Below are 144,179 nucleotides of genomic sequence, written 5' to 3'. Positions count from 1 at the left end.
AGATCCGAACTTTTCTATGAATAAGGTTCCTATTTGTTGAATTATGGATGATCGCATTTACCAAAGAGGAAGCCATATGGGGGTCCTTTATGTGGCAGTGGACGAAAAGGGCAACCTAGCCCCTGTGGTGGCAGGAGTATTCATGGAATGGGGGCAACTCCTTTCTAGCTTTGGTTCTCGAGCATCGCCTATTCTTGGTAAGCCTATTGGGTAGGTTTTGTTGCTTTGCTAATGGTGAAAGGTTCCATTCATCCCTGGCTATTTTTAGTAGGTATGACCATCACTTGGCTGTATGTCCAACAAATGGTTCGACACCTTTTAAATCACATGCACAAATAATTGCACATATTCTTGCTGCCTCGGTTGGCATCGAAAATAAAGAAATAATAAATCTCTTTTTCATTTACCCTACCGGTTAGTTGTACTCATCAGGGATCAATAAATTTGAACAGTGGCGTAATGTGTTCTTCGGCTAATATAGCTGCCTCTCTTTATCAGTACTAGTCACACTCACTTAGTAGCTTCAGTGGGAGTTATGTGAGATGGCCGTGGAAGTAATTCAAGGGGAATCATTTTCGTGAGTATTGTTAAGGTTGAAGATTGTTTTTCAGGCATCATTATTAAGAAATCAGATGGCCTTTCCAAACGACCAGTGCTCAGAACATACTCTCTTTGGAGCAAACTGGAGGCCTTTGGACGTGGTGATTGACTAGCAGACATACACATGCACCACACATACGATCCATGCACTGGCCCCTGATTGGCCCGTTTAAGGATTGATCCATCCATGCATGTTCAAGTATGTACCCATCACCTGGCACTTGATCGATAAGAGCAAAAGCATAGACGACAAGAGACAATATTTTTTATTCTTAGTAACAGATATTATCACACTTCAATGATATTACTCGGGTTATAAACACACTAACAATCAACGGATTTATGATTGGTTTTGAAAGATAATACAAACGAAACATACTAAAAGGAGAGGAGCTAATGATGGGGTGGGTGGTAGGATGGATGACACATGAAACATGTAGGCTTTGAGTTTGTGCCTAAAATGGGAAGACGTGCAGCGCCAGAGCTGGTCTGACGCGTAGCAGCCTTTGACTTGTGCGTATGCAATAAGGGATATGCTGCAAGATCCTTTCTGCCACATCTCCCAAAAATACACATGAAATAATGACATGGATAGCTTCTTGTGTTTGGAGAACGATACAGATAGCACGGTCGATGTGATGTAAAAGATACTAGTGATAATTATCTTGATAAAATGACTTCCATGGTATTTTTGATAAAAAGAAAATCAAAACTTTATAAATGTTACATACTTGTTTTTACAGAACACAGTACATACCCAGATGCTTATATATATGCACGCGTACACTCACACATGCACATCATATCTCTATGAGCACCCCGAAAAGACTAAACCGGTATATTATCATATTGAAATTGACGAAGTCACCACACACGTCTCGTAGTCGAAAGGGACGTCTCCCACAAAACGTGCATTGCCGAAAATCCTGAAATAAATCTGATGCTCCCGTTGAAGCCGGTCCAAAACGGGTGCGACCTCTCACTGCCTCCGTTGTTGAAGCAGCGCGCTGGCCGAGGGTGTCTCCCGTGACGCGTCCCGGTGTCTGCGCCTGTTCAATGCCAAACACGCGTTACTGGAGGAAGGGACATATATCTACCACGCCCATTCAATGCCCAGACCGTCCTTATATGCCGCTATTAAGCAGGCTCGCCGGCCGGGAAACCCACTCCGGTGCCGCGCATTGGCGCACTTGGCCGCCTGACCTCACTTGACCGCGCTAGGCCAAGGCTCTCACTCAGGGTCGTGCGGGAGGAAGAAGGGGACGGACGAGGGAGCACAACACACCCTTAGGTTGGTGATCGGCAACGGAACACGCCATAATCAGGGTCGATGCGAGGTTGACCAGGGGTTTCCCCCATTCTAGGGCGTCCCCCCCCCCCCCCCCCCCCCCCCCCCCCCCCCACCCCGCCCCTCATGTGCTAGATGTGGCGGCCCGGAAGAGCAGCGACCAGATCAGCGAGGGAGGACCATAGTGATGGAGAGGAGACTGGGAAGGAGAGTAATCGAGGTCGGCAACGCATCCTGCAGTAGCGATGAGCCCTCACCGCCCACACAGCCAGTAGGGACGGCCAGCACCAGTGGCACCATCTGCCTGACCGGCCTCACCAATCAGGGCTGGGCCCCCTCGGGATCCGAAGCCTCCGGCAACACAAAGTAGTGGAGCCTCGCCGCCACCTTCACTAGTAGACGCGTAGTAGCACTCGCGAGCGCCTCGGGTGGTGGAGGGGACGGGAGGGGGAGGGGTGACTCTGGGGGAAAAGAGCATGACAACAATATGGGCATTTCCCGATCGTGTTTCAAAGTGCTCGACGTCATCACAAAAAGAGTCCAATATGCTATATCATGTGTACAAAAGCAGAATAATGTGTTTGCGTGAACCGAGGAAAGATTGGCAGGGCTGCGCTCGTAGACTGTCCGTGACCACAAGTAAAATGTCGATCGCTTGTGAGCGCTTAGAGGAACTCAAGGAAATGTCAGAGCTACCTTTCTCTTGTACCAGGCATGCGTGTATGTTTATTTAGGAAACATGCATGCATTTTGTCCAGTGGGCTCGGCCATGCAAAGAGAAAGGGGGCATTGACCAGTTGAATTTGGATGTGGTTGTAAGGGCATCTTCAGCGCTGACCCCAAACCACTTGTATACGTATACACGAAGCTTTTCAAATCCGCATGTCATCCAACGCCAACCCCCCATCAGTACGTTGGGCGGTCCCTACCGCAATTTTCCCATAAATTAGAACCAAACGAGGGGCCTTTGCGAGAGTCTTGACACGAGCCACCTAGGACTCCGATACCCCCGGACCACCCAAAACTGTGGGCAAGCCAACGCTTTTGTAGCTGGTCACACTATTTCCCCGGCAAAATCCTCCACTTTCTTGTTTCATCCTGCTGCACCCACCCAGTTGGCCCTTTTTCACTGCCGCCGATGCATGGACTCACAGGAGAAGCTACCGAAGACGATGATGGTGGAGGATCCGGCGATCACACGATACTAGAAGGTCAACTTGAAGACACGGCAAAATCGCCTCCTCGAAGCGAAGGAAAAGGGTATGCCACGTACGCAAGCAACAGAAGGTCGACGAAGGCAGAGGTGAAGGTCGTGGTGGTGAACATGGAGGCAATGGTCGTGGTGGAGGTGGCGGACGTGGTCCCCTGCTATTGTTGCCGACCATGCAGACACTGCCATGACTGGAGCATTATAAGGCTTCATACTACTATGCCTCTAAGCATCTCGGAAGGCAATCCCTGGCATCCGCCGGTGGGCAAACCACACTCTAGGTCTCTCCACTCCACTCTTAGTCCCCTCCCCTTGCTATCTATGGTGAGCGACGACAACAGTGCAGTGTCCGGTGCCGGATCCGGGGACGACGACAATGAGGAGGATGCCCTCCGCATCATGTTGCGCCGGTCGTGGTTGGACCAGGGTGAGAGAGAGAGAGAGAGAGAGAGACGGAGTATTCACATGGAGAGCGTCAGGCTCGGATTATATGGATTGGGGCGGACCATCAGAGGGAGTTGCTCGACCAAGGTGGTGCCTTGAGGGGTATAAGATTCATGATATGAATGGTGTCTGGTCTAATAAAGAGAGTGCACGCATACGATTGTGTATAGAGTTTGGGCAATAGAAAATGAAAGTTCTCGTGCCATTATAACAATACGATGATACTGGTCTACAGTAAGGGGTATAGCTTGCATGTTCAGCTTCCTTCTGTTTGTTCATAAAATGTTTGTTTTGCTGCCTATATTAAATCATAATCCACCTATCCCTATGCCAACACACACACACACACACGAAAGAGATAGAGATCAACACACACATAAATAAAATAGAGAGAGAAACAAAATATTCACATGGAGAGCGTGAGGTTGCGATTATATGGATTGTCGGGAGCGGCAGCGAACCATCAAAGGGACTTTGTCGGGTAGGTTGGTGCCTCGAGGGGTATAACATTCATGATATGAAAGGTTCCCGGTCCAATAAAAAGAGTGCACACTTACGATTGTGCATGGTTTGGGCAATGGAAAATGAAAGTTCTCGTGCCATTATAACGATGCGAGGACACTGGTCTATAGTAAGGGGTATAACTTGCACGTCCAACTTACATCTATTTGTTCATAATTATTTGTTTTGGTGCCATGATAAAATCATAATTCTCCTATTCTTGTACTGACACACACACACAAACACAAAAGAGATAGAGAGAGAAATCAACACACCCATGGAGAGAGAGATGGAATATTCACGTGGGGAGCGTGAGGTTGGGATTATATCGATTGTTGGGAGTGGCGGTGGACCATCAGAGGGAGTTGCTCAACCAAGGCGGTGCCTCGATGTGTATAACATTGATGGTATAAAAGATGCCTGGTCCAATAAAGAGAGTGCATGCATATGATTGTGCAAGGTTTGGGCAATGGAAAATGAAAGTTCTCGTGTCATTATAACGATACGAGGATACTAGTCTACAATAAGGGGTATAACTTTCATGTTGAACTTCCTTCTGTTTGTTCATATATGTTTGTTTTGGTGCCTAGATTAAATCATAATCCGCCTATCCCATGACCAACACACACGGAGAGAGATAGGATATGCACGTGCAGAGAGAACGAGGTTGGGGTATATGGATTGTCAAGAGCAACGAAGAACCGTCAGAGAGAGTTGCTTGAGTAGGGTGGTTCCTTGAGGGGGATCATGGTATAAAAGGTGTCTGGTTCAATAAAACACGAATGCACATGGTATAAAAGGTGCCTGGTCCAACAAAAAGAGTGCAGACATATGGTTCTGCAAGGTTTGTTAATGGCAAATAAAGGTTCCCATGTCTTTATAACAATACGGGGATACTGGATCATCATGCGGGGTATAACATGCATCTTTCGCTTACATTTATCCATTCATAATTTTGTTTCCTCTTATACCCTAAGGGGTATATTCGAGTAAACTTAACCACTTCAAGTGTTGTCGCCTAGATTAAATCCTAATACATCTATCACTAAGCGCGCGCGCGTGCACACACACAAAGAGAGAGAGAGAGAGAGAGAGAGAGAGAGAGAGAGTGTATGGATGGTAGAGGGGCACGGCGGAACGTGGGAGGAACGTCGGAGGGAGCTGCTCGACCAGGCGGGTTCAAATAACGTTGGGGATGAAATGGTGGTACCACAAACTTGGACCATGAACATGCATGCTTGCTTCAGTGAGAGATTATGTATATTCAGGTACGTACATGCTGTTTGGTTTTCTATATCTTAATTAGTATCATCGAACGCGTAGCAATGGGTAATTTACTTGTACAGTGATATGCGCTCACGGGGTCAAAGTTGGTAGGATGCAGCTGAGCAACGAAAGAAGCATGTGCTCTGCCACACAACCATTTGACTGTCTTACACCAGACCACTATGGAGCCATATGCAGCCATTCTCTTTGACCATCTTGCACTAGCCACTGTAGAGCTATATGCATAGCTAGTACAACCATAGCTAAGGAGGTATGACAGACTGCTCCAAGCAAAATCACATAATTCCAAAACTTTCATCGTACTACTCGTTAATGTTGTCTGATTTCCAGAGGACTAAATGTGTAGGGAGCTAAGGTATTGTAGGTTCTAAACTTCTGTTTCATACCACATTGGCATGTTTTTGCTGATATGAATACTCAAACCTAAATGAAGAAAAAGCTGTCATAGCGGCCCTGACCGCTCTAGTCTTCTTACTTCATGCAGGTATCAAATGCAGGTACCGTAGGTGCTGCTGCTGCTGCCTTTAAAAACTTGCAAGCAATCTCTGCCTCAATCACAACAGTCTTCAAGCAACAAAACTCCTTCCATGCCAACTAGCCAATACACATCGAAAGGGAGTTTTTGTACGTGCCGACTGAGTCATGTGTGATTGAGCTAATGTATCATGAGTGATGCGTGCTGCCCAGCCGCTTCTACCCTCATGTGTTATTTAGCGCACGTGATGGATGAGAGGGGTCGTCTGCGGTCTACCGCACGCCACGACGCGGACCTTGAGGAGGTGAAGCAATCAATAATCAGTGGGAGAGCAAATGCTTCCAAATACTCCCTTCATTCATAAATACTCCCTTCGTAAACTAATATAAGAGGGTTTAGAATACCAAAATAGTAATCTAAATGCTCTTATATTAGTTTACAGAGGGAGTATTTGTCTTTTTATAGATTTCTACATACGGAGCAAAATGAGTGAATCTACACTTTAAAATATGTCTATATACATCTATATATGATAGTCTATGATAGTCCATTTGGAATCTCTAAAAAGACAAATACTCTCTTTGTCCCAAAATATAAGAACGTTTTTAACACTACACTAGTGTCAAAAACGTTCTTATATTATGGGGCGGAGGGAGTATTTAGGAATGGAGGGAAGTACAACCTTCTGAATGTAACCCCACTCAAAATAACTCAGTCCAGAACAGATTACAAACATAGATGTGCTGCACATTACAGGGTGAAACTTTGACGCACCATGAGCAATAAGCAACAAACTCAAGAAAAAGATACACAATAGAACTCCCATCCAGGGCTTTCTGGCAACAACCATGGGATGCATCTTCCTATACTTTCTGGCAACAACCATGGGATGCATCTTCCTATAGTTTCAGACACCATCGTTATGCTTTTGGGATGCACATTGTTATTCTAATACAACAGCGTTATGGGGGCACTACAGCAGAAGAGTTGAAAACGTACTCGACCTAACATATAGAATGAAATATAGGCGAACCATAAGACAAATAGACATGCACACACAACGGAGATGTGATTGAAGCTGATCACTGATCAAAGGCCTTTTAACTTCATGCATTTCATACCCTTTGCATTGCCCATGCTTCAAAAGAAAAATACAAAAAATAAAAACAATAAGAATCAACAAAGCAGGAGGCATGCTTTTATCTTCACTGCAGAGCTAATAGTTGAATCACAAATATCCAGAAAATAAAAGTATCCATATATTACACAACTATTGCAGGACATTGCAGATAGGCTTCCTGTAGATCTCCTCTAAAATGGATAGAAAGATTTTCAGTAAGTATTACAACACAGGGAAAGCTTAACCAATACCTTATTGAACTAGTTTAACCACTACTTTAACTTGCATTTTTTGTTCTATCATGCCAACATGGGAAATTGAGCAAAACAGGTCATGGATGAATTTGACTTGCATCAGTCAAAGCCTGACCAATGAAACTTATGTTTCGATCTAACTTCCGCTTCACTCACACTCCTTTTCTACTGATATTAAATCTTCATCATCAGTTTCAGCTTTTATTCATTCTCTTCTGTGCTATGTGTCATCCACGAACCCTTTCAGGGGTTGTACTGCTAATCATCCATGTCAGACAAAAGTAGCATGTAGTTAGAAAATAAGTGCTGCTAATACAAGTTCACATCGCTAAATTCCACGATCCATCTCAAATCAGAAAATCAAATGTACATTCCTGGTCCTGGATGGAGATCACACCAGAAATATCACAACTCGAAGGAGCAGCAACAACAACCTAAATCATACTAGTAGTACTCTCACTAAAGAAATACAAGAGCATTTAGATCACTACTTTAGCAATCTAAACGCTCTTATATTTCTTTAGGAGGGAATACTTGTGAACACTGATGCGCAAGTGCGAACCCTCTTGGATGATCTGCTCGTATCACAGAGCCTCAACCCAGTACACATACCGGGCAGCGTCGGCATTGCTGTAGTCGACGACGTCGGTGCCACGGGCCATGGTCCTACGGGTAATGGGATGCCCATGCAGCGCAGGACACAGCGGAGGCGGACTGGGTGCAGTCGGTAGTGAGGGCACGCAGCGCCGTGGCAGAATGAGCAGCGACCACCGTGAAGTCCAAACTCACAGCCCATCTGTTAGACAACAAAATTACGTGCAAGATTTGAAAAGGGAAAGCAAACTAAATTATACAAAAAAATTATGTGGAAATATTGGAAAATTGAAAGCCATGATAATTTGTTGTGCAGTTGACGTGCATTCTGTATCTCAACAATAGTGCATTTGCAAACTAAAGGCCAAGAAAGAATAAATTGTTTCCTCTTGATAAGTCTGACACTTCCTTCTCAGTTGTCATTAACGCAAGGTCTGAGCTTGTTAAACAATGCATGACGGAATCTCCAAGGCCCATTGCTTGCAGTAAAGTCGATGTCAGACTCCCTGGAAAAAATGCATCTCTAGCTTTTCAAATCGCAGCACTTGAACGAGCTGAGTACGAGGAGTAGGCCAAATGGCACCTTACGGCCAAGACCTCCCTCGACGGCGCACGGGCCTCCCCGCACCACTTACACCACGGCAAAGAGGAGAGAGGATCGTGGCTTGTCGGCGCGGCACCCCTCACCCCGCACAAGGCACCAGGGGGCGGCGGTTGATGACGATATCACCCGTGTCCCGTCCACCCAGATCTCGCTGGTATTTGTGCAGCATAAGATGAAGGTAGCCCTTTGGGGAGCACCGCGATGGGGGCAGGAGAGGGTTTTGGCGGCGCAGCTCGCTGGGAAAGGGGGAGCCGGCTTGCCATGGAGGGGGAAGGGGAGAGGATTGGGGCAGCGGGATCTAGATCGGAATGGATAAGAAGGAGAGAGATTTTTTTTTGAGTGGCAGAAGGAGAGAGATAAACGAGTGGAAATGGCCCAGCCCACACCATGAGCATAGAACGGCTGAAAAAAAAGGAGCTATTCAAAAAAGAAAAAACAAGTCTGAATATTTCGTCACGTACCTGGAACCGTTCATGGGCCAAGAACCTTTGCACATAGGGCGAGGACTGCGCGGCACAGCCTACTACTGAGCCTACTGGCCTAATCAGAGGAGACTGTGGACCACTTTGCTCTATATGTGGAAATAAACAAGAGTCACCTAAAATACAAGAAATGTAAAAGGGGAAACTAGCTGGACCATATCCCAATGCGAACATGTGGCCTTGATTGCAACCTCCACAAAGAAACATCATAAGTTTGCTTTTCCATATATATATATATATATATATATATATATATATATATATATATATATATAGACGCGGCGAGGTCCTCCCAAACTCGAACGCAAGAAAAAGAAGCGGAAAAAGGCCAACTCCCGACCCACCATCGCCCCTATTTGATTCGATCCCCATGATTCCATTAACCACCCCATCGCCCAACTGGCGTCGCCCCCCCTCCCCCTCTCTCCCCGCCGGGAGCATGCTACTGCCGCCGCTCCCTAGCCAGTAACGAGCCACCGCCTCCAACCAGCGCCCCCCGGCGGGAACGCGCCACCGCTCCCAACTGGTGCCGCCCCCACCGGAACGCACCACCATTCCCAACCGGCGCTGCCCCCGTAGTGATAGAGGCGAAGGTGTCCTGATGTTTCGATGAGATGGTGGCTATCGTTTTCGGTGGGAGTCGACCTTGACGATCCGACTACGAACGTGCGAGACGTCGCGCCTTAGCAATCGCTAAACCAACTTTCGAGGGTTATTGACCACGTCGGAGCACAATCAACCTGACCATGAGGGTTTATTTCCTGCGAGCAAACGAAGAACAAGCAAAAAACTAAGATTGCAATATGGATATTGGGAATATAATAGGAAAGCTTTATTGATCAAGGTGGGGTTCTGTGACGCCTTTGTCTGGTCGTTGAACACAAACAAAGTACGCGAAGTTGTAGCTATGGCAAACTTCAATCTAAACAAAATCCAAACTCTAAACGATTCCCTAAGGGTTGTATATATGGAGGAAGAGGGGGAATTTTATGACCCTTGGAGGAGGGGTCCGAAACCAACTCTATCTCTTGTTTCCCCACACATACGGACTCTAAAAACAACCTATACTTAAGTATTTCGAAAATACATGGGCCTCGCCCAATAATAAGGTGACGCAGCACCTAGAATAGCCTCTGGACGAAATTTATGAAGTGGCATCTTGTATATTTCATCCAAGGCTTCATGCACCCCTTATGGTGGCTTCAAAGTCCTGAAATCATCATTTGTAACTCCGTTCTTGATCTCGTTGCGCATGCCATCACCTCCATGCTTGGTCTTGCTTCAGTGTTCATCCCTCTTATCCATGCCAGGCCCTTCATTTGTAAGCAAACCAAATGTATCCAACTTAGGCATCATCATATTCTCATGAACATTAGAATCATTACCAAGAAATGAAAGTACCTGATAATTTAATTGGCGTGCGCGAGCTCTAGTAATTGGTCCAGTATGTATAGCAGCAGGGGTTGTGGGTGTAACAATGGTATTGATGTCCTCGTCATCCTCCCCTTCTTGAAATGAAGTCGTCCTCGACGGAAGCTCGTCTTCCTCACCCAAATAAGGCTTCAAATCTACAATGTTAAAAGTGTGACTAACCCCAAAATCTGCAGGCACCTCAAGTTTATATGCATTATCATTTATTTTCTCTAACACCTTAAAAGGACCATCAGCACATGTCATTAGCTTTGATTTGTGCAAATTAGGAAATCTATCCTTACGCAAATGTAACCAAACAAGATCTCCAGGTGCAAACACAACATGTTTTCTATCCTTATCTCCAGCAAGTTTACACTTAGCATTCATACGCTCAATGTTTTCCTTAGTTAACTCATGCATTTTTAAAATCAATTCAGCACGTTCTTTAGCATCAAAATTAACCTTCTCCGAAGATGGAAGAGGCAACAAATCAATAGGTGCACGAGGTAGGAAACCATACACAATTTCAAAAGGGCACATCTTAGTAGTAGAATACAATGAAAGATTATAAGCAAATTCAATATGAGGCAAGCATTCTTCCCATATTTACTTATTATTCTTCAAAACAGCCCTAAGCATAGTAGACAATGTTCTATTGACTACTTCAGTTTGTCCATCAGTTTGGGGGTGACAAGTAGTAATAAAAAGCAGTTTTAAACATCTCCAAAAGTGGCTAAGAAATTTAGTATCATGGTCTGAAACAATAGTGTTTGGCACACCATGCAAGCGAATAATTTCACGAAAGAACAAATCAGCAACATTAACCTCATCATCGCTTTTATGACATGGTATAAAGTGTGCCATTTTAGAAAATCTATCCACGACAACAAATATGATATCCCTTCCCTTCTTTGTTCGAGGTAAACCTAAAACAAAGTCCATAGATATATCCTCCCAAGGAACACTAGGTATAGACAAAGGCATATATAAACATGAGGATTGAGTCATGACTTAGCTTTTTGACATGTAGTGCAGCGAGCAACAAAACGCTCAACATCCCGTCTCATATTTGGCCAAAAGAAATGTGTAGCAAGTATATCCTCTATCTTCTTGATGCCAAAGTGTCCCATTAATCCTCCTCCATGCGCCTCCTGCAACAACAAAAGACGAACAGAGCTAGCTGGAATGCATAGCTTGTTAGCATGAAACACAAATCCATCATTAAGAATGAACTTGTTCCAAGTTCTCCCTTCCTTACAATTCTGCAATACATCTTTAAATTCAGCATCATGCACATATTGATCTTTGATGGTCTCCAAACCAAATATTTTAAAGTCAAGTTGTGAAAGCATAGTATAACGATGAGACAATGCATCAGCAATAACATTTTCTTTACTCTTCTTGTGTTTAATGACATAAGGGAAAGTCTCAATGAATTCAACCCATTTAGCATGTCTATAGTTCAATTTTGCTTGACTTTTAGTGTGTTTCAAAGATTCATGATCAGAATGTATAGCAAATTCCTTGGGCCATAAATAATGTTGTCATGTTTCTAAGGTCCGAGCAAGAGCATATAATTCTTTATCATAAGTAGAGTAGTTCAGACTAGGCCCACTCAATTTTTCAGAAAAGTACGCAACAGGTTTGCCATCTTGTAATAACACACCTCTGATGTGGAGCGAACCTCGAGACGAGGATCGATCCGTTGTTGGCCCGATCTTTCACGGCACAAAACTCCATCGCAGCAAGAACTAGATGCGGGTTTACAAAGATGTTCACAAACCTCGCAAAAACAACACGCCAACCCCTCGATGTGAAGCAATAACGTGGACGAACTGTATAGGTTCAGCTTGTAATCTCCTACGTGTCGCGTCGCAGAAACTCACACGCCAGTATAGACTTTTGACAAGATTTCTCAAAACTCGATAATGGCCAGCGGCCGGAACACACGTGGTGTCTAATATATATCAAAAAAATAACCTCCCTATTACATGGCCTTACCATGGCTATTTATATTACTAGTACAACCGACTCAAACTTGGCTAATAAGTTGGCCTAACAATACCTCTCGTTATCTCTAACTCTCGACCAAATAACTAAGTAAGGAAATCCTGATCATGTACTTTATTTTAGCAGATAATCATTACAAAAAAAATGCCAAAAATAGTTAAACGTAATTTCTTTGGTGGCCCCCAGCCGATATCTCTCAAGGAAAGTAACCTCCACCATCGAAATCTTCGGACGTGTACATCGAGCTCTGGTGGTCTTGAACGTGAGTAGCAGACTAGGATTCCATCATTAGTCTCAACAAAATATCTCCTCTGCTTGTGGGACCTGGCCTTGTTCTGTACGAGGCAACCAAGAAAAACACACAAATTGTTGTACACCTTGATGAAACGTGTTTGGGTTGGAACTCTTTTCCTTTTCATCTACATGCTCCACGTGACTTTGCTTCTTCTCATTAGCTAGTCTAACAGCTTGTAGTTTTTCTGCCTTCTCTTGGCGCTCAAAAACATCGACTTGATTCTGAGAATTGTTGGTACAAATAAAACTAGAGCTGGTCGTATCATCCTCTCTCCCTTTAAGCGAAACCGTCCTCGGTTTCGAACCAGACTTTATAACAATGACGTGATCTACAGATGGTACATCTGCTGAAAACAATTTAGTACCTTCAGCTTCCTTCATTGCTTCTTCTAGCTCCTTCCTTTTATGTAGTCGTTCCTTCCTCCAGGTCTTAAACGTCTTCTTTTCCATGGCCATGAGAACATATTTTGTATCATGTACGACAATGTATGTGTTGGCAAAATAGTCGTGGATAGCGTTATTTTTCTTGTACCACGGCTTTTCCAGCAGCATATGACAAGAAATCATCGATACAGGAATTATGTCGCACAAAACTTCACATGAAAATTTGCCAACTGAAAACAATACCGTAATTTGGTGCATAATGTCAAGCTTGTCGTAGTACCTCCTTAGTGAGTACGATCGTGGATGTGGTCAATGAAAGATACCCCGACTTGACTCTGTCCATGAGAATCCAAAAACCAATCCAAAAACCAACCTCTCCCCGTACACGGCCCAAGCCGGCCTTTTATATAGGCGAGTAAAACGACCAGGCACAACCGACGAATACTACACTGACTCTCTTTCCTATCTTCCTAATCGCATCTTAACTAATCTAATAGTCCGGCACGCTTGATCACGAAAGACAAAAACGGACTAGTACTTATTGAAAAGGAAACGAACTAGTACTAATGAAAAGGAAACCACATGCATCCTTCTGAATCCTTGATACGTCAAAATAATTTGACTTGCATCTTTCCCTTTGTATCATGATTGCATGGGGTTCGAAAAGTGGGCTTCACTTCCTTCCGTGGTACAATTTGAAAGGTCATTGTGCCAATCTGTAATACATGTATCTCGGGAGCTATGCGCATCATGGCCTGATTTTTTTTTTCCAGTGCGTTTAGCTGGCACGATATATTTCTCCGGCAATGAAACATCAGTCTCCGTATATGGTGTCGCATCATCCTCCCTTCCTTGAAAAGAAACCGTCCTCGGTTTCGACTTAGGCCTTGTAGATTTTTTCGTCCGTGATGAAGAGCGTTAACATCATGCTGCCACGGACGCCCCAAAATAAGGTGACAAACATGTAGTGGCATAACGTCGCATTCCACCTTATCAACATAGCCATCAACAGAAAAAGGAACCTTCACCCTATGAGTTACCTTCACTTTGCTAACATCATTTATCCACTTCATATAGTATGGTCTTGGGTGCTCCCATGTTGGCAACAAAAGAGACTCCACCACATCCTTGCTAATCATGTTGCTAGCACTGCCACCATCAATTATAAGTTTGCAAACTTCTCCCTTGATGGTACATGCAATTTGAAAAATACTCCGCCGCTGTCCTTGTTCAACAATGGTCTTGTCATCTCGCTGGACCTTATGTGCTAGCAAACTCTCCATATGTAACATCCCAAAATTCTAAATTTTGAAATGTTATATTAAATAGATACATTTGATTGATTGTTTGATTGATTGACTGAAAGTGAGTGAATTCGAACTTTTTGAAAGTTAAATGAGAGGGAATAAAAGGACTTTCCCAAATTTTCATATTTGCTTTCTGATCTCCATGAATTCAAATTCTTTTCAAATACAAAACCCTTGAGCGAAGATGATATGACTTCTTCCATTTAAATTAAATGAAAGTGTATTTGAAAATAATTAAATTTCATTTGGAAATATTTCAATTCATAAACTTCATGCACCCCAATGATTTTCATTAGAGAAGATAAGATGACTTTTTCAAATTATATGAAATATGAGTTGGGAGTTTCAAAGAATTAAATTCAAAGTTCTTTTGAATTTATTTTCAATTTGGAGTTATTTGAGTTTTATTCAAATTATTTTTCTCCAAAAATAAAATATATGGAAATTAGGGTAACATGATTCCCTACAACAGAAAATTGGAGAGAAATAATTTTTAAATCATTTTGATATTTTTAAAATGATTTTTATTTGATTTTATTAGACTAGTAGCACTCTTTGAATTATCTAAATTTATGTGGATTTTATTTGGCATTATAAAAATGTCCATGTTGTAGAAAATCTTTTTCTACAAATTTTGGTATATTATATGTCTATATAAAATTTTATTTTATCTTTACTATTCGGTTTTCCTTTTTTTCTATTTAAAAAAAACTGTACGTGCAGCCCATATTTATTTATCGCCTACATGCGCAGTATAGTAGCTTTTAGCGCCCCATTGTTTTTTTCTCTCTTAAATAGGCCAGGCCCAGCCAGCCTTTTCATTTTTTTAGGCCGAATTTTGTTTAAAAAAAACTGCAGGCGCAGCGTGCGCGCGGCCGGCCGAAGGCCTTTAGGCCCATCCGCCTCTTTTCTTCTCTGTTTCGTGTATTTTCGCCTACATTTGGTCCCACATTGCCTAGCCTTTGACCCCTAAGCCTCTTTTCCACCAATAAATATAGACCCATAGAGCCTCCAAAAATCATCCGATTCGGGTTAAATCAATATTTTGGTTTGACTAGATTCATTTAAGAAAAATTATTTTTCTCATCTCCAATGCGACTTCTGGAAAATTGTCTCTTCTCTCCAAAGTCATCTTTTCTCTGCCTTATAAAGGTACATTTCTTTGTTTTTTTTCTTCTTATACTTCCGTAGTTTATTATTTTTTGACTAATACGATAGAATAATTAGATTATCAATTAGTCTACGTATTTATACGTTAAACCTTAACCATAGTTATTTTTCTTTCATAAAACAGCTTGGCCCTGATTTTTCAAATAGCCATAACTTTTCACTCGTTTATCCAAATTAGATGAAACCAGCGCCTATAGCTTCGTCTTGTTTTCACCTATCCAGTGAACCTGTCACATCAATTTTTTGAAATTTTCAAATTTCGAATTTTGTTCAGATTCATATTCAAACTTCTTTTGAACATAACTTGAGTTTCGTAACTCTGATTTAGTTGATTCTTTTTGTAAATCGAAGCTCTTGACCTAAACTTTCTGATAAGGCCAAATTCACTTAATTTTGATACTGTTAGAAATTGTTTTATGTTGCAAGAGTTATTTGCTTGGTTTTGACGTTTATCGAATTGTCTTCTTCGTTTTTCCCGATCTTTTGAGTGATTGCTTATGTGTGGTTACTATTGCTTGCTTACGATAGATTGAACGGAGTATGACGAGTAGAACTATCAAGAGTTTTGAGTGTGAATCATCTTCATCAACAGTACAGGCAAGTTCACACTTTGATCGTATCCCTTTTATCACCCAGTTTTTATGCATTAGTTCCAATCCTCAAACATTGCATGATTAGGATGTCATTAACATGTGGGTTGGGAAGTAGTTGATGAGGTAGAACCTATTACCCTGTTATATTCAAACCCTTGGGAGTTACTTCTACGCGTTGCTTAATTTGCTATGCTATGCTCGTAGACGTGGTTTGGGTGAGTGAAATCCATGACAGATGTGAGATTGTTAATTAATGGTTCAACTTAAGGTGCCAACTTAAATACACATCTGGGTGGATTGAGGCACCTGGAGTACCCAGTGTTGCCTGTATTTTTGGAAATCCCGGAGTACCCGTGTGATTTTCCTATGGACCGCCACCCAGGCTCAAAGGGATCATAAGATTATTCATGCTAGAAACTTCTGTGTGCAGCCACAAGCTATTATGGGCTCTAGCATAGTTGAGTAAGTTACGTGAAGCTCTTGAAGAGGTGGATCAGCAGGTAGAGGGTTGTAGGTTTGGTATGGTCTGCCCGGAGTAGAGAGTTAATGTTTCTGAAAGACTGTGTCTCGGTCATCCGTTTCTCAAACACCATGTAGTGCGAGAAATCCAACGGAGGCGATCGAGTCTTGTGGGGAAAAGTGCGCAAACCTCTGCAGAGTGTATAAACTAATCATGGTTAGCCGTGTCCCCGGTTATGGACAATTTTGAGTCTCTGGTCTTTGGATATTCATGTTGATCTCAACACTCTATTTAATCAACTTGATTGGGTTAATGATTATTATTTTGGGATTAAGTTGGAGGAACCTTCTCAATAGTTATCAACCAACTTTGTAGTTAAATAAAATATATTCCTTTGCAGTAGGGAAAAATTGGCTTTTCGCAAAAACTATAATCATAGAGCTTTTCCACCAGCCAAATATGCACGTAGTGATAGCCTTTATTCATCATTCTCCTATGGTGTGAATTTGCCAGTACATTCAATATACTGACCCTTTGTGGCTGCAACGTCTCATGTTGCAGGACTTCTTACGACGAGTAAGTGATACGTTAGGGTTACGATTTCTACACTCAACTTTGCCGTTGGTGTTGATGGGAATCCACAACCTTATTGTTACTTCCGCTATTTGGATTGAGGTAATAGTATTTACGTTACTTTTTACATATGATTTACCTCTGTTATAAATCCTCGAGTACTGTGTGTGTCAGCATACCGATCCAGGGATGACACTTAAGCACAGATACTTGACCGTCTGAGGTCGGGTCGCTACACCATATCAGGATCATCTTGAGGATAACATAATATAGTATCACCATGACCTCTTTCGATTCCATCATCTAACTTAGGTGTCTCATCTTCAGATTCTGAAATATATTCCGCATTAACAAGTAGAACCCTTCGTTGATTGGAACATTCATGCTTCATGTGTCCACGTCCTCCACACTTGTGGCAAATAATATTACGGTGATGCGATGATGTCGCACTAGATGAAACCTGAGAAACCTCCTTTGGCGCAGCCGCCACTTTGCTCTGTTCAATACATCCCGACTTATAAGAAGGGGTCGGTTTAGCACTAAACCCACCATCAATAGGAGAAGAACCACGTCACCCACTGTTGTAAGTTGGACGAGTCTCTGAAGCTTGCTTCTCCAATACCCAACGTTCAGCACGCTCCGCTTGATGAAGCAACTCATGAATATCATTATATTGCATTAAATCAACACGGTCACGAATCTTTTCTTCTAACCCCTCAAAGAAACGTACCATGGTCGCCTCCGCAGACTCACGCACAGCTGTACGGATCATCAAAACTTGCATCTCCTTATAGTACTCATCAACTGATTTCGTACCTTGCACTAGACGACGCCGTCTACTATGAAGCTGGCGAGTGTAGTAAGCAGGCACAAAACGTTCCCTCATGATTCGCTTCATGTCAGCCCATGTCACTGGTCGCTCGTGAGTATGGTTCTTATTATCCCACCATACAAGAGCATACTCTGTAAATTCCATAGATGCAACACGAACCTTCTTCTCTTCGGAGTAGTTGTGATTATTAAAAATCTGATTTACACGCACCTCCCACTCTAAATATTTCTCCGGGTCAGCACAATGTCCAGAGAATTCAGGTATGGTTATCTTGATTCAACCCAAACCATCATTCTCGTGGGCGCCATTGCCACCATAGTCATGGCGCCGCCCAGCATGGCGGTGAGCCCCAGCATCATGCCGTGGTCGGTGGGGTAATCATCCACGGGCATCAGAATCCTCAAAAAAATCACCATCAACGTCGTTGTTGTGGTCACGACGTCGTCGTGGTGAGCGGGACTATCGGGGTGCCACATCTCTCGCCTGAAGGCGCTGAATTGCTGCGGTGAGCCGATTAAGACTCTCAGTCACCACCTGTAGACTATCAGTGCGCTGTCGGTCGCTGGCAGTCAAACGCTCGTTCAACATGTCCTCACGCCTACAATATTTGCAGACAACTCCTCCACCCTTGTCCCAAGCTTCTTGTTGGCTCCAATGATCGCCATCAGATGAATACGCAAATCATCACTTATCTCCAAACCCTCCAGAAGCTCATCGACCTCCTCATGATCAGATTTGTCATGCTGCGAGTTCACCATCTTTCAAACAGTTGAATCAAATAGCAGGAAAAAATTTGTACCGTGATCAACATTGCTCTGAATACCACTTGATGTGGAGCGAACCTCGAGACGAGGGTCGATCCGTTGTTGGCCCAATCTTTCACGGCACAAAACTCCATCGTAGCAAGAACTAGATGCGGGTTTGCAAAGATGTTCACAAACCTCGCAAAAACAACACGCCAACCCCTCGATGTGAAGGAATAACGTGGACGAACTGTATAGGTTCAGCTTGTAATCTCCTACGCGTCGCGTCGCAGGAACTCACATGCCAGTAGAGACTTTTGACAAGATTTCTCAAAACTCGATAATGGCCAGCGGCCGGAACACACGTGGTGTCTAATTCATATCAAAAAAATAACCTCCCTATTACATGGCCTTACCATGGCTATTTATATTACTAGCACAACCGACTCAAACTTGGCTAATAAGTTAGCCTAACAATACCTCTCGTTATCTCTAACTCTCGACCAAATAACTAAGCAAGGAAATCCTGATCCTGTGCTTTATTTTAGCAGATAATCATTACAAAATAAATGCCAAAAATAATTAAACGTAATTTCTTTGGTGGCCCCCAGCCGATATCTCTCAAGGAAAGTAACCTCCACCATCGAAATCTTTTGACGTGTACATCCAGCTCTGGTGGTCTTGAACGTGAGTAGCAGACTAGGATTCCATCATTAGTCTCAACAAAATATATCTCCTCTGCTTGTGGGACCTGGCCTTGTTCTGTACGAGGCAACCAAGAAAAACACACAAATTGTTGTACACCTTGATGAAACGTGTTTGGGTTGGAACTCTTTTCCTTTTCATCTACATGCTCCACGTGACTTTGCTTCTTCTCATTAGCTAGTCTAACAGCTTGTAGTTTTTCTGCCTTCTCTTGGCGCTCAAAAACATCGACTTGATTCTGAGAATTGTTGGTACAAATAAAATTAGAGCTGGTCGTATCAACCTCCTAATCCAATTCCACTAGCATCACATTCAAGCTCAAAAGTCTTATTAAATCCAGGAAGTTGGAGTAAAGGAGCATGTGTCAACTTATCTTTCAATACCGTGAAGGCTTCTTCCTGTGCGGTACCCCAAACAAAAGGCACATCCTTCTTTGTAAGCTCGTTGAGAGGTGCAGCAATGGTGCTGAAATCTCTCACAAAACGCCTATAGAAACCAGTGAGGCCAAGGAAACTCCTCACTTATGTGACCGTTCTAGGCCGCGGCCAACTCTCAATAGCTTCAATCTTGGCTTTATCAACTTCAATTCCCTATGGAGTAACAACATAGCCAAGAAAAGATACTCGATCGGTGCAAAAGGTGCACTTTCCAAGGTTACCAAACAAACGTGCATCACGTAGAGCAATAAAAACAGCACGTAAATGTTCCAAATGTTCCTCCAAAGATTTACTATAAATCAGTATATCATCAAAATGTACTACCACAAATCGTCCAATGAAAGCACGTAAAACTTCGTTCATTAACCTCATGAAAGTACTAGGTGCATTAGTTAACCCAAAAGGCATGACTAACCACGCATATAAACCAAACATAGTTTAAATGCAGTTTTCCATTCATCTCCCAATTTCATACGAATTTGATGGTATCCACTATGCAAATCAACTTTGGAGAATATTGTAGAGCCACTCAATTCATCAAGTATATCATCTAGCCTAGGAATAGGATGACGATAACGAATAGTAATATTATTAATGCCTCTACAATCAACACACATACGTGATGTACCATCCTTTTTCGGTACTAGAATGATAGGAACAACACAAGGACTAAGGGATTCACAAATATAACCTTTGTCGAGCAGCTCCTGGACTTGACGCATAAACTCCTTCGTCTCCTCTAGATTGGTACGGTATGGTGCATGGTTGGGCAGCGAAGCACCGGGAATTAAGTCAATATGATGCTCAGTCCCTCGAATAGGTGGTAATCCCGGTGGCACGTCTTGTGGAAAGACGTCAGCGAACTCCTGCAAAATTTTAGTAACAGCGAGAGGCAAAGAGGAAGGCACGTCCTCGAATGGAAATAATGCGTCTTTGCACACAAAAGCATAGGAAACATATTTGCTGAAATCTAGCTCATCAATATCAAATTTTGTGGCAAGTAAACATGCACTTTTCAATTTAATTTGAGAAGCAACACTAGATGGTTTATTATTAGGTTCCATTTGTTGCTCAAATTCTTTTGCCACAATCTGATTTTCGCTCTTATTTTTCTCCGGTTTTGCTTTATTAGCTCTATTAACATCATCTTTCAAAATGGAATCAGGAGTCATAGGAAGCAAAGTAATATTTTTGTCCTTATGAACAAGAGTATACTGATTGTTTCTACCATGGTGTATAGAATTTTTATCAAATTGCCATGGCTTATCAAGTAATAAGGAACATGCTTGCATAGGTACCACATCACAATCAACATAATCAACATATGTAGAGATACTAAAATGCACACGAACAGTACGTGTTACCTTAACCTTGCCGCCGTTGTTGAACCATTGGATGTCGTAAGGATGTGGATGCGGTCTTGTGGTGAGGGAAAGCTTCTCCACCATCTCCATGCTAGCCAAGTTGTTGCAGCTCCCTCCATCTATGATGACGCGAATAGAATGTTCCTTCACAACTCCCTTTGTATGGAACAAATTATGCCTCTGATTTTGCTCAGCTTGTGTAACCTGCACACTCAAAACACGTTGAGCAACTAAACATTCATACCTGTCAGCATCTTTAGCAGCCATGTATTGCGTCTCATGATCAGAATCATCTCCACCGTGTTCTTCATGTGTAATAAGAGCCAAAGTCTCCTCATCATAGTCACTAGCGGACTCATACCCACCATCCTCAGTAGCAATCATCACATGCTGAGATTTGCATTCTCTCGCAAAATGTCCTCCTCCCTTCCAACGATGACAAATAATATCACTTGTGTGCCCAGTTGATGCCATGGAAGAAGAAGAGCTCTGTGCAGGCCCGGCAGGTGTGCTTTTGGCAGATAGTGGTGGTTGTGCCTGCTTTCTTGTATCACGGCTGGAGGTGGCACCTGATGGAGGTGCTGGTGTAGTGGAAGTAGAGGATACATAAAAGTTAGTTCGCGCCAATGCCTGTCGATCCTGCACTTCACGTTCAGCTTTACAAGCAAGATGGAATAAACAAGTGATATTATTATACTCCTTATACTCTAGAATGGTCTAAATCTCTCTATTTAATCCACCCATAAAACGTGCAAGCATAGCTTCATTCTCCTCAACAATACCACATCTAATCATGCCAGTTTGTAATTCCTGATAATATTCTTCTACAGAATTTTTTCCTTGTCTTAAATGCTGCAATTTTTGAAGTAATTCACGTTGATAATATGGTGGAACCCAACGAGTACGTATAGCAGTTTTCAAAGCAGCTGGAATAAGGTATAATCTACAATGTTCAGACCACCAAACACATGCAAAGCTAGTGAAAGCACAAATAGAAGCAGGAACACGGCTCTCCTTAGGATATTGTAGACATGTAAATCGTTGTTCAGTTTCTAAGTCCCAAGTAAGATATATATATCAGGAACATATCTACCCTCAAATGGTGGAATATTCAATTTTAGTTTAGGAAGATAGTCATGATCTCGTACCTCAGGTGGTGGTGCAGCCCTACCGTTGCGATGATATACCTGAGGACGACCTGGTGGTGGTGGTGCCGGTGGTTGCACGTAGTTCTGATTTTGATCAACCTCATCCTCGTAATGGTCCTCCACCTCTGCAGTAGCAGCAGGAGCTACTGAAGCATCAACAGCGGCACCAGAATTTTTCCCAGGGTCAATGGGAACGCGATGTGCTCGTCCCACTTGATTTGGAAGGCGACTTTGTTGTTGTTGTTGTTGTTGTTGATGATGATGTTGTTGTTGTTGTTGTTGTTGTTGTTGTTGTTGTTGTTGTTGTTGTTGTTGTTGTTGTTGTTGTTGTTGTTGTAGAGGTGCGTTAGGTGCAGCCGGTGGTGGTGGTGGAAGACGCGCGAGCAATTCATTAAACTTGTTATCGAGCTTTGTTTCGAATGTCTTCTCCATGCCGTCTATTTTCTCCATGGCCTCTTCAAATCTGTTTAACACATCTTGCACCTGTCCACTCATCATTTGCTGAAATTTATCATGCAACTCCTTATCTGTCATGTTCTCCCAGTCAGTCTCGTCGGCTTGTGATCCTGCCATGGTTAGCAGCAATAGAAACACACAAGAATATGATCCTACAGACTACTAACAAGAGGTGGTGGTGGGTGTCACAAATCCGTCAAGCAAATCTCAAATTCTTACCCGTTCTTACCCAGCAGCAGGCGGTGATCGGCAACCGTCGTAATCAAAACTCTCAAAGCTTGGATAGAGCGATTACCAGGGAGAGTCAAACGCACGACGTAGATGTATGTGGAGCTGGGAAGGCTTATAATATGGTAGCAAAAAGGGTCAGCAATAATCAATTCAGAGATGCAAAGTTGAATAAATGCTCAAGACGGTACTGTGCTGGTCCTAGGCTAGACCGTGCTAGAGACGCGAGCATAGAACACTAACAAAATCACGACACTGCACGTAAACAAGGAAAAAGCACACTCTGGAAAAAAATCGCTCTGTTTTTTTGGCGCTCCTCTTTTTTTTGCGCTCCTCTTTTTTTGCGAAAAATCACTATAATGGTGAGTGTCTCAAAACTCTTCCCTCGTCAAACTGACAGGATGGGCACAAATTTTTTTTGGGCTTTTTTCAGAAATCTGGGCAGCGACGACGAAAAAGTGCGACAAAAAATCACTATGATGGCACGTGGCTCAAAAGACTCAGAAAAGCCTAAAAATAGGATAGGGAAAAAATATTTTTGCCTGCGAAAATTTTGGCCTAAAAACTGCCCGGGGGTCTCCAGACTTTTTTTTCGAAACCTACTCAGGCAAGGAAACACGAATCGGAAAGTAGACGGATCTCGAAAACAAACCTAATATGAAAGGAACTCGGATTGGTGGTAGGATATGGCAGCGGTGGTGGTATATGCATATTGATTGGTGGTGGTATATGGATACGTATTGGTGGTGGTATATGGATACAGATTGGTGATGGTATATGGAGACGGATCGGTGGCGGATAAGTGGTGGTGGTAGATGGCAGGGGCGATGATGATGGTGCGGCGGTGGCGTGACAACTTAAGACCAGGACTCAAAACTCTAAAAGACTAGACTCTAAGACCAGCAACTAGACACGACGATGCAACCGCAAATTCAACAAAGAAAAATACTGAAAAGACTATGCAAAGGCTCAGACTGGTTCGGATATGATGAATTAACCCTATTTTTTGGCTTTTTCGTGGACTGTAGGTATGAACAACACTCAATCTAAACCACGAAAAACTGTAAAAACTCACCGAGCAACCTGAAAATCTGATACCACTTGATAGAGGCGAAGGTGTCCCGATGTTTTGATGAGATGGTGGCTATCGTTTTCGGTGGGAGTCAACGTTGACAATCCGACTACGAACGTGCGAGACGTCGCGCCTTAGCAATCGCTAAACCAACGTCCAAGGGTTATTGACCACGTCGGAGCACAATCAACCTGACCATGAGGGTCTGTTTCCTGCGAGCAAACGAAGAACAAGCAAGAAACTAATATTGCAATCTGGATATTACGAATATAAGAGGAAATCTTTATTGATCAAGGTGGGGTTCTGTGACGCCTTTGTCTGGTCGTTGAACACAAACGAAGTACGCGAAGTTGCAGCTATGGCAAACTTTAATCTAAACAAAACCCAAAGTCTAACGATGCCCTAGGGATGTATATATGGAGGAAGAGGGGGGAATTTCGTGGCCCTTGGAGGAGGCGTCCGAAACCAACCCTATCTCTTGTTTCCCCACACATACGAACTCTAAAAATAGCCTATACTTAAGTATTTTGAAAATTCATGGGTCTGGCCCAATAATAAGGTGACGCAGCACCTAGAATAGCCTCTGGACGAAATTTATGAAGTGGCATCTTGTATACTTCATCCAAGGCTTCATGCACCCCTTATGGTGGCTTCAAAGTCCTGAAATCATCACTTGTAACTCCGTTCTTGATCCCCTTGCGCATGCCATCATCTCCATGCTTGGTCTTGCTCCAGTGTTCATCCCTCTTATCCATGCCAGGACCTTCATTTGTAAGAAAAACAAATGTATCCAATTTAGGCAGCATCATATTCTCATGAACATTAGAATCATTACCAAGAAATGAAAGTACTTGATAATTTAATTGGCATGCGCGAGCTCTAGTAATTGGTCCAGTATGTATAGCAGCATGGGCTGTGGGTGTAACAATGGTATTGATGTCCTCATCACATAGGGAACGTGCCACCGCCCCCAACCGGCGCCACCAGCACCACCCCCAACTGGCGCCGCCCCCCGTCGGGAACGCGCCACCGCCCCAATTGGTGCCAGTACCGTCCTTCGTCGCAGATCGTGCCACCACCATCCCCGGCCCCAGATCGGGCCGCCTCCACCGTCCCATGATTTGGATCGCGCTGCCGAATCGTCACCAACCCACCTCCCGTCGTCGGGAACCTGCCCCCGCGCGAACTTGCTCCACCTGCCGCCTCGACCTTCCTCCAACTGCCACAACGACCTTCTTCCCTCCACAGACACCTGCCACCAGTGATGCGCCCCCACGACCCGTGCTTTTTCCCTGCTGCCTGGCTCTCGAAAAGCACCTCTCCCCCTCCCCCTGGTTCCTCTGTTCTTGGCCTGTGTGGCCTTATCATCGTCGTTCTCGCCCTTCTCCCCCAGAAGCTCAAGGATTCTTTTTTGTGCAGATGCTACAATTAGTACAATCCCCCCTGATTGTTCTGTTTATTTTGTTCATTTTATGTGACCCCGCTTTGATTTGCTATGAGCAAACAACAAAAATCTTGCGGCAAATCTCCTCAAAAAATGCGCGACCGATCTCGTCCTCTCTCTTTATGTGTGACCATTGTAGAGATCTCCGATTTTCTTTGTTCTTGTGTATGAGTTGATGTCATCTACCCGTTTGATGTTATACCTACAAGAACTGTGTGTGTGCATGTTCGCGTTCTATGTGTTTTTGTCAAACAATGGCTGGTTTTATGTTCCTTTTGTGTATATAGGAGAAAGAGGGAGAAGTTCAAATATAAGAAATGAAGAAGTTCAAAATATGTACCATGATAAAAATGTTGTGTATGAAAATCGTGTCCAGAAATAAAATGTAAATTCACAATGAGGACCATATATTAAAAGAAATTGAAGTTCACATATACAAAAAGGTGGATTTCTGAAAAAAGATGTATTGAAAAGTACATGTTCTCTAATTCGTGATGCTAATATGGTTGTCCTGTGACACTGAAATCTTTTTCATTTTAGGTGAGCCAAATTTTTGTGTGGATGCCTGTGCATGTGCTTGTGCGCATTACACTGAATAGAACAAAAAAACTATTATGGGTGCCCTCTAAATGTTTGTCCTACTGCTTATGAGAATTGACCCAAATTTTCCTATTGTTTTTGCACATTTTCATTCAAGGGAAAAATGACTGTAAAAAATATGTGATTATGAAATTTTCAAGTGTAATGAACATCGAAGTTCAAACCCATAAAATGTAAACAAAAAAATCATGCAATTCAAAGAATAAAAACTATGGAGTTTCATGAAAAATTTAATAGCACGCGAAGTTCATGTTTAAGAAATTTCAAAGTTCACGTGTACCATGTACAGAAGAAAAATGATCAAATGAAAAAAGGGACCACCTAGGCCATTTCACCGAAAAGCAAAAAATGCATAAAAATGTCACAACAAAAATCTATAAGAAGTTAAAACTTAAAAACCGAAGCAGATGAATGTTAAAAAAATGAAGTTTTTAATATCTAAAAGAAAAATTTGGAAGTTCAAAAAATTTGAGCAAGAAGTTCAAGAAAAAGTAGTTCAAAAATCTTTATGACGGATTTTCCGCGTTTGTAAAAAAAAGAGAAGTTCAAATTAAAACATGGAGTATTTCAAAAGATTGTATAAAAACTGATTTTCCCCATTCTATAAAAACTATAAGTTCAAAATAACAAAACGGCGCGGTATCATTGTTCATATAAAAAAAGAATTTCCCCTGTTACTAACCAATAAAACTAAGAAGTTCAAATTTAAAAAATGGTAAAGTTCGATGTCTATAAAAAATTCGGATTTTTCACATTATTAAAAATTAAAACTAAGAAGTTCAAAATTTTAAACAAAGAAGTTCAAAAAACTCAAATTTCCTATTTACTAAAGAATAAAACTAAGAAGTTCAAATTAAATAACAGAGAAGTTCAAAGTTTATAAAAAAACTCAGATTCTTATTCTAAAGAATAACTAATAAGTTCAAATTAACATAGGGGTACAACAAAAAAAAGTTATAAATAATATTTTCCTCGTTTTTTAAATAATTAGGATTTTCCCCAATACTAAAGATTAAACCAAGAAGTTCAATTTTAAAAAACAAAGTAATTCAATGTACATTAAAAACTCAGTTTTTCTCGTTACTCAAGAATAAAACCAAGAAGTTCAATTTAAAAACGTGGAGAAGTTTGATATTTAATTAAAAAGTCAAATTATTTTTGGTTACTAAAAAATAAAACCAATGAGTTCAATTAAAAATAACGAAGAAGTTTGATGTTTCTAACAAAACTACAATTTTCATATTTCTAAAAATACATAAAAGAAATTCAAATAAAAAAGTTAGAGCGGTTCGATATATGTAAAAAATAAGAGTTTTTCCATAACTAAAGCAAAACAGAGAGAATTTCAAATTGATAAGTGCCTGGGGTTCACGTACTGCATGGTGTGCATTTAGTATGAGAAAAAAAGAATAAAAAGATAAAGTATAAAAAAGTTGTTGCTAGAAGTTCAAGTGCTCTGTCCGGGGAAGTTCAAAAATTCTTAAGAGAGTTATATGCGCATATTTCGACGTTCGATTTTTTTCGTATAAAAATCGAGTACAATTCTTTACTCAAAATATAAAAAAGTGAAGTTCAAATTGAAATAACACAGAAGTTCGGAGTTTATTAAAACCTAGGATTTACATGTTCAAAAAAATAAAAAAACACAATGCCATTTTTTGCACTTTTAAAAACAACTCATAAACGAAAAAAATGGTTGCTAGAAGTTTCAAGTGCTCGGCGAGGAAAAGTTCAATAAATTCTTGTGAGAGAGGTTAACCGTGTATTTAGATGTCCAAAATACATAAAAAATATGTTGTTTTTTGTGTTTTAAAATAATTCTCTCAAACCAGAGGGAAGTTCAAAGTGATAACAACTAGAAGTTCACTTACTACATAGTGTGTATTTCATATAAGAAAAATACAATAAAGTGAAACAGAGTAAAGTTCAACAGGCATGCCCGAGAAGTTCAACTACTTCATGCAGTGCAAAAAATAACACGTCAAAAACATAGTGAAGTTCAAATAGACATGCCCGAGAAGTTCAACTACTTAACGCAGTGCATTTCCATTCGCGACGAAGGCAGAAATCATGATCTCGTCATTTACTAATTTACTTCAAAACACCAGGAATATCATTTGTGTAAGCTCAAGTCCTCGGTAGGAGAAAGTTAAAAAAATATGAGAGAGGTTTGTACAAAAAGAATATCATTTGTGTAACACTAACGAAATGGATGAGAAAATTACAAACGAAAATATGTCACAGAAGTTCAACGTGAAAACAGTAGGAAGTTCACCAACTACATTGAATGAATTTTAGATGAAAATCTTTTAAAATCGTCGCGAGTATGAAAAAATGATCAACACAGGAAAATTGCGTGTTTACAACAACTTTCCATCGGTATATCACTTGCTCAATTCCGGTGAGTGGATGGAGCGCTACGAGCAAAAAAAACACGTGAAAAATAGAGTGAAGTTCAAATAGGCATGCCGAGAAGTTCAAGTTCTTCACGCGATGCATTTTCGAATAATCTGTTTCGCAATAAAGGCAGGACGAATGATGTCGCCATTTTCGAAATTACATGAAAATGGCTAGGAATCAGAGAAAACCATCAACATGAAAACGTTTCGCATTTTCCGTAGCTTTTCAACGGTATATTATTTGCCCCATTCCGATAAAGTTTGTAAAAATTACGACGAAAATACGTTTTTTCATTTTCAAAATTGACGGAATTGGGAGAAACAATATATAGCAAAAAGTTTCGCATTTCCTCAATCTTTCCAATGCCATATCATTTGCTGCATTTGGACTTACGGTTAAAAAATTAGATTGAAAATATGAACTCGGTGGAACTTGTATCATTTTCTAAATTACTTTTAAACCATTGAAAAATAGAAAAAACTTTCAACATGAAAAAGTAGCACATTTTCATAAGCTTTCCAATGCCATATCATTTGCCTCAATTGGATTAGCCGTTTAGAAATGTCATCAAAAATACGAACTCGGCTGTTCGGTTTGCGAAATTTTATGATTTCCCAAATTATTCTTTAATCATAGGGAATTAGAGAAAATTCTACATGTAGAAGGAGCGGTTTTGCAGCAGCTTTCCAAAGCCATAATATTTGTCTCATTCCGATAAACGGTTTAGAAATGCGATCGAAAATACGATTCACGTTTTTTGTATGAAGAAAAAACGGTTTTCAAAACTGCTCTTAAACCGCTTACATTTTGCCAAAACTTTAACTTGGGTCGTGATACTGGTGTCCATAGCTTTCCAACGATATATCGCAAGCCCAATTTGGGCAATGTTGGCGGAAGTTCAACGTAGCACACGGGGAAGTTCAGGTCAAACAACTCAGGCAGTAAATTGCAAAAAACGCAATTTCATCACGACCCGAGAGCAAAATCCGCCAACGAGTGAGATTCCTATTTAAAATTGGCATTTAGTTGCTACCCGTTTCTAGATTACACTTACATCATATAAAACACGACTAACCAGAATAAATCACGCGGGGAGACACGGTTGCGAAGATAGCCCGAAGGTCGGGTTCCTACAGAGGGAAGTTCATGCGTGTAACTCAAGAAGTTCAAGTTGTGATCAGAAAACATTCTGATCCCGTGATCAAAATAGTGTTATTCGTCACCCAAGGTGAAGAATTGTTATTCCTCACCCCAGCCGAACCACACACCAGGCGCTGAAGAAACAAAGTATGGAACATAAATTTACCTCACGCATTGGTAGATCTTACAGCATGGAAACCATGTGTGCAAAAGAAAAAAGCGAGGTAAATTTACCTCTTCTCTCTCCTACCGAACTAATCGGGATAAAACCAACTCTATAGATTATGGGAGGGCTATGCTATTGTTGATTCTTGTGTTGGGAGAGTCATGATGTTCCATTTCTATTTACATAAAACCTCTCGCCAATACATTGATGATATTTTCCTCATATCTTGCTTTCACGCTTGCGATATGTCTTGTGCATTATTCATGACGACTATTTGCACACATGACAAGCTTGCCATGATTCCTTCTAGTACGTTGCATCTTCGCACTACTAGCTTGCTTGACTTGATCACTATAATTGCTTGATTTGTCGCATCACCCATGTTCCATTCTTACTCGCTTTCTTGGGTTGATGACATATATGTTCATGCCTCTCACTTGATTTGTCTTGTTCTCTTGTCTCCATTAGTGCCATACCTCATACCTTTCTCTTGAGTGTCAACTTGCTATGCTTATTGATCATGGAGACTTGGACATATTACTTGTGATGCATGCTTGTTTGATTGAGCCTATTGTATTTGGTTGTTCTCGCATCATATGCCTCCATACTATGAAATGCTCTGTTGTCCTTTCTTATGATGAGCATGATGCATACACTTGTTGGGTATCATATGCCTCCAAAGCATTAACACATAGTGAATACGTGAACTCCTCAAACTACGGTCATCACCGGGAGTGGTATCGATTATTGTCACTTCGGGGTTGCCGGATCATAACACATAGTAGGTGACTATAGACTTGCAAGATAGGATCAAGAACTCTCATATATTGATGAAAACATAATAGGTTCAGATGTGAAATCATGGCACTCGGACCCTAGTGACAAGCATTAAGCATAGCAAAGTCATAGCAACATCAATCTCAGAACATAGTGGATACTAGGTATCAAACCCTAACAAAACTAACTCGATTACATGATAAATATCAGCCAACCCATCACCGTCCAGCAAGCCTACGATGGAATTACTCACACACGGCGGTTAGTATCATAAAATTGGTGATGGAGGAAGGTTGATGATGACGATGGCGACAGATTCCCCTCTCCGGAGCCCCGAACGGACTCCAAATCAGCCCTCCCGAGAGAGTTTAGGGCTTGGCGGCGGCTCCGTATCGTAAAACGCGATGAATCCTTCTCTTTGATTTTTTTCTTCCCGAAAGTGAATATATGGAGTCAAGGTTGAGGTCGATGGAGCATCAGGGGACCCACAAGGCAGGGGGCGCGCCCCCCCCCCACCCTCGTGGACAGGGTGTGGGCCCCCTGACGTGGATCTTTCTTCCAGTATTTTTTATATATTCCAAAATAATTCTCCGTTGATTTTCAGGTCATTCGGAGAACTTTTATTTCTGCACAAAATAACACCATGTCAATTCTGCTGAAAACAACATCAGTCCGGGTTAGTTCCATTCAAATCATGCAAGTTAGAGTCCAAAACAAGGGCAAAAGTGTTTGGAAAAGTAGATACGACGGAGATGTATCAACTCCCCAAGCTTAAACCTTTGCTTGTCCTCAAGCAATTCAGTTGATAAACTGAAAGTGATAAAGAAAAACTTTTACAAACTCTGTTTGCTCTTGTTGTTGTAAATATGTAAAGCCAACATTCAGGTTTTCGGCAAAGATTATGAACTAACCATATTCACAATAACACTTAGGTCTCATATTTACTCATATCAATAGCATAATCAACTAGCGAGCAATAATAATAAATCTCGGATGACAACACTTTTTTAAAATAATCATGATATGATATGACAAGATGGTATCTCGCTAGCCCTTTTTGAGACCGCAAAACATAAATGCAGAGCACCTTTAAAGATCAGGGACTGACTAGACACTGTAATTCATGGTAAAAGAGATCCAGTCAAGTCATACTCAATGTAAACTAACAGTAATGGATGCAAATGACAGCGGTGCTCTCCAACTGGTGCTTTTTAATAAGAGGATGATGACTCAACATAAAAGTAAATAGATAGGCCATTCGTAGAGGGAAGCGGGGATTTGTAGAGGTGCCAGAGCTCAGTTTTGAAATAGATATGAATAATATTTTGAGTGGTATACTTTCATTGTCAACATAACAACCGAGAGATCTCGATATCTTCCATGCTACGCACATTTAGGCGGTTACCAAACAGAATGGTAAAGTTTATACTCCCCCTCCACCAACAAGCATCAATCCATGGCTTGCTCGAAACAACGAGTGCCTCCAACTAACAACAATCCTGGGGGAGTTTTGTTTGCAGTTATTTTGATTTGTTTTGCATAAAGCATGGGACTGGGCATCCTGGTGACCAACCATGTTCTCGTGAGTGAGGAGTGGAGTCCACTCCTCTTGAGAATAACCCGCCTAGCATGGAACATACAAACAACCCTAGTTGATACATGAGCTATTCGAGTATACAAAACAGAATGTTTATTTGAAGGTTTAGAGTTTGACACATACAAATTTACTTGGAATAGCAGGTAGATACCGTATATAGGTAGGTATGGTGGACTCATATGGAACAACTTTGGGGTTTATGGAATTGGATGCACAAGCAGTATTCCCGCTTAGTACAAGTGAAGGCTAGAAAAAGACTGGGAAGCGACTAGCTAGAGAGCGACAACAGTCATGAATATGCATTAAAATTAATCAACACGGAATGCAAGCATGAGTAGGATATAATGCACCGTGAACATAAATATCGTAGAGGCTATGTTGATTTTGTTTCAACTACATGCGTGAACATGTGCTAAGTCAGGCCACTCGAATCGTTCAAAAGAGGATACCACCCTATCATACCACATCACAACCATTTTAATAGCATGTTGGCACGTAAGGTAAACCATTATAAGCTCCTAGCTAATTAAGCATGACATAAGCAACCACAATCTCTAATTGTCATTGCAAACATGTTTATTCATAATAGGCTGAATCAGGAACGATGAATTAATCATATTTACAAAAACAAGAGAGGTCGAGTTCATACCAGCTTTTCTCATCTCAATAAGTTCATCATATAATCATCATTATTGCCTTTCACTTGCACGACCGAATAGTGTGGATAATAATAATAGTGCACGTGCATTGGACTAAGCTGGAATCTGCAAGCATTCAATTCAAGAGAGAAGGCAAGGTAATTTGGGCTCTTTGTTAGATCAACAATAATGCATATGAGAGCCACTCAACATTTTAATCATGGTCTTCTCCTATCGACCCCCAAAGAAAAGAAAAGAAGTAAAACTATTTACATGGGAAAGCTCCCAACAAGCAAAAGAAGAACAAGAAATCTTTTTGGATTTTCTTTTAATTACTACTACAAGCAAGAAAGTAAACTAGCTAAAAGCTACAACTATTTTTTTTGGTTTTTCTTAAGGTTTATCAAACACACAAGAAGAAAGCATAAAAGGGAAAATAAACTAGCATGGATGATACACTGAAAAAGTATGAGCACCGACAACTAGCATGAGTGTGTGAACAGGAATGTAATGTCGGTGAGAAATATGTACTCCCCTAAGCTTAGGCTTTTGGCCTAAGTTGGTCTATGGCCACGGCTGGCCTGGCGGATATCCAAAGTTGTAGCTGGGGTCATACTGAGAAGGATCCCCCTGGTGCCACTGGTTGGCAATCTCTTCCGGATTCCACTGATAAACAGACTGCCGGTGAGGATCAAATTGTGGTTCCGGCTCTAGCTCTGTAGCTGGTGTGGGGTTTCGGTAGGCATGAATGGCCTCCGGCGGAACAAGGTACTTGCCTGCAGATAAGTCAAACAAAGGAGCAGGCAAGGTAATAGTCTCAGGGTTATTTTTATCAAATATCAGCTTATACTTAAGCATCTTTTCCTTATTCTTAACGATAAAATCATGTGCTACCATTCTCTTATAGTCTAGAAAAACAGGAGGCGGCAACTTCTCTTCCTTCTCATAATGCCTAATAGGTATGTTAAAGTGTGCAGCTAGGCGCGAGGCAAAGATACCTCCCAAGATGGGGCCCTTAGTACGGTTAAGATTTAACCGCTTTGCAACAATAGCACCAATACTAAATGTGTCATCACGGAACAAGGCATGGCACAAAATAACAATATCGGGGGCACTAAGGTTGCCACACATCTCACACCTGAACTATGGGATCATTTCGCTTATCCGGAAGGTTCAGGGGGGGACAAACATTAGACAGTTTCGTCCGATCATGGTCATCAATGTGATCTTTCGGATTTTGGCCAAGGGGTACGCCACTAGGGCGACCCTGATAGCCCCTCGGATACACCATCCTAATCAGACGGCATTCATCAAGGGGCGGTATATTCTAGATGGAATCCTCGTCCTCCATGAGGTGCTCCATGAAGTTAAAAGGAGACACCTCCAAGTGGTGCTCTTCAAAATCGACTTCCATAAGGCATATGATACGGTCCACTGGTCCTTCCTTGGGGAAGTTATGTCGAAGCGAGGCTTCGACACCCATTGGATTGCTCGTGTCATGCAGCTCGTATCGAGTGGATGCATGGCAATCAACATCAATGGGGAGGTAGGCCCATACTTTCCGATGGCACAAGGGGTTCGATAGGGAGACCCGCTCTCCCCCTTCCTCTCCAACCTCGTGGTCGATGCTCTAGCGGCGAGCTTGAACCTTGCCAAAAGGGTCGGTCACATTAGGGGTATTTGTCCTCACCTCATTGTCGAGGGGGGGGGGGGCTAACCCATCTGCAATATGCCGACGACACGATCCTAATGGTAGAAGGCTCGGACTAGGACACTACACATCTAAAGTTCCTCCTATGTTTTCAAGAGATGTCGGGACTGACCATAAACTTCGCAAAGAGTGAAGTAATGGTGTTGAGCTATTTTGTTGAGGAGTCTCACCGCATAGCTAATCGACTTAATTGTCGACTTGGGTCCTTCCTGACAACCTACCCCGGCATGCCGATTAGTGATTCCCAGATCCAGGAGAAGGACCTCCGTCCTACAGTGGCCAAGGTTCAGCATAGGGTTGAGCCATTGCAAGGACGGTGGCTTTAGAAGGCAGCGAGGGTTGTACTTATCAACTCCTCCATAATTAGCCTACTGATGTACCTAATGGGATTCTATAGTTTGCACGAATCCCTCCATTAGGATATTGCTAAGTACCAATCCCGGTTCTTCTGGGCGGGGAAGGGTGATAAGCAGAAGTACAATATGGTTAAGTGGCCTGAGATCTGCAAACCCAAAGACCAGGGGCTCGGGGTCATTCGTCCAAACAAATGAACATCACCCTCATGTCCAAGTGGCATTGGCGTATCGAGACCGGAGATGGGGGACTATGGCTCGACATTATCCGCGCTAAATATTTGTGTGGTCAGCTACTCGCCTTTGCCCCCAGAGCGGGCGGTTCCCAGTTCTGGCAATCAATCCCCGGCTGTTGTCGGTTCTTCGAATAGGATCTTCAGTTAATGTTGGTTCGGGCACCAGCACCTTATTCTGGCTGGACCGGTGGTCTGGCAATAGGCCTTTTGCTGGACGATTCTACTCGCTCTATAGTATATGTACCCACCCTCAACTCACGGTTGGGGCGGCCCTGGCGGACCTTGGATGTGTGACGTTCAGACATACCTTCGGTCCTCAGGAGCAAGTCCGGTGGGAGGAGATGTTGGAGTTTATCGCCCAGCACTCCCCCTCCCTAGAGCCTGACGTCGTACCTTGGCATCTCGAGCCAAGTGGCTTGTTTTCCACTAAGTCTCTCTATAAGACACTGTTGGCCACTCCAGGACCGCAGGAGCTGAATCTCCTTTGGGAGATTAAACTGCCAATGAAGATTCAGACCTTCCTTCGGCAATGGGTGTGTGGCCACCTACCGTCGGGCATGGAGGTGCTTAAACGCAATGGCCCTAGTGATGGGCAATGCCCTCTTTGCAACATGCCGGAGGATACCAACCACATCTTATTCCGTTGTCCGACCGCAATCTTCCTTTAGAGTTGCTTTCGGGATGTGGTAGGCGGGAATTGGTGCCGCGATAACCTCCCACATTTATTTCACGAGGCCCTTAGTTCTCCTTGTGAGATCCGCCCATCCATATGGGTTGCCATAGGCGCACTAGCATGGACATTATGGAATGTGCATAATAAACTTGTGGTCGAGCATGTGATTCCGCAGCGTGTGACTGACGCTATATACAAATTGTGTGGCTTCCTGCAGCTCTGTCGACCGCTTAGCAAGCGTCGACGCCGGGACTACATCGACATGATCATTGTCGACCTTCATTCCTCTGCAGGATCCCTCGCACCTTCGACTCCTCCACCACCACCTAAGCTGGATTAGCTAGTCATTTATTTCTAGGGGTTTGTTGTGTTGTGCCCCTAGCCAGAGTTGTTTTGCTTTTTATGGCACTTGCTTCTTTTTCACTTGTTTTGCTTTTTATGGCACTTGCTTCTTTTCTTTGTCCTTAAACTTACGACGCTGTTAGATACTTGGTGCGGTTGCTTTATAATATAAAGCGGTGAAAACCCTTTTTCGTCATGAATATGCAGTTGGAAGAGTTTGACACATCGAAAGATGCGCACTAGATTTTCTGGAACATCCTAGGCGCCTAACACTGATGTCATCCTACATATCCTTTCTTTTTTGTGAATGGTCATTCTACATATCACGATCCATGATTAGTTGCAGGCGCAGGGAGGGTTCATCCCGCTTCGCATGTTAGACTATGGTCTGCCTCTCCATGTAAGCCTCCGTGCTCTCATTGCGAGCATCAGTAGCAGGCTTCTTGTCTGGCTGATCGCCTGATCTCGCTAGCCATTTCTTAAGATGTCATCTCTGGACGCAAATGATGTGTATCCGCAGGAAATACATTCGACCTGAAATATTGGGCAAAGTCCGTGAGACAGCTACAGCAGAAATGTGACAGTTTCAAGTTTTATCAAACCCCTAAGCCTAAAAGCTGCTGCACTTTTTAAAATGCTGTGAACTAAACCATCTGCAGGTCGGCTCTAAACTTTAGAATGTTCAAAGAAATCTTTCAAGTAAATATAATAAAAAAAGTTATTACTAAAGATATTTTACTGAATCCCAATAGGTTAACCAAATCACTAGCCAGCCCATACACTTGCATGGGCTTTCAAAGAGAGAAAGGTTCTGAAAAAAATGTAGTGTTACAAGGAAAACTTGTATGAATTAGATATATAGAAAATACTTGCAAATACGCTTTTTGATGACTATAACCAAAACATGTACCAGATTGCCTTGGTTGGCTAGAAAGCACCTAGAAAGCAATTAGATTCTTTTGATTAATGACTGATTAAGGTATCGCTGGGTAGCTCAATGGTGGGCATACATGTTTGTTACATCTAGTACCTGAGTTCTAATTTCATCATCCACTTTAAGAATATGTTTCCTTTCCTGTTGGTCTATGTCTAATTACTGATTAGAAGGTTTACATGTAAGTGCACTCTTCCAATTCTGTTAGATACTTGCGACTATATGTATTACAATTACGTGATAGCATGATGACCTGATAGTTGTAAGAATGGTTGCAGCAAAAACTTCAGGCTTTATCATATTGCTATCTGGGGTTAGTTCGGAGACCATATACCAATTGTTATTGCTTAACTGGAATGCATTCTGTCCAGCATAAAATTTACAGAAAAACTTAAATTAAATCTGCACACATGTATCTTATCTGCAGCCATTTTTTGTGAAAATTTGTCCCACACATATTGATAGACTTAATTGAAATTGATGCACACTGTTCAACATAACATGTATCTCTATATAAGACCTAATACATCCACAATCCTTCATATGAGATCCAAAACACACATAATGCGGATAGATAACTTTCTAGATAGATCTTTTTTGATTAACACGCAAATTTGTAACTATTTTCTCATATAAGATATATAAGATAGTAGCTTTACGAGAGACCCAATTGTTAGATGGACAACACTAGTTAGCAGCACCACACGGTGGTGTTCCATGCGGTGGTTTCCTCGCACTCTCTTACATGCAACTATGACACATAAGCATGACATCAGCAAAAGATTCTTTAAAATCCAAATTTTAAAAAAGTTCTATCTAACAAAACCGTTAACCCAAATTTGTAACTATTTTCTCATATAAGATACTCCCTCTGTTCACTTTTGTAAGGCCTTAAAGACATTTCAGACAATGTGCAAAATAGCCTATTTTCAGTTGTCTAAAATGACTTATAAAAGTAAACGGAGGGAGTATATAAGATAGTAGCTTTACAAGAGACCCAATTGTTAAATGGACAACACTAGTTAGCAGCACCACACGGTGGTCTTCCCATGCGGTGGTTTCCTCCCACTCTCTTACATGCAACTACGAGGCCCACGTCCCCCCGTCGCTCCCATGCGGGCGACACGGGCGGATCGTGAACCCCTAGCGCCGCCGCCACCAAAAAATCAATCCTCCTCTCCGCCGCTGCCGGAGGAAGCTGCAGGGCGAAGCCGCTGCGGCCGACGGCGGCGGCGGGGACCTTGCTCGCGTCGTGGGGATGTCCTCAGGCACGACGGAGTCTCCCTTGGCGGTGGCGGTGGCGGCGGCGGCGATGTTTTGGGCGGCTGCTCGGTTCCGGCAGGTCAGGCCGGTGGCCAGCCTCCTCGTCTGCGCGCCGTATTGCTGCCGCTCGAGCGCAGCGCTGGAGTGCGGGGCGGGCCGGCACGGCGTGATGGCAGGCCGGTCGTTGCCGTTTTCATCAGATCTAGCGCCTGGAGCTGCGGGCTGTGGACAGCGTGGGTCGTTGTCCTCCGCCGTGACGTCGATGGCGTCGGCTTGGTGGAGGCAGCGGTGTGGTGGCGGCCTTATGCTCTTATCGCATCACGGCAACGTTCTGCTTGATCAGTCCTCCTCGATCTAGCCGTCGACGTGTTCCGGAACTACTGCCGGAGATCTTGCCCAAGGATACCTGGATCGGATAGTATCCGGTCGTTTGCGTCCATATCAGCCTATGTGGCTCCAGGAGGGCGTGGCGCGAAGCTCTGCTATTTGTTTACACCATGGGACATGTCGGCATCTCGATTTCCATGGCACAGAAAACGGCGGAGAAAGTCTTGATGGCTGAGATTGGAGGATCAGTAAGGCGGAGGGGTCCTTGACAGCGATGGAGTAAGCCAGGTGTTTGATAACTTTCAGTACCAGCAGTGTCAAGTGGGGGCGACAACACTGGAGGATTTCATTTTTTGGTGGTGCTCCTCGGGTGCCGACTCATGACTTTCAGGGTGAAAACCTAAGGTCTGGCCTTCAATGGTTGTGCCTGGCAATTGCCTTGTTGAAGGTATTGCTTTGAGAGCTCGGTCTTTCTTCAAGGTGAAAACCTATGATCTTGGATCGGGCGACGATGGCACGTGTGTACTGTTTCCTTCTTGAAGGCGTGTCGCTTTTGGAGACCTTTTATGTTTGGGCCAATTCCAGTTCTGCCCCTAACTCGAACCCACTACTCAGTTTTGCCCCTAATTTTCAGGTATGCTCAGTTTTGCCCCTCCGCCGTTAGTGTCACTTATAGAAATGCCCTTTTGCGCCGTTACCGTCCGGTCAAAGTACTTTGACCATCCAGAAAAAAATAGCAAAAAAAATCAAAAAAATATGAAATTTGGTGGGATCAAAGATAGTCATGTCCGCAAGGCGCGTGCACATTTTTGTGTTGGTTGGACACTCCGGGAGCTCGTGGCAAAGGAAAACAAAAATAATTTATGCCTATGAACAGTAAATTCGAAAAAAATAGCAAAAAAGTTCAAAAAATTTTGAATTTATTTGGCGTCAAAGAGGCTTGAGTGCACAAAGTGCTTGCAAGTTTTGGTGATCAAATGACGTACGGGGCGCTCTAGAGAAGAAAAAACAAAATAGTGCATTTTTTCAAAGTTTTTTTGAGCTAAAATTTGTTTTTTTTCTCCACGAGCTCCTACAATGTCCAAACACAACAAAACGTGCACACATCTTGCGCACCTGAATATCTTGAGTCCCACGAAATTTCATATTTTTTTGATTTTTTTTCTATTTTTTTTTGAATTTACTGCTCGCATGCGTACAAAATTTATGTTTTCCTTTGACACGAGCTCCCGGAGTGTCCGAACGGCATGAAAATGTGCACGCGCCTTGCGGACATGACTATCTTCGATCCCACCAAATTTCATATTTTTTTGATTTTTTTTGCTATTTTTTCAGGACGGTCAAAGACCTTTGACCGGACGGTAACGGCAGAGAAGGACATTTCTATAAGTGAAACTAACGGCGGAGGGGCAAAACTGAGCATACCTAAAAATTAGGGGCAAAACTGAGTAGTGGGTTCGAGTTAAGGGCATAGATGTAAATGTCCCTTTATGTTTTTCAGGTGTCGTCTTTGGTGGTGGTTTGTGTGCTGCTGCTGAGAGGAGTTGATCACTGTGGCGAGGTCTTTTTCTCATTTCTTTTTTGTTTTCTTTTCGGGTTGTGTGCATCCTGGATGTCTTCAAGACTTCTTGTTGGTGCAGAGGCTGGGTGTAATTGGTATCTTCGCGATATTAATATATTCCCCTTTTCAAAAAAATAACACATAAGCATGACATCAGCAAAAGATTCTTTAAAATCCACATTTTTAAAAAGTTTTATCTAACAAAACCGTTAACCCGGTTGATGATCCGCTTTCATCATTAGCTTCCCCGCGGCGAGCTCTTCAAAATGGATCCCATGTCGGCATATTTCTGTAACTTTTTTTTCGTCTATACTTGTCAGATTACTATCACTTACTTGCATATTATTACCTACTTAGTTGTCAGATTGAATTAGCTTTGTTGCCAGATTGTTGAACGCAGAAAAGATATCGACTAAAAGGTGCAGTACAAGGGTCCGGCGGCGCAGATCTACCGCCGGGAGGTTGCGCAGTGAGGAGCTGCAGCTAGGGCGGCACGGTGGAGCGACTTTGCTGTGAGGATGCAGGAGTGCGCCGGAGGCCGCTCGATCTTCTCCGTTCTCCAGCGGGCGCGTGGGGGCTTGGTCATGGCTGGGAACCGAGGTGGTTCGTGGCCTCGGGTGGCATTTCTCTAGTCCATGTTGGCATGGTGCTCGACAAGTGATGAGGACATCAATACTATTGTTACACCCACAGCCCCTGCTGCTATACATACTGGACCAATTACTAGAGCTCGCGCACGCCAATTGAATTATCAGGTACTTGCGTTTCTTGGTAACGATTCTAATGCTTATGAGAATATGATGCTGCCTAAATTGGATACATTTGTTTTGCTTACAAATAAAGGGCCTGGCTTGGACAAGAAAGATGAACCTTGGAGCAAGTTCAAGCATGGAGATGATGGCATGCGAAGGGGATCAAGAACGGAGTTAGAAGTGATGATTTCAAGACTTTGAAGCCACCATAAGGAGTACATGAAGCCTTGGACGAAATATACAAGATGCCACTTCATAAATTTCGTCCAGAGACTATTCTAGGTGCTGCGTCACCTTATTATTGGGCCAGGCCCATGTATTTTCGAAATACTTAAGTATAGGCTGTTTTTAGAGTCCGTATGTGTGGGGAAACAAGAGTTAGGGTTGGTTTCGGACCCCTCCTCCAAGGACCACGAAATTCTGCCCTCTCTTCTCCATATATACAGCCCTTAGGGCATCGTTTAGACTTTGGGTTTTGTTTAGACTAAAAGTTCACCATAGCTGCAACTTCGCGTACTTCGTTTGTGTTCAACGACCAGACCAAGACGTCACAGAACCCCACCTTCATTAATAAAGCTTTCCTCTTTTATTCGCAATATCCAGATTGCAATCTCAGTTTCTTGCTTGTTCTTCGTTTGCTCGCAGGAAATAGACTCTCGTGGTCAGGTTGATCGTGCTCCGGTGTGGTCAATAACCCTCGGAAGTTGGTTTAGCGATTGCTAAGGCGCGACGTCTTCGCACGTTCGTAGCCGGATCGTCAAAGTCGACTCCCACAGAAAACGATATCTATCTCATCGAAACATCGGGACACCTTCGCCTCTATCAACTGGTATCAGATTTCCAGGTTGCTCGGTGAGATTTTACAGTTTTTCATAGTTTAGATCGAGTCTGTTTTTCATACCTACAGTCCAGAAAAAGCCAAAAAAATTAGGGTTAGGTTGAAGTGGCGCCAAGCTTCTGGCATTCTCTATGACAAGAGAGTGCCACAAAAGCTAAAAGGCAAGTTCTACAGGACGGCGGTTCGACCCGCAATGTTGTATGGCGCGGAGTGTTGGCCGACTAAAAGGCGACATGTTCAACAGTTAGGTGTGACGGAGATGCGTATGTTGAGATGGATGTGTGGCCACACGAGGAAGGATCGAGTACGGAATGATGATATACGAGATAGAGTTGGGGTAGCACCAATTGAGGAGAAGCTTGTCCAACATCGTCTGAGATGGTTTGGGCATATTCAGCGCAGGCCTGCAGAAGCTCCAGTACATAGCGGACGGCTAAAGCGTGCGGAGAATGTCAAGAGAGGGCGGGGTAGACCGAATTTGACATGGGAGGAGTCCGTTAAGAGAGACCTGAAGGATTGGAGTATCACCAAAGAGCTAGCTATGGACAGGGGTGCGTGGAAGCTTGGTATCCATGTGCCAGAGCCATGAGTTGGTTGCGAGATCTTATGGATTTCACCTCTAGCCTACCCCAACTTGTTTGGGACTAAAGGCTTTGTTGTTGTTGTTGTTTTGTTGTTGTCATCATATCCGAACCAATCTGAACCTTTGCATAATCTTTTTAGGGTTTTGCATTGTTCAATTTGCGGTTGCATCGTCGTGTCTAGTTGCTGATCTTAGCGTCTAGTTTCCTTTAGAGTTTCGAGTTCTGTTCACAAGTTGTCACACCGCCGCCGCACCATCGTCATCGTTCCTACCACATACCACCACCACCAACATATTCCTTACCGCTGCCATATACATCCGCCTGTCCACCACCAATCCGAGTCAACATATACATCCGCCTGTCCACCACCAATCCGAGTCCACATATACATCCGCCTGTCCACCACCAATCCGAGTCCACATATACATCCGCCTGTCCACCACCAATCCGAGTCCACATATATATCTACCTGTCCACCACCAATCCGAGTTGTTTTCATATTAGGTTTGTTTTCAGGATCCATCTAGTTTTCATTTTGTGTTTCCTTGACTGAGTAGGTCTCGAAAAAAAAGTCTGGAGACCCCCGGGCAGTTTTTAGGCCAAAATTTCGGCGAGCAAAAATATTTTTTCCCTATCCTATTTTTAGGCTTTTCTGAGTCTTTTGAGCCACGTGCCATCAGTGATATTTTGTCGCACTTTTTCGTCGTCGCTATCCTGATTTCCGAAAAAAAAAATTCATGCCCATCCTGTCAGTTTGACGAGGGAAGAGTTTTGAGACACTCGCCATTATAGTGTTTTTTTGCAAAAAAAAGAGCGCAAAAAAAAGGAGCGCCAAAAAAACAGCGTGAAAAAAAAGTTCCAGAGTGTGCTTTTCCCTTGTTTACGTGCAGCGCCGTGATTTTGTTAGTGTTCTAGGCTCGCGTCTCTAGCACGATCTAGCCTAGGACCAGCACAGTATCGTCGTTGAGCGTTTATTCAACTTTGCATCTCTGAATTGATTATTACTGACTCTTTTTGCTACCATATTATAAGCCTTCCCAGCTCCACATACATCTACGTCATGCGTTTGATTTTCCCTGGTAATCGCTCTATCCAAGCTTTGAGAGTTTTGACTATGACGGGTGCCGATCACCGCCTGCTGCTGGGTAAGAACTGGTAAGAATTTGAGATTTGTTTGACGGATTTGTGACACCCACCACCACCTCTTGTTAGTAGTCTGTAGGATCATATTCTTGTGTGTTTCTATTGCTGCTAACCATGGCAGGATCACAAGCCGACGAGACTGACTGGGAGAACATGACGAATAAGGAGTTGCATGATAAATTTCAGCAAATGATGAGTGGACAGGGGCAAGATGTGCTAAACAGATTTGAAGAGGCCATGAAGAAGATAGATGGCATGAACAAGACGTTCGAAACAAAGCTGAATAACAAGTTTAATGAATTGCCCCTAACGCACCTCTTCAACTATTGTTTCAGATTGTTTCAGATTGTGATACTAAATTTCTTAGCCACTTTTGAAGATGTTTATGGGCTAAGTTGGGGACTAAACTGCTTTTTAGTACTACTTGTCACCCCCAAACTGATGGACAAACTGAAGTAGTCAATAGAACATTGTGTACTATGCTTAGGGCTGTTTTGAAGAATAATAAGAAATTGTAGGAAGAATGCTTGCCTCATATTGAATTTGCTTATAATCGTTCATTGCATTTTACTACTAAGATGTGCCCTTTTGAAGTTGTGTATGGTTTCCTACCTCGTGCACCTATTGATTTGTTGCCTCTTCCATCTTCGAAGAAGGTTAATTTTGATGCTAAAGAACGTGCTGAATTGATTTTAAAAATGCATGAGTTAACTAAGGAAAACATTGAGCATATGAATGCTAAATATAAACTTGCAGGAGATCTTGTTTGCACCTGAAGATCTTGTTTGGTTACATTTGCGCAAGGATAGATTTCCTAATTTGCGCAAATCAAAGTTAATGCCACGTGCTGATGGTCCTTTTAAGATGTTAGAGAAAATAAATGATAATGCATATAAACTTGAGCTGCCTGCGGATTTTGGGGTTAGTCCCACTTTTAACATTGTAGATTTGAAGTCTTATTTAGGTGAGGAAGATGAGCTTTCGTCGAGGACGACTTCATTTCAAGAAGGGGAGGATGATGAGGATATCAATACCATTGTTACACCCACAGCCCCTGCTGCTATACATACTGGACCAATTACTAGAGCTCACGCACGCCAATTGAATTATCAGGTACTAGCGTTTCTTGGTAACGATTCTAATGCTCGTGAGAATATGATGCTGCCTAAATTGGATACATTTGTTTTGCTTACAAATGAAGGGCCTAGCTTGGACAAGAAAGATGAATCTTGAAGCAAGTTCAAGCATGGAGATGATGGCATGAGTAAGGGGATCAAGAACGGAGTTACAAGTGATGATTTCAGGACTTTAAAGCCACCATAAGGAGTGCATGAAGTCTTGAACGAAATATACAAGATGCCACTTCATAAATTTCGTCCAGAAGCTATTCTAGGTGCTGTGTCACCTTATTATTGGCCCAGGCCTATATATTTTCGAAATACTTAAGTATAGGCTGTTTTTAGAGTCCGTATGTGTGGGGAAACAAGAGTTAGGGTTAGTTTTGGACCCCTCCTCCAAGGGCCACGAAATTCCCCCCTTTCTCCTCCATATATACAGCCCTTAGGGCATCGTTTAGACTAAAAGTTCGCCATAGCTGCAACTTCACGTACTTCGTTTGTGTCCAACGACCAGACCAAGACGTCACAGAACCCCACCTTCATTAATAAAGCTTTCCTCTTTTATTCGCAATATCCAGATTGCAATCTCAGTTTCTTGCTTGTTCTTCGTTTGCTCGCAGGAAATAGACCCTCGTGGTCAGGTTGATCGTGCTCCGGCGTGGTCAATAACCCTCGGAAGTTGGTTTAGCGATTGCTAAGGCGCGACGTCTTCGCACGTTCGTAGTCGGATCGTCAAAGTCGACTCTCACAGAAAACGATATCTATCTCATCGAAACATCGGGACACCTTCGTCTCTATCAACAAGGATTGGTATTCATGTTGCGTCCGATGATCCAGCTTTCGGTCGGCGGTTGGCAGATCCAGCAGCTGGTGCTGGTCGGTGGCCTTCGCAAGGTGCGGTTGGCTACTTCGACGATGGGTTTCTTTGACTGCGAGCTGGCTCTGGTGGTGCTAGGTGGGCGCCGCCATGAGATGTGCGGATGAGGTGGTGTTGGGTGCTTGGGTGAAAACCCTGTCTCGGTCATGGCCGTGAGTAGCGATGGGGGCGGTCGTGGCCATCGCTTACATTCTTGTAGGCATCGATGTTTTGCTGCCATACCCCTCCTGTGTGGATCGATGCAGCTCCTGGGACAACCGTTGATCTTGTTTGATCGGGACGAGGATGGCACCTTGGTGTTGTATTCCCCCATGGGGGCTTCGTCTTTGGAGTTGTGTACTGGCATGCGGGACCAGTGGAAGACGGCAGTCTTGGTGTCGAGGCTTCTGTGGCAACGATGATGAGGGAGCAATGTTGGAGACATGGCTATGGTTGAGGTAGTCGGCTCTTTGCCAGTGTGTTCGCACGATTGCCTCGGCCGGTTTGTTGTTGCGAAGTCGAAGCTGTGGTGGCGGATCTTGATGGCTATGGTTGAGGTAACGGGCAGCAGGTGGTTCGTTTGATGATCTTCTACAGTGCCAGTCATGCCTAGTTCTTTGTGGTCTCCTTCAGAGTCGGAGTTGTGTTGTCTGGTCGCAGGTGGCCGAGTTCTGGCGCGGATCTTCATGCATCTTCACACAGCTTCTACAATGTGGGTTGGGTCGACGATCACCTAAGGTGAAGTTGGAGTCTTTTGCTCAGGGTTTATGGATGGCGATGACGCTTCTAGGGGAGGGATGATGACGATGACGCCTACATGCTGTCTCGACGAGGCCCCGTTGGAGTGGTGTGCGTGGGGTATCTTATGCGTGTCGCTCAGCGGTGGTGATGGTTTTTACCCGGTTCTCCATAATTAACTCGGCAATCTAGTTTTCACTCGGTTTTCCCCAATTAACCGAACAATTCTTTTCTTCCTAGTGAATGTTGCCATTTCGAAAGAAAAAAAGAACATGCCCAGAGCTTCCGACCCCGCTAGTGTGTAGTGACTTTGGGCCCATGGCCAATGTATCTTCCCTGCCCACTTACCCCTTCATGGGTGGACCTATATATACCTTTCCCCCTCCTCCAATCTTGGGCTAGCAAAGTAGAACTAGACATTAGAGCCTTGTGGGATTCCTCCATTGTGGAGATAACTCCTCTCATGGAGAAGAAGGCCTTCTCTTGAGGGGAAGACTCCATAGGAGTATCAAGACCTCCGCTTGAGGAGAAGTCCGTTGAAACGTCAAGTTCTCTTTGTCCTCGGACTTGGGGAAGCACCCTAGCTTTGTTCCATCTCTCTCTAGTGGATGTATTTATCCTAATGTATCTTGTGTTGCAACATGTGTGTTGATTTGTGCTTCTTTCCCTTGTGATTCCTCTCGTTTTCCCTCGTGTTCTTCACGTCCTTCCTCAAATCTACCTCCAATTCATGAAGATCGAGCCACCCTAAGGTCTGCCCTACATCATTTGGTATCATGAGCAAGGTTGCCACGATTTGGAGCACCCCCCCCCCCCCACACACACACACTATTCTAGCCTATTTTTTGTTTCGTTCTTGCCTAATTAGAAAAATCCCCACCCAAAACTAGCCATACCCAATTTCTTGTGATTTGCTTGGTTTTGATCCATGGATCTCTTGCAAAACTTGTTGATCGGCCTTCCATTGCATTCCTATGGCCCATTTTTTTCCTTTACCCTATCAATTTTGAACTGGAAATCGAGTTTTCCCGCCCCCGTGTTTCGATCTGGAATTTTCAGGTCAAACCCACACCTTCTCTGCGAAGACCGGAACTTTCGAACAATCTGGAACTTCCACCCCCTACCCCAGAACTTTTGGAATTTCCAGAGAGCACGCTAGAAATTTCAGCATCTTCACCGTTTTGGCCATAACTTTCACTACGGACTCCTATTTGAGTGTTCTTGGTCTTGTTTGGCCGAGAAAAATTTGGAGGAACTTCATCGACACCGTACACCTCCACCAACCATCGTGATCGAGTCATCGCTTCATCACTCATGCATCAACGGAGTGACCATTTCGAACCATCTACATCAATAACCACCAAGTACATCATCACCAACAACCAGTTCATCCTTTGACACCTTCAACCGGAAGCAAAGCTGGTCATCCCCGACTTCATGAAAGGTTAAAGCCCCGTTCAGAAGCTCTCTGGCTTAACCAGGTTCACACGGGAGCTGCGAAGCGTTCGGCAGCAGCACTGCACCGTCGGCATGGGCCAGAGAGGAGAGGCGCAGGCTGGTCTGACTATGGGGTCGCGCGGTCGCTGGTTCGCTCGAGAGGGCTTCTTCAGATCGAAATTGTACCCAGGCCACTTCGGAATGGCATTCTCCTGTAAATTCAACCAACTCCGGCTTCATCATTTGGAGAAGCTACGCTTCCACGGCTCCACGAAATTGCACGCAAGGAGGGATGGCTTCGCGAAGCGGACTTCTTGGAACTGCGGCATTCAGGCCGGCTCCGCGCGCGGAGCCGGTGAAGTTGGGAGCCGGCAAGCTTCTGAATGGGGCCTAAGTGTGACGAAGGTATCCATTTCGTCACAAACTTTGCCTTCCCTTGACATTACCTTTGTGAGCAATACCCTTTGCAATATCCTTTGCAACAATTGAGCTTTAGGGAAGTCTCTAATTCCTAAATATAAGGGAACAAAATTCTATGTTTGCAACAAAGAACATGAAACAATTCAATTAGCAACGACTATAACAACAAACAGGTGGGTGCAACTCAGCACATGCAAATGGAGATTTGAAAGCCCAGAGTTGCATCAATCAAGCAAGCATTCAAAAGGAGGATAGACTCCTGATAGCTAGGAATCATAACTTCAAGCCTCAACTGCAGTGGTTGTGGCATGAGTTGCGCATCAATTTGTCTATTCAGTGAAAATATGTTACACATGTATGAATCTTGGGGATTCTTTTGAAGTGCATAACAGCTCATTATCTCTACTACTTAAAAAGAACGTAAGGTTCCCATTTCACCTTTCTTCCCACCACCCCTTCGTCCAACCTTCCATGTACATGATAATCAATCACCTTAATTTACTTACCTTCTGAACCAATTCCACTTTAATTTACTTACCAAACTTCTAATCAAAATATAAGGTAATTCACGGGCAGAATTTGATGAACATTTATTTACACAATCGCATAATTATTGACAGGTAAATCACAAGCTAACGTACTAGAATATTTATATCCCAATTGCAACGCACGGGCATTGTTCTAGTGAATTTTTAAAACCCTTTGAACCCACCTTACAACAAGAACATTAATCATCCCTAAAAGCAAATAGTATTTGATTTAAATTAAAACGACCAGATGGCACAAGTAATGTGGAAAGCACCACAGCATACAACCATGAATAAAAATAAAGTAAGCGCTTCATAAACGCGGAAAAAGAACATGGAAATACCTGATAGCGATCTCCACAGCTGGCATGAATGATATCAAGTATGCCTACTTTCTTTTCTGTGCATCTTCTACACCGGGCCTCAGTCATCTAGTTAAAACGAACAGAAACACAAATTAAACTTTGGCTGAAAACTCGGTTACTGTACTGGATATTCTTCATTATCTGGCTGTGACGCCCGGGTAATTAAGCTACAGTGATCCTCTGCTAGTGATGCCACGTCACCTCGATTATAGTTGCTAATCTCAAGTTAGTTCGAAAACGATTCAAATTCAAATTCAAAATCAGTCAAACAATAAAAGTTTTCAATTATTAAAACTAAAATGTTCGGAGTGAGCCAAATATTGCCTAGGTAATTATAGTGGAGAAGCCACATTTCTATAAAATAATTAAAAGCACTAAACAAAATAAAATAGTGGCTTAAACAAATAATTAAATGCATTTTTAAATATTAAAACATTAAACTATTTTATTAGGTATGAGAAATTAATGTGGCAGTAGAGTATTTATAAATACTAATTTAGGGGCTAGTGGTATATTTAGTAAAACTAAAAATAAAGTAAAACTAAAATAGGAAAGAACCCCCCCCTCCCACTAGGCTCCGGCCCAGCAAGCCACCGGCCCAACTGGGCCATCCCCAGCCAGGCCGGCCCACCTCGGCCTACACATACCCCCCGTAACCCTAGCCATAACCACCCATCGCCCACTCTCCCGTCGCCCCCACGCCCCCACTCGCTCCCCCACGTTCCCCCACTCCCCTCGCTACCTGCTCCTCTGCCCGATCTGGATCGGGGCAGACCCCCGATCCCATCGGCCCGACGCCGCCGCCGATTCCCGTCGCCACCGCACTGGCACCCCTCGCCGGACCGCTCCGCCGTCGCCCCTCCTGCTGCCTCGGCCCGTCACTCTCCTCCCCAATTCCCCCCCCCACCGGTCTCCAACGCGCCTCGCCGCTCCCTGGATGTCGACGTCGCCGTCGCCGGAGGCCACCTCGCCGTCCACCTCCTCGACACCTTGTCGGAGCTGCCGTGCCGCTGCACCTCGTCACCGACGCCGTCTTCTCCGTCTCCTCCCCGCAAACCGCTGCCTCAGTCCCTACAATCCCCTGTGAGCTCCTCCTCTCCTCGCACTCCCTCCTCTCACGGTCACCGCGCGCCCGCGCCGCCCGGCACGCCGTTCGCACTCCGCGCTCCTGGCCACGCTCCCACGAGCCCTTGCCACATCCGTCCGCACCCCTGTGGCACCCCTGAACGCCCGCCCGCACTTGTTGCCGCCCCGGGACGCGGCCTCCTCTCCGCCCGCCCGCCTTGGCCGCCTCTTGCCACGCCGTGGATGCGCCCAGCCGCGTGTGCTTGGCCCGGCGACCGCGACCCCCTACCACCGGCATCCCCCTGCTCCGGCGCCCGGCATCAGACGCCCGCGCCAACACCCTGGGGGCTCCATCGCCCGTTCGGGCTGTGCCCTGCATCCGGCGCCCGATAAGCCCCTGTGGGCCAATGACAAGTGGGCCTAGCCCCAGAACGGTTTAAAAAAATAATGAAATTAATTAATTAATTAATTAATTAACTTAATTAATTCTTATTAAATTAACCAATTAAGATTAATTAACCTAAAGATTAATTAACTTATTTAACTACTGTTAATTAGCTAAATAATTAGTATGACAGTGGGGCCCACCCCCCTAATTAATTGTGATTAGTTTAATTAACCTGTTTAATTAATATGTGTCACTGACCAGTGGGACCCACTGGTCAGGTTGATCAGTCAACTCTGTTGACTGCTGACATCAGCATGACATCATGCTGATGTCATTAATTCATTTTCGAATTAAATTAAATAATTAATTAAATTCCAAAAATTAATAAAATCCTTAGAAAATCATAACTTTTAATCCGTAACTCAGATTAAATTATTTTCAACATGAAAGTTGCTCAGAATGACGAGACGAACCCGGATACGCAGCCCGTTCGTTCGCCACGCACCCCTAACATATCAAACTCGCAACTTTTCCCCTCCGGCTCCTCTGCCCGAAAACGCGAAACGCCGGGGATACTTTCCCGGATGTGTCCTCCCTTCACCGGTATCATCACATACCGTGTTAGGGCATCTCTAGCACCACTACTTGTCATGTCATGCATCGCTATGCATCTGCTTGCTTAAATATTTATTGTTTCTCCCCCCCCCCTTCTCTCGATAGACACCGAGACCGACGCTGCCGGTGACCCCCCAGTTCGACTACGGTGTTGACGACCCCTCCTTCTTGTCTGAGCAACCAGGCAAGCCCCCCCTTTGATCATCAGATATCGCCTACTCTTCTCTATACTGCTTGCATTAGAGTAGTATAGCATGTTACTGCTTTCAGTTAATCCTATACTGCTGCATAGCCTATCCTTGCTACTACTGTTGTTACCTTACCTGCTATCCTACTGCTTAGTATAAGATGCTAGTGTTCCATCAGTGGCCCTACACTCTTGTCCGTCTGCCATGCTATACTACTGGGCCGTGATCGCTCGGGGGTGATCACGGGCTTATACTATATACTATACACTGTTACATTACCTGTGATACTGTTCGGAGATGGGGGCTGAAGGGGCAAGTGGCTCCATCCCGGTAGAGGTGGGCCTGGGTTCCCGACGGCCCCCGACTGTTACTTTGTGGCGGAGCGACAGGGCAGGTTCAGACCACCTAGGAGAGAGGTGGGCCTGGCCCTGGTCGGCGTTCGCGGATACTTAACACGCTAAACGAGATCTGGGTATTTGATCTGAGTCTGGCCATCTGGCTTATACGCACTAACCATCCACGCGGGAGTAGTTATGGGTATCCCGGCGTCATGGTATCAGTCGAAGCCTTCGTGACATCAGCGACTGAGCGGCGCGCGCCGGATTGGAACGTAAGCCTGCTCTTGTATTAAGGGGGCTAGTTCTGCTTCCGGCCGCGTTCGCAACGTGCAGGTGTGCTAAGGGCGATGGGCCCAGACCCCTGTGCGCTTAGGTTTAAACCGGCGTGCTGACCTCTCTGTTGTGCCTAGGTGGGGCTGCGACGTGTTGATCTTTCGCAGCCGGGCATGACCCCGAAAAGTGTGTCCGGCCAAATGGGATCAAGCGTGTTGGGGTATGTGGTGCACCCCTGCAGGGAAGTTAATCTATTCGAATAGCCGTGATCTTCGGTAACAGGACAACTTGGAGTTGTACCTTGACCTTATGACAACTAGAACCGGATACTTAATAAAACACACCCTTCCAAGTGCCAGATACAACCGGTGATCGCTCTCTAACAGGGCGACGAGGGGAGGATCATCGGTTAGGATTATGTTATGCGATGCGATGCTACTTGGTGGATTTACCTTCTGCTCTCTTTTACATGCTGCAAGATGGAGGTGGCCAGAAGCGTACCCTTCGATAGGACTAGCTATCCCCCTCTTATTCCGGCTTTCTACAGTACAGTCCACATATGATACCCTTATTCCATTTGATACCAGTGCATATATATGTAGTGTAGCTCCTTGCTTGCGAGTACTTTAGATGAGTACTCACGGTTGCTTTCTCCTTCTTTTTCCTCTATCCCTTCTACCTGGTTGTCGCAATCAGATGTTGGAGCCTAGGAGCCAGACGCCACCTTCGATGACGACTCCTACTACACCGGAGGTGCCTACTACTGCGTGCTGCCCGCTGATGACGACCAGGAGTAGTTTAGGAGGATCCCAGGCAGGAGGCCTGCGCCTCTTTCGATCTGTATCCCAGTTTGTGCTAGCCTTCTTAAGGCAAACTTGTTTAACTTATGTCTGTACTCAGATATTGTTGCTTCCGCTGACTTGTCTATGATCGAGCTCTTGTATTCGAACCCTCGAGGCCCCTGGCTTGTAATATGATGCTTGTATGACTTATTTTATTTGTAGAGTTGTGTTGTGATATCTTCCCGTGAGTCCCTGATCTTGATCGTACATGTTTGTGTGTATGATTAGTGTACGGTCAAATCGGGGGCGTCACAAGTTGGTATCAGAGCCGACTGCCTGTAGGAATCCCCCTTCTCAACTCCTTGGCCGAAGTCGAGTCTAGACATTGCAAAACTTTTACTAACATGGTTGTGTGTCTTACGGGCACACGTCGCCATTGGGAGGTATTAGGATCTTTTACTCCTCGACCTTTATTCTGGGACTCTGATCTCTCCTCTATTCGGGTTAAAGGAATTTTGCTAAATCTAACATTAGGATCTCGTTATCACCTCCACCCGGAGAGCCCCTTATTACTGATGATCGTCTGCCACGTGAAGACCCTGAAGATACTCTCCGCTGTTAACCCGAGAACTTGTGTTCATCGCGTTTGCAATTCCCCTTCCACCGTGAACCCTTATGGATAACTACTTGCAGTTGTTATTCTTACATTCATCCCCAGTTGGTCTTGTTATTACAAGATACCCTGAAAAGTTCATCATTGTTTCGATAATCCTTTGAGCTTACTGCCTTGCTGTTCTTTGTCACTTGACCCTACGGATAATTCTCGCACTTATCGAGTATCCGCTCATCCCCCAGTTGATTCATGTATGTCACCAATCTTCGATATACCATTCGATCTTCCGAAAATCCTCAGGAGCCTATTGCTCTTGAAATTCTTGCTTGCTTGCATTATGGTTAATCCCATAAGTCTCGTAATCTTAATGGCATCCCTTGTCATTATCATTTTGAGTCTATTGATTCAATATGAGTGCGAATGTTCACAATCATCAGTCGAGTCCTAGGATTATCTTTCCGGCTCAGACGTCATTTTGAACATGAGCTGGTTCTCGACCAAATTATCTGTCGTCGATTGTGCCTCTGGTATATTCAATTGATCCATCCTTGATCAGAGCGTCTGCTTCTGATCCCTTGTTTTGGACATCATAATTCCTTTGGTATCTAAACCTCGAATTATTCAGATGTTCTATAAAATGATAACCGTGCATTTTTCTTCGTCTGATTGAGTACCGATACTCACATCAGCTCCGTTGTGGATTGCCCGATCCATTGTTGGATTTCATCTGACCTCGTCCTTCATATTCAATAACCTTGTGAGCCTTTCCACGGGTACATAATGCCTTTGGTAAATTGTATCCTCTGCTTTGTCAACCATGCTCTGCTTTCGGACTTGTGTTAATTACTCTTGAAACTTGTGGTATATGTTTCTAAGAAGCTCCTATGGGTTGAACATATGCTTTCTCTAAACCGTGTGAACCCGGAAGTTTTCACGAGTCATACTCTTTTGGTGCTTCGCCAGATAAAATTTCAACACTGCAACTTCATCGAACGCGAGAAGTGAATGAAAGGTTATGCATTGGAGAAGTGGGAGTCGACCTTGAACTTTGTGTTCATGCCCATGGACGCGATGTAGATCCTATCATGGAAGCTTCTTGTAACTATTTCCTTTATATAATATCCTTTGCTATCGGTGAATTGATCCTTTGCAATCATGGTTCCGACCATGTTCTCCTTTAAATACCATTTTCGATGCAAGTGTAAGCACTTGTCTTCTGTGGACCAATACCCCGGTCCAACCTCTACTTTGATCCGTCTTTGGGTATTACCCCCCTGGTATCTCGAGATTATCTTGGAACTGCATAACTTCTTATGAGTTCTTCATCAAGTACTACATTCTCATTGATTACAGTTTTCATGGGCTCTGAGTTATTATACACTCAAAGACACCGATAACTGAACCGAGTCTGCCCTACGGTTCAACAACTCTTGATAATCTTCTTTAAGTCCGAGTTTGAACTCGATCACGTAAATCCTAGCCTGCTCGGCTATATCATTATCGTGCCAATTTTAACTGTGCTACCTGGTCCTTAACCCCGGAGCACAACTTTCGATGATGAGCTAAGATTACGCCGATCTCCCTCGTCATTCCATTTCGCCTTGAACAACAAGCTTGATTTCAAGTTTGTGTCCTACCCATGGTTCCAATAACCTTCCGCTTCATCATTCCTTTGACCTGATGTCACCGCTGATTGATTACATCTTCATGAAATCTCTCGACAAATGTGTCGTGATCATCATCGACCTTATGAGCTCTTCCAGGATATCAATTGAGTTCATGATGAGAAATACTATCCTTGCCCCCGCTGATTTGTGTTATTTTTGACCACTTTATTGCCTTCCGTTCAACACAAACTTGTTCGTGTTTTGTGTTATACCTTGAGTTCCCTGCTATCTAGCATTTGTTCTTCTTTACCTTGGAGTATTACCATCTTTTAATATCAAGGATGTTGTGAGGATTGCTCCTCCTCTTAAGAATTCTTGGTATAGTGATACTTCTCATCATCACCATTCTTTCTTGGTCCTCGCGTTGATTCCAACCGGGGTACCAACAAGTGAACGGTGCTGTTTGGATTCTGCCTTTCTAGTAATCCTATTGCTTTGAATAATGGTCGGCCATTCATTCTTAGACTATTGATTATTGAATCACCCTTCTGACATTGGTCGTGCAGCCCAACCCATATTTCGGGCGCACCTTTCTACCAATGTTTAATTGTGTATGTTTTCCTCAAACATGCTTCATTATATCATTTGATCCGACAAATGATATTTCCTTGTTCACCTAATTGTAGAAATCCATCTTTTGTTAATCTCGATGAATTACCGCTGATTCCATCAGCCACCTCCTCATCCTCTCGTTGGTTTACTGATGAACTCATGTTTCGGAACTCACTTCCATAGTTCATTTCCTAAGAATCTTACAATGGCATCTCGTCAATTTGTGTCGCACCTTCTCTTCTTAGGCATCCTAAGTCTGAGGTATCCTGATTCCTAACATCGATCAGATCTGAATCTCGGTCAGATATGATGGTTGGGACATATTTCCAAGAGTTATAACATTGGTCTTTATATATCGGTAAGGTGATGTCATGCCTATCACACCTGGCCGGAGAACTTGTTATTATAGTTTCTTGTTTAGCAAGTTTAACCATTCTTCCTTGAGGAAATTATAAGACTTATTCTATAAGTTGTTCCTGATGGATCCTTTGTGCATCCAAATTCTGACTCTTACTTGATAACCATGTCAATGCTATCTCGAAGCATGTCTGTGGTACTCCGATTTTCAACAAGAACATTTGAAACCCGATGCTAAATATTTCTTGCTCAATTATCTAGACAACGTTGTATGGATAATGTCATGAAATTCCTCTCCCCTTACATAAAAGGTTTTCTAGTTTTTATCCTGTCATGGATATCATGCTCTACTTGTCCTTGGGAAGGATATAACCTTAAAATATGTGTTTAAACACATTTTCCTTTCCATTGTTCTGCTTAATCTGATAACCATATTTCCTTTCCATTGGTTGGGTTAACGTTTCTTGTGATCTATATGATCTAAGCAGTAATAATTCACTGCTTATGTAAACACCTCGTTGTACCACTCTGTCAGTAAGACCCTGTTGCTACTGATGATGACATTTCAGTAACCACTGATGGACGAGAACTTTGCCTATTGGTCCGCCTCGTTCAACGAGCAGGAAAATGGTTCTCTTCGTCCCTCGCCCTTAGTACCGATGTTGTCGTCGACATAACCGACAGACTACCCTCTGACATGCCTGGCTTACATGATCGTACAAGATGTCACCGGCCTTCATACTTTTAACCATATGGTGGGCCCATAACCCACAGTTACACAGGATCGAAACCTGACTCTCCTGTACACCCTGTTGTCAAAGTTATTCCTCGCGCTTGACTTCTTATGTAATTCACGGGCCACCTGCCAAGTGATCTATTCTGGTATCAGACACAATACTTATTCTCATTGCTCTAGACCCCTTTCACACTTTGTTTTAGGCAATGAACGATTGCCTATCCTCTTGAAACTTCTTATTGCACCGTCTTACTTGCTCTCGGTGTTTTCTTAAATTGCAATTCGAGAGTTACTTTCCGCCACCATCCCCGATGTTATCAACCAGATAGTCAACCTTTCAGAGGTTCGTTTTTCCAAAGTTACCCCTTGTCCTTCATATGTACAATGAAAACTCAAAAAAAGGGGATGATGACTTCATCGTGAGGACCTGAAGCCGTGGTATGGAGACATCAACGTTATGGATCGACCTCTTCGAGAAGACGAACCAAGACTGAGAAGATTTGTTAGGATTTCGTAACCAGACCTTTCCCCCTTAGTCCCCCTCTTAAATCTCGGGACAAGATTTCTTGTAGTGGAGGAGAATTGTGACGCCCGGGTAATTAAGCTACAGTGATCCTCTGCTAGTGATGCCACGTCACCTCGATTATAGTTGCTAATCTCAAGTTAGTTCAAAAACGATTCAGATTCAAATTCAAAATCAGTCAAACAATAAAAGTTTTCAATTATTAAAACTAAAATGTTCGGAGTGAGCCAAATATTGCCTAGGTAATTATAGTGGAGAAGCCACATTTCTATAAAATAATTAAAAGCACTAAACAAAATAAAATAGTGGCTTAAACAAATAATTAAATGCATTTTTAAATATTAAAACATTAAACTATTTTATTAGGTATGAGAAATTAATGTGGCAGTAGAGTATTTATAAATACTAATTTAGGGGCTAGTGGTATATTTAGTAAAACTAAAAATAAAGTAAAACTAAAATAGGAAAGAACCCCCCCCCCACTGGGCTCCGGCCCAGCAAGCCACCGGCCCAACTGGGCCATCCCCAGCCAGGCCGGCCCACCTCGGCCTACACATACCCCCCGTAACCCTAGCCATAACCACCCGTCGCCCCCACGCCCCCACTCGCTCCCCCACGTTCCCCCACTCCCCTCGCTACCTCCTCTGCCCGATCTGGATCGGGGCAGACCCCCGATCCCATCGGCCCGACGCCGCCGCCGATTCCTGTCGCCACCGCACTGGCGCCCCTCGCCGGACCGCTCCGCCGTCGCCCCTCCTGCTGCCTCGGCCCGTCGCTCTCCTTCCCAACTTCCCCCCCCCCACCGGTCTCCAACGCGCCTCGCCGCTCCCTGGATGTCGACGTCGCCGTCGCCGGAGGCCACCTCGCCGTCCACCTCCTCGACACCTTGTCGGAGCTGCCGTGCCGCTGCACCTCGTCACCGACGCCGTCTTCTCCGTCTCTCCCCGCGAGCCGCTGCCTCAGTCCCTACAATCCCCTATGAGCTCCCCCTCTCCTCGCACTCCCTCCTCTCACGGTCATCGCGCGCCCGCGCCGCCCAGCACGCCGTTCGCACTCGGCGCTCCTGGCCACGCTCCCACGAGCCCTTGCCACATCCGTCCGCGCCCCTGCGGCACCCCTGAACGCCCGCCCGCACTTGTTGCCGCCCCGGGACACGGCCTCCTCTCCGCCCGCCCGCCTTGGCCGCCTCTTGCCACGCCGTGGATGCGCCCAGCCGCGTGTGCTTGGCCCGGCGACCGCGACCCCCTACCACCGGCATCCCCCCTGCTCCGGCGCCCGGCATCGGACGCCCGCGCCAACACCCTGGGGGCTCCATCGCCCGTTCGGGCTGTGCCCTGCATCCGGCGCCCGATAAGCCCCTGTGGGCCAATGACAAGTGGGCCTAGCCCCAGAACGGTTTAAAAAAATAATGAAATTAATTAATTAATTAATTAACTAATTAATTAACTCAATTAATTCTTATTAAATTAACCAATTAAGATTAATTAATTTAAAGATTAATTAACTTATTTAACTACTGTTAATTAGCTAAATAATTAGTATGACAGTGGGCCCACCCCCCTAATTAATTGTGATTAGTTTAATTAACCTGTTTAATTAATATGTGTCACTGACCAGTGGGACCCACTGGTCAGGTTGACCAGTCAACTCTGTTAACTGCTGACGTTAGCATGACATCATGCTGATGTCATTAATTCATTTTCGAATTAAATTAGATAATTAATTAAATTCCAGAAATTAATAAAATCCTTAGAAAATCATAACTTTTAATCCGTAACTCGGATTAAATTATTTTCAACATGAAAATTGCTCAGAACGACGAGACGAACCCGGATACGCAGCCCGTTCGTTCGCCACGCACCCCTAACATATCAAACTCGCAACTTTTCCCCTCCGGCTCCTCTGCCCGAAAACGCGAAACGCCGGGGATACTTTCCCGGATGTGTCCTCCCTTCACCGGTATCATCACATACCGTGTTAGGGCACCTCTAGCACCACTACTTGTCATGTCATGCATCGCTATGCATCTGCTTGCTTAAATATTTATTGTTTCTCCCCCCTTCTCTCGATAGACACCGAAACCGACGCTGCCGGTGACCCCCAGTTCGACTACGGTGTTGACGACCCCTCCTTGTCTGAGCAACCAGGCAAGCCCCCCCTTTGATCACCAGATATCGCCTACTCTTCTCTATACTGCTTGCATTAGAGTAGTGTAGCATGTTACTGCTTTCAGTTAATCTTATACTGCTGCATAGCCTATCCTTGCTACTACTGTTGTTACCTTACCTGCTATCCTACTGCTTAGTATAAGATGCTAGTGTTCCATCAGTGGCCCTACACTCTTGTCCGTCTGCCATGCTATACTACTGGGCCGTGATCGCTCGGGGGTGATCACGGGCTTATACTATATACTATACACTGTTACATTGCCTGTGATACTGTTCGGAGATGGGGGCTGAAGGGGCAAGTGGCTCCATCCCGATAGAGGTGGGCCTGGGTTCCCGACGGCCCCCGACTGTTACTTTGTGGCGGAGCGACAGGGCAGGTTCAGACCACCTAGGAGAGAGGTGGGCCTGGCCCTGGTCGGCGTTCGCGGATACTTAACACGCTAAACGAGATCTGGATATTTGATCTGAGTCTGGCCATCTGGCTTATACGCACTAACCATCTACGCGGGAGTAGTTATGGGTATCCCGGCGTCGTGGTATCAGCCGAAGCCTTCGTGACGTCAGCGACTGAGCGGCGCGCGCCGGATTGGAACGTAAGCCTGCTCTTGTATTAAGGGGGCTAGTTCTGCTTCCGGCCGCGTTCGCAACGTGCAAGTGTGCTAAGGGCGATGAGCCCAGACCCCTGTGCGCTTAGGTTTAGACCGGCGTGCTGACCTCTCTGTTGTGCCTAGGTGGGGCTGCGACGTGTTGATCTTTCGCGGCCGGGCATGACCCCGAAAAGTGTGTCCGGCCAAATGGGATCAAGCGTGTTGGGGTATGTGGTGCACCCCTGCAGGGAAGTTAATCTATTCGAATAGCCGTGATCTTCGGTAACAGGACAACTTGGAGTTATACCTTGACCTTATGACATTAGAACCGGATACTTAATAAAACACACCCTTCCAAGTGCCAGATACAACCGGTGATCGCTCTCTAACTGGGCGACGAGGGGAGGATCATCGGTTAGGATTATGCTATGCGATGCGATGCTACTTGGTGGATTTACCTTCTGCTCTCTTCTACATGCTGCAAGATGGAGGTGGCCAGAAGCATACTCTTCGATAGGACTAGCTATCCCCCTCTTATTCCGGCTTTCTGCAATACAGTCCACATATGATACCCTTATTCCATTTGATACCAGTGCATACATATGTAGTGTAGCTCCTTGCTTGCGAGTACTTTGGATGAGTACTCACGGTTGGTTTCTCCTTTTTCCTCTATCCTTCTACCTGGTTGTCGCAATCAGATGTTGGAGCCTAGGAGCCAGACGCCACCTTCGACAACGACTCCTACTACACCGGAGGTGCCTACTACTGCGTGCTGCCCGTTGATGACGACCAGGAGTAGTTTAGGAGGATCCCAGGCAGGAGGCCTGCGCCTCTTTCGATCTGTATCCCAGTTTGTGCTAGCCTTCTTAAGGCAAACTTGTTTAACTTATGTCTGTACTCAGATATTGTTGCTTCCGCTGACTTGTCTATGATCGAGCTCTTGTATTCGAACCCTCGAGGCCCCTGGCTTGTAATATGATGCTTGTATGACTTATTTTATTTATAGAGTTGTGTTGTGATATCTTCCCGTAAGTCCCTGATCTTGATCGTACATGTTTGCGTGTATGATTAGTGTACGGTCAAATCGGGGGCGTCACAAGTCCCTAGCAGATTGTGAACTTAATGCATATGATGTATAATACCTGCAGCTGCCTTGATTCTTCTGATTCAGACGCTATCTCTGCTGGTGTCAACCCAGCCTGAAATGATTAGGAAGCGAGTAATTCTAGAATTTAGAGAAAATACGCACTCAAAAGGGAGTAATCAAACTGAATCAAGAGAAAATTATAATGACAGCAAGAATTTGTCGAAGTGGTCTCCTGACTCAATAGGTGGTTTCAGAAAAGAGGGGACATATCTAGTCTGAAACACTCACTAGGTGCAATTCTGGACAATTGTGCAAGTGCAACTGACTAGTATCCTTCACAATTTGAGGTTGAAAACTCAATTAGTAAGGGGAAACAAAGAAAATAAATTCCCAGAAACAGTAACGTCTGAAGCTCTTCAATTTTTCTAAACATTGCTCGAATAAATTTTAGACTAACTTCCGAAATATGAAGGACTTCTGATATTTAATAATGCAGGTGCTTGAACCAAATCAGTCCAGTACATGCCCCGGTTCAGATTTAATAGTTAAATGCCTTCAACTAAACAGAACCATTTCGGTCTCAGCAACCATGATTAGATTATAAGAGTACTAACGCACCACAAAAACTAATCTAATCACTAATGTGAAGAGATGGAAAATGGTCACTGTGAAGACCAAGATGAAAATAAGATGATTAGACCTTTAGTTCGTCAGGGGTCATCGTTAACAGAACCGGAGGATCAAGCGCCTTGTCCATTAGTCGCTTGCACAGTACAGAACTTTTCTGCATATCCAGAAAATCAATGATCTGTCAGTTTCTCGAATAATAAGACTATACAAGTGTAGAACATGTGACTTAAAAATGGCTAAGGACGCATCATAAACTGCTGAATAGTACATATGACATTGTCATTATGGAACAGCAGTACTGTAATTATAACAACAATATAATAACAATAAAAGACGCCATAGAATTACATTATACAGTTTCAAACTACTAAAATCTACCAGGTTTGTAGCCTGAAGAACTATGGTTAGCAGTAAAAACTTAGTTCGAGAAAAAATGCCTAGTCTCACCCAAATAAAAAAAGGTAGTTATAGAAAAGCCTAATATTGATGTAAGATCATTATATCTTTGGAAGGGTGAACAGGCAAAACAAAGACTCCTGCCATGAACTGTGCCTTGCCACACTTCCTTAGCATTGTTATAGTAGCAACTAGCAAGAGCACAGCTAATTCTGATTTGGGACTCTTGTTTCTGGGCTATGATGGATGCAGCTGGCTAGGCTTCACCTCTTATTTACAGCTGAAAGCAACTAGGTCAGAAGCACCTCAGTAGCTTTCTTACATCCTAAGATATCTTGACTTGACCCACTGACATGTAGCCTAAGACACGGACTCGACTCACTAGCTTACAACCTAAGGAAAAGACTTGACTGATTGACTGACTGCTGCAAGTTCTTCCCCTAACCCTTGCAAATCAGACATGAATTGATTTGGACAATCCCAATCCTAGCACGCAGCTCATGGAATTTCACCCGCCCTAATGCTTTCGTTTTGGCGTTGACACTCCCATCCACCAAGCAATCCTGGATGAAATGGTACCGTACGTCGATATGTTTGCTGCATTAGTGGAAGACTGAGTTCTTGGCCAGCGCCAAGGCGGACTTGTCGTCCACCATAGCTGATGCGGAGCATCCCTTGACCATCCCCATGGACATCCTGTCACCACCGCAAGCACGAAGAGGACCAATGACGAGAGCTCGCGCACGTGCCATCGAAACCGAGGTTAACTCCTTCCTCTTCGAACTCCATTCGAATTCACACGAGAGTTGGGTCCTACCTCAAACGAAAGTGTTGTGCATTCTTAGGTACCAAGGAGAAACCCATGAAGAAGTTAGGAGGGAGACCCAAGCACACATGGAGAAGAAGGAAGAAGGACGCGAAGGAACGGAACCTCTGGACACCCGGGGTGCCCGGACAAGAGGACCCCGGGTGCCCGGACACGAGGCCGTGGGGTGGGCAAACCCCCTTGGACACCCCGGGTGCCCGGCCATCGCCACCTGGGCGCCGCCCCTGCCTGCTCCGGGTGCCCAGCCCTTTGGCCCCTGGTGCCCGGGTCCCTCTCCAGCCGCCAGCCGCCGCGCCCCGGGTGCTCGGGCTCCTCTCCAGCCGCCAACCGCGGCCCCGGGTGCCCGAGCCCTCAACCCCCGAGTGCCCGGTCCCCCTCCAGCCGGCCCTCTGCCCGGTCCGGGTGCGCCTGGCCCTCTTCGTCCCGATTGCCCGAGCTCCCTTAGGCGCCAGCCCCTGTCCCCTTTTCCCCGGGTGCCTAGACTCCACCGTTTTGCCTGCACGCAATTAAGGCTAAAAGACCCTTGTACCCCTCTTCCTCTTATTTCGTCCCTAGACTTTAAGTACCCATCACCTAGCTTGTTCTAGAGGTTAGCAAAGTATTTGATACACTAGAGAGCTTTGCTCCTTGTATCCCCTCCTCTTGGAGAGCAAGACCCCTCATTGGGAAGAATCCTTGTGGATTATCAAGGCCTCCTCTTGGAGAAGATCAACATCAAGACGTCATCTCCTTGCAGTGGGAAGAACTTTACCCTAATGCTATTTTCCTTGAATTGTTCTTGTATACTTGTGGATCTCATGTACGCTACTCTAGTGGATGTGTGATTTGGGTTTGTTTGAGTGATTTCTCCCTTGTGTTCTTGTGTGTTCATCACTTTTTCCCCCCTCCAAGTGTGAAAAGATTCCTTCTAGGGTTTCACCCTACAACAATAGCTCGACTGCCTCAGCTTCTTCCCCATGAAGTTAACTAAGGAGCCGAGCCAACCAAAGTCCTTGTGTTGTGGCTGCTACCTCACAGGAAAACAGAGCCACCACTACTCGCTGCTTGAGCGACTCCAACTCACCAAACAACTACCAAGGAAGAACACCGTGCCACTCGTGCTCTTCCGGGTGCCAATATCACCGTCAAGGTCACTGTCGCTATAGTCAATCCTCCGCGCGTGGCGTAGACCGTAGTGGCTGGTGCCAGCAACATAGCGAAGGATGAGCTTCACTACCATCATGTGCTCCTATGCAGGTTGCTCCATGAAGTGACTCACGAATGCGATGGCAAACGCTAGGTCCGGCCGTGTGGGGAGAAGGTAGCGGAGGCTGTTAACGATCCTCATATACTCTGCGGCATCCGCCTTTTCCGTCGTGCTCTCACGCCTCAGTTTGAGTCACTCCTCCATCGGAGTGTGAGCTGGGTTGCAGCCTTCCATTCCTCCAAGCTGAAGTATGTGTGAAGCATAGTGTGCCTGACATAGGCTGATGCCATCGCCATCTTGCTAGACTTCGATTCCGAGATAGAATGACAACAGTCCAAAGTCACTCATCTGGAATTTTGCTTTCATCTCGTCATTAAAGCTCTCCACTGGTCCCTTGGATGAACCAGTCATGATCAAATCATCTAACTCCAATGAGCAGGATTTCGTCGCCAGTGATGCACCGGTTGATCACGTGCTCATGCTCGCTCGGTTTGAAGCAAATTTCATTGAGCGTGCAATCTAGTTTTGTATTCCATGCTCGTGGTGCCTACGTAAGGCCATAGAGGGCCTTACGCAGCCGCGGACTTTTCCTTCTTCTCCAGCGATGATGAAACCAGGCGGCTGCTTCATGTAGACCACCTCCTTCAATTCTCCATTAAATATGGTGGACGGGCCACCTCTTGTGGGCAGCCAAAGCAAGCAGCAGCCGAAATCAGTGCCAGCTTGCTGGACGTAACCTCGTGCGACCAACCGTGCTTTTTGCTTGATCACCTTGCCAGCTTCAATTTTTCTTCAATTTGTAGACCCATTTGCCCATGTGGTAGATCGGTGAGCTCCCATGTCATGTTTTGCTCCATCGGGTCCATTTCCTCACGCATGGCTGGTTGCCATGCCTTGTCTCTCTCAGCTTCTGCAAACAAGCACGGCTACAAGTGTAGCTCGGCGTCGAGGTTGCGCGGTGCAAGTCCTGGCAGTAGTTCTCCTCCATTCAGATTCTTGACTGTGTGATAGCGAACTGGTGTGTCCCAGTGAGCAGCATCGAGTCGATCATCATCGTTTGCTGGTGGTGTGACAAATTCTGGAGTTGCTGGAGCTAGTACGACAGGTGAAGTACTCCGTCCCATGTCCTGTTGACGCAGGCTCAGCTCCCCCTGCGCTGGACGCATAGTTGAGTGCCTTCACTCCGTGACAACAGATGTACTGGACATCGAAGTCGCTGTCCGAGTGTGCACTGCCATCGGCTGCCGAATCCCAGCCACGTTCTTCGTTGAAGATGACGGGCATGCGGATGCGCCGCGTCACAGGGTCCAGCAGCTGGTACGCCTTCACACCATCTTCATAGCCGATGAACACAACGGGGGAGCTGTGCTCGTCAAGCTTACACAGGTTCCCCTGCTCCTTGACATACGCTAAGCACCCAAAGGTGCGAAGGTAGTGGACAGCCGGATTGCGGCCGTGCCACGAGTCGTAAGGCGTCATTCCAGCAAGGGATTTGGTGGGAGCATGGTTGAGCAGGAAGACAGCAGTGCTCACAGACTCCCCCCAAAATTCAGCCAGCATGCTCCTCTGTTTCAGAGGAGCACATGCCATTGCCACCACTGTCTGGTTCCGCTGCTCGACGACACCATTCTGTTGCGGCGCTTAAGGTGCGGAGAAGTGGCGTTGGCTGCCTTCATCGGCAGAATAGGCAGCAAACTCCGTTGAGGTAAACTCGCCGCCATTGTCCGTGCGGAACAGTTTACATCCGCTCTGAGCTTCTGTCGCTACCTGAATTCTTTTGATGGATCAGGTGCACTATTCTTGGCAGCCAGGAGCATCACCCACATGCAGCGAGTGGCATCGTCCACCAGCAGCAAGAAATAGCGTCCTCCAGGTGTGGCCGGCGAAACAGGACCACAGAGGTCACCATGGACGAATTCAAGTAGTTCATGCGCATGGTACCTTGCTTGCCAAGGAAATGTGCCGCGACAATGCTTGGCGATGACACACATGTCGCAAAGCTGCTCCACATGATCCAACCATGGCAGCCCACGTATCATGCGAGGCATCCCATCTTCTCCAACGCGTCGAAATTGAGTTGTCCATATCTCTCACCAAGCGATGTCATCATGGCATGCAGAGAGACATATTGGCTGGGCCACCTAAAGATGTAGGAGGTAAAGGTAATTCCGCCCACGCCCAACCCAAACAAGGAATTGACCTTGCTGGTCCAGATTCGAAGCACACCTCTTCTGATCAGCACACATGAGTCGCTCTCATCGAGCTGAGCAATGCTGATGATCAAATTCTTCAACCGTGGGATGTGGTAGATGATGTTATGGATGCAACTTATCTCCATTGCATAGCCCATGGGCCGTATATAGATTACATAAGACTTGGAGTACAAGGAAAGGAAACATAGCCTAATAGGACTCCTAGATGTAATACTCCTTAACACCCCCCCCCCCTTTCAAATGCAAAGCGCATGCGATGACATTGCATTTGAAGAAGTGTAACACTAGAAAAACAAAAATAATAATCCAAAATCCACGTCTTGAGAGTGTCGTCGTAGCATGAAGAGTCTTCAAAACCTGTCCAGTCAAGCCAAAGGAGACAACAAGAAGATGGCGCATCGAAGAAAGACACCGCATCAGTAGACGATACAAGAGAAGTATCAAGAGAAGATGGATTGTCAAAAGATGGCATGTCAAGAGAATGAAGCATTGAGCAAAAAATCATAGCCCAAGATATAAGCATGGATTTCATACTTGGTTTGCCTAGGACTACAAATGGCAAAGACTCAATATTTGTCGTTGTGATCGCTTTTCTAAAATGGCACATTTCATTCCAAGCAACAAGGTAGATGATGCTTCACATGTTGCAAATCTCTTTTGTAGAAAAACTTTGCGTCTTCATGGAGTGTCAAAGACGATTGTCTCCCACCACGACGTCAAGTTCTTGAGCTATTTTTGGAAGACCCTATGCGCCAAGCTCAGAATCAAGCTCGTGTTCTCTTCGCCCTATAATCCTCAAACAGATGGCCAAACCAAGGTGGTCAACCGAACTCGTGTTCTCTTCGACCTGTAATCCTCAAACAGATGGCCAAACCGAGGTGGTCAACCGAACACTATCTACATATCTTCGTGTGCTCATCAAAAAGAATATCAAGGGAGGAGTGCTTGCCCTGCCGAGTTCGCCTACAACCGCGCACGACACTCAACTACAAATAGGTCTCCATTTGAAATGGTGTACGGCTTCCACCCTTTGTCCTCATTGGACATTCTCCCACTTCCACTCCAAGAGTGCACGAACATGGATGCAAGTGTCTATGCCATATGCATCAAGAAGATGCACGAAGACACAAGACTCGCTATAGAGCGTCAAGTGAACTGGCACGCCTCCAAGATCAACACCAACCAGAAGCCCATGGTATTCAACCCTGGAGATCTCATATGGCTTCACCTTTGAAAGGATTCGCTTCCCCAGCGAACGCAAGTCCAAGCTCCTACCTCGAGCGGACAGTCCATTCAAGGTGTTACAACGCATCAACAACAATGCCTACAAGATTGACATACCACTCGACAAGCATTACGCGAGCGACACGTTCAACGTCGCCGACTTGGCCCCTTACCATGGTGATAAAGGTCACGATCCAAGAGCGGATCTTTCCCATGGGAGGGAGGGGGGAGATGGTGCGGAGCACTCTACGGTCCTCCCCGTGGACACTACACCAACTCCCCAAGTACGAGGTGGACCTATGACAAGAGCTCGCGCACGCGCCATTGAACATGAGGTGAACTCGCTCGTATGTGACTTCCCTTTCCTTTCTCGTGAGACATGGCTACTACCTCAAACGGAGACATTTTGCGTGCTTAGGTACCAAGCGAACATCCATGAAGAAGCTCAGAGCGAAGGACAAGTCCTCACAGAAGTGGAGCCGCGACATTGCTACATCGGCCAGACATTCGGCCAAGGCCTGGATATCTAGCGCCCCTAGACGAGGAAGATCCCGGAGGAATCGACGGCCAACGACTCTACAGCACCCGGACATCCAGCCAAGTCCTGGACATATGTCACCCCATCCACGAGTCGGACATCCGGCAAGGTCCTGGAAATCCAGCCAAGAGACACCAGAAGCCAAACCCAGTTTGGCCGGGCATCCGAAACCCCAATCTCGGGCCAGACATCCAGCCCCGAGCCGAACATCCGTAGCCTGTCTGCGACAGCTCGGGCCAAGGGCCGTGTAACCCTTCTCTCACCCCCTTATCTAGTCCTAGACTATAAATAGACGACCCCTCTTCCTTCCTAGGGTTAGCAAAGTATATTGAACTAAATTGAGAGAGCTTTGCTCTTTATACCTCCTAGAGGATCAAGCCCTCCTAAGGGAGAAGAATCCTCAAGATGACCAAGCCCTCCTAAGGGAGAAGGATCCCCATCATGGGATCACCAAGACCTCCCATGGGAGAAGGATCTCTTGAGAACATCAAGCCCCCATCTCCATAGGCTTGGAGTACAGTGGAAGGAAACATAGCCTAATAGGACTCCTAGACCTAATACTAATACTCCTTAACAGTAGACGCCACGGAGGGCCTTGTGTTCGCTGTTCTTGCCAGCAAAGATGATGATGCCGATGACCCTGATTTCAACGACAGAAAATCGCCATTTGATTGTGTCAGTGACCATTCGATCAATTTCAACGAAGATGTCGCTGAGGCCCGTCATATAATTTGTGGCGCCGGTGTCGAGGTACCAGCCCTCTATTCGCTCATCGTCGCTTCTTGTACCGAGGTAGGCTTTCGCCTTCAGCTCATCTATGTGAAGAGGAGGGTGCTCTGGAGCTGGAGTGGTGTTGTTCTGCACCACTATGACCTGGCTGTGGCTGGAACAATGTTGTCCTTACCACCATGGCTGGGGCTGGAGTGATGCTGTCTTGGACCTTCATGGCTGGGGCTGGAGTGATGCTGTCCTGCACCTCTGTTGCTGGGGCTGGAGTGGCGCAGACCTGCACCATGAGGAGTGAAGGCTCCTCATCGTCTTCCTCTGTTTGGGCCAGGAGAGCCATGTTTCTCGTAGGCTGCCTTCGCCCCTTGGCCCAATGGCCATGACGCCCACAATTGTGGCATGTGTTATCGCGTGGGCCACCCCTGGGTGCCGCGCGATCATCACCACTTTCTCCACCCCTCGTCCGTTGTGGTCGTCTTCGTCGATGTCCACTGCCGTGCGCAGGCCAGGAGGAGCTGCTCCCTTGGCGCACCTTCATCTTCTCCAGCCACTGATAGTCGGTGAGAAGTCTGCCATGCTCACGGGGAGGCTCCTGCGACTCGAGACGGTCTACTGCCGCCTTCAGCCAACCGGTGAGCTCTTCCAACACGACACACTCAACGACAATCTCATGCCTTCCAGCATCACGGTGGCACGGTCATCTTGGTGGCGGTGAAGGGGAATGGCGCCGCGGTTGGGATGTTGAGACTGCGGACAGCGCCCTGACCTGAAGTTGACATCTCTCGGTATACTTACCTCAACCAGCTCTGATGCCAATTGTTAGTAGCAACTAGCAAGAGCACAGGTAAGTCTGATTTGGGACTCTTGTTTCTGGGCTACGATGGATGTAGCTTGGCTAGGCTTCACCCCTTATTTATAGCTGAAAGCAACTAGTACAGAACCACCTCAGTGGCTTTCTTACATCCTAAGAAATCTTGACTTGACCCACTGACTTGTATCCTAAGACAGACTTAACTCACTAGCTTACAACCTAAGGAAAAGACTTTTACTCATTGACTGGCTGCAGCAAGGATTACTCTAACAAGCATCATGGCCCATGTGCCATACACACATTTTTAAGCTATGCTTAGCCACATTTGAGGCTCCATTTTAATTGGCCACAAGTTAGCCGTGTTAGCCAAAAAGTTTGGCGTGCTTAGGCATTCAGACTGGTGGCAATTTATGTGGTGAACAAATCATCCACTACAAGTGTGGCAAGCTTTGGCAAGAAACTATATTTCTGAAGCGGGGGCTAGGAAATCATGCCCCGCTCAAATTATGTAACAAATCAATCAAACTGAGGTAGTAAGCAAACAGCACCATAAAATGGGAAAAGGTTCTTAATTGATAGAGTGGCATGGTAGCACTGCAAAGATCAAGGAGATGCCAGTTGTTTTTGTATTTATGCTTCACGAGGGTTTATCCAACGAAGTCTTTATAGAATGCATGTTTAGATATGCAACTTCGTAGAGGCTTCGAGAGCGCCCCTGTTGAGAGTCGAGCGAGAGAAGCGGGTCCCGGCCCGACCCCCAATCTTCCCCGGCGGCGATGCCGACTAGAGAAGAGAAGGGAGAGGAGCACGGAGGAACTCTGTACATATTAGGTCTAGGTTGAGTCTTGCCCCTGTGGCATATGGCGTTATGCCGAGGTGGAGCGTCCCGCCGCCGCGTTCGAGCAGTGGCTGGTGGTTAGCGGTGGCTGCAGTCCTGGCTGCACTGGTATGCCAGTTGCTGGCAAGGAGTGGGTTGCCGGCGACTCCACGAATAAGCTCGTTTGGTCCTCTGATCGGGAGGAGGTCCTCTGCTTCCAAGGTTGCCATGGTGGTGAAGGAGGAAGAGAGGGAAGATAGAGATCCAGTTTGGGTTCAAGCTCATCACCAACGGAGACCATGGATGGCCTATGGCTCACGCTGTTGCGGTCGATGCCGGCCATCGCCGTCAAATCCTCTGACCGAATGGCGGTCTTTCTTCTTCCTCTCAGCCAAGAGCCAGATGGAAGGCACTGCAGCTTCATCCTGGAGTTCATGGCATGGTGCCATGGAGGGCTCGCGGCACCAAGTGGTGCCGTCCCCGGTGAAGACGAGTCAAGTTTCAGGCTGGAGATGCGAGGGACCCGATTGCTTTCTTCATCAATTTTCTGCGGTCCTCTTTGTAATAGTCAGGGACCAGTTAGTGTTCTGCCTTTTCGTTCAGGGTCCTGTTGTAAAATCGCTGTGTACTACTACTTCTTTCTAGTCAATGCAGCTTCGGGGTCCTTCTGGACCCCTAGTTTGTTCAAAAAAAAAATGGAACTTTGTAGTACAGGAAATGCAAATGTTATGGATGTGGTGAACGCAAGTGGTGGATGGAACAACCATGGCTTGATAACCTAGGGGCTAAGGTCAACAAAAAGTTAGCTCTACACAGTCTACGGTTGCTCGAACCATAGCAAGGTATGACAGTAAAAAAGAGAATAACAGAAAAGCATATAGATTTGAGACATGTAACGAACCAATAAAAACATAGGCGTCGTTACTTGTAAATTAATATAATACTACCTCTGTATCATAATGTAAGACGTTTTTTGATACTGTGATAAAAAAAATGTCTTATATTATGATAAGGAGGGAACAGATTTCAAAAAAAAAGGCAGCCCGGTGCATATAGCTCCCGCTTGCGCGACCACTTTGGGTCTACTGTATGCAGCCTTTCCCTACATTTCTGTAAGAGGCTGTTTCCACGACTTGAACCCGTGACCTCATGGTCACAAGACAGCAGCTTTACCACTGCGCCGAGGAATCAGAGGACGGTCCAAAATAAACAATAATGTTCAGTGGGACAAGATTCTAACTTGAATAACCTGATATTTATTTATATTTTTTGTTTTCCAATATATAACCATCTTGGCTCTTAGGTGATATCAATATATGTTGAAGCATGCTTAGTGCCATGCTTGAGCATATATAAGATGCTCGTGCACATTGATATGCATATCGATACCAGCAAACTATCAATGCTCATGGGCTGATCACAACTAATACTCGAGTTCCATTATGCAGTATAACCTAATGAGTTAACATTACAATTATCCAAAGGCATATGATTCAGATGTTCCCAAGAACATAAGCCCAAAAGTGGCTATGGATAAAACCATACCTTGATATTGAACAATAATGTTCTCATTTTCTGGTTATACTTATGATAGTCTGCATGAAGAGCTTCAAACGTTGATCTTTCTAAGGAGGCTACTATTGGAACAACCTCATTAGGTGCATAAGAATTTTCATTATCCTGGAAATAGAAGATTGTCACAAGGCAAATCATCTAAGTAAGGAAGGCAAGAGAACAGAACGAATCAAAGAACCTAGAAGGCTTTGGAAACATATATATCTTTTCATAAGGCAATATATATACAAATATGCACTACTTCCTCAACAATGAAGTGTAGACTAAAGCATGCACGTATGTTTAGCATGCCAAAATGAATCAAAGCAAGACGTGTGGAACTAACAGTTCATATTTTAACACAGATTACTTTGTTTTATGCCTAGCGCATCAGGTGTCTCAATCTAGTTAACCCAAGTTTCTAATCCATGACCATGTAATTTGTGAACACCGCTGCTAAAAGGGACTAAAGGGCCTATGATCCAACAATAACCATTTAATGTAGAGGCTTGACTTACATTCAGAGTACCAACACGAAGGCTACTGAGGAGTGAGGACGTACCCGCCCCTTCGGTTTTAGTTGTATAGCTTAGCTGGACATGCTAGGTATTTATATGCAGTTACTAATATCCATAGTAAAAGAAGGAAGTCATACTGCACAGTTATTGACCAATGAAAATATAACAGAGTATAACATGACAGACTATTTACACTGCATGCTTCAGAGGCCAAGGCCTCAAACCTTGTTCAAACATGTACAATTTGTTCATCAAAGTAATTATCATGGGGGTGTAACAGGGAGAATTGAGCAAAAATGTACCCAAAGAAAGGAATTACGTTTGGAGACAAATTCAGATGGCAAGTACAACTTACATTTCTTGAATGAGGGAGTGCCAGAATAGTGTCTACAAATTTATCAAGCCACCAATCACGATACTGGTTACCAGTAATCACTTCATATCTGACAAGGATGGCAAAATACTTCAGATTATCATTCACGGGTGTATCTTCTTTTCTGAATTGCTCAGATATGCCTGTAGAAGTATCTCTTGGAACATCTTTAGGCTTCAGAGGTCTCTTCCGCAAGCCTCGTCTTGATAATTTATCAGTGTTGTCACCAGGTATATCTTCAGGATCACGATCTGGAAGCCTCCCAATACGGTCTATTGTTTTCATAATAAGGAGATCAATCTGATGCTGCTTGTCATCCTCATAGTCCTTATCCGTTATTTTATACATCTTCTCCTCTCTGTGGTCATACACCTGTTGGACAATGAATCCAGGGTGTTCCTTTTTACTTGGCACCTGCTTGTGCTCAGGAATGAAATGGACCACACACATGTGCATAACTGACTCTGCTGGCACTTCATCAATATGAAAACTATAAAATAACTCCCTTGGGTCACCACCCTCTTTCTCGGCTTCTTCTGGTCTATAAAACCACTGAGCACTTATGGATAAGCTCCCATCAATTTCAATTATACCCTGTCGCAAGACAATAATATAATTTGCTATTGAGAAATAAATACTATAGCAAGTAGGCCAAGATAACGGAATTAAGTGAAACAAATAAGGAACATTAGAACAGGAACACATTCATGCAGCTCAAAATAGATGGGAACTTTGGCTCAGCAAGTACTCAAAATAGACAATGACTCCAGCCATAGAACGTAAGATAGGCTTCACAAGAAGCTGCTTGATAAAAATCATGGCATACACTGTTGAACTATGGAAACAACTTTACAAGTAAATAGTGCAGCCAGCCAGCGAGCCAACAATATGTCTAGAAGGCTAGAGGCCAAGAACCAAGGGCCTAGACCAAAACTGAGCCTAGACGGATGGAATCAAGGTTAACCTATCACTCTATCAGCAAGGAACGATTGCTCAACTATAATTAAGAAAAATAGTTCAGCAATCTATGCAAAACTGAACAATTTTATCACACACAATTTTCTGTCATTTCATTATGCGGAAAACATCGTACATAATTTGTGTGTGTAAACTAAGCTGTGACCAGAAATATTTTATAAGACACATGCCAAAGTACTAATATCCTCAAGGGTCACAAGTCGTAACATTGGTTCCGTAATCACATACCTTGATGATGCCGACATAGGGCTTGTCGGTCTCCAGATCAGGCGAGAACATCGCCGAATCCTCCTGCACAAGCCACCACAATCACCCACCGGAAAGCATAAAAGTTGAGTGCCTCCAAAACCCTAAAACCCCTAAAGCTCAAAGGAGGAGAAAAGTAGCAGGGTGGCAGCTTACGAGCTTGTAGATGTTGCCCTCGTATTCGAAGGAGTAGTAGTGCTTCCCCTCGCCAGGAACCTCCACGGGATTGCCCAAGGGCACCGCATCCGAACCATTTCCGTCGTCCCCCTCCTCATCCGCTTCCGCCTTGTGGCCCAGCTCCCCGTCGCTGTTCTCAGCAGGGCGCGCGGGCTTGCGGGCCTGCGTCTCCTCCTCCTCGTTGCTCCTCATCTCTTGCTCTTCCTCCTCCGCGAGCTCCAGGTCCGCCTCGTCGTCATCGTCGTCGCGGTAGCGGCGCTGCTGCTTCTTGTGGCGCGAGGAGTCGGGGACTATGATTTTGGGCGCCTCGGGTGCAGCATTGTCGTCGTCGTCGTCGCTGGTGTACTGCAAAGCGAACCGGCGGCGCCTTCCCATTTCTTATGCCGACCGATTCGGGAGGTTGTGGCGGAGCAGGGTGGCAAAGGAGTGGAGTTGGATCGAGTCTTATAAAAGGAAGCAAGGAAAATAATCGCCCTTCACGATTGTACCAAAGTTTAACTTCTACTAATAGGAAATGTCTCCAAATCAAGCTAGCTGTTGCCAAACTTTGGAACCTGAAAAAATGGAGAGGAAAACAAAATCAGGTAAGGCAAGAGAAAGAAATTCACATAGGATAAAATTACCTCATTGCTCCAAACATATGCAGTACTCCTAGGAAATCTTCTTATTATTAGTTGAATTAGTATATTGATGGGATCTGTTGGTGCAACAAACCCTGAGTCTATTGTCTAAACTGTGCATAGGCACGGGAACATGATTGAGGCACCAACTCAAGTCAGAGTGCAAGGGACCAAGAGCTCCGGAGGATCAACATGCAGATCAAGAGGATCAAGATCAAGCCAGAGAAGTAAGATGCCATCAGGAGAAAAGCCTCCCTTGGCGGACAGACGAGCTCGAGGGTCGCCCCCGGAAGAAGACGTCCAGGACATCCCGGCAGGGCTTGCCGGGACTCGCGGAGGCAAAACCACCTCACCCAACCACTCCGCCACGACCCACGTCGTCAATCAGTGCGGTGTCAAGCCGCAAAGTAACTAAGTGGCAGCCATTCGCCACATGGCGGCCTCTTTCTACAGGAAATGCCTATAGATGACACCCGTCCTACGACGTGTCAAGCGAGCAGGCGTGGAGCTAGCGAGATAGCCCGGCAAGGCTTGCCGGGCACCCAATGATGTGACGTTAATCGGTGCATTTAATGCACCCTGTCAGCCTGCAGAGTTAGGTATGATAGCACTGTTTGCTATCTTATCAGTGCATAATGACCACTTTACCATTGTGGTAACCCCTTAATCTATAAAGGCCATGTTTGGTTCAGCTGTGGATTTCTAAAAGCAGCTGTGAAAAATCTGCTGTGGAAAAATAGCTGTGGAAAATTTGATGTGAAAAAGATGTTGGTCATTTGGCAAACCAGCTGATACAGTTTTTTCAGATTTTGGCCCGCAGCGGAATCAGATTTTGGAAAGCACGTCCTGGCCTGCTTCCGCTTTTGATTCAGATTTTGGCAGCGGATTTCTGAAATTGGATTCTGCTGGGTTCTCTCTTTGGTTCAGATTCTGCTGCGCGGCAGCAAAATCCGTCGATAAAAGCTGAACCAAACAGGGCCAAAATGAGGCGCATGGCAACCGTAGAAAGGGTTAGGAGGTTGGACAATAAACATGCCCATACAAGCTATTGCCATCCCTGTCGGGCAAGTGTATTGATGCGGAGCATCCCACGGTCATCTCCATGTACACCGTCATAGCAGCTCGAGTTCCAAGTAGACCTACCGGAATTAAGGTGAACCCGTTCTTCTTCAAGAATATCATGAATATCCATTGGACTTGCTTGCTACCTCACCAAAGTGCTCTATGTGTCCTTAGATACGAAGACCGACAACCATAAGCTGGTGAGGAACACCCCAAAGTAGTAGGAGAAGCACCACAAGGCCACGAGGAAGAAGGAGAAGCACAACAGGAGCTGGACAAGAAGTCCCAGGCGACCCCGTGCCCACGGGCTACACAAGGAGCTGGCGCTGGAGCACCCCGTGCGCACGGGCATGTACCGTGCCCATGGGACCCCCGTGCGCACGGGCCCATCAGGATGGACGGCTGTGAGCTGCTGTTGGGCCTCCTCTTCGTCCCCTCCATGCACCTACCTATATATTCCGTACCTAGACCATATGTTAGGGTTAGCAAAGTATATGTGAGACATTTGTGAGCTTTGCTCCTTGTATCCCCTCCTCTTGGAGATCTAGACCCCTTTTGGGAAGAATCCTTGGGATTATCAAGCCCTCCTCTTGGAGAAGATCAAGATCAAGACCTCACCTAGTGGGAAGAACTTACCTAGCGCTATTTTCCTTGAATTATTCATGTAATCTTGTGGATCTCATGTGTGCTACTCTAGTGGATGTGATATTTGGGTTTGTTTGAGTGTTTTGTGTCTTGTGCTCTTGAGTGTTCTTCCTCTTTTCCCCCTCCAAGTGTGAAAAGATCCCCTCTAGGGTTTTGCCCTACAACATCTTGGTATCATGAGCAAGGTTGATTCACATCTTGGAGTCCCATCCCCCACTTGCTAGCTTGATTTTGTTATTTTTCGTCCAAATTCGAAAATCTCCACCAAAAATAGCTCCAAAAATTTTTCTTGCAATTTGTTGGATCTTGTGAGATTTGGTTGTTTTGGTCCACGAATTTGGTGTTTGGCAAGTGGATCTACCCAGCTTCCTACTTCCCCACCTTTCCTTCCTTCGAAATTGGCCAAAAATTTGAAGATTCTCTCGGATCAGGAGCAGTTCATCCGCTCGTAGAGCACCCCGTGCACACGGGCCATCGGGACCCCGTGCACACGGGCCTCACTTACCCCGTGCGCACGGACCCTCCAGAAACTTTTGGCCATTCCTGTTTTGCATAGTTCTGATTCCAAACCACCATTCGTGTTCTTCCGCACTATTTCTCGTGGTTGTTTGAGTTTCGGGTTGCGGTTTCTCGTGTGTCCTAAGGTGTTTCGACTACTTAGGCACATTTGGACATCATCATCACCGCTTCTCGACCATCAACTCGGACTCCACACTGGTTTCGACAAATTCATCTCCATCCCAACCGTAAGCAAGGACGGTAAACTCGACGACGCTCACCTTTGCTTTTGCATTGATAACCCGAGCCTTTTGCGTCACTTACCCATCGAGACTAGCAAGTTGAGTATTGTCGGGCCACACTTTTGTGCACCATAGTGATCGTGTTATCATCGTTGTGCATTAAGTCTCTCCCGTGCATATCTTACAATACTTGTCTCATATCATCCTTGGCTCGAGCATCAAGCATAGAAAAAAAGCTTTTAAGCAAAAGAGGAGACACGTAGAGCTTGTAAGCAATAGCCTTGAGCCTTGTTGCATAGTCACATCATCTTGGTCACCACATACATAGCATAGTTGGGATTGAAGACGACACGTTTCTCTCATAGGTTGGTGCACAAGCGTATCTTGCCCATTTGAGCAATCGAGCTAGCGTCTCTCTAGTATTCGCACAACAAGAGCATTTTCCGTGGTTGCACATTTGAGCTCACCCCTTGGTTGTGCAGATCCCATCTATCTTCCGTGTGTGTGTTCCTAGTGATACCCTTGGGTTTGATCTATTTGCTTTACTTGCATCTTTGTGAACCTTCTCAACCTTATTGATATCTTGTCTAACATTTTCTTGAAAAATTTTTTACCACCCCCCCCCCTAACCAAGCTACTCCATAAGCCTTCTACATGTAGGTGTGAGAAACAAACCCGGTTCCAATTCTACTATTGTGGCATTATATTGAGTGACACTTGTTACATCCTCAATCCTTGGAAAAGGTAACTTCGGTATTGTTCTCTCATTTTCCTACTCACTCCACTTGGTTATGATGGATAGGCCAACTTCGTCGGTGAACCCGCTTTTCGAGGAGCAAGAAGGTGATCACGACTACATCACCAAAACACCCATCTTTGGACCACAACGAGCAATGTGAGGCATTGAGCGACTCACCGTCGATATTCACCAACGCGAAGCACGGACAAGGGACTACATCGACACCAAGTTGGACGCACAATTGGATGACATTCGACACGTGTGGGCCAACTACAAGTCTTCATCCTCTGCGTCATCTTCACGGTGGAGACGCTCAAGTCGCAAGTCTTCGTTACGGCCACGCGATGCAAGTACCACGCGGCACCGTCATCATCTTCGAGGCGACCGCTAGGACCACGGACAAGACCATGAAGAGCGACCTTCGGGACAAGAGATGGCTTCTCTGTCACCCCCGTGCACACGGGCCTTGGACCTCCGTGCACACGGGACCCCATGCACACGGGACCCCGTGCACACGGCCTCCAATGCCCTCGTGCGCACGGGCCTTACAGAACCATAACATCGACAACAAAGATGTGGCCTCTTCAACAGTTGTGGCATCTTCCCAAGGGCTATCAAGGCATCTTCGCCTTTGGACGTACGACATCTTCGCCTACTTCCCATGAGTACACCTACTTCGACATCAACAAGTCCAAGGCGATCACCCACGAGCGAGGGCGACACTTCCATCTTCGGAAGCCCCTCATGGAAGACGGTCAAGCATGGGATTTTCCCTTCGTTCATGGAGGACAATGATGATGTGCCATCTTCGGCCTTCATCCATGGCCACGACCACGACATGATTGAGCATGGATACATTTGCACCAACATCTCTCCGACACCCACATATGACGAGATGCCCCATTTCCCATGTGAGGAGAGCCACCCCACCATGAGTGATGTGAGTGAATCCACCATATGTGACATTGGGAGCATTTTCTATGAGAGGATGAGTGTGAACACCACTAGTCCGACACATGAGTTTATGCCACACATCCTATGTGAGGTTGAGAGCCATTTGAGTGACTCCACCAACCATATGAGTGAGAACATCTTACCGGGAGTGAGTGAGCCACAACACTTAGTGAGTGAGGTAGTTGAGACGGCATGTGAGGCCACTATGATTTCTAACGACTTAACCTCTACTCCGAGTGTGCTTTCTTCTTTGGTGCTAGGTCTCCCACGTGACGACATGCCTACCCTCGACGAGTCCATACCTCCAACGATGACGATGATGGCCATGGTGGAATACGATGCAACCCCCCCCCCCCACATGGTTCCATCATGATGAAGATGACCACGACTCGGTCTTCGACACCTCACCTACACCACATGAGTGGAGCTCCAAAGGTAACATAGGTGATGGTGCTTCACTTTCCCCACTAGTGGACTATTCTCACAATGATTGCTTGCATGATGTTGACACACCTATTACCATACTTCATGCTAGTGCGACTTCATCATGGCATTACTTACCTATTTATGATGAATATGATGATGAGCATGTTGAGTTGCCTAGTCGTGATGCTATGCTCCATAGGATACCATGTGAAAATTCTTTTGGTCACATCATGTTTGACAATCCTTTAACCTTGTCATATGCTATGAGTGAGATATCACATATTGCATCATTTCAATCTCAACATAGTAACTATGCTTGCCCCATTAAAATAAATCCCATTTGCACTTATGGCATAGATGACGAGATGATGGCCATTGGCTTTTGTTTTTCATGTGATGATATTGACATGCTTCCTTTACATGATTTGCACAATTCATCTACTATACCATGCCATGATCACATTGTTCCACATATGCTTTGTTTTGTATGTTGTCAATATTCTCCAAGAGATGTTTCCGTTAATGCTCATGAGGAGACCCCCATAGTTTCCTCATACATATTAGGAGATTTTTATGCATTCCATACTTTGCATGATTCTCATCATTGCTTGCACCATATGCATTCCATGCATAATAATGCTCTAGATATTTCCCATGATTCATTACACAACTTGAATCTCCATTATGCTATACATAACAAAAAAACCATCAAGATGGATGACATGTTTCTCTATCATACATCTCATTTATTTGAGCATTGGATATTTTGTGCTAACCAACACAAGCACGTGTGCATCATGATGGATGATGTGTACATCTACCATGCACACACATTTTTCCCTTTGTTTTTGTTGTGTGTAGGTACTCATGTATACTCGTCAACCTCTCAATCCCAAGAGTTGACGAAACGAGCTCTTGAGAGCAACGACGATTTGGGATCCCGTGGATTGTCCTTCCTCCCATTCTCTTCGCGCAACGACTACGCGCATCTCTTCTACTTGGCTCTCACACGGCTTTGGGTTATATATCACTTGTTACATTATGCCCATTTTCTCATGTTCACTTTGCATGCCATGCCTCTTTCCATGCCTTTGCCATGCAATTGTGACCCTTGCTTGCACTTACATGTGATTCACCATTATACTACTTCTATGTGTGTTTGCATGCTTGGGGGAGATCCTTGTTGCTATTGCCATGTTTATCATGTGCCTCATGCTATTCATGCTTGTTGTGTTGGGAGAGTCATGATGTCACTTTGCTATTTACATATGGCATCTCACCAATACAATGATGATACCTTCATCATATCTTGCTTTCATGCTTGTGCTATGTCATGCACATTTTATATGCCCACTATTTGCACCTATGACATGATTGCCATGATTACCTCTAGTATGTTGCATCTTTGCACTACTAGCTTGCATAACTTGATGCATATGACTACTTGCTTGGTTGCATCACCCATGTTCCATTCTTGCTCGCTTTCTTGGGTTGATGGCATATATGTTCATGCCTCTCACGTGATTTGTCTTAATCATTGTCTCTTGTCTCCGTTAGTTGCACCATTGATATCAACTTGTAGTGAGTGCATGTAACACCCCGGATGTAACTTACCCAATTTATACTCCAACTCTTGCCGTTTCCGGGGTTAAGTTATTTTATTTTCTCGGGTTCGGGTTTTTGTCTCCATGTGTTGTTATCATTGTCATGCATCTCATATCATGTCATCATGTGCATTGCATTTGCATACGTGTTCGTCTCATGCATTCGAGCTTTTTCCCCGTTGTCCGTTTTGCATTCCGGCGCTTCGTTCTCCTCCGGTGGTCATTTCTAGCTTTCTTTCGTTTGTGGGGATTAAACATTTCCGGATTGGACCGAGACTTGCCAAGCGGCCTTGGTTTACTACTGGTAGACCGATTGTCAAGTTTCATATCATTTGGACTTCGTTTGATACTCCAACGGTTAACCGAGGGACCGAAAAGGCCTCATGTGTGTTGCAGCCCAACACCCCTCCAATTTGGCCCAAAACCCACCTAACCCTTCTCCATCATCTAGATCGTTCGATCACGATCGCGTGGCCGAAAACCGCACCTCATTTGGACTCTCCTAGCTCCCTCTATGCCTATAAATAGGTCCTCCTCGAAAATCTCGGACCCCCTCCCCGAAACCCTAAAAAATCCGTCTCCGCCGCCGCCGGACGTGTCCGGACGGAGCCGGACAACGTCCGGATCCCACCGCCGCCAACCGCCGCGTGCCACGTGGCACCTCCGCCGCCAACCGCCGCCGCGACCCGGGAGCCCAGCGCCGGCCCCCGAGGGCCCGCTCCCTCGCCCCGCCTCCTCGCGCCCGAGGCGCCGCCCGGCCGGAGCACGCCGCCCGCCGCCGCCGCCTCGACCTCCGCCGCGCCGCCTCGCCTCCACCTCGCCGGCCGAGCTCGCCCGCGCCGCCCAACGCCGCCACCGGCCGCGCCGCCCCGCCGCGCCCGTAACCCGTGCTGGCGACCACCCCGGCCGTCTCCTCCTCCACGCCAAGGCCCCGGCCGCCGCCGTCCTCGTCTTCCCCGGCGAGCAGCGCCGCCGCCTCGGTTCGTGTGCCGTGAACAGTAAACCCTAGATCCGGAGGTTGTTTTTCCTCTAAGTCCCAGAAATTCCAGATCCAAGTGCTCCTGTTCATAGCCTCGTAACTTTGCATCCGTAACTCCGTTTTTGGCATATAGCATATCAAAATGTTCATCTCAGAGAGTACATCATTTCATTCCATTGCATCATTTTCATTTGAGCTCATCTTGATGCCCGAAATGCTGTTAGAAGAGGGCTACTTGAGTTAATTGTCAGATCTGCTACTCCATTTAGGTTTTTGTCATTTTTGCCATGATTATTGTGTGCATGATATGCCCTAATGCTCTACATATGTTTTGTTAAGGGTTTTGTCATCTTTCCAGAGGTACAACCCATGTATTTTTGTGATGTGTGTGGTGCCTAGTGCAAGCTTGCAAAGTGGTGCACTTGGTAATTCTGTTTTCAGGGACTTAGCATTTCCACTAAGTCCTTGAGCTGTTTATCTCATGTTGTCATATGTTCATGTTGTTTCTGAGTGATCCGTGCCTCTTTTGAGGATGATCAGTAAGGATGTTTTGCTAATCTTGTAGTGCTCTATCCATCCTTGTCTTTGTTTGCAATTATGGAGCACCCTAGCTTGAGTCAATTGAGCTCCACTTTTGCTACTTTGTGAATCTGGGCAGATTGTCAACTTGTTTGCGATTTTGCCGATGATGTTGTAGTTGATCCGTGCATGCTATGCTATTGTTCTTGCCATGTCTAGCTTGCATTTTGTGTGTTCTTGATAGATGTATGCTTATCTTATCATGACTTGCTCCGTAGTGAGTGCATCGAGCTCGTGAACATGCCTACTTGAGTTATGTTTCGGCATGTGTCAGTTTTCACTAAGTCTGAAAACTGATTATGCTTTTGCTATGTTCACATGCTTGTTAATATATTTTCTGATCCCTTTTGGCTCAAGGTCACTAAGGGACTTTTGTTAAGCTATTTGAGTAGCTCCATGCCGTGTTTTACTTTGCCTTATTCAGATCCTGTAGCATGTTGTTTTGTTGCTCCCAAGAGTGCTACCTGATCTGAAATTTCAGACAAGTGTTAATTTCACTAAGTCTGAGATCTGTTTTCCATATGCATTTTTGCCATACTTGTTTGAACCTGTTAATGGATGAATTGGCCGTAGCTTAGTGCTAGACTTTTGTTAAGCATCTTGAATGCATCCCTGCCATGTATTTTGTTGCCATGTTTGGGTGCTGTAGCATGTTCATCTCATTGCATTTAGATGGCTACTTGCTGTAATCGCAGACCGGTGTCATATTTGAATCGCTTGCCATTTCCAAACCGCAACTCCGATTCCGACGTTCTTTATATCGTTTTCAAGCGATTTCATCTCATCTTTCCAGTGGCACACTTGGATTCCCAAGTTGAGGCCAGGTTCATGCATCCCTCGTCAAATCTTGCATATGCATCCCGCATCGCATCCCGCATAGCATATCTTCATTGCATCATATTGTTTGATCCTTGCACGTGGTTGATTGTGTCCTTGTTGCTTGTTTGTGTTGTTTGGGTAGAGCCGGGAGACGAGTTCGCTAACGAGGAGCCCATTGAGTTTGCTTTCAAGGATCCAGTCAACTCTGACAACTTTGCAGGCAAGATGATCATACCCTTGAAATCACTACTATCTTTGCTATGCTAGATTGCTCGCTCTTTTGCTATGCCAATGCTACGATGCCTACCATTTGCTTTCAAGCCTCCCAATTGCCATGTCAAACCTCTAACCCACTATGTCCTAGCAAACCGTTGATTGGCTATGTTACTGCTTTGCCCAGCCCCTCTTATAGCGTTGCTAGTTGCAGGTGAAGATTGGAGACCGTTCCTTGTTGGAACATTTATTTACTTGTTGGGATACCATTATATTGCCATGTTATCTTAATGCATCTATATACTTGGTAAAGGATGGAAGGCTCGGCCTCTCGCCTAGTGTTTTGTTCCACTCTTGCCGCCCTAGTTTCCGTCATATCGGTGTTATGTTCCCGGATTTTGCGTTCCTTACGCGGTTGGGTTATAATGGGAACCCCTTGATAGTTCGCCTTGATTAAAGCTTTTCCAGCAATGCCCAACCTTGGTTTTACCATTTGCCACCTAGACTCTTTTCCCTTGGGTTTCTGGAGCCCGAGGGTCATCTTATTTAAACCCCCCCGGGCCAGTGCTCCTCTGAGTGTTGGTCCGAACTAGAGTCCTGTGCAGCGCCCCCTCGGGGAAACTCGGGGTTTGGTTTTAGTTGTATGGAGCGCTCATCTGAGTGTGCCCTGAGAAAGAGATATGTGCAGCTCCTATCGGGATTTGTCGGCACATTCGGGCGGTGTTGCTGGTCTTGTTTTAACCTGTCGAAGTGTCTTGAAGAACCGAGGTACCGAGTCTGATCGGAACGTCTCGGGAGGAGGTCTATTCCTTCGTTGACCGTGAGAGCTTGTCATGGGCTAAGTTGGGACTCCCCTACAGGGATTTGAACTTTCGAAAGCCGTGCCCGCGGTTATGGGCAGATGGGAATTTGTTAATGTCCGATTGTAGATAACTTGAACCTTAACTTAATTAAAATGAATCAACCTGTGTGTTACCGTGATGGCCTCTTCTCGGCGGAGTCCGGGAAGTGGACACGTGATAGAGGCTAAGGTGTCCCAATGTTTCGATGAGATGGTGGCTATCGTTTTCTGTGGGAGTCGACCTTGACGATCCGACTACGAACGTGCGAGACGTCGCGCCTTAGCAATCGCTAAACCAACTTCCGAGGGTTATTGACCACACCGGAGCACGATCAACCTGACCACGAGGGTCTGTTTCCTGCGAGCAAACGAAGAACAAGCAAGAAACTGAGATTGCAATCTGGATATTGCGAATATAAGATGAAAGCTTTATTGATCAAGGTGGGGTTCTGTGACGTCTTGGTCTGGTCGTTGGACACAAACGAAGTACGAGAAGTTGCAGCTATGGCGAACTTTTAATCTAAACAAAACCCAAAGTCTAAACGACGCCCTAAGGGCTGTATATATGGAGGAAGAGGGGGGAATTTCGTGGCCCTTGAGGGTGGGGTCCGAAACCAACCCTAACTCTTATTTCCCCACACATACGGACTCTAAAAATAGCCTATACTTAAGTATTTCGAAATTACATGGGCCTGGCCCATTAATAAGGTGACGCAGCACCTAGAATAGCCTATGGACGAATATTATGAAGGGGGTTCTGTGACGTCTTGGTCTGGTCGTTGGACACAAACGAAGTACGAGAAGTTGCAGCTATGGCGAACTTTTAATCTAAACAAAACCCAAAGTCTAAACGACGCCCTAAGGGCTGTATATATGGAGGAAGAGGGGGGAATTTCGTGGCCCTTGAGGGTGGGGTCCGAAACCAACCCTAACTCTTATTTCCCCACACATACGGACTCTAAAAATAGCCTATACTTAAGTATTTCGAAATTACATGGGCCTGGCCCATTAATAAGGTGACGCAGCACCTAGGAATAGCCTATGGACGAATATTATGAAGTGGCATCTTGTATATTTCATCCAAGGCTTCATGCACTCCTTATGGCGGCTTCAAAGTCCTGAAATCATCACTTGTAACTCCGTTCTTGATCCCCTTGCGCATGCCATCAACTCCATGCGTGTTCTTGCTCCAATGTTCATCCTTCTCCAAGCTAGGCCCTTCATTTGTAAGCAAAACAAATGTATCCAATTTAGGCAGCATCATAATCTCATGAACATTAGAATCATTACCAAGAAACGAAAGTACCTAGTAATTTAATTGGCGTGCGCGAGCTCTAGTAATTGGTCCAGTATATGTAACAGTAGGGGCTGTGGGTGTAACAATGGTATTGATGTCCTCATCATCCTCCCCTTCTTGAAATGAAGTCATCCTCGACGGAAGCTCATCTACCTCACCCAAATAAGGCTTCAAATCTGCAATGTTAAAAGTGGGACTAACCCCAAAATCTGCAGGTAGCTCAAGTTTATATGCATTATCATTTATTTTCTCTAACACCTTAAAAGGACCATCAGCACGTGGCATTAGCTTTGATTTGCGCCGATTAGGAAATCTATCTTTACGCAAATGTAACCAAACAAGATCTTCAGGTGCAAACACAACATGTTTTCTACCCTTATCTCCAGCAAGTTTATATTTAGCATTCATACGCTCAATGTTTTCCTTAGTTAACTCATGCATTTTTAAAATCAATTCAGAACATTCTTTAGCATCAAAATTAACCTTCTCCGAAGATGGAAGAGGCAACAAATCAATAGGTGCATGAGGTAGGAAACCATACACAATTTGAAAAGGGCACATCTTAGTAGTAGAATGCAATGAACGATTATAAGCAAATTCAATATGAGGCAAGCATTCTTCCCACATTTTCTTGTTATTCTTCAAAACAGCCCTAAGCATAGTAGACAATGTTCTATTGACTACTTCAGTTTGTCCATCAGTTTGGGGATGACAAGTAGTACTAAAAAGCAGCTTAGTCCCCAACTTAGCCTATAAACATCTCCAAAAGTGGCTAAGAAATTTAGTATCACGATCTGAAACAATAGTATTTGGTACACCATGTAAGCGAATAATTTCACGAAAGAACAAATCAGCAACATTAACAGCATCATCGCTTTTATGACATGGTATAAAGTGTGCCATTTTCGAGAACCTATCCACGACAACAAATATGCTATCCCTCCCCTTCTTTGTTCTAGGTAAACCTAAAACAAAGTCCATAGATATATCCTCCCAAGGAACACTAGGTACAGGCAAAGGCATATATAAACCATGAGGATTGAGTCGTGACTTAGCTCTTTGACATGTAGTGCAGCGAGCAACAAAACGCTCAACATCCCGTCTCATCTTTGGCCAAAAGAAATGTGTAGGAAGTATATCCCCTATCTTCTTGACGCCAAAGTGTCCCATTAATCCTCCTCCATGCGCCTCCTGCAACAACAAAAGACGAACGGAGCTAGCTGGAATGCATAGCTTGTTAGCACGAAACACAAATCCATCGTTAAGAACGAACTTGTTCCAAGTTCTCCCTTCCTTACAATTCTGCAATACATCTTCAAATTTAGCATCATGAACATATTGATCTTTGATGGTCTCCAAACCAAATATTTTAAAGTCAAGTTGTGAAAGCATAGTATAACGACGAGACAAGGCATCAGCAATAACATTTTCTTTACCCTTCTTGTGTTTAATGACATAAGGGAAAGTCTCAATGAATTCAACCCATTTAGCATGTCTACGGTTCAGTTTTGCTTGACTTCTAATGTGTTGCAAAGATTCATGATCAGAATGTATAACAAATTCCTTGGGCCATAAATAATGTTGCCATGTTTCTAAGGTCCGAACAAGAGCATATAATTCTTTATCATAAGTAGAATAGTTCAGACTAGGCCCACTCAATTTTTCAGAAAAGTATGCAACAGGTTTTCCATCTTGTAATAACACACCTCCTAATCCAATTCCACTAGCATCACATTCAAGCTCAAAAGTCTTATTGAAATTAGGAAGTTGGAGTAAAGGAGCATGTGTCAACTTATCTTTCAATATCGTGAAGGCTTCTTCCTGTGCGGTACCCCAAACAAAAGGCACATCCTTCTTTGTAAGCTCGTTGAGAGGTGCAGCAATGGTGCTGAAATCTCTCACAAAACGCCTATAGAAACCAGCGAGGCCAAGGAAACTCCTCACTTGTGTGACCGTTTTGGGATGCGGCCAACTCTCAATAGCTTCAATCTTGGCTTTATCAACTTCAATTCCCTGTGGAGTAACAACATAGCCAAGAAAAGATACTCGGTCGGTGCAAAAGGTGCACTTTCCAAGGTTACCAAACAAACGTGCATCACGTAGAGCAATAAAAACAGCACGTAAATGTTCCAAATGTTCCTCCAAAGATTTGCTATAAATCAATATGTCATCAAAGTAAACTACCACAAATTGTCCAATGAAAGCACGTAAAACTTCGTTAATTAACCTCATGAAAGTACTAGGTGCATTAGTTAACCCAAAAGGCATGACTAACCACTCATATAATCCAAACTTAGTTTTAAATGCTGTTTTCCATTCATCTCCCAATTTCATACGAATTTGATGGTATCCACTACGCAAATCAACTTTGGAGAATATTGTAGAGCCACTCAATTCATCAAGCATATCATCTAGCCTAGGAATAGGATGACGATAACGAATAGTAATATTATTAATGCCTCTACAATCAACGCACATACGCGACGTACCATCCTTTTTCGGCACTAAAATGATAGGAACAACACAAGGACTAAGGGATTCGCGTATATAACCTTTGTCGAGCAGTTCTTATACTTGACGCAAAATCTCCTTCGTCTCCTCTGGATTGGTACGGTATGGTGCACGGTTGGGTAATGATGCACCGGGAATTAAGTCAATTTGATGCTCAATCCCTCGAATAGGTGGTAATCCCGGTGGCACGTCTTGTGGAAAGACGTCAGCGAACTCCTGCAAAATGTTAGTGACAGCAGGAGGCAAAGAGGAAGGCACGTCCTCGAATGAAAATAATGCCTCTTTGCACACAAAAGCATAGCAAATAGATTTGCTAAAATCTAGATCATCAATATCAGATTTGGTGGCAAGTAAACATGCACTTTTCAATTTAATTTCAGAAGCAACACTAGATTGTTTATTATTATTAGGCTGCATTTGTTGCTCAAATTCTTTTGCCGCAATCTGATTTTCACTCTTATTTTTCTCCTGTTTTGCTTTATTAGCTCTATTAATATCATCTTTCAAAATGGAATTAGGAGTCATAGGAAGCAAAGTAATATTTTTATCCTTATGAACAAGAGTATACTGATTGTTTCTACCATGATGAATATAATTTTTATCAAATTGCCATGGTCTACCAAGTAGTAAGGAACATGCTTGCATAGGTACCACATCACAATCAACATAATCAGCATATGTAGAGATACTAAAATGCACATGAACAGTACGTGTTACCTTAACCTTGCCGCTGTTGTTGAACCATTGGATATAGTAAGGATGTGGATGTGGTCTTGTGGTGAGAGATAGCTTCTCCACCATCTCCATGCTAGCCAAGTTGTTGCAACTCCCTCCATCTATGATCACACGAACATAACGTTCCTTCACAACTCCCTTTGTATGGAACAAATTATGCCTCTGATTTTGCTCAACTTGTGTAACCTGCACACTCAAAACACGTTGAGCAACTAAACATTCATACCTGTCAGCATCTTCAGGAGCCATGTATTGCGTCTCATGATCAGAATCGTCTCCACCGTGTTCGTCACGTGTAATAAGAGCCAAAGTCTCCTCATCATAGTCACTAGCGGACTCATACCCACCATCCTCAGTAACAATCATCACACGCTTAGATGGGCATTCTCTCGCATAATGACCTCCACCCTTGCAACGTCGACAAATAATATCATGTGTTTGCCCTGTTGATGCCATGGATGAAGAAGAGCTCTTTGCAGGCCCAGAAGGTGTGCTCTTGGCAGATAGTGGTGATTGTGCCTGCTTTATTGTATCACGGTTGGAGGTGGCAGCCGACGGAGGCGCCGGTGTAGCAGAACGTGTGGAAGTAGATGATGCACGTGGTGTCCATGATGAAGGTCGACCTGCAGAAAAGTTAGTCCGCGCCAATGCCTGTCGATCCTGCACTTCACGTTCAGCTTTACAAGCAAGATGGAATAAATGAGTGATATTAGTATACTCCTCATACTCTAGAATCGTCTGAATCTCTCTATTTAATCCACCCATAAAACGTGCAAGCATAGCTTCATTCTCCTCAACAATACCACATCTAATCATGCCAGTTTGTAATTCCTGATAATATTCTTCTACAGAATTTTTTCCCTGTCTTAAGCGCTGCAATTTTTGAAGTAATTCACGTTGATAATATGGTGGAACCCAACGAGTACGCATAGCAGTTTTCAAAGCATCCCAAGTAGCAGGAATAGGATATAATCTACAATGCTCAGACCACCAAACACATGCAAAACTAGTGAATGCACAAACAGCAGCAGGAACACGTCTCTCCTCGGGATATTGTAAACATGTAAATCGTTGTTCAGTTTCTAACTCCCAAGTAAGATATATATCAGGAACATATCTACCATCAAATGGTGGAATATTCAATTTTAGTTTAGGGAGATGGTCATGATCTCGTACCTGAGGGTGAGCCCTACCATTGTCATTATTTGCATGTGGACGACCTGGTGGTTGCTGTGCTGGTGGTGGCACGTAGTTCTGATTTTGATCAATCTCATCATCGTAATCGCCAGCAAAACCATCCTCCTCCGCATCAGCAGTAGGAGCCACAGAAGTAGCAACAGCAGCACCAACAGTTTGGTCAGGTGCAAGAGGGAGACGGCTCGCTCGGCGGAGGGCCGTTTCACGATGTGTAGGTAGTCGTTGTTGTTGTTGTTGTAGAGGTGCGTTAGGTGCAGCCGGTGGTGGTGGTGGAAGACGCGCGAGCAATTCATTAAACCTATTATCGAGCTTTGTTTCGAACGTCTTCTCCATGTCATCTATCTTCTCCATGGCCTCTTCAAATCTGTTTAGCACATCTTGCACCTGTCCATTCATCATTTGCTGAAATTTATCATGCAACTCCTGATTCGTCATGTTCTCCCAGTCAGTCTCGTCGGCTTGTGATCCTGCCATGGTTAGCAACAATAGAAACACACAAGAATATGATCCTACAGAATACTAACAAGATGTGGTGGTGGTGTCACAAATCCGTCAAGCCAATCTCAAATTCTTACCAGTTCTTACCCAGCAGCAGGCGGTGATCGGCAACCGTCGTAGTCAAAACTCTCAAAGCTTGGATAGAGCGATTACCAGGGAGAGTCAAACGCACGACGTAGATGTATGTGGAGCTGGGAAGGCTTATAATATGGTAGCAAAAAGGGTCAGCAATAATCAATTCAGAGATGCAAAGTTGAATAAATGCTCAATGACGGTACTGTGCTGGTCCTAGGCTAGACCGTGCTAGAGACGCGAGCCTAGAACACTCAGAAAAGCCTAAAAATAGGATAGGGAAAAAAATTTGCCCGTGAAAATTTTGGCCTAAAACCTGCCCGGGGGTCTCCAGACTCTTTTTTTTGAGACCTACGCAGGCAAGGAAACACGAATCGGAATTGAGATTGATCTCAAGAACTGACCTAATATGAGAAGAACTCGAACTGGTGGTGGATATATGGTTGTGGTATATGGCAGCGGTGGTGGTATATGGTAGCGGTGGTGGTATATGGATACAGATTGGTGGTGGTATATGGATACGGATTGGTGGTGGTATATGGATACGGATTCAGAGCGGTGGCGGATAAGCAATGGTGGTAGATGGGCGATGATGATGGTGCGGCGGCGGCGTGACAACTTATGACCAGAACTTGAAACTCTAAAAGACTAGACTCTAAGACCAGCAACTTGACACGACGATGCAACCGCAAATTCAACAAAGCAAAAACCCTAAAAAGATTATGCAAAGGCTCAGATTGGTTCGGATATGATGAACTAACACTAATTTTTTTTGTGGCTTTTTCGTGGACTGTAGGTATGAAGAACAGACTCGATCTAATCTATGAAAAACTGTAAAAATCTCACCGAGCAACCTGGAAATCGGATACCACTTGATAGAGGCTAAGGTGTCCCGATGTTTCGATGAGATGGTGGCTATCATTTTCTGTGGGAGTCGACCTTGACGATCCGACTACGAACGTGCGAGACGTCGCGCCTTAGCAATTGCTAAACCAACTTCCGAGGATTATTGACCACGCCGGAGCACGATCAACCTGACCACGAGGGTCTGTTTCCTGTGAGCAAACGAAGAACAAGCAAGAAACTGAGATTGCAATCTGGATATTGCGAATATAAGATGAAAGCTTTATTGATCAAGGTGGGGTTCTGTGACGTCTTGGTCTGGTCGTTGGACACAAACGAAGTACGAGAAGTTGCAGCTATGGCGAACTTTTAATCTAAACAAAACCCAAAGTCTAAACGACGCCCTAAGGGCTGTATATATGGAGGAAGAGGGGGGAATTTCGTGGCCCTTGAGGGTGGGGTCCGAAACCAACCCTAACTCTTATTTCCCCACACATACGGACTCTAAAAATAGCCTATACTTAAGTATTTCGAAATTACATGGGCCTGGCCCATTAATAAGGTGACGCAGCACCTAGAATAGCCTATGGACGAATATTATGAAGTGGCATCTTGTATATTTCGTCCAAGGCTTCATGAACTCCTTATGGCGGCTTCAAAGTCCTGAAATCATCACTTGTAACTCCGTTCTTGATCCCCTTGCGCATGCCATCAACTCCATGCGTGTTCTTGCTCCAATGTTCATCCTTCTCCAAGCTAGGCCCTTCATTTGTAAGCAAAACAAATGTATCCAATTTAGGCAGCATCATAATCTCATGAACATTAGAATCATTACCAAGAAACGAAAGTACCTGGTAATTTAATTGGCGTGCGCGAGCTCTAGTAATTGGTCCAGTATATGTAACAGTAGGGGCTGTGGGTGTAACAATGGTATTGATGTCCTCATCAACATGGTGTTGGAGTAATGTTTGCGCAGGTTGTCCTTTAGTTTCTCGCTCGCGCTTTGCCTCCTCTTCTCGCTCTCTTTTGCGAATAAGTTAGCCAGCATATATGCTAGTCGCTTGCCGCAGCTCCACATATATTTACCTTACCTTACCTATTAAGCTTAAATAGTCTTGATCGCGAGGGTGCGAGATTGCTGAGTCCCTGTGGCTCACAGATACTATTACACCAGATGCAGGTCCAGATGTTTCCGCTCCAGGTGACACGCTCGAGCTCAAGTGGGAGTTCGACGAGGACTCTCAGTGACACTATGTTTCTTTTCCTGATGATCAGTAGTGGTGTCCAGTTGGGGGTGATCGGGACCATGTCGCATGTTGGGTTGTCTTTTATTTTGGCGCCGTAGTCAGAGACATGAGTGTTTGGATGATGTATGTTATTTATGTACTTGATTGACGTGGCGAGTGTAAGCCAACTATGTTATCCCTTTTCATTATCTATATTACATGGGATGTTTGTGATGATTGCCTGACTTGCGACATATGCCTTCAATGCGATTATGCCTCTAAGTCGTGCCTCGACACGTGGGAGATATAGTCGCATCGAGGGTGTTACAGTGCACCCATGCGATGCTGATCGATCTTGGAGACTTGGGCATATTACTTGTGATGCATGCTTGTTTGATTGAGCTTAATCTTTTGGTTGTAGTTGCATCATATGCTTTCATACCACACCACACCTTGTCCCTTCTTATGATGAGCATGACGCATACACTTGTTGGGCATTTCCCTTCCCAAATGATAGGCTTTGCGTTCACGCTAACCTCATGGGTTTTTCCAAGTGTTTGTCATGTTCTTTCGTTTTGAAGGTCTTGCAAGGTGTACCATCATGAGCTATCATCGTCATGGGAAGGCATACACATTACACGACACCAACATCTTAGAGCACCTCATCGAGCGACAAGGCATTAATTCCTACCGTGTACATGGCGATACGGTTTACGATCCGAGGTCGGATATCTCCCAAGGGGGAGGGGATGATGCGGAGCATCCCACGGTCATCTCCATGTACACCGTCATAGCAGCTCGAGTTCCAAGTAGACCTACCGGAATTAAGGTGAACCTGTTCTTCTTCAAGAATATCATGAATATCCATTGGACTTGCTTGCTACCTCACCAAAGTGCTCTATGTGTCCTTAGATACGAAGACCGACAACCACAAGCTGGTGAGGAACACCCCAAAGGAGTAGGAGAAGCACCACAAGGCCCACGAGGAAGAAGGAGAAGCACAACAGGAGCTAGACAAGAAGTCCTAGGCGACCCCGTGCGCACGGGCCCCCGAGACCCCGTGCCCATGGGCTACACAGGGAGCTGGTGCTGGAGCACCCCATGCGCATGGGCATGTACCGTGCCCACGGGACCCCCCGTGCGCATGGGCCCAACTTACCCCGTGCGCACGGGCCCATCAGGATTGACGGCCGTGAGCTGCTTTGGGGCCTCCTCTTCGTCCCCTCCATGCACCTACCTATATATTCCGTACCTAGACCATATGTTAGGGTTAGCAAAGTATATGTGAGACATTTGTGAGCTTTGCTCCTTGTATACCCTCCTCTTGGAGATCTAGACCCTTTTGGGAAGAATCCTTGGGATTATCAAGCCCTCCTCTTGGAGAAGATCAAGATCAAGACCTCACCTAGTGGGAAGAACTTACCTAGTGCTATTTTCCTTGAATTGTTCATGTTCTCTTGTGGATCTCATGTGTGCTACTCTAGTGGATGTGATATTTGGGTTTGTTTGAGTGTTTTGTGTCTTGTGCTCTTGAGTGTTCTTCCTCTCCCCCCCCAAGTGTGAAAAGATCCCCTCTAGGGTTTTGCCCTACAACATGTACTATGCTCCACCACCATTCTTCCACCATCAGTCCACCAAAGCAGGAGTAGAGTTTTATGCCTCATGGCGGCCCGAACCTGAGTAAAATTGCCTGTGTGATCTCTGTCGTGCTGCCCACGCCGTCTGCTCTTTGTGCAACGTGACATCCCCCCTGCCGAACCAGCAAGAGGCTCTTGGCCCCATAGGTGGTCTTGGTTTCCCATGACAGGATAAGATCCTAAATATAGTTATTTTTACAAGAATCTCTACAAGATTAGTGTTGCCCCAAATTTTTCCAAGAAACATATAAATGCACCGAAAGAAGAAGTGGTTATGTTTCATAGAACTAATTCATAGCAGTACAAGTCCATTGATGTTATTTGCATCAAGAAAGTGGTAAAAGCACATGAGTTCGTTTCTTACCACATGAACACGAATTAGCTGAAGCCTGCCAATCAAGTCGAGTATGGAACATAGTGAGAGAACTACTGTGTGAGTTAAGGAAGCAACATCGAGGATGGCACGCAAGGAAATATGCTTGTCACTTGTCAGTACATTCCCCTAATCTCACCAATTATACACTGCATGCTCATTCATGACCCACAAGTATAGGGGATCAATTGTAGCTCTTTTCGATAAGAAAGAGTGTCGAACCCAACGAGGAGCAGAAGAAAATGACAAGTAGTTTCCAGTAAGGTGATGTCTGCAAGTGCTGAAACTGTAAGTAGCAGGGTAGTTTGATAGCAAGATAATTTGTAACGAGCAAGTAATGATAGTAGTAACAAAAATGCAGTAAGGTAGCCCAATCCTTTTGAGGCAAAGGACAGGCCAAAACGGTCACTTATAATAAGCAAAGCGTTCTTGAGGGTACACGGGAATTTCATCTAGTCACTTTTACCATGTTGGTTCGGTTCGTGTTCGCTACTTTGATAATTTGATATGTGGGTGGACCGGTGCTTAGGTGTTGTTCTTACTTGAACAAACCTCCTACTTATAATTAACCCTCCCGCAAGCATTCACGACTACGAGAAAAGTATTAAGAATAAATTCTAACCATAGCATTAAACTTTTGGATCCAATCGGTCCCTTACGGAATAGCGCATAAATTGGGGTTTAAACTTCTGTCACTCTCGCAACCCATCATCTAATTGCTACTACACAATGCATTCCCTTAGGCCCAAATATGGTGAAGTGTCATGTAGTCGACGTTCACATGACACCACTAAGGGAATCACAACATACATACTATCAAAATATCGAACACATATCAAATTCACATGATTACTTGCAATATGATTTCTCACATGACCTCAAGAACAAATGTAACTACTTAAACATGCTCATGATCAGAGGGGTATTAAATAGAATATTGGATTTGAACATATAATCTTCCACCAAATAAACCATATAGTAATCAACTACAAGATGTAATCAACACTACTAGTCACCCACAAGTACAAATCTATAGTTCCGGTAACAAGATTGAACACAAGAGATGAACTAGGGTTTGAGACGAGATGATGCTGTTGAAGATGTTGATGGAGATTGCCCTCCCCAAGATGGGAGAGTTGTTGTTGTTGATGATGATGATGATGATGGCGGTTATTTCCCCCTTCGGGAGGGTAGTTCCCCGGGCGGAATCACTCCGCCGGAGGGCAAAAGTGCTCCTGCCCAAGTTCCGCCTCAAGGTGGCGGCGCTTCGTACCGAAAGTCCTCCCCTTATTTTTTCTAAGTCCAAATGACTTATATACCAAAAGATGGGCACCGGAGGTGGGCCGAGGAGGCCACAACTGTTGGGAACGCAATATTTCTAAAAATTTACCTATGATCACGCAAGATCTATCTAGGAGATGCATAGCAACGAGAGGGGAGAGTGTGTCTACGTACCCTCATAGACCAAAAGCGGAAGCATTTAGTAACGCGGTTGATGTAGTCGAACGTCTTCGCGATCTAATCGATCAAGTACCGAACACACGGCACCTCCGCGATCTGCACACATTCAGCTCGGTGACGTCCCTCGTACTCTTGATCCAGCTGAGGCCGAGGGTGAGTTCCGTCAGCACGACGGCGTGTTGACGGTGATGATAAAGTTACCGGCGTAGGGCTTCGCCTAAGCACTATGACAATATGACCGAGGTGTAAAACTATGGAGGGGGCACCGCACACAACTAAAGATCAACTTTGTGTGTCTATGGGGTGCCCTCCTCCCACATATATAAAGGGGGGAGGGAGGAGGACACCGGCCAGGGTTGTCGCGCCCAAGGGGGGGAATCCTACTCCAAGTAGGATTCGCCCCCCCTTTCCTACTTCCACAAGAAGGGGGGAAGGAATAGGAGAAGAGAATGAAAGGGGGGCCACCCCCCTAGCCCTAGTCCAATTCGGTTTGGGCTAGGGGGGCGCGTGCCACCTCTTGGCCTGCCTCCTCTCTTCCACCACTAGGCCCATGAGGCCCAATAACTTCCCGGAGGGGGTTCCGGTAACCCCCGGTACTCCAAAACTCATCCGAAATGACCCGAACCATTCCGGTGTCCGAATGTAACCTTCCAATATATGAATCTTTATGTCTCGACCATTTCGAGACACCTCGTCATGTTCGTGATCTCATCCGGGACTGCGAACAAACTTCGGTACATCAATTCACATAACTCATAATACAAATTGTCATCGAACGTTAAGCGTGCGGACCCTACGGGTTCGAGAACTATGTAGACATGACCGAGACACATCTCCGGTCAATAACCAATAGCGGAACCTGGATGCTCATATTGGTTCCTACATATTCTACGAAGATCTTTATCGGTCAAACCACATAACAGCATATGTTGTTCCCTTTGTCATCGGTATGTTACTTGCCCGAGATTCGATCGTCAGTATCATCATACCTAGTTCAATCTCGTCACCGGTAAGTCTCTTTACTCATTCCGTAATGCATCACCCTGTGACTAACTCATTAGTCACATTGCTTGCAAGGCTCATAGTGATGTGTGCTACCTCTTGAGCTTGCGTTGGGTTTCCCCGAAGAGGAAAGGATGATGCAGCAGAGTAGCATAAGTATTTCCCTTAGTTTTTGAGAACCAAGGTATCAATCCAGTAGGAGGCTACACTCAAGTCCCTCGTACCTGCACAAAACGATAGCTACTCGCAACCAACGCGATTAGGGGTTGTCAATCCCTTCACGGTCACTTACGAGAGTGAGATCTGATAGATATAATATTTTTGGTATTTTTGGTATAGAGATGCAAAGTAAAAAGTAAAAGGTAAAGTAAAAAGCAAAGCAAGATTAAAGTGATGGAGATTGATATGATGAGAATAGACCCGGGGGCCATAGGTTTCACTAGTGGCTTCTCTCAAGAGCATAAGTATTCTACGGTGGGTGAACAAATTACTGTTGAGCAATTGACAGAATTGAGCATAGTTATGAGAATATCTAGGCATGATCATGTATATAGGCATCACGTCCGTGACAAGTAGACCGAAATGATTCTGCATTTACTACTATTACTCCACTCATCGACCGCTATCCAGCATGCATCTAGAGTATTAAGTTAAAAACAGAGTAACGCTTTAAGCAAGATGACATGATGTAGAGAGATAAATTCATGCAATATGAAATAAACCCCATCTTGTTATCCTCGATGGCAACGATACAAAACGTGCCTTGCTGTCCCTTCTGTCACTGGGAAAGGACACCGCAAGATCGAACCCAAAGCTAAGCACTTCTCCCATGGCAAGAACTACCAATCTAGTTGGCCAAACCAAACGGATAATTCGAAGAGACTTGCAAAGATAACCAATCATACTGTAACATCCCAAAATTCTAAATTTTGGAATGTTATATTAAATAAATAATTGTGATTACTTGTTTGATTTTTGTGTGATTGATTGTGTGAAACTGAGTGGAAATTGAAACTTTTTGAAAGTTGAATGAGAGGGAATAAAAGGACTTTCCCAAAACTTTATCTTGCATTTTGATCCCGAAGAGTTCAAATTCATTTCATCACAAGATCCTAGAGTGAAGATAACATGACTTCTTACATTTAAAGAAATGAAAAGGGGTTTGAAAATGATTTGAATTCCATTTGAAATATTTCAAACTTAGAAACTTTAAGCAACTCAATGAGTTCATGAGGGAAGATAAAATGACTTCTTCAAAATTGAAGAAAGGGAGTTGGGAGTTTCAAATAAATAATTTGGAAGTCACTTTGAAGTTATTTGGAACTCATTTTCCTTTTGAAGTTGTTTGAAATTTCAAATTCAAAATCCTCTTGGAAGTTATCTAGTTTTAATTCAAATTATTTTTCTCCTAAAATAAATGAATGGATATAAGGGTAAAATGATTCCCTTCAATGGAAAATTAGGAGAAAATAAATTTGAAATCATTTTGCTATTTTAAAAATGATTTTCATTGATTTTAAAAGCAATAGTAGCACCGTTTGACTTTTATGATTTTTTTTGGAATTTAGTTGAATTTGAAAAACATTTCATCTTATTCGGGGTATTTTTCTGAACATTTTGGTATATGATATGCCTATGTATATTTTTTTATTTAATTCACTTCGGTTGGAGTCTCCTTTCTGAAAAAAAAACAAAAAAACACACACGCGCGCCCGCTAGCCGGCCCATGGCCTTCGGCCCAAGAGCCAGCCAGCGCACCGAGCTGGCCCAGCAGCGCCTGAGGCCGCCCGAGGCCTTACGCCTCGCTCGCCCACGCTCCTCTTCGCTCGGTCGCCTCGCCCACACCCGCTGACTGATGGGCCCCGCGCCCATCGTCCCCAACCTCCCGCTCGCTCCGCTCGGGATAGAGCACGCGCTCATGCTCCCGCAACCACCGGCGCCATTGCCCACGGGATAAGCCTTATCCCTCGCTCCCCGAGCTCCTGACCGCGCCTATAAAACCCCCAAGACCCCCTCTCTCCGTTCTGCCAATTCGCTCGCCCCCTCGCTCATCACAGCCACCGCCTTCGTCAGTTGGATCTCGCCGGAGCCGAAGGACCTCGGCGACATTTTTGTCACCCGTAGACCACCCCCGCCTCAACTCTCTTTGTCAATCTCATTCTCTCGATCTACCGCACCTCGTTGACATCTTGCTTTGCCCCTAGGTTCACCGGAGGCGCCGCCCCGATGACCTGCGTCCTCGCCGGAGCACCAGAGCTCCGCCGCCTCCCTCTGCCCCATCCGGTGCACGCCGACGCCCGCCGTCACCACCATCCGGTCGCCTGCGCCACGCCGCACCCCTCCATCCACTTCGCCGCCGCCGGAACCCGCCGGAGGCCGCCGCCCCGTCACCGCCCGACGCTAGCGCCGCCGTCTTCCATTCGTCGTCGTCGCTCGCTGTGAGCCGCCTGCTTTCTTCCCCTCGTTCTGTTAGTTTTTTTCAAATTAAACCGGTTAATCTCGGTTTTATTAAATCGTGCGGTTTTATTAAACCGTGCGGTTTTAGTGAAAAACCGGTCTCCGGTTTCTTTTTATTTAACCGCGGTAGTTGTTTTTATTATTTAGTGGTCGTTCACCGTATAACTGCCGCAGTGAACACTCTCTGGCCTCTCACAGTGCGCCACGTGGCCAGGGACTTGTTTGTGATAGTTTTCTTCACTGTTTAGTCCCTATAATTAGCAGATTAGTCCCTAAACTTAAAATAGCCACAAGTTTTTACCCGTGGGCCCAAATTCGATGGAACCAGCGGCAAATTCTTCCTATTGATTAGATCTATCCAGTAGCATCATGTTTGTAAACTTTTTCCAAATTCAAATTTGAACTTTATTCAGATTTGAATTCGAACTCCAAATGGCCATATCTCCTGAACCGTAGCTCTGATTGATGTGATTCTTTTTGCACCGTGTCACCGTTGCCAAACCCTATCACTTGGACCTATCTCACGATATTTTTCACACATTAGGATCTGTCCATGATAGTTTTACTATTATGCCATGTATGCACTTTAGTACACATCACATCTTTGCACCCTATGTCACAGGTTGTTTTGCACTTAGGAAATTTCCATGCTAGTTAAGTGTGTTGTATGTTCATTTGTTTTTTCCAAGACTTTTTGCTTTGCATGTTCTTCGTGGTTCTCTGAAATGATTGCTTATGTGAATGCAATGTTTGACTTTATAGATTTTCATCGGAGAGTGACGAATAGTTCTATAAAGTAAATTTCTGAGAGCGATATAATCTTCATCAACTATTACCAGGCAAGTTCACATTTGACCATTCTTCCAATCACCTATGTTTTATATTATGCACTTAGTCCTTTTGTGGTAGGATTGCATGGTAGGATTTATTGTTGCCAGATGGCTATGCCGTTACCTAGTAGTTCATTTGAGGTAGGTCTGATCTATACAACCTTGTCACCACCGTGTAAGTTTATTTCCGCCTCGCAAATGTAGACGTGGAATTGGGAAGTGTTCATGGTGAGACATGAGTGACAAAGTAGTAATCAGGACCAAGACTTGTAAATGAACTACCTGGGCGGAGTTTTGGTTTGAATGGTGGCGAAGTACAGTGGGAGCATGCATGGGAAATCCATGGTGGTGCACCACTAGTGGTCCGTCCGCCCAGGCTCAGAGAGATCAATCATATTCTCATGTCTAGAAGCTTACTTGTGCAGCCACAAGCCAATATGGGCTCTGGCTTAGTTGAGTAGTTAGTGTGACCCCTTCCGGGATGGGCTAGGAGATGTAGAATGATGTAGGTGTACCGGACTATACGTGGGTTAAGGGGGAACATTTTCGAAAGACTATGTCTCGGTCATCCTGTTCTCAAACACCAGGCAGTGCGAGAATTTCAAGGGAGGCGATCGAGTCTTGTGGGGAAAAGTGCGCAAACCTCTGCAGAGTGTTAAAACCTAATCGATTAGCCGTGTCCCCGGTTACGGACAACTTGAGCATCTAGTAGTGGAAATACTGGGAGATCTCATCACTCTTAATTAAACATTTGGGTTTTAAATGAAACTTTGGGAATGGATTTAGTTGGGGTTACCAACTCATCCTATGCTATACAGTAGTGGTAGAATAATATCTTTTATTCTAGGGGGAAACTAGCTTTATGCAAAAACTAAACTTAGAGCTTTCCACCAACCAGATTGCATGTACAAATAGGTTCATTATTCTTATGATGTGACTTGCCAGTATATTCAATGTACTGACCTACAGGGCTGCAACGTCTTATGTTGCAGGGACTTTTCTACGACGAGTAAGAGTTACGTTGTAGGGTTACGGTCTACACTCAACTTGCCATTGACGTTGATGGACTCCACACCCTTGTGTTTGTTTCCGCTGAGACTTATGAGGTATATATATCAGTTTTACGTTATTTATACATGTGATTGCACTTTGATATATACATTGATGTACTGTGTGTGCCAGCATACCGATCCAGGGATGGCACGGATACACAGAGGCTTGACCGTTTGAGGTCGGGTCGCTACAGAGATGGTATCAGAGCACATGTTGACTGTAGGATGTGACCATAGAAACTGGAAAGCCCTTAGGAAAGGATTTCTCTTAAACTTTATTTTGAAAAAGGTCCTTTATCTCTCTTCTTTTCTGAGCTTTATCAAATATTCCCTTTTTAGTTAGACAAACCCCGTTCCCTTTGGACCACACGAAGGGTGAACTGAAGCCACTCTGAGAATGACAAGATATCAGACTTCACCATACACTAGAAGAGTTGAAGCTACAATAGTCGAAGCCTCTGAAGAATTGAAGAATTCCAAGATTTATATGAACTTTAGAGGACCAAACCCCTGTTGTATACTTACGTTAGATGCGATGTTTGTGAGCTGTCATTGTTTGATGTTTTTCCTGACAGCCACAAATGAAACTTATTTTCAAAACTATATTGTGTGTATTGTGTGTATCTCTCTATCTCTCGTATCTCTTCCCGAAACCCTTGGACCCAATAGATGATGAATGAAGATGGACTTGCATTCTCTGAACCGATCACTCAGTTGGAGGCAGAGCTATGGATTCAAAGCATGGAGAATCACTTCAGGAGCAATTTGGTTGCGAGGAAGTATGAGGTTAATACGCTCTTCAGTACTTTACAAAAAGTGCTGCAACCTGGTGGAAAATGCATCAGGCCATACAAGGATGTAACTGAGCAAAAACTTGGGAGGAATTCAAGATGACTCTATTGAGGTCTCGTCTTATTCAAAAGCCCTATGGCAATAAAATGAAGAAACCTTGTGCATGCAAGATTTGTGGTGAGATAGGACATACCCATGAAGAACACAAGGATGGATGCCCTCATTGTGAAGGAAATCACCAAGGTGAAGAATGTCCAACTAGGAAGGTTACTTGTTTCTTGTGTGAAGGAACTACGCACTACCCTGCCCAATGTCATATTTATCCCAAGGTACAAGAAATTACCAAGCAGCAGAAGGAAGCAGTGAAAGAAGCCCTCGGGGAAAGTTTAAAAGAACCTGTGATGAAGGAAGATGTTAACGACCCTAATGGAGAAAGCCTAAACAGATTTTACTCCAATGCTTGCTATTCATGTGGAGAAGAAGGACATTTTTCACAGTATTGCACGAAGGAAAGCCAAGAGTATCTGGGAAAATTCCCGACTGAAGAAGTGGAGTTTGATCGACAAGAGATAGAGGAATTGATCGGAACGAAGAAGTCGAGGAAAAGAAAGAGCATGTATCCCCAGAATAACCCAATTTCTGCAGAAAAGGACCTGAGCCAAATCACTTGTTATAGGTGCAAGGATTTAGGTCATTACGCTAGCAAATGCCCAACAAGTAAGCCAAGAACCCAAGGAGCCAAGATAACCACCAGGAAGCCCCTGGATTTGTCTGAAGTCATTCGTTTATGCTGCAAAGGAGTAGGACATTTTGCCGGAGAATGTTCAGACCCGAGGAGAGCTTGAGCAGAGTAGTTGAGATCTTGATATGGGAATAAAGCATGTAATAAAGTTGGAACACACTTGTATTTTCGTTGGGGATGTTGAGTTGAGTTATGAAATGGAAATTGTAATAGTTCGTAAAGCAATAAAAGTTGAAGTGTTTGGAATCTCATATGAAATGTTATGAGTTGTTTGTTGATTGTGAGTACCTCTCTCGCCATCTCACCCAGACTAAAACCTTGAACCCATGGACAAGCTGACCCCAAACCTTTCCCAGAAAAATAACCACATTTCACCAAAGGAAATACATATAGTATCCTGAGTACCCCTTCTATCTTATGCCTGTAGATGACAACCCTTTACGAGTCTTTTCTCAAGGGCCCAGAAACGATCATGACCCTGACTAGTGATCAGGATTACCCAAAAATCCTGAAGGACATGATGAAGCATATTCATCTTGAAGGAGATGCAGTCTACAAGGGTTATCCTTTCATGGAGAATGGAGTTGAACTTTGGTACGTGGAGGTACACCTCCACCGTGTGAAGGGAGTTTGCCCAAAGACTATGGGTCAATACTTTTTCATCTCTCAAGTACCACGAGCAACATTCTTCGACTCTGTTCGTGAAGCTGCTATGGAAGCCATACGTCAGATTGGGGAAATACTAGAAGCAAGACTCCGTCACACTCAAGAATTCCTGAGGGAGGTGCATGCACAGATGATGGAGATGAAGCTCATGGCCACCACGATGAAGCAAAACATCGATGATTTGAAGGATCACATCGCACAATTCTAGTGGGACTGAAGTATCTTCAAGGAGGGCAAATGAATAAAGATGGAAGTAATGCTTGACCATACCAAACTATGTGGATGGCAGCTTTTGTAATAGAGTACTTGTGAAATTTGAGTTTTGAGTAGTGGTTAAGGATGTAATAAAGGATTTGATATGAATAGAATTATGGATGAACCAGTGCATTTTTTTGCGATACTGGTCTGTGTGAACACTAGACCAGTGGAAAGGAAAATGTATTCCATAGAGTGGAGTTTGGACAAATGAGTTGGAATTTGGTTTTAGTTATGGTGGTTACCCCAAGAATATGAAGGAATGAAGTGCTATTAGATTTAAAGGAGATATAATGTTGGAATATGGAACAATAGTAACTCCAAGGATGAGTTAAAGATATACAAGTGTTGAAGTGGGCCATAACCCACAGGACCCAGGATTTGATAAGGAAACAAGCACAATCTTGTTGAAGAAAAGAATTCTGAAGGAAGCTGTGATTTCATCAGCAGACGTTCCATAGGAGGTTACGTAAACCCGAGAGTTGTGAAGAAGCGATAGAGATTTTGTTTGGCTTGCAGAACAAATGGATTTACCCGAACCCAGTTCGTGGAGAAGAGAAGTTCTACAATGCTTGTGAGGATGCCCAAGTGTTAGAATACGTGATTCACTATCTACGTATGTGGTAATGATTCAAGTACGGGATGGATTGGCCCCCATACCGGAGACTTCTATCATGGGCTATCATATGTTGATAGAAAATCAGAGAGCCTTAAAACCCTAGAAGAGTGTCGACACGACAAACCAAAGGCCATAGAATGGCAGGACGATGGAAACCCTGTATAGGCCCTATTGCCAATCGTAGGTTACGCGGTGAGGTTCAACCCAGACCCATTTCCTGCAGGAGAAACCAAAAATTGTCGACCACCATGAGGTTTTCGATAGTTGTTTAGCATTGGCGCCAGACCTGTCAAGTCTCAGAAGGATCCTATTTTGATGCAAGGACTCCTAATTTTGAGGAAAAGGCCATGCCCTTATCGGAAGAGCAAAAGTGAAGGAGTTATCTTGGAGAATATGAGAAGACCGGCACCGTCAACGCAAAGGACGGAGTACATGAGTTTTGTCGGAACCGTAACCATGATTCGAAGGGTGGTAGCACCCCATACCATGTGTTGATGAATGGATTTTCAAGGAGACCCCCCAAACCTAACCTTCTTTCTAGCCTCTCCGAATCTCGAGGACGAGATTCATTTTAAGGGTGGTAGTTTGTAACATCCCAAAATTCTAAATTTTGTAATGTTATATTAAATAAATAATTGTGATTGCTTGTTTGATTATTGTGTGATTGATTGTGTGAAACTGAGTGGAAATTGGAACTTTTTGAAAGTTGAATGAGAGGGAATAAAAGGACTTTCCCAAAACTTTCATCTTGCATTTTGATCTCGAAGAATTCAAATTCATTTCATCACAAGATCCTAGAGTGAAGATAACATGACTTCTTACATTTAAAGAAATGAAAAGGGGTTTGAAAATGATTTGAATTCCATTTGAAATATTTCAAACATAGAAACTTTAAGCAACTCAATGAGTTCATGAGGGAAGATAAAATGACTTCTTCAAAATTGAAGAAAGAGAGTTGGGAGTTTCAAATAAATAATTTGGAAGTCACTTTGAAGTTATTTGGAACTCATTTTCCTTTTGAAGTTGTTTGAAATTTCAAATTCAAAATCCTCTTGGAAGTTATCTAGTTTTAATTCAAATTATTTTTATCCTAAAAATAAATGAATGGAAATGAGGGTAAAATGATTCCCTTCAATGGAAAATTAGGAGAAAATAAATTTGAAATCATTTTGCTATTTTAAAAATGATTTTCATTAATTTTAAAAGCAACAGTAGCACTGTTTGACTTTTATGATTTTTTTTTGAATTTAGTTGAATTTGAAAAACAGTTCATCTTATTCGGGGTATTTTCTGAACATTTTGGTATATGATATGCCTATGTATATTTTTTTTATTTAATTTACTTCTGCTGGAGTCTCCTTTCTGAAAAAAAACAAAAAAAACACACACGCGCGCCCGCCAGCCGGCCCATGGCCTTCGGCCCAAGAGCCAGCCAGCGCACCAAGCTGGCCCAGCAGCGCCCGAGGCCGCCCGAGGCCTTACGCCTCGCTCGCCCGCACTCTTCGCTCGGTCGCCCGCCCACACCCGCTGACTGATGGGCCCCGCGCCCATTGTCCCCAACCTCCCGCTCGCTCCGCTCGGGATAGAGCACGCGCTCATGCTTCTGCAACCACCGGCGCCATTGCCCACGGGATAAGCCTTATCCCTCGCTCCCCGAGCTCCTGATCGCGCCTATAAAACCCCCAAGACCCCCTCTCTCCGTTCTACCAATTCGCTCGCCCCCTCGCTCATGACAGCCACCGCCTTCGTCAGTTGGATCTCGCCGGAGCCAAAGGACCTCGGCGTCGTTTTTGTCGACCGTAGACCACCCCCACCTCAACTCTCTCTGTCAATTTCATTCTCTCGATCTACCGCACCTCGTTGACGTCTTGCTTTGCCCCTAGGTTCGCCGGAGACGCCGCCCCGACGACATGCGTCCTCGCCGGAGCACCGGAGCACCGGAGCTCCGCCGCCTCCCTCTGCCCCGTCCGGTGCACGCCGACGCCCGCCGTCACCACCATCTGGTCGCTGCGCCACGCCGCACCCCTCCATCCACTTCATCGCCGTCGGAACCCGCCGGAGGCCGCCGCCCCGTCACCGCTCGACGCTAGCGCCGCCGTCTTCCGTTCGTCATCGTCGCTCGCTGTGAGCCGCCTGCTTTCTTCCCCTAGTTCTGTTAGTTTTTTTCAAATTAAACCGGTTAATCTCGGTTTTATTAAATCGTGCAGTTTTAGTGAAAAACCGGTCTCCGGTTTCTTTTTATTTAACCGCGGTAGTTGTTTTTATTATTTAGTGGTCGTTCACCGTATAGCTGCCGCAGTGAACACTCTCTAGCCTCTCACAGTGCGCCATGTGGCCAGGGACTTGTTTGTGATAGTTTTCTTCGCTGTTTGGTCCCTGTAATTAGCAGATTAGTCCCTAAACTTAAAATAGCCACAACTTTTTACCCGTAGGCCCAAATTCGATGGAACCAACGGCATATTCTTCGTATTGATTAGATCTACCCAGTAGCATCATGTTTGTAAACTTTTTCCAAATTCAAATTTGAACTTTATTCAGATTTGAATTCGAACTTCAAATGTCCATATCTCCTAAACCGTAGCTCCGATTGATGTGATTCTTTTTGCACGGTGTCACCGTTGCCAAACCCTATCACTTGGACCTATCTCACGATATTTTTCACACATTAGGATCTGTCCATGATAGTTTTACTATTATTCCATGTATGCACTTTAGTACACATCACATCTTTGCACCCTATGTCACAGGTTGTTTTGCACTTAGGAAATTTCAATGCTAGTTAAGTGTGTTGTATGTTCATTTGGTTTTTCCAAGACTTTTTGCTTTGCATGTTCTTCGTGGTTCTCTGAAATGATTGCTTATGTGAATAAAATGTTTGACTTTATAGATTTTCATCGGAGAGTGACGAATAGTTCTATAAAGTAAATTTCTGAGAGCGATATAATCTTCATCAACTATTACCAGGCAAGCAAGTTCACATTTGACCATTCTTCCAATCACCTATGTTTTATATTATGCACTTAGTCCTTTTGTGGTAGGATTGCATGGTAGGATTTATTGTTGCCAGATGGCTATGCCGTTACCTAGTAGTTCATTTGAGGTAGGTCTGATCTATACAACCTTGTCACCACCGTGTAAGTTTATTTCCGCCTCGCAAATGTAGACGTGGAATTGGGAAGTGTTCATGGTGAGACATGAGTGACAAAGTAGTAATCAGGACCAAGACTTGTAAATGAACTACCTGGGCGGAGGTTTGGTTTGAATGGTGGCGAAGTACAGTGGGAGCATGCATGGGAAATCCATGGTGGTGCACCACTAGTGGTCCGTCCGCCCAGGCTCAAAGAGATCAATCGTATTCTCATGTCTAGAAGCTTACGTGTGCAGCCACAAGCCAATATGGGCTCTGGCTTAGTTGAGTAGTTAGTGTGACCCCTTCCGGGATGGGCTAGCAGATGTAGAATGATGTAGGTGTACCGGCCTATCCGTGGGTTAAGGGGGAACATTTTCGAAAGACTATGTCTCGGTCATCCTGTTCTCAAACGCCAGGCAGTGCGAGAACTTCAAGGGAGGCGATCGAGTCTTGTGGGGAAAAGTGCGCAAACCTCTGCAGAGTGTTAAAACCTAATCGATTAGCCGTGTCCCCGGTTACGGACAACTTGAGCATCTAGTAGTGGAAATGCTGGGAGATCTCATCACTCTTAATTAAACAGTTGGGTTTAAATGAAACTTTGGGAATGGATTAGTTGGGTTTACCAACTCATCCTATGCTATACAGTAGTGGTAGAATAATATCTTTTATTCTAGGGAAAAACTAGCTTTATGCAAAAACTAAACTTAGAGCTTTCCACCAGCCAAATTGCATGTACAAATAGGTTCATTATTCTTATGATGTGACTTGCCAGTACATTCAATGTACTGACCTACAGGGCTGCAACGTCTTATGTTGCAGGAATTTTCTACGACGAGTAAGAGTTACGTTGTAGGGTTACGGTCTACACTCAACTTGCCGTTGGCGTTGATGGACTCCACACCCTTATGTTTGTTTCCGCTGAGACTTATGAGGTATATATCAGTTTTACGTTATTTATACATGTGATTTGATTGCACTTTGATATATACATTGATGTACTATGTGTGTCAGCATACCGATCCAGGGATGGCACTGATACATAGAGGCTTGACCGTTTGATGTCGGGTCACTACACATACATAAAAGAATTCAGAGAAGATTCAAATATTATTCATAGATAGACTTGATCATAAACCCACAATTCATCGGTCTCAACAAACACACCGCAAAAGGAAGATTACATCGAATAGATCTCCACGAGAGAGGGGGATAACTTTGTATTGAGATCCAAAAAGAGAGAAGAAGCCAGCTAGCTACTAACTATGGACCTGAAGGTCTGAGGTAAAATACTCACACTTCATCGGAGAGGCTATGATGATGTAGAAGCCCTCCGTGATGACGGCCCTCTCCGGCGGAGCTCCGGAATAGGCCCCAAGATGGGATCTCGTGGATACAGAAAGTTGCGGCGGTGGAATTAGGTTTTTGGCTCATGTTCTGTTCGTTTGGGGGTACGTAGGTGTTGGGGAACGTAGTAATTTCAAAAAATTTCCTACGCACATACAAGATCATTGTGATGCATAGCAACGAGAGGGGAGAGTGTTGTCTACGTACCCTCGTAGACCGGAAGCGGAAGCGTTAGCACAACGCGGTTGATGTAGTCGTACGTCTTCACGGCCCGACCGATCAAGCACCGAAACTACGACACCTCCGAGTTCTAGCACACGTTCAGCTCGATGACGATCCTCGGACTCCGATCCAGCAAAGTTTCGGGGAAGAGTTCCGTCAGCACGACGGCGTGGTGACGATCTTGATGTTCTACCGTCGCAGGGCTTCGCCTAAGCACTGCTACAATATTATCAAGGATTATGGTGGAGGGGGGCACTGCACACGGCTAAGAGAACGATCACGAAGATCAACTTCTGTCTAGAGGTGCCCCCTGCCCCTGTATATAAAGGAGCAAGGGGGAGAGGCCGGCCGGCCCTTGGGGCGCGCCAAGGAGGGGGGAGTCCTCCTCCTAGTAGGAGTACGACTCCCCTTTCCTAGTCCAACTAGGAAGAGAGAAGGGGGAAGGAAAGAGAGGGAGAGGGAGAGGGAAAGAGGGGCCGCGCCCCCTCCCCTAGTCCAATTCGGACTCCCCATGGGAGGGGGTGCGCCACCTCCTGGGCTGCTGCCCTCTCTCTCCCCTCAGGCCCACTAAGGCCCAATACTTCCCCGGGGGGTTCCGGTAACCCTTCCGGCACTCCGGTTTTCTCCGAAATCACCCGAAACACTTCCGGCGTCCGAATATAGCCGTCCAATATATCGATCTTTATGTCTCGACCATTTCGAGACTCCTCGTCATGTCCGTGATCATATCCGGGACTCCGAACAACCTTCGGTACATCAAAATATATAAACTCATAATGAAACTGCCATCGTAACGTTAAGCGTGCGGACCCTACGGGTTTGAGAATAATGTAGACATGACCGAGACACGTCTCCGGTCAATAACCAATAGTGGAACCTGGATGCTCATATTGACTCCTACATATTCTACGAAGATCTTTTATCGGTCAGACCACATAACAACATACGTTGTTCCCTTTGTCATCGGTATGTTACTTGCCCGAGATTCAATCGTCGGTATCTCAATACCTAGTTCAATCTCGTTACCGGCAAGTCTCTTTACTCATTTCGTAATATATCTTTTAACGTGAATGTAGCTGTCTCTAATGCATAACCCCAAAATGATAGTGGTAAATCGGTAAGAGACATCATAGATTGCACTATATCAAATAAAGTACGGTTATGACATTCGGACACACCATTACGTTGTGGTGTTCCAGGTGGCATGAGTTTGTGAAACTATTCCACATTGTTTTAATTGAAGACCAAACTCGTAACTCAAATATTTGTCTCTGCGATCAGACCGTAGAAACTTTATTTTCTTGTCACGATGATTTTCCACTTCACTCTGAAGTTCTTTTTACTTTTCAAATGTTTTAGACTTATGTTTCATCAAGTAGATATACCCATATCTGCTCAAATCATCTGTGAAGGTCAGAAAATAATGATACCCGCCGCGGCCTCAACATTCATCGGACTGCATACATCAGTATGTATTATTTCCAATAAGTCAGTTGCTTGCTCCATTGTTCCGGAGAGCGGAGTCTTAGTCATCTTGCCCATGAGGCATGGTTCGCAAGCATCAACTGATTCATAATCAAGTGATTCCAAAAGCCCATCAACATGGATTTTCTTCATGCGCTTTACACCAATATGATCTAAACGACAGTGCCACAAATAAGTTGCACTATCATTATTAACTTTGCATCTTTTGGCTTCAATATTATGAGAATGTGTATCACCACAATTGAGATCCAACAAACCATTTTAATTGGTTGTATGACCATAGAAGGTTTTATTCATGTAAACAGAACAACAATTTATTCTCTTACTTAAATGAATAACCGTATTGCAATAAACATGATCAAATCATATTCATGCTCAACGCAAACACAAAATAACACTTATTTAGGTTCAACACTAATCCCGAAAGTATAGGGAGTGTGCGATGATGATCATATCAATCTTGGAACCACTTCCAACACACATCGTCACTTCACCCTTAACTAGTCTCTGTTCATTTTGCAACTCCCGTTTCAAGTTACTACTCTTAGCAACTGAACCAGTATCAAATACCGAGGGGTTGCTACGAACGCTAGTAAAATACACATCAATAATCTGTATATCAAATATACCTTTGTTCACTTTGCCATCCTTCTTATACACCAAATACTTGGGGTAGTTCTGCTTCTAGTGACCAGTCCCTTTGCAGTAGAAGCACTTAGTCTCAGGCTTAGGACCAGACTTGGGCTTCTTCACTTGAGCAGCAACTTGCTTGTCGTTCTTCTTGAAGTTCCCCTTCTTCCCTTTGCCCTTTTCTTGAAACTAGTGGTCTTGTCTACCATCAACACTTGATATTTTTCTTGATTTCTACCTTCGTCGATTTCAGCATTACGAAGAGCTTGGGAATCGTTTCCGTTATCCCTTGCATATCATAGTTCATCATGAAGTTCTACTAACTTGGTGATGGTGACTAGAGAATTCTGTCAATCACTATTTTATTTGGAAGATTAACTCCCACTTGATTCAAGCGATTGTAGTACCCAGACAATCTGAGCACATGCTCACTGCTTGAGCTATTCTCCTCCATCTTTTAGCTATAGAACTTGTTGGAGACTTCATATCTCTCAACTCGGGTATTTGCTTGAAATATTAACTTCAACTCCTGGAATATCTCATATGGTCCATGACGTTCAAAACGTCTTTGAAGTCCCGATTCTAAGCCGTTTAAGCATGGTGCACTAAACTATCAAGTAGTCATCATATTGAGCTAGCCAAATGTTCATAACATCTGCATCTGCTCCTGCAATAGGTTTGTCACCTAGCGGTGCATCAAAGACATAATTCTTCTGTGCAGCAATGAGGATAAACCTCAGATCACGGATCCAATCCGCATCATTGCTACTAACATCTTTCAACTTAGTTTTCTCTAGGAACATATCAAAAATAAAACAGGGGAGCTAAACGCGAGCTATTGATCTACAACACAGATATGCTAATACTACCAGGACTAAGTTCATGATAAATTAAAGTTCAATTAATCATATTACTTAAGAACTCCCACTGAGATAGACATCCCTCTAATCCTCTAAGTGATCACGTGATCCAAATCAACTAAACAATGTCCGATGATCACGTGAGATGGAGTAGTTTCAATGGTGAACATCACTATGTTGATCATATCTACTATATGATTCACGCTCGACCTTTCGGTCTCCGTGTTCCGAGGCCATATCTGTTATATGCTAGGCTCGCCAAGTTTAACCAGAGTATTCCGCGTGTGCAACTGTTTTGCACCCGTTGTATTTGAACGTAGAGCCTATCACACCCGATCATCACATGGTGTCTCAGCACGAAGAACTTTCGCAACGGTGCATACTCAGGGAGAACACTTATACTTTGATAATTTAGTGAGGGATGATCTTATAATTCTACCGTCAATCAAAGCAAGATAAGATGCATAAAAGATAAACATCACATGCAATCAATATAAGTGATATGATATGGCCATCATCATCTTGTACTTGTGATCTCCATCTCCGAACTACCGTCATGATCACTATCGTCACCAGCGTGACACCTTGATCTCCATCGTAGCATTGTTGTCGTCTCGCCAATCTTATGCTTCCACAACTATCGCTACCGCTTAGTGATAAAGTAAAGCATTACAGCGCGATTGCATGGCATACAATAAAGCGACAATCATATGGCTCCTGCCAGTTGCCGATAACTCGGTTACAAAACATGATCATCTCATACAATAAAATTTAGCATCATGTCTTGACCATATCACATCACAACATGCCCTGCAAAAACAAGTTAGACGTCCTCTACTTTGTTGTTGCAAGTTTTACGTGGCTGCTACGGGTTTTAGCAAGAACCGTTCTTACCTACGCATCAAAAACCACAACGATAGTTTGTCAAGTTGGTGCTATTTTAACCTTCGCAAGGACCGGGCGTAGCCACACTCAATTCAACTAAAGTTGGAGAAACTGACACCCGCCAGCCACCTGTGTGCAAAGCACGTCAGTAGAACCAGTCTCGCGTAAGAGTACGCATAATGTCGGTCCGGGCCGCTTCATCCAACAATACCGCCGAACCAAAGTATGACATGCTGGTAAGCAGTATGACTTATATTGCCCACAACTCACTTGTGTTCTACTCGTGCATAACATCAACGCATAAAACCTAGGCTCGGATGCCACTGTTGGGGAACGTAGTAATTTCAAAAAATTTCCTACGCACACGCAAGATCATGGTGACGCATAACAATGAGAGGGGAGAGTGTTGTCTACGTACCCTCGTAGACCGGAAGCGGAAGCGTTAGCACAACGCGGTTGATGTAGTCGTACGTCTTCACGACCGACCGATCAAGCACCGAAACTACGACACCTTCGAATTATAGAACACGTTCAGCTCGATGACGATCCCCGGACTCCGATCCAGCAAAGTGTCGGGGAAGAGTTCCGTCAGCAGACCGCATAACAACATACGTTGTTCCCTTTGTCATCAGTATGTTACTTGCCCGAGATTTGATCGTCGGTATCTCAATACCTAGTTCAATCTCGTTACCGGCAACTCTCTTTACTCGTTCCGTAATACATCATCCTGCAACTAACTCATTTAGTTGCAATGCTTGCAAGGCTTATAATGATGTGCATTACCGAGTGGGCCCAGAGATACCTCTCCGACAATCGGAGTGACAAATCCTAATCTCGAAATACGCCAACCCAATAAGTACCTTCGGAGACACCTGTAGAGCACCTTTATAATCACCCAGTTACATTGTGACGTTTGGTAGCACACAAAGTGTTCCTCCGGTAAACAGGAGTTGCATAATCTCATAGTCATAGGAACATGTATAAGTCATGAAGAAAGCAATAGCAATAAACTAAACGATCAAGTGCTATGCTAACGGAATGGGTCAAGTCAATCACATCATTCTCCTAATGATGTGATCCCGTTAATCAAATGACAACTCTTTGTCTATGGCTAGGAAACATAACCATCTTTGATCAACGAGGTAGTCAAGTAGAGGCATACTAGTGACACTCTGTTTGTCTATGTATCATGTTTCCGGTTAATACAATTCTAGCATGAATAATAAACATTTATCATGATATAAGGAAATAAATAATAACTTTATTATTGCCTCTAGGGCATATTTCCTTCAGTCTCCCACTTACACTAGAGTCAATAATCTAGTTCACATCGCCATGTGATTTAACACCAATAGTTCACATCACCATGTGATTAACACCCATCGTTCACATCGTCATGTGACCAACACCCAAAGGGTTCACTAGAGTCAATAATCTAGTTCACATCACTATGTGATTAACACCCAAAGAGTACTAAGGTGTGATCATGTTTTGCTTGTGAGAGAAGTTTAGTCAACGGGTCTGCCACATTCAGATCCGTAAGTATTTTGCAAATTTCTATGTCAACAATGCTCTGCACGGAACTATTCTAGATAATTGCTCCCACTTTCAATATGTGCAGATTGAGATTTAGAGTCATCTGGACCAGTGTCAAAATTTGCATCGACGTAACCCTTTACGATGAACCTTTTTGTCACCTCCATAATCGAGAAACATATCCTTATTCCACTAAGGATAATTTGACCGCTGTCCAGTGATCTACTCCTAGATCACTGTTATACTCCCTTGCCAAAAACAGTGTAGGGTATACAATAGATCTGGTACACAGCATGGCATATTTTATAGAACCTATGGCTGAGGCATAGGGAATGACTTTCATTCTCTCTCTATCTTCTGCCATGGTTGGGTTTTGAGTCTTACTCAACTTCACACCTTGTAACACAGGCAAGAACTCCTTTTTGACTGTTCCATTTTGAACTACTTCAAAATCTTGTCAAGGTATGTATTCATTGAAAAAACTTATCAAGTGTCTTGATCTATCTCTGTAGATCTTGATGCTCAATATGTAAGCAGCTTCACCGAGGTCTTTCTTTGAAAAAATTCCTTTCAAACATTCCTTTATGCTTTGCAGAATAATTCTACATCATCCCCGATCAACAATATGTCATACATATACTTATCAGAAATGTTGTAGTGCTCCCACTCACTTTCTTGTAAATACAGGCTTCACCGCAAGTCTGTATAAAACTATATGCTTTGATCAACTTATCAAAGCGTATATTCCAACTCCGAGATGCTTGCACAAGTCCATAGATGGATCGCTGGAGCTTGCATATTTTGTTCATACCTTTAGGATTGACAAAACTTTCTTGTTGCATCATATACAACTATTCTTTAATAAATCCATTAAGGAATGTAGTTTTGTTTATCCATTTGCCAGATTTCATAAAATGTGGCAATCGCTAACATGATTCGGACAGACTTAAGCATCGCTACGGGTGAGAAGGTCTCATCGTAGTCAATCCCTTGAACTTGTCGAAAACCCTTTGCAACAAGTCGAGCTTTATAGATAGTAACATTACCGTCAGCGTCAGTCTTCTTCTTGAAGATCCATTTATTCTCAATTGCTTGCCGATCAACGGGCAAGTCAACCAAAGTCCACACTTTGTTCTCATACATGGATCCCATCTCAGATTTCATGGCTTCTAGCCATTTTGCGGAATCTGGGCTCACCATCGCTTCTTCATAGTTCGTAGGTTCATCATGATCTAGTAGCATGACTTCCAGAACAGGATTACTGTACCACTCTGGTGCGGATCTTATTCTGGTTGATCTACGAGGTTCGGTAGTAACTTGATCTGAAGTTTCATGATCATTATCATTAGCTTCCTCACTAATTGGTGTAAGTGTCACAAAAACCGGTTTATGTGATGTACTACTTTCCAATAAGGGAGTAGGTATAGTTACCTCATCAAGTTCTACTTTTCTCCCACTCACTTCTTTCGAGAGAAACTCCTTCTCTAGAAAGGATCTATTCTCAGCAACAAATTTGCCTTTGGATCTATGATAGAAGGTGTACCCAACAATTTCGTTTGGGTATCCTATGAAGATGCACTTCTCCGATTTGGGTTCAAGCTTATCAGTTTGAAACCTTTTCACATAAGCATTGCCGCCCCAAACTTTAAGAAACGACAACTTTGGTTTCTTGCCAAACCACAGTTCATCAGGCGTCGTCTCGAGAGATTTTGATGGTGCCCTATTATTTAACGTGAATATAGATGTCTCTAATGCATAACCCCAAAACGATAGTGGTAAATTGGTAAGAGACATCATAGATTGCACTATATCAATAAAGTACGGTTATGACTTCGGACACACCATTATGCTGTGGTGTTCCAGGTGGCATGAGTTTGTGAAACTATTCCACATTGTTTTAATTGAAGACCAAACTCGTAACTCAAATATTTGTCTCTGCGATCAGATCGTAGAAACTTTATTTTCTTGTCACGATGATTTTCCACTTCACTCTGAATTCTTTGAACTTTTTTTCAAATGTTTTAGACTTATGTTTCATCAAGTAGATATACCCATATCTGCTCAAATCATCTGTGAAGGTCAGAAAATAATGATACCCGCCGCGGCCTCAACATTCATCGGACTGCATACATCAGTATGTATTATTTCCAATAAGTCAGTTGCTTGCTCCATTGTTCCGGAGAGCGGAGTCTTAGTCATCTTGCCCATGAGGCATGGTTCGCAAGCATCAACTGATTCATAATCAAGTGATTCCAAAAGCCCATCAACATGGATTTTCTTCATGCGCTTTACACCAATATGATCTAAACGACAGTGCCACAAATAAGTTGCACTATCATTATTAACTTTGCATCTTTTGGCTTCAATATTATGAGAATGTGTATCACCACAATTGAGATCCAACAAACCATTTTAATTGGTTGTATGACCATAGAAGGTTTTATTCATGTAAACAGAACAACAATTTATTCTCTTACTTAAATGAATAACCGTATTGCAATAAACATGATCAAATCATATTCATGCTCAACGCAAACACAAAATAACACTTATTTAGGTTCAACACTAATCCCGAAAGTATAGGGAGTGTGCGATGATGATCATATCAATCTTGGAACCACTTCCAACACACATCGTCACTTCACCCTTAACTAGTCTCTGTTCATTTTGCAACTCCCGTTTCAAGTTACTACTCTTAGCAACTGAACCAGTATCAAATACCGAGGGGTTGCTACGAACGCTAGTAAAATACACATCAATAATCTGTATATCAAATATACCTTTGTTCACTTTGCCATCCTTCTTATACACCAAATACTTGGGGTAGTTCTGCTTCTAGTGACCAGTCCCTTTGCAGTAGAAGCACTTAGTCTCAGGCTTAGGACCAGACTTGGGCTTCTTCACTTGAGCAGCAACTTGCTTGTCGTTCTTCTTGAAGTTCCCCTTCTTCCCTTTGCCCTTTTCTTGAAACTAGTGGTCTTGTCTACCATCAACACTTGATATTTTTCTTGATTTCTACCTTCGTCGATTTCAGCATTACGAAGAGCTTGGGAATCGTTTCCGTTATCCCTTGCATATCATAGTTCATCACGAAGTTCTACTAACTTGGTGATGGTGACTAGAGAATTCTGTCAATCACTATTTTATTTGGAAGATTAACTCCCACTTGATTCAAGCGATTGTAGTACCCAGACAATCTGAGCACATGCTCACTGCTTGAGCTATTCTCCTCCATCTTTTAGCTATAGAACTTGTTGGAGACTTCATATCTCTCAACTCGGGTATTTGCTTGAAATATTAACTTCAACTCCTCGAATATCTCATATGGTCCATGACGTTCAAAACGTCTTTGAAGTCCCGATTCTAAGCCGTTTAAGCATGGTGCACTAAACTATCAAGTAGTCATCATATTGAGCTAGCCAAATGTTCATAACATCTGCATCTGCTCCTGCAGTAGGTTTGTCACCTAGTGGTGCATCAAAGACATAATTCTTCTGTGCAGCAATGAGGATAAACCTCAGATCACGGATCCAATCCGCATCATTTCTACTAATATCTTTCAACTTAGTTTTCTCTAGGAACATATCAAAAATAAAACAGGGGAGCTAAACGCGAGCTATTGATCTACAACACAGATATGCTAATACTACCAGGACTAAGTTCATGATAAATTAAAGTTCAATTAATCATATTACTTAAGAACTCCCACTTAGATAGACATCCCTCTAATCCTCTAAGTGATCACGTGATCCAAATCAACTAAACCATGTCCGATCATCACGTGAGATGGAGTAGTTTCAATGGTGAACATCACTATGTTGATCATATCTACTATATGATTCACGCTCGACCTTTCGGTCTCCGTGTTCCGAGGCCATATCTGTTATATGCTAGGCTTGTCAAGTTTAACCTGAGTATTCCGCGTGTGCAACTGTTTTGCACCCGTTGTATTTGAACATAGAGCCTATCACACCCGATCATCACGTGGTGTCTCAACACGAAGAACTTTTGCAACGATGCATACTCAGGGAGAACACTTATACTTTGATAATTTAGTGAGGGATCATCTTATAATGCTACCATCAATCAAAAAGATAAGATGCATAAAAGATAAACATCACATGCAATTAATATAAGTGATATGATATGGCCATCATCATCTTGTACTTGTGATCTCCATCTCCGAAGTACCGTCATGATCACTATCGTCACCGGCGCGACACCTTGATCTCCATCGTAGCATCGTTGTCGTCTCGCCAATCTTATGCTTCCACGACTATCGCTACCGCTTAGTGATAAAGTAAAGCATTACAGTGCGATTGCATTGCATACAATAAAGCGACAACCATATGGCTCCTGCCAGTTGCCGATAACTCGGTTACAAAACATGATCATCTCATACAATAAAATTTAGCATCATGTCTTGACCATATCACATCACAACATGCCCTGCAAAAACAAGTTAGACATCCTCTACTTTGTTGTTGCAAGTTTTACGTGGCTGCTACGGGTTTTAGCAAGAACCGTTCTTACCTATGCATCAAAAACCACAATGATAGTTTGTCAAGTTGGTGTTGTTTTAACCTTCGCAAGGACCGGGCGTAGCCACACTCGGTTCAACTAAAGTTGGAGAAACTGACACCCGCCAGCCACCTGTGTGCAAAGCACGTCGGTAGAACCAGTCTCGCGTAAGCGTACGCGTAATGTCGGTCCGGGCCGCTTCATCCAACAATACCGCCGAACCAAAGTATGACATGCTGGTAAGCAGTATGACTTATATTGCCCACAACTCACTTGTGTTCTACTCGTGCATAACATCAACGCATAAAACCTAGGCTCGGATGCCACTGTTGGGGAACGTAGTAATTTCAAATAAATTCCTACGCACACGCAAGATCATGGTGATGCATAGCAATGAGAGGGGAGAGTGTTGTCTACGTACCCTCGTAGACCGGAAGCGGAAGCGTTAGCACAACGCGGTTGATGTAGTCGTACGTCTTCACGGCCGACCGATCAAGCACCGAAACTATGGCACCTCCGAGTTATAGCACACGTTCAGCTCGATGACGATCCCCGGACTCCGATCCAGCAAAGTGTCGGGGAAGAGTTCTGTCAGCAGACCGCGTAACAACATACGTTGTTCCCTTTGTCATCGGTATGTTACTTGCCCGAGATTCGATCGTCGGTATCTCAATACCTAGTTCAATCTCGTTACCGGCAACTCTCTTTACTCGTTCCGTAATACATCATCCCGCAACTAACTCATGCAAATATCAATATCTTACAAGTTCTTACCATGCGGCAGGTGGTGACAGGCAACCAGCGGTGTCAAATAACTCCGAAGATTGTGTAAAGCGATTGCCAGGGGAACGTGCGTATACACGGTGTAGAAATATGTGGAGCTGGGTTGGCTATATATGGTAGCAAAAGATTAGCAATAATCAATTCAGAGATGCAATGTTGAATAAACGCTCAACGACGGTACTGTGCTGGTCCTAGGCTAGACCGAACTAGAGACGCGAGCCTAGAACACTAATGAGGTCACGTCGTAGCACAACCAGCATCAATGAAGGATACTAAGTAGCTCTGGACAGCAAGATATAAGTGAAGATCACAACGGTAGTAAAGATAATGATGTGAAACAACAGCCAAGCAGGATATATCAACAACTTTGTCTCCAACTTTCCTCTGAAAAAGTTTGTGCCGATTTTTTTGTTTTTTTTTCTCTCTTGTTTTTCCTCACACTTTTTTTCTTTCTCTCCTTTTTTTTGACTTTTTTTTCTCTTTTTTTTCTCTCGTTTTTTTTCTCTCTTTTTTTCTCCCTCTTTCCAAAACAAACTAGATAAGATGCAGATTGGATCAAGTGAAGATGTGAACGATCTCAACTATTATTATGACAATGAATGGTGGGTAGCACGTGGTGGAAATTGATGGATGGGTGGTGGACAGCGGAAGAGATAATGATGCAGCGGTGGCGTGACTAATGTGAACAGAACTCGAAACTCTAAACGAACTAGACACTAAGACCAGCAACTCGACACGACGATGCAACCGATAATTCAACTATGCAAGCAATGAAAAGAAAATTGCAAAGGCTCAAACTGGCTTGGACCAAGGATGAATAGATCTAACTCTTTTTTGTGGCTTTTTCTTGGACAATAGGTAAGAAAATAAATCTAATCTAGGAAAACTGGAAATTCTCACCGAGCAACCTGAAAACTGATACCACTTGATAGAGGCGAGGGTCCCGATCTTTCGATGAGATGATAACTATCGATTTGGTGGAGACGACTTTGACGATCCGACTACAAACGTGCACGACGTTGCGCCTTAGCAATCGCTAAACCAATCTCCTGAGGTTACTGACGATGCCGGAAGCACGGTCAGCCTGACCACGAAGGTCTATTCCTGCAAGCAATCGAAGAACGAGCAAGAATATGATAAAGCAATCTGAATATTGCAAATATATATGAGGTATTGATAATGGTGGGGATCCGTAAGCGGTCTTGGTCTGGTCCGTTGGACACAAACGAAGTACACGAAGTTGCAATGGCTAACTTTTAACTAAACAAATCCCAAGGAAAAAGCTACTAGATGGATCTACTTATATAGGAGCAAGGGGTGGCGGCCAAGGAGGTGGGAGGACGTCCCAAGGCAGCCTAAAACTAACCCTAGGTCGTACAAGGCTCATGGGCCCAAGTGGAGGTGATGCAACACCTTTGGGCTTGTAGTTTGACTAGGATTCTGCTGCAACGTCAGATTGTTTCATCCGTAACTCAATGCTCCGGACGAATTTGAAGGTGAATCCAATTGGGATGGAAAGAGCACGAAATCTAGTTTCCAACAAAAAAAGAATCACCCAATTCGGAGTCCGTATGAAAAAGTTGTTGGCGTTTTGAGTCAGGTATGTCTGTGTAGTCCGAATCTGAATCCAGAACGTGAAAGACTTGGACTCTATCTTCTCTTGGCCCAAAAGTGACGTGAGAGGAATTTTTGAACACAACATAAACTTCTCCTCTTCCCTTATCTTCATATGTGCATTGTACAAATGTCCCATACACATGCAATTAGACAAAACACAAAAGTGTGTGAAGTATTTTTGTTCTGGATAACATAAATAGATTATTGAATAGTTTGCATTAGAAATCACCTGTCAAATATGCATGTATGCAATATTTTTGGTCGTATACAAGGTAGTCATGTCCTCATCAGAAATATTCAAGACAAAAGTTTATATTGACATAAAAATAATAATACTTCAAGCATACTAACAAAGCAATTATGTCTTCTCAAAATAACATGGCCAAAGAAAGTTATCCCTACAAAATCATATAGTCTGGCTATGCTCTATCTTCACCACACAAAATATTTAAATCATGCACAACCCCGATGGCAAGCCAAGCAATTGTTTCATACTCTAACTTTTTCAAAACTTTTTCAATCTTCACGCAATACATGAGCGTGAGCCATGGATATAACACTATATGTGGAATAGAATGGTGGTTGTGGAGAAGGCAAAAAAGGGGAAGATAGTCTCACATCAACTAGGCGTATCAACGGGCTATGGAGATGCCCATTAATAGATATCAATGTGAGTGAGTATGGATTGCCATGCAATGGATGCACTAGAGCTATAAGTATATGAAAGCTCAAAAAGAAACTAAGTGGGTGTGCATCCAACTTGCTTGCTCATGAAGACCTAGGGCAATTTGAGGAAGCCCATCATTGGAATATACAAGCCAAGTTCTATAATGAAAGATTCCCACTAGTATATGAAAGTGATAACATAAGAGACTCTCTAGTATGAAGATCATGGTGCTACTTTGAAGCACAATTGTGGTAAAAGGATAGAAAAATTGTCCCTTCTCTCTTTTTCTCTCATTTTTTTATTTTTTATTTGGGCCTTTTCTCTTTTTTATGGCCTCTTTTCTTTCTCTTTTTTTGGGCTTCTTTGGCCTCTTTTATTTATTTTTCGTCTAGAGTCTCATCCCGACTTGTGGGGGAATCATAGTCTCCATCATCCTTTCCTCACTGGGACAATGCTCTAATAATGATGATCATCACACTTTTATTTTTCTTACAACTCAACAATTACAACTCGATACTTAGAACAAAATATGACTATATATGAATGCCTCCGGTGGTGTACCGGGATATGCAATATGACAATGATGGAGTGTGTCATAATAAACAGAACGGTGGAAAGTTGCATGGCAATATATGTCGGAATGGCTATGGAAATGCCATAATAGGTAGGTATGGTGGCTGTTTTGAGGAAGGTATATGGTGGGTGTATGATACCGGCGAAAGGTGCGCGATATTAGAGAGGCTAGCAAAGGTGGAAGGGTGAGAGTGCGTATAATCCATGGACTCAACATTAGTCATAAAGAACTCATATACTTATTGCAAAAATCTACAAGTTATCAAAGCAAAGTATTACGCGCATGCTCCTAGGGGGATAGATTGGTAGGAAAAGACCATCGCTCGTCCCCGACCGCCACTCATAAGGAAGACAATCAATAAATAAATCATGCTCCGACTTCATCACATAACGGTTCACCATACGTGCATGCTATAGGAATCACAAGCTTCAACACAAGTATTCTTTAAATTCACAACTACTCAACTAGCATGACTTTAATATTATCACCTCCATATCTCAAAACAATTATCATGCTTCAAACTTCTCATAGTATTCAACACACTCAAAAGAAAGTTTCACAAATCTTGAATACCAAGCATATTATTATTAAGCAAATTACCATGCTATTAAGACTCTCAAAATAATTTAAGTGAAGCATGAGAGATCAATAGTTTCTTTAAAAAAAATCCACCACCGTGCTCTAAAAGATCTAAGTGAAGCACATAGAGCAAAATTATAGCGCTCAAAAGATATAAGTGAAGCACATAGAGCAAAACTACTTAGCTCAAAAGATATAAGTGAAGCACATAGAGCAAAATTATAACGCTCAAAAGATATAAGTGAAGCACATAGAGTATTCTATCAAATTATAATTCATGTATGGCTCTCTCAAAAGGTGTGTACAGCAAGGATGATTGTGGCACACTAACAAACAAAGACACACAAATAATACAAGACGCTCCAAGCAAAACACATATACTGTTGGTGAATAAAAATATAGCTCCAAGTAAAGTTACCGATAGAAGTAGACGAAAGAGGGGATGCCTTCCGGGTCATCCCCAAGCTTTGGCTTTTAGGTGTCCTTAGATTATCTTGGGGGTGCCATGGGCATACCCAAGCTTAGGCTCTTGCCACTCCTTGTTCCATAATCCATCAAATCCTTACCCAAAACTTGAAAACTTCACAACACAAAACTCAAGGTAGAAAACTCGTGAGCTCCGTTAGCGAAAGAAAACAAAAGACCACTTCAAGGTACTGTAATGAACTCATTCTTTATTTATATTGGTGTTAAACCTACTGTATTCCAAATTCTCGATGGATTATAAACTATTTTACTAACCATAGATTCATCAAAATAAGCAAACAACACACGAAAAACAGAATCTGTCAAAAACAGAACAGTCTGTAGTAATCTATAACTAACGCAAACTTCTGGAACCCCAAAAATTCTAAAATAAATTGATGGACGTGAGGAATTTATCTATATTCAAAAATAATTAACTAAATAGCACTCTCCAAATAAAAATGACAGCAGTTCTCGTGAGCGCTAAAGTTTCTATTTTTTACAGCAAGTTCAACAAGACTTTCCCCAAGTCTTCCCAACGGTTCTACTTGGCACAAACACTAATTAAACACAAAAAACACAACCAAAACAGAGGCTAAATAATTTATTTATTACTAAATAGGAGCAAAAAGCAAGGAATAAAAATAAAATTGGGTTGCCTCCCAACAAGCGCTATCGTTTAACGCCCCTAGCTAGGCATAACAAGCAAGAATAGATCTAGGTATTGCCATATTTGGTAGGCAATCCATAAGTGGCTCTCATGATAGTTTCATATAGCAATTTTATTTTCTTTCTTGGAAAGTGTTCCATGCCCTTTTTTAATGGAAATTGAAATCTAATATTCCCTTCCTTCATATCAATAATCGCACCAACCGTTCTAAGGAAAGGTCTACCAAGAATAATAGGGCAAGAAGGATTGCAATCTATATCAAGAACAATGAAATCTAAGGGCACATAATTCCTATTTGCAACAATAAGAACATCATTAATCCTTCCCATAGGTTTCTTAATAGTAGAATCCGCAAGATGCAAGTTTAGAGAGCAATCATCAAAATCGCGGAAATCTAGCAAATCACACAAAGTTTTGTGGATAGTGGAGACACTTGCACCCAAATCACACAAAGCATAAACCTCATGATTTTTAATTTTAATTTTAATAGTTGTTTCCCACTCATCATACAGTTTTCTAGGGATAGAAACTTTCAACTCAAGTTTTTCTTCATAAGATTGCATCAAGGCATCGGCAATATGTTCGGTGAAGGCTTTCTTTTGACTATAAGCATGTGGAGAATTTAGCACGGATTGCAACAAGGAAATACAATCAATTGAGGAGCAAATTTCATAATTAAATTCCTTGAAATCCAATATAGTGGGTTTAGCAACATCTAGATTTTTATTTCTTTCAATCCCACTTTCATCAATTTCATCATAAAGATCTAAATACTCCGAATTTTTAGAACGCCTTCTAGGTAAAGGAACATCATATTCAGTTTCATCAAGATTCATATTGCAAAACAAAGATTTAATAGGATACACATCAATAACTTTTAGATCTTCATCTTGATTTTCATAGGAATTGGAAGAACACGCTTTAACAAAGGCATCTTTGGAAGCACGCATCCTAGCGGTTCTTTCCTTGCACTCATCAATGGAAATTCTCATGGCTTTGAGAGACTCATTGATATCATGCTTAGGAGGAATAGATCTAAGCTTTAAAGAATCAACCTCAAGAGAAATTCTATCAACGTTCCTAGCCAAATCATCAACTTTAAGCAATTTCTCTTCAAGCAAATCATTAAAATTCTTTTGTGAATTCATAAACTCTTTAACACTATTCTCAAATTCAGAGGGCATCTTATTATAATTTCCATAAGAATTATTGTAGGAATTCCCATAATTATTAGAAGGACTACTAGGATATGGCCTAGGATTAAAATTCCCTCTATAAGTGTTGTTACCAAAATTATTCCTACCAACAAAATTCACATCCATAGATTCATTGTTATTCTCAATCAAAGTACACAAAGGCATATCATTAGGATCAGAAGAAACACTCTTAGTAGCAAATAATTTCATAAGTTCATCCATCTTTCCACTCAAAACATTGATTTCCTCTATCGCATGCACTTTTTTTATTAGAAGATCTTTCAGTATGCCATTGAGAATAATTAACCATAATATTATCTAGGAGTTTAGTAACATCTCCTAAAGTAATTTCTATAAAAGTACCTCCCGCGGCCGAATCTAAAAGATTTCTAGAAGCAAAATTCAATCCGGCATAAATTTTTTTGTATAATCATCCACAAATTCAAACCATGAGTAGGCAATTACGTATCATTAATTTCATTCTCTCCCAAGCTTTTGCAACATGTTCATGATCAAGTTGCTTAAAATTCATAATATCGTTTCTAAGAGAAATGATCTTAGCGGGAGGGAAATATTTAGAGATAAAAGCATCTTTGCACTTGTTCCAAGAATCAATACTATTTTTAGGCAAAGACGAAAACCAAGCTTTAGCACGATCTCTAAGCGAAAAAGGAAATAGCTTCAATTTAACGACATCATTATCGACATCTTTTTTCTTTTGCATATCACATAAATCAATGAAGCTATTTAGATGAGTAGCGGCATCTTCACTAGGAAGGCCGGCAAATTGATCTTTCATAACAAGATTTAACAAAGCTGTATTGATTTCACAAGATTCAGTATTGGCAAGAGGAGCAATCGGAGTGCTAAGGAAATCATTATTATTGGTATTGGTGAAGTCACACAATTTGGTAGTATCTTGAGCCATCGCGACAAACAAGCAATCCAACACACGGGCAAGCAAAAAGGCAAGCGAGAATAAGGCAAACAGAGAAGAGAAGGAGATTGGGAAAGAGAGGGCAAATAAAATGGCAAGGGTGAAGTGGGGGAGAGGAAAACGAGAGGCAAATGGCAACTAATGTAATGCGAGAGATAGGGATTGTGATGGGTACTTGGTATGTTGACTTTCTGCGTAGACTCCCCGGCAACGGCGCTAGAAATTCTTCTTGCTACCTCTTGAGCTTGCGTTGGATTTCCCCGAAGAGGAAAGGATGATGCAGCAGAGTAGCGTAAGTATTTCCCTCAGTTTTTGAGAACCAAGGTATCAATCCAGTAGGAGGCTACGCTCAAGTCCCTCGTACCTGCACAAAACGATAGCTACTCGCAACCAACGCGATTAGGGGTTGTCAATCCCTTAACGGTCACTTACGAGAGTGAGATCTGATAGATATAATATTTTTGGTATTTTTGGTATAGAGATGCAAAGTAAAAGGTAAAAGCTAAAGTAAAAAGCAAAGCAAGATTAAAGTGATGGAGATTGATATGATGAGAATAGACCCGGGGGCCATAGGTTTCACTAGTGGCTTCTCTCAAGAGCATAAGTATTCTATGATGGGTGAACAAATTACTGTTGAGCAATTGACAGAATTGAGCATAGTTATGAGAATATCTAGGCATGATCATGTATATAGGCATCACGTCCGTGACAAGTAGACCGAAACGATTCTGCATCTACTACTATTACTCCACTCATCGACCGCTATCCAGCATGCATCTAGAGTATTAAGTTAAAAACAGAGTAACGCTTTAAGCAAGATGACATGATGTAGAGAGATAAATTCATGCAATATGAAATAAACCCCATCTTGTTATACTCGATGGCAACAATACAATACGTGCCTTGCTGCCCCTTCTGTCACTGGGAAAGGACACCGCAAGATCGAACCCAAAGCTAAGCACTTCTCCCATGGCAAGAACTACCAATCTAGTTGGCCAAACCAAACGGATAATTCGAAGAGACTTGCAAAGATAACCAATTATACATAAAAGAATTCAGAGAAGATTCAAATATTATTCATAGATAGACTTGATCATAAACCCACAATTCATCGGTCTCAACAAACACACCGCAAAAAGAAGATTACATCGAATAGATCTCCACGAGAGAGGGGGAGAACTTTGTATTGAGATCCAAAAAGAGAGAAGAAGCCATCTAGCTACTAACTATGGACCCGAAGGTCTGAGGTAAACTACTCACACTTCATCGGAGAGGCTATGATGATGTAGAAGTCCTCCGTGATGACGGCCCTCTCTGGCGGAGCTCCGGAACAGGCCCCAAGATGGGATCTCATGGATACAGAAAGTTGCGGCGGTGGAATTAGGTTTTTGGCTCCTGTTCTGTTCGTTTGGGGGGTATGTAGGTATATATAGGAGGAAGAAGTACGTTGGTGGAGCTCCGAGGGGGCCACGAGGCAGGGGGCGCGCCCTAGGGGGGCCCCCACCCTCGTGACCGCCTCTCTGATGCCTTGGCGTAGGGTCCAAGTCTCCTGGATCACGTTCGGTGAGAAAATCACGTTCCCGAAGGTTTCATTCCGTTTGGACTCCGTTTGATATTCCGTTTCTTCGAAACACTGAAATAGGCAAAAAACAACAATTCTGGGCTGGGCCTCTGGCTAATAGGTTAGTCCCAAAAATAATATAAAAGTGGAAAATAAAGCCCAATATAGTCCAAAACAGTAGATAATATAGCATGGAGCAGTCAAAAATTATAGATACGTTGGAGACGTATCAATGTGCATTACTGAGAGGGCCCAGAGATACCTCTCGATACACGGAGTGACAAATCCTAATCTCGAGCTATGCCAACTCAACAAACACCATCGGAGACACCTGTAGAGCATCTTTATAATCACCCAGTTATGTTGTGATGTTTGATAGCACACAAGGTGTTCCTCCGGTATTCAGGAGTTGCATAATCTCATAGTCATAGGAACATGTATAAGTCATGAAGAAAGCAATAGCAGAAAACTAAACGATCATTATGCTAAGCTAACGGATGGGTATTGTCCATCACATCATTCTCTAATGACGTGATCCCGTTCATCAAATGACAACACATGTCTATGGCTAGGAAACTTAACCATCTTTGATCAACGAGCTAGCCTAGTAGAGGCATACTAGGGACACTTTGTTTGTCTATGTATTCACACATGTACTAAGTTTCCGGTTAATACAATTCTAGCATGAATAATAAACATTTATCATGATACAAGGAAATATAAATAACAACTTTATTATTGCCTCTAGGGCATATTTCCTTCAGTCTCCCACTTCAGTATCCTTTTATGTTATTCAGAAATTCAGTATCATTTCCGATCAACAATATGTCGTACACATATAATATCAGAAATGCTACAGGGCTCCCACTCACTTTCTTTTAAATGCAGACTTCTCCAAAAGTCTGTATAAAACCATCTGCTTTGATCACGCTATCAAAGCGTATATTCCAACTCCGAGATGCTTGCACCAGTCCATAAATGGATCGCTGGAGCTTGCATACTTTGTTAGCACCTTTTGGATCGACAAACTTTCGGCTGTATCATATACAACTCTTCTTTAAGATATCCATTAGGGAATGCAATTTTGACATCCATTTGCCAAATTTCATAATCATAAAATGCGGCAATTGCTAACATGATTCGGACGAATTTAAGCATCGCTACGGGTGAGAATGTCTCATTGTGATGAGGACATGACTACGTTGGATACAACCAAAAATATTGCATACATGCATATTTGTCAGGTGATTTCTAGTGCAAACTATTCAATAATCTATTTATGTTATCCAGAACAAAAATACTTCACACACTTTTTTGTTTTGTCTAATTGCAGGTGTATGGGACATTTGTACAATCCACATATGAAGATAAGGGAAAAAGAGAAGTTTAGGTTCTGTTCAAAAAGTCCCCTCACGTTACTTTTGGGCAAAGAGAAGATAGAGTCCAAGTCTCTCACGTTCTGGATTCAGATTCGGACTGCACAGACATACCTGACTCAAAACGCCAACAACTTTTTCATACAGACTCCGAATTGGGTGATTCTTTTTTTGTTTAAAAGTAGATTTCGTGCTCTTTCTAACACAGTTGGATTCACCTTCAAATTCGTCGGGAGCATTGATTTATGGACGAAACAATCTGACATTGCAGCAGAATCCGAGTCAAACTACAAGCCCAAAGGTGTTGCATCACCTCCACTTGGGCCCATGATCCTTGTACGACCTAGGGTTAGTTTTAGGTTGCCTTGGGACGTCCTCCCACCTCCTTGGCCGCCACCCCTTGCTCCTATATAAGTAGATCCATCTAGTAGCTTTTTTCTTGGGATTTGTTTAGTTAAAAGTTAGCCATTGCAACTTCGTGTACTTCGTTTGTGTCCAACGACCAGACCAAGACCGCTTACGGATCCCCACCATTATCAATACTTCATATATATTCGCAATATTCAGATTGCTTTATCACATTCTTACTCGTTCTTCGATTGCTTGCAGGAATAGACATTCGTGGTCAGGCTGACTGTGCTTCCGGCATCGTCAGTAACCTCAGGAGATTGGTTTAGGGATTGCTAAGGCGCAACGTCGTGCACGTTTGTAGTCGGATCATCAAAGTCGACTCCACCAAATCGATAGTTATCATCTTATAGAAAGATCGGGACCCTTGCCTCTATCAGGTGGTATCCATTTTCAGGTTGCTCGGTGAGAATTTCCAGTTTTTCCTAGATTACATTTATTTTCTTACCTATTGTCCAAGAAGAAGCCACAAAAAGTTAGATCTATTCATCCCTTGTCCAATCCAGTCTGAGCCTTTGCAATTTTCTTTTCATTGCTTGCATAGTTGAATTATCGGTTGCATCATCGTGTCGAGTTGCTGGTCTTAGTGTCTAGTTCGTTTAGAGTTTCGAGTTCTGTTCACATTAGTCACGCCGCCGCTGCATCGTTATCCCTTCCACTGTCCACCACCCATCCATCAATTTCCACCACGTGCTACCCACCGTTCATTGTCATAATCATAGTTGAGATCGTTCACATCTTTGCTTGATCCAATCTGCGTCTTATCTAGTTTGTTTTGGAAAGAGGGAGAGAGAAAAAAAAGACAGAGACAAAAAACAAGAGAAAAAAAGTAAAAAAAAGTTGAAAAAAGAGAGAAAAAAAGAAAAAAGTGTGAGGAAAAAAAAATAGAAGAAAAAAACAAAATTCGGATATATCTAGACTCAATTTCGTAGTTGAATTCGGATTGGAATCTGTTTTGTGCACTGTTTAGTAAAACAAACATAACTTCCTCATACGAAGTTTGTTTTGGCTCCGCGAGTACTCAAATGAAAGATAGCGACGAGCCGCATCTAAATAGTTGCAAAAACTAGTTCAATATTTGGCACCTCAAAATCGGCTTCTAAATAGGTCTTTTTGCCCTTTGAAGTTCGCGAACACAGCTTATTCCAGTTTTTTAGGCCGATTTTAGAATTTTTTGACTCCTCATATCAACTCAGAATTGAGTGATTCCTTTTGCATTTGAAAGCTTGAGTCAGTAGCATTCTCAAAAAAAATTATCAAAAAAATTGGCACAAACTTTTCCAGAGGAAAGTTGGAGAGAAAGTTGTTGATATATCCTGCTTGGTTGTTGTTTCACATCATTATCTTTACTGCTATTGTGATCTTCACTTATATCTTGCTATCTAGAGCTACTTCATATCCTTTATTGATGCTAGTTGTGCTACGCCGTGACCTCATTAGTGTTCTAGGCTCGCGTCTCTAGTCCGGCCTAGCCTAGGACCAGCACAGTACCGTCGTTGAGTGTTTATTCAACATTGCATCTCTGAATTGATTATTGCTAATATTTTGCTACCATATATTTAAGCCTTCCAAGCTCCACATATTTCTACACTGTGTATATGTACGTTCCCCTGGCAATCGTTTTACTTAATTTTCGGAGTTATTTGACACCGCTGGTTGCATGTCACCACCTGCTGCATGGTAAGAACTTGTAAGATATTGATATTTGCTTTACTGTGAGCGCTTTACCACCACACCCTAGTAGTTCATAGGAACATTATTCTTGAATTTTGTTTCTTGTTTCTACTAATCATGACAGGGTCCGAAGATAGAAGTTCTTTGACGACGAATACATCTTCACCATCACCAGAGGTGGGACAACACACACACAAGCATATGGTCAGGTTATCTCTTTACCATCATTTGAGGGTAGATTTAATCCTGCTATTTATCTAGCTTGGGAGATTGAAGTAGAACAAGTTTTTAGTCACCATGATTTTTCTGAACTTGATAGAGTACGAGCTACCACTAGAGCATTTACTGGTTTTGCTTCTGTTTGGTGGAGTGTGCATTGTAAGAAAAATATTGATAACCAACCCACAACTTGGAAAGATTTGAAAGATGTACTGAGACAACAATTTTTCCCTCCTTACTATCGTCGTGAATTGCTTCACAAATTTGAACAATTTAAACAAGGCAACAACATTGTTCATGCTTACTACCAAGAGTTCAAATCTTATATGCATCATTGTGATATAGAAGAATCTGAGGATGATACAATGAATAGATTTTTTTGGTGGTTTGAACCATGATATTCAGGCAAGATTTCAGTATATTCCTCATTGCATTACTGGTATGTATGTTCGTGCTTGTATCTTTGAGAGACAGTTACAGGAGGATGCATTGGGTGACTACAACAACTACTATTCCAATTCATGCTCACTACCACCGGTTGATTCCTCCACCGTTGCACCTACTAGAACAACCACACCTCAGATTGTGAGTGTGAAATCATCTCAAGTGTATGGTACATTGTGTCAGGACCCCGATTCCAAGTCACATCGGTCTAGCCGGTAACACCTCATATCACATTGCGGCCTCACGCACGGTATCCCCACGGGTGTCGCCTTACCATGGCCCGGGACCGTTTGCGCCTTTTGGCTCACGTATATGATAGTGTCGCTAGCATCCATATGACATAGAACCCGGGCTGACATGGCTAGTCATGAACCCAAAGCGGCACAGACCTATGGGGACAGGCATACATGAATCACATCGAGCATGTCGGTCAACAGCGTGTGAATCCGGGCTGTAGCACTGGGCTAACAGGACTCCGGAAGTCACTGCGTGACATTTCCTCGAAGGGACAGACATAGGAACGAAGTGAAACACATGTCGACCAGTCAAGTGTCCTGAGCAGTAGTGCTGGGCTAGCAGGACTCTGGTGAACCGGGCTGTAGCGGACTACTATGGCTCAAGGAGCACTAGACTACATTTCCCCATAAGAGAAGCTGCCAAGGATAAACAACTAGATTGTCGGATCCCACACATACCAAGCATTTCAATCATACACACAATATGCTCGATATGTGCAAATACAACATGGCATCACAACAAAACTCTACAACTCAAGTACTTTATTTAAAGGCTCCAGAGAGCCATACATAACATGTTCATACCTGTAGGGGTCACATGACCCGACACTCAAGTCATACAAGCATACAAGCACATGCGGAAGCAAATAGTCTGAGTACAGACACTAGAAAGAAAGAAGGCTTGTCGAAGCTTGTCTATCTACATAGGGCCCTCCATGGCTAGGATCACCACCTGGGTGGCAAGTTACTCATCAATGTCGAGGTCTACATAAAACCCATCGGAGGGGGCGGTGTTGTCGTCTGAAAACAGTAGTTAAAGCAAACATGAGTACAAAGGTACTCAGCAAGTCTTAGAACAGAACCTACTATACATGCTCATTCTCAAGAAGGTGGTGGAGTTATTGCAGCAAGCCAGCTTTGACTCTTGGCTAAGCTATCCTATGAGACACCACTAGTAAAATAGTTTTCGCACACGAGTCCACTAATCACCAACACAATACTCCACCGGGGATCCCCGGGTACCGAGCTCGAATTCGCCCTATAGTGAGTCGTATTACAATTCACTGGCCGTCGTTTTACAACGTCGTGACTGGGAAAACCCTGGCGTTACCCAACTTAATCGCCTTACCGCGGACGCGGCTATTCGAATAGATGATGTTAACCCTGCAGGGGTGTACTTCTTCATACACGCTCTCACCACTTACCGTCATTTACACGACATGTACTCGGCAACCTTCAAGCATGAAAGATCGTGGATGTCGCCTAGTGGGGGGGGAGTGAATAGGCGTTTTAAATAATTACGGTTTAGGCTTGAACAAATGCGGAATAAACCTAGCGGTTAATTTGGCAAGCACAAAACCTAAAACAACTAGGCTCACCTATGTGCACCAACAACTTATGCTGAGAAAGATAAGCAACTATGTGATAGCAAGATCTAAGACAAGAAACAATATGGCTATCACAAGGTAAAGTGCATAAGTAAAGGGCTCGAGTAAGAGATAACCGAGGCACGAGGATACGACGATGTATCCCAAAGTTCACACCCTTGCGGATGCTAATCTCCGTTTGGAGCGGTGTGGTGGCACAATGCTCGCCAAGACGCCAGTAGGGCCACCGTAATCTCCTCACGCTCTCGCACAATGCAAGATGCCGTGATTCCACTAAGGGACCCTTGAGGGCTGTCACCGAACCCGTACAAATGGCAACCCTTGGGGGCGGTCACCGAACCCGTACACTTTGGCAACCCTTGGGGGTGGTCACCGGTACCCGTCAAATTGCTCGGGGCGATCTCCACAACCTAATTGGAGACCCCGACGCTTGCCCGGAGCTTTGCACCACAATGATTGAGCTCCGAACACCAACAACCGTCTAGGGCGCCCAAGCACCCAAGAGGAACAAGCTCAAGGGTACCAAGCACCCAAGAGTAGTAAGCTTCTCAACTTGTAACTTCCACGTATCACGTGGAGAACTCAAACCGATGCACCAAATGCAATGGCAAGGGCACACGGAGTGCCCAAGACCTTCTCTCTCAAATCCCACCGAAGCAACTAATGCTAGGGAGGAAAATGAGAGGAAGAACAAGAAAGAGAACACCAAGAACTCCAAGATCTAGATCCAAGGGGTTCCCCTCACATAGAGGAGAAAGTGATTGGTGGAAATGTGGATCTAGATCTCCTCTCTCTTTTCCCTGAAAAACTAGCAAGAATCCATGGAGGGATTGAGAGTTAGCAAGCTCGAAGAAGGTCAACAATGGGGGAAGAACACAAGCTCAAAGGATGAGGTTCATTGGGGAAGAAGACCCCCTTTTATAGGAGGGGGAAAATCCAACCGTTATGTGCTCAGCCCGCACACGAGCGGTACTACCGCTCCACGAGCAGTACTACCGCTCAGGCAGAAGAAACAGGGAAAAGGAGCAACAAAACATGAACTTTGGGGCGGTAGTACCACAGGAGACAGCGGTACTACTGCTGGGTTAAGCGGTACTACCGCTCCCTTCGGCGGTACTGCCGCGCAGAACGAAGGGGAAAGGGAAAGAGGGAACCGGGCGGTACTACCGCGGAGGAAGGGCGGTACTGCCGCTAAGGAGCGGTACTGCCGCACTACTGCCGCAGCGAGGTACCGCACAATCCGACACAGAAAAAGACCCCTCGAATCGACGCGGTAGGGACCTAGTAAGCCAACGGTAGTACTGCTGCGGAGTCACTGCCGGTACTACCGCTGTGGAGCGGTACTGCCGCTTGTGACTCCTCAGCGGTACTACCGCTGGGTACCACGGTACTACCGCTGGGACCATGACAAAAACCACACTCAAGAAAACCAGAACTGCCATAACTTCTGCATATGAGCTCCGAATTGAGCAAACTCAAGCTTGTTGGAAACAAGAGGACGAGTAGCATCAAAACAGCAAAACCTCCAACCGAGAATAGGCAGGGGAGGTATGCCTAACAAAAAGAGGAGTGAAACCTCCAACCGAGAAGAACCGGCAAAACCTCCAACATCGAAAACATCATAGAAGATGCAAGCGAACTCCATTTTCGATGAACTCAAGCTTGTCAACAAGATGACCGTAAGCTCTAAGACTCACAAAGAGAACCAAACAAGAACCAAGAAAGATGATGCAAGGATGCAATGGTTTGAGCTCTCAACAAACGATACGATCAAGCTACTCATTGAGAGCCCCCCTTGATAGTATGGTAATCGATCCTATAACGCGGTCTCCCAACTACCATCATGAGACCGGTAAAATAGAAAACCTATCAAGGGCAAACCTTTGCCTTGCACATGGTCCACTTGAGCTAGATGATGACGATCTTGACTCCCTCAAGTTGGACCACCTTCTTGATTGTGTTGGCTCGATGAAGACTAGTTGATTGCTCCCCCATACTCCACTATGGGTGAGCCTTTCTTCCGCACATCTTCACAAGTCCATTGTCACCACAATGTACGGCAAGCTTCAAGCATTTGATCTCTTCGTGATGCTCCACTTGAACTTGCACCGCAACCTTTCTTGATTGTGTTGAGTCGATGAAGACTAGTTGATTGCTCCCCCATACTCTACTATGGGCGAGCTACTCTTCCGCACATCTTCACAGGTCCATTGTCACCACAAAGGACAACAAGCTTCAAGCATTTGATCTCTTCGTGGTGCTCCACTTGAACTTGCACACCGCAACCTAACCCCACAAAGAACCCTCACGAAGACCATGGGTTAGTACACAAAGCGTAATTGATAATGCTTACCATACCATGGGATCACTTGATCCCTCTCGGTACATCTTCTACGCTTTGTGGGTTGATCATATTGGTTCACTCTTTAACTTAGTCTTGATCAACCTCTCACAAGACCAATCTTTAGGTAATTCCTTGAATAGCACCTTGATTGACACAAACTCTCCTTGAAACCAACACATGTACTCCAAGAAAAGCCTATGGGCAAAACCTTCAAATATAACTCAAGGCAACCATTAGTCCATAGAGATTGTCATCAATTACCAAAACCAAACATGGGGGCACCGCATGTTCTTTCAAAGCGGAAGCCCAACGAGGGTGTCAGGCACGGCCTACCTTAACACTCAAGTATCTAGTCCAGGTTTATCGCCTATCCAGGTTCCATCCGCAGGGAGTCCGGCCGAGGTTTCCGCATACGGCCTCGAACGATGTGAACAGGGTCCCGAGACGCCAAACGGGCGCCCGGCATACTCGGCCACGGTGTATCTACCGCATCATAGCCCACCCCTAGGGTCAGCGCTACGCACGGCCGCCAACACATATCCTATAAACACCAGAAACTAGTTGCAACTCCTGGACAGAGGACTAGGGTGGTTAAGAAGCCGAGAGGGTCAATTAAGGATCCCAATGCATGGTAGTAACTGATTCTTAAATCACACATACAGATCTCGGTGCTTAAGGACGGTTCCAATGAAACAACCCACCATGTACTCCTACATGGCCTCTCAGCGATACCTTTACCAAATCGTGTTCAACACACTTAGCTCTCAACAGTAGGACATGTTCACACACCTCCAATTCATCCACGATGAATCATACCTGACACAACTCTATGCAATAGCAGGTATGACAAACAAGCATGAATGAGTAGGCACATCAGGGCTCGAACAACTCCTACTCATGCTAGTGGGTTTCATCTATTTACTGTGGCAATGACAGGTCATGCAGAGGAAAGGGGTTCAGCTACCGCAGCATGTAACAGTTGAAACGGTGTTGTCCTAATGCAGTAAAAGAGAGCAAGAGCGAGAGAGTGGGATTGTATCGGAATGAACAAGGGGGTTTTGCTTGCCTGATGGAGTGGTAGTAGGGTACTGCCCTTCAGCTGGATACTCGGAAATATCCTCGGAGGCAGGACCTACCACGAAAGACACCACATAACACATTCATCACATGGCAATATGTAACAATATGATGCATGCTATGACATGGCAATATGAGGTGTCCTGCCTAATGCAATGTGAAACAAGTCGAAATGGGTCCATTTGAATCAAAGATTCAAATGGAAGCTTAAGTTCTTATGCATTATAAGTGTATTAGCTTGTTTCACCTAAACAACAAGGTTAAAGTGTTTTGTCATGCATGAAACCATTATAGATAGAAAGATTGAATTTTTCTAATCATTTTTCATATATAATTTGTTTGATTTGGAGCTATGGTTGATTTTCTATGATTTTTAGAAGTTTTGGCTATTTTCTGGAATTTCCTATATAAGAATAAATCCAGAAAATAATTAACTGCGTCAGCACTGCATCACTGTGACGTCAGCGGGTCAAAGGCGCCAGCCCAGGTCAAACCTGATTGGTGGGCCCCATCTGTCAGTGTCTCAGCTAAGTAACAGAGTTAGTTAGTGTTTAGTTAGCACTAAACTAGGTTAGTTAGGCCCTGGGCCCACATGTCAGTGAGAGAGAGTTAGTTAACGAGGTCATTAACCTCTAACAGAGTGATTAGCACTAATTACAAACTAATCTAATTTAGTTAGGAGCCGGCCCCACATGTCAGTGACTCAGGCGGGGTCAAACTAGGGTCAACCTGGGGTCAAACAGGGTCAATCTCGCCGGCATTTAGCCACCGGCGAGGCCAAACGCGGCGGTGCAGGTGCGGGTTTCATCTACAGGGCACCGTTCGAGGCGCCGCTGGGTTCTACGGGCAGCTGGGAACGAGCCGCGGCAGGTGGTGCTAGTGGTTGGGCTCGGGGTCGCCGGAGATGACGCCGGCGACGAGTTTGGCGGCGACCGGATGTAACGCCCTCGATGCGGCTATATCTCCTACGTGTCGAGGCACGACTTAGAGGCATAACCGCATTGAAAGCAATGTCGCAAGTTAGGCAATCTTCACAACATCCCATGTAAAATAGATAATAATAGGGGAGATACATAGTTGGCTTACACTCGCCACGTCAAACAAAGTACATAAATAGCATTACATAATCCAATCACTCAAGGCCCGACTACGGCGCCAAAATAAAAGATCAACCCAACATGCGACACGGTCCCGATCGCCCCAACTAGGCACCACTACTGATCATCAGGGAAAGACACATAGTAACGGCGTGAGTCCTCGTCGAACTCCCACTTGAGCTCAAGCGCTTCATCTGGAACGGAGTCATCAGGCCCTGCATCTGGTTGGAAGTAATCTGTGAGCCACAGGGACTCAGCAATCTCGCACCCTCGCGGGGAGGCGAGGAGGCGCGGGGCTGCCGGCGATGAGCTCCCGCCGGTGAACGGGGAGCGGGGCGGCGGACGGCGACCTGGGCGGCGGAGGCGGCGATCGGGGCGCGAGGGGGCGAGCTGCTCTCGGGCGGCGGCGGCTCCGGGCCGGGAGGGCCCCGCCTGGGCCCCGGCGGGCCGGCGCAGCGATGTGGGCGCGCGGGCGACGGCGAACCGGGCGATGACACGTGGCGGCGGCGGGCGGACCGGACACGTCCGACCTGCGTAAATTCGTCCGGCGGCGGCGGATGGAATGGATCTAGGGTTTCGGGGGGAAGGAGAAGGAGAATTTCGGAGGGGTCTTTATATAGGCATAGAGGGAGCTAGGAGTGTCCAAATGAGGTGAAGTTTTTGGCCACGTGATCGTGATCGAACGCTCTAGATGATGGAGAGGGTTTTGGTGGGTTTTGGGACAAAATGGAGGGGTGTTGGGCTGCAACACACACGAGGCCTTCTCGGTCCCTCGGTTAACCGTTGGAGCATCAAACGAAGTCCAAATGGTACGAAACTTGACAGGCGGTCTACCGGTAGTAAACCAAGGCCGCTTGGCAAGTCTCGGTACAATCCGGAAATGTTTAATCCCCACACATTAAAGAAAGGTAGAAATGACCACCGGAGGAGAACGAAGCGCCGGAATGCAAAACGGACAATGGGGAAAATGCTCGAATGCATGAGACGAACACGTATGCAAATGCAATGCACATGATGACATGATATGAGATGCATGACAACAACAACACATGGAGACAAAAACCCAAACCCGAGAAAATAAAGTAACTTAGCGCCGGAAACGACAAGAGTTGGATTACATATTAGGTAAATCATATCCGGGGTGTTACACCGGAGCTCGGGTGAGCTCGGACTCATCGCTAGGGGGCACGGAGAGGCACGTGGGTTAGTGCGTTGAGATCCTGGGGGTGCGGTAGGGCTAGTTGACAGGGTGGCGCGGCCGTTGGGTGGCCGGAGCCTCATCGGCGACGAGCTTCGTGGCGGCGCGTGCGGGTGAGCTACGTGCAGTCTCTACGGGGCTCAAGATAGAGAACGGAGAGGGTGGGGAGGTAGCTGGGCTCACAACGGTTGCGACGAAGCTGACGGCGAGGTCGGGGACGGCCTGCTGCGACGGTGACGGCGAAGGGGGTCTCCGGCGGTGGCAGAGTCGGGCGAGGTCGATGCGGTGGCTTCGGGGCACACGTGCACTCGGGGTCGGCCTGCTCGATGGAGAGGAGGGTGGCGGAGCTCGTGGACACAGTAGGGCAGTGCAGAGACGACGGTGGCTACGGCTACGGCGGCGGGACGGCGGCAGCTGCTTCGGCCATGGCGGAGGGGAACGAGGGAGAGAGGCAGGGGGAGAGTGGACAAGTCCAGGGGGTCAGGGGCGCGACGTGGAGGTCGTCCAGCCCATCCAGCGGCGAAGCGGCAAGCAGGAGGTGGCGCACGGCAATGCGCCCGCGTCGGGCACGCGCCCGTCCTCCTGGCAAAGGGGGAAGACGACAGGGGAGGAGGCGGTGGTGCGCTGGGCTGCCAGCTGGGCCGGCCAGGTGGGCTGCATAGCAGGTAAGCCCAGGTAAGTTCTAACCCTTTCTTTTTCTGTTTTTATTTATTTTCTGTTATTTTTGTATCTTTAGGGCTTTATTAAAAATGCCAGGGCATTTCCAAAAATCATAAAATTAAACATGGCTATTGCTTAGAATATATCCAACAGTAAACATTTTAGTTTATGATTATTTGAGCATTTAAAATATTTTATAGCATTTAAATGCCCAAATGCAAATATTATATGAATTAATCCAATGACCTTAAGATGTCCTAGGAAAATGTGCACCAATTTTGTCAAAGGTTTTAACCCAAAACAAAAAGGGTGGGCTATTTAGAAGGGCATTTGAGGTTCATTGAAAAGTTTTTTAGTAAACCCTAGTTGTTCCAGGGGGGCTGGGGGTTTTGTCATCCCCATTTCATCTTTCTGGGAAAATTAAACATGATGCAATCACTCTAATGCATGAACTTTCTAGGGTGTGACACATTGTCATTGTCCATACCTACATCAGCTACATCTTTGCGACAAGGTAACAGTAAAGGTATTGATGATATAACTTCACATGAGAATGATGCATGCCTAATTAACTTAAATACATCATGTGTTGAGTTACCTATTGATTTGAGCACACCACCTATTTTAGAGAAACATGTTACTGTCATGAATGCATCATGTGATCAAACAACTGAAATACCAACAATTTTGAGTGCGCCCATTGAATTAAGATGTCAAAGAACCATATGAATCGGGAAATAAATCAGATTTGGATTAAATACATTTTAAAATAATTGTGCCAATGTTTAATCATTTTGATATGACCCCTAGTCTTGGTGATCATTCTGTGTCAAATGACTTATTGCATGTTTTCTTATTTAAGCTTGTTGTAGCATGTAAATTTGATGCACGTAAGGTTTATTCACCAATGTTGGGATTGTTTAATGATGAATATTGTCAATCTTTTGATATGAATAAGAGCTTCACTTATATGTGCAAACCGAGTTACAATATTTTCATGCCTTCTACTTTTGATAATATTTTGGCTTTATATTTTATGATCTATGAAAGTTACTCATGTATACATGTGTCATATGTGCAAAAATCAAGGGAAATAAAAATGAATGACATGTACACCTTGTCTCTTTTGTTAGGCACATTTCATATTAAACAATGCCGATGACGGCTTTGTTTTCAAGAAGGGGAGGATGATGAGGACATGACTACCTTGGATACGACCAAAAACATTGCATACATGCATATTTGTTAGGTGATTTCTAGTGCAAACTATTCAATAATGTATTTATGTTATCCAGAACAAATATACTTCACACACTTTTGTGTTTTGTCTAATTGCAGCTGTATGGGACATTTGTACAATCCACATATGAAGATAAGGGAAAAAGAGAAGTTTAGGTTCTGTTCAAAAAGTCCTCTCACGTTACTTTTGGGCCAAGAGAAGATAGAGTCCAAATCTCTCGCGTTCTGGATTCAGATTCGGACTGAACAGACATACCTGACTTAAAACGCCAACAACTTTTTCATACGGGCTCTGAATTGGGTGATTCTTTTTTTGTTTGAAAGTAGATTTCGTGCTCTTTATAACACAGTTGGATTCACCTTCAAATTCGTCGGGAGCATTGATTTATGGACGAAACAATCTGACATTGCAGCAGAATCCAAGTCAAACTACAAGCCCAAAGGTGTTGCATCACCTCCACTTGGGCCCATGAGCCTTGTACGACCTAGGGTTAGTTTTAGGCTGCCTTGGGACGTCCTCCCACCTCCTTGGCCGCCATCCCTTGCTCCTATATAAGTAGATCCATCTAGTAGCTTTTTTCTTTGGATTTGTTTAGTTAAAAGTTAGCCATTGCAACTTCGTGTACTTCGTTTTGTGTCCAACGACCAGACCAAGACCGCTTACGGATCCCCACCATTATCAATACTTCATATATATTCACAATATTCATATTGCTTTATCATATTCTTGCTTGTTCTTCGATTGCTTGTAGGAATAGACCTTCGTGGTCAGGCTGACCGTGCTTCCGGCATCGTTAGTAACCTCAGGAGATTGGTTTAGCGATTGCTAAGGTGCAACGTCGTGCACGTTTGTAGTTGGATCATCAAAGTCGACTCCACCAAATCGATAGTTATCATCTCATCAAAAGATCGGGACCCTTGCCTCTATCACATCGTAGTCAAGTCCTTGAACTTGTCGAAAACCTTTGCAACAAGTCGAGCTTTGTAGACAGTAACATTACCATCAATGCCAGTCTTCTTCTTGAAGATCCATTTATTCTCTATGGCTTGCCGATCATTGGGCAAGTCAACCAAAGTCCACACTTTGTTCTCATACATGGATCCCATCTCAGATTTCATGGCCTCAAGACATTTTGCGGAATCTGGGCTCATCATCGCTTCCTCAAAGTTCGTAGGTTCGTCATGGTAAACAGGATTACCGTACCACTCTGGTGCGGATCTTACTCTGGTTGACCTACGAGGTACAGTAGTAACTTGATCAGAAGTTTCATGATCATCATCATTAGCTTCCTCACTAATTGGTGTAGGAATCACTGGAACTGATTTCTGTGATGAACTACTTTCCAATAAGGGAGAAGGTACAGTTACCTCATCAAGTTCTACGTTCCTCCCACTCACTTCTTTTGAGAGAAACTTCTTCTCTAGAAAGGATCCATTCTTAGCAACGAATATCTTGCCTTCAGATCTGTGATAGAAGGTGTACCTAACAGTTTCCTTTAGGTATCCTATGAAGACACATTTCTCCGATTTGGGTTCGAGCTTATCAGGTTGAAGCTTTTTCACATAAGCATCGCAACCCCAAACTTTAAGAAACGACAACTTGGGTTTCTTGCCAAACCACAGTTCATATGGTGTCTTCTCAACGGATTTCGATGGTGCCCTATTTAACGTGAATGCAACTGTCTCTAAAGCATAACCCCAAAATGATAGCGGTAAATCAGTAAGAGACATCATAGATTGCACCATATCTAATAAAGTGTGGTTACGAAGTTCGGACACACCATTACGCTGTGGTGTTCCAGGTGGCGCGAGTTGCAAAACTATTCCGCATTGTTTCAAATGAAGACCAAACTCATAACTCAAATATTCACCTCCGATCAGATCATAGAAACTTAATTTTCTTGTTACAATGATTTTCCACTTCACTCTGAAGTTCTTTGAACTTTTCAAATGTTTTAGATTTATTTTTCATCAAGTAGATATATCCATATCTGCTCAAATCATCTGTGAAGGTCGGAAAATAATGATACCCGCCGCGAGCATCAACACTCATCGGACAACATACATCAGTATGTATTATTTCCAATATGTCTATTGCTCGCTCCATTGTTCCGGAGAACGGAGTCTTAGTCATCTTGCCCATGAGGCATGGTTCGCAAGCATCAAGTGATTCATAATCAAGTGATTCCAAAAGCCCATCAGCATGGAGTTTCTTCATGCGCTTTATACCAATATGACCTAAACGGCAGTGCCACAAATAAGTTGCACTATCATTATTAAACTTATATCTTTTGGCTTCAATACTATGAATATGTGTATCACTACTATCGAGATTCAATAAAAATAGACCACTCATCAATGGTGCATGACCATAAAAGATATTACTCATATAAATAGAACAACCATTATTCTTTGATTTAAATGAATAACCGTCTCGCATCAAACAAGATCCAGATATAATGTTCATGCTTAACGCTGGCACCAAATAACAATTATTCAGGTCTAATACTAATCCCGAAGGTAGATGTAGA

The 144,179-nt window shown here is 44.1% G+C and overlaps 1 protein-coding gene and 1 long non-coding RNA gene across 3 annotated transcripts; both read right to left on the bottom strand.

Moving 5' to 3' along the window:
* Positions 1-7,450: 7,450 nt before the first annotated feature.
* Positions 7,451-8,827, bottom strand: LOC125543822. Its single transcript, XR_007298810.1, has 2 exons — positions 8,357-8,827; positions 7,451-8,279 (listed from the first exon to the last, which is right to left on the bottom strand). It is a non-coding gene; the product is annotated as an uncharacterized LOC125543822 (long non-coding RNA).
* A 27,445-nt stretch (positions 8,828-36,272) lies between these two features.
* LOC125543820 lies at positions 36,273-74,603 on the bottom strand. 2 transcript variants are annotated; one of them, XM_048707303.1, is made up of 8 exons: positions 74,120-74,599; positions 73,946-74,008; positions 72,722-73,333; positions 71,840-71,974; positions 61,628-61,711; positions 60,983-61,039; positions 48,968-49,054; positions 36,273-36,659 (listed from the first exon to the last, which is right to left on the bottom strand). In XM_048707303.1, the coding sequence occupies exons 1-8, from the start codon at positions 74,513-74,515 to the stop codon at positions 36,594-36,596; spliced, it is 1,500 nt and encodes a 499-aa protein (XP_048563260.1). In that variant the 5' UTR covers positions 74,516-74,599; the 3' UTR covers positions 36,273-36,593. The 2 variants fall into 2 exon arrangements, with proteins under 2 accessions (XP_048563260.1, XP_048563261.1); XM_048707304.1 differs by lacking the exon at positions 60,983-61,039 and having other exon boundaries at positions 74,120-74,603.
* Between the last annotated feature and the right edge of the window lie 69,576 nt (positions 74,604-144,179).

The sequence above is a fragment of the Triticum urartu genome, chromosome 3 (genome assembly GCF_003073215.2).
Source record: "Triticum urartu cultivar G1812 chromosome 3, Tu2.1, whole genome shotgun sequence".
In the NCBI taxonomy this organism is placed as follows: domain Eukaryota; kingdom Viridiplantae; phylum Streptophyta; class Magnoliopsida; order Poales; family Poaceae; genus Triticum; species Triticum urartu.
Note: the sequence above shows the minus strand (reverse complement) of the source record. Positions and strands in the feature narration are given on the sequence as shown.

Excerpts from the sequence above, each read along its gene's own strand:
- LOC125543820 (XM_048707303.1), bottom strand. The coding sequence starts at position 74,515 with ATGGGAAGGCGCCGCCGGTTCGCTTTGCAGTACACCAGCGACGACGAC. Across the intron at positions 73,334-73,945 it reads CCTATGTCGGCATCATCAAG|GGTATAATTGAAATTGATGG; the intron begins GTATGTGATTAC and ends GTCTTGCGACAG. Across the intron at positions 36,660-48,967 it reads GCTGTGGAGATCGCTATCAG|GTCGAATGTATTTCCTGCGG; the intron begins GTATTTCCATGT and ends CCAATATTTCAG.